The sequence below is a fragment of the Primulina eburnea genome, chromosome 3 (assembly GCF_022965805.1).
Source record: "Primulina eburnea isolate SZY01 chromosome 3, ASM2296580v1, whole genome shotgun sequence".
NCBI lineage: Eukaryota > Viridiplantae > Streptophyta > Magnoliopsida > Lamiales > Gesneriaceae > Primulina > Primulina eburnea.
The window spans coordinates 7970854-8114075 of NC_133103.1; the positions used below are offsets into that span (position 1 = coordinate 7970854).

The window sequence follows — 143222 nt, forward strand, 5'->3', positions numbered from 1 at the left end:
GAGAAAAGGAGAATTAGAGTTATCCCCCCAAAGAAAAAAGGCAAAATCGATGGTCCAACAAGACAAAAGATAAAAATATAGAGTGTTAGCTTATGTTTGAGAACAGTAAAATCCTAAATTTATACTTTATTTCCACAGCAAAAAAATAGGCCATATGCACAGCAGGGATTCAGTTCCCCCGTTTCAATGAATTAATTTATAAACTCTCAATAAAATATTAGATTGCAGAACCATTCATTTTGATAAAAAATACAAGTTCATCTGTATCAATGAAAAACACTGACTATTGGACTTCGTCGTAATTACCACCTTTTGGATGCTGGGATCGATGATATAATAAGAATTTATGGATAAGCGTGATAAAACGTAAGATATATGGATAATATGATTATTTTTATTTTTAATTATTGTTGAACTCGAGTCAAAATTATGATCATTCGCATATATCATGTCCGAAGAATTTGGTTAAAAATTAATTCAAGACTTCATTACGCGTTGTGTTCAGTTACTTTTGAATGGATTTCGAAGTCTGTGTATTTATTGATTTGACTCTAGTACTCTCTCCTTCTTCTCCATTCCATTTTAATTTGGCTCTATTCTGCCGACACAAATTACATGATTCCTCAGTCACTGCACGTACAACTATGTAACAAAGAAAAATCCATCAAGCATGCTTTTAAACATGACTAGTTTTTGTAAAAAATATCGCATTATCAGTTAAAGCAACGTTAGTTATGTATAAAAAATCGCAGTATCATTTTGTTGATGGGAAAATTACAAAAATAATTTCATATATATTAAATTTTCAAAATATAAACTCCTCGTTTTATTAACATATATCCTGTCATGCTTAAGAATGTGTATTTATATATATCTTCAAGTCTAAACTTTATCCTACTTTTAGAAATATTAACTATTATTAAAAAGATATTAATACCTACTTTTTTAAAAGAGAATTCAACCAACATCGACTGATTGCCCATACGCTCTGGGGGCCAGCCCAGCCAGAAATGAAAAGATGGAACAAACAGATTTGTTCACGGGTTCTTAAATAGGATCTGGCATATCCCTTTTCCACATTTAATTTTACTTTTAATTTTCCAAAATAAATTTCTGAATCATGCAAAATGCAACCATGTATCATATCATATGCATGGTTTTTATTTCTTTCTTTTAGCATCTGCTTTTATTTTTATTTTACGAAAAATTCAAAGAATCAAGTAGATTTAGATCTTTTGGATGAAGTGACATATATAAATTTTACATTGGAATTTAATTTAATGTCATGAATATCAGGAAAATCATGATATATATAAAAAAATCCATTCACCAACAACATCAAAATCTGAAAAAATGTACAAGAAAATCATTCTTTTTTTAAACCCGAGCAAGAATAAAAGAAATAATGAGTAATATGCCGACATGCATGCACTCTCCAAATGTCTCACCCCACCCTTAATAAAACCTTATAAATGCACCTTACCCACCCACTTTAAATTACCACAAACAGCTCACAATAATTTCGCAACTTTGGGTGTGTGAGAAATGGGGCGTTTTGCTAATGTTTTCTTGGTGTTCATGCTTGCCATGCTCATGGGTTAGTTTTCTTGCCTCCTAATTGAACTCATGTTCATGCGTTTTTGCTACTTGAAACACTATTTTCATATCAAGTTTACACTATTTTTAGAACTCGTGCACCATTATTCCAACTAATTGCTGAATGTTTTCATATTGGATGGCCTACTATTTAGGTTCACGACTCTCGAGCCATTTCCATTGACTGAGTTGAGAGTAATCTTTTCCTTACCGTATTGTAACATGTATGGGATGCCATTGTTTTGGTAAAGACTCAAAAAGATAAAATCAGTCTGGAAAATTGGCTTATATAAACTGGTAAAAAAATTGGGTTTAATTTATTCCAATTAAATGACCAAAAGCCTACACCGATGACTGCCATGATGTGATTCGCCACGAATTGATCAGAACTCCGGTGGAAATCAGGGAAAATTCGATGCTGCCCGTGCAGGCAGTGCCTGCACGGGCAGATCCAAGGGCCAGAAAATTTCTGGCCCATTTTATTTTTTTTTAAAAAAAAATTCCACCCCCATGATTGAATCTTGACCCTTGATTGTGCCCCACACCCAGGATCGACTTTACCGGAAATCAGACCAAACGAAATTTTGACCAATCTGACGGACTGAAAAGCTATATAGAATAACTTAAAAAGACCAAATTTGCCTTTTCTCCCCATGATTTTAAACTAGGTCCTAAATTTTTCAAAAAAGGAAAAAAAATAACTGCATGAGCTATTGACTATTGTAGAGGTAAATGTTAAGATTATTTGACAACGTATTTTGCTAACCAATTGATGTAACGTTGAAAATTAGGGATTGGGCCAATGGTGGGAGAGGCGAGGTTCTGCGAGTCCCAAAGCTTCCGTTTCAAGGGACCTTGCGTGAGCGATAGCAACTGCGCGTCAGTTTGCCACACAGAGGGCTTTCCCGGCGGAGACTGCCGAGGATTCCGCCGCCGTTGCTTCTGCACCAAGCCTTGCTAAACCTTAATATCCTCTAATAATTATATAATAAATTAAATGCTTGTCTTAATTTGGTGATGGGTTTTGTGTGCATGCAATCTATCTTTCAATTTGTCTTTCTGTTTGTGTTGTTGAGGATGCCGGCCAATTTGTTAATAGTCTCTTGCATCGAGACTAGTTATTTACAAGGTGTAAATTACTAATAATATTGGTCATCTTCTCATCCTTCGTTCGATATATATATATATATATATATATATATACATACTTTGTTCGATTTAGATTTTAATTCGATTTAGATTTTAATATTCCCATTCTATTATAGTTATAACGCATTTTCTGATACACAAAATAATATAGGTAAATAATATAATGCATATAGTTACACTGTTGCTTTTTTTAAGAGCCATTTACGGATCATCCTGTATAATGATATTTAATTTTTGTTATGATCTATATGATTTAATCTTCAGATTTGACGATTGTCTTTATTATACCAACACAAATCTTTTCGGCGTACTTTTGTCATCATTCACACACACATGAAAAACTTAACAAGGAGTTGTCAATCTCATCATTGTCTCAAGTTAAGCATATTTTAATTTGAAGTTAGTAAGTGATGTACTCCCGACAAAACATGCAACTTATTAATACGAATTGCATCCTCCATTGCACAGTCTTGGAGTCTTTTTTTCTCCATTGTGAAATCAGTTTATTCATATATTTTTTTTATTAGAAACGTGTCCCGTTTCTTGTAAGCGCAACCTCTTAGCATGATGATATCATTGTTTGGTGAATATGTTATCAGGAAATGATTAAAATATAAAATATTACTTTTTATGCTAAAAGTATTACTTTTTATTGTGAATATGGATAGGGTTGATCCGTCTTACAAATTATGATCCATGAGACGGTCTCATATGAGATTCACTAAAAATATTTTCATTAGATTGAGATTTTTAAGTAAAATCCAAAAACAAATTCATAAATATTTAAAACAGCTTTCAAACCAAGTTTGTTTAGTAGTAAAACGTGACGTAGAATACCAAATTTTAGTTATCCATCATGTCTACTCGCACTTGGAAATTTGAAAGTGTCAACAAGTTGGCTTCAGCCATGGGAACTTGAAAAGTTAATTAATTAACACCACACATCTAGCCATCCATAGGGACGTTTAATAGTGTGTCAGATGGTGGCTAGCTACAAGCTTAAAAATGGCAAAGTATAGTGTAAATAAATATTTATTCTTATTTTATCAATATATTAAATATATTTTAGTTGTTTATATGATTTAATTATTAATTGAAATTTTATGACTATAATATTGATAAAGAAAAATAATATTATTTTATTATACATTTATAAATATGCATAAAATAAAATTTTTGATTATATAATTTATATACTGAGATATATTTGTATTAATTAATAATTCTAATATTTCAATAAAAAAAGTGTGACTTATTTATCATAATATAATTTTTAAATAAACGGGCTATTTTTTGATAAAATTAATCAATAAAATATTTTTGAAATTAAAATATTAACTAAGTAATAATAATTGGACTTAATAGTAAAATTGATTCTTTAGTTAGATCGTGTATTAATAATTAAATCATTAACAACAATTTATGTAAATTTTTTGTACCAAAATATGCTTTACGCGTAAAATAAATAATGAGGAATATGCCCAAATAAATGAACTCTCAAATATCTCAACCCCACCCGAGCCTCCTCAGTACCTTATAAATGCGCCTTATCCAGCCACGCCTAGCAATCCACTTATTAATCACCACAAACAGCTCACAGCAATTCACCAGTACTTTAGGTGTGGAGAAATGGGGCGTTTTGCTCATGTTTTCTTGGTGTTCATGCTTGTCATGCTCATGGGTTAGTTTTCTTGCTTCCTAACAGAGATCGTAATCTTACATTTTTGCTACTTGCAACACTATTTTCGTCACAAGTTTAATCATTTTTATTATTACCTCGTGCTGTGCTTATTACTTCACGTTTTTTTAGCATATGCGGCGGTATATGATAATTTTCTATGCTACAAAACCAGATGATATCTACTGATTCTTTAAAATACGAGAGGCCGCCCCATGTTTTGTGTGGTGGTGAGTGACATGGCTCATATGGATATATTCACCGATGGGATGCGAAACGAACTTCTATTTTCGGGATATTTGACAATATATTTTGCTAACCGATTGATATAACGTTGAAATCAGGGATAGGGCCAATGGTGGGAGAGGCGAGGTTATGCGAGTCGAAGAGTCTGCGTTTCAAGGGACCTTGCCTGAGCAATACCAACTGCGCATCAGTTTGCCACAGCGAGGGTTTTCCCAGTGGAGACTGCCGAGGATTCCGTCGCCGTTGCTTCTGCTTAATTCGTTGTTAAACCTTAACCTCGTCTTATAATACTAAAAAATAACTAAATGTTTGTCTTGATTTGGTGATGGGTTTTAAGGTTGCTAGCCTTGCCATTAGTTAACAGTCTCGTGTGGAGACTAGTTAATTATCAAGTACGGAATAATTATCATCTTTGTGATGGTTAAACTCATAATAATATTGATGTTCTCATCCTTTACTTTGTTCAATTTAGAAGTGATGATTAGAAACAAAAAGGAGGAGAATTAGAGGAAAAAATATTAAAAAAACAATCACTTAATACTATATTAAATGCTTTGGATAATGTGGCAGCAACAGGGCGCTTCAATATCTTGACACATTTGCTTACACTCATTTGTCTTCTACCAAAGAAGATGAAAGGTGACTCGTATCATTCACAAAGAGTGGGGCTTTGAAAATGTTTAGTGCATGAAAGGTGTCGACGGTGTAGGACTTGGAAGAGTTGTCATTTTACGCCAAAGTCACTACAAATTAAATGCGAAAATATTAGTTTCTTTCACTATCGGATTAGGGAAGAATATTTTATTATTAACACCACCATGATTATTGTTCCCTTTAATTTCGAATTGAATTTGTGTAGAAGATGGGAAAGTAGAATCCCCAAAATTTTAATTTTATTTCATTTGTACACTTAAATATTTGCTATTTTGGTTTTCAATGTTGTCGAATTTCATTATATGTCTTGTGTCTTTCATTTTTTTAAATAATTTTAGTTATTACTTATCGGAATATTGATGTGACACTGCACACATTAACGCTTCTATGTTATCATCAACGCCACATTGCTACCACGTCGGAAAATAACTAAAATTGTACAAAAAAAAAAGAAGAAAAAATTGCTGACTAAAATTGAAATTTGACAACATAAAAACCTAAAATCTCGTAGCTCATAGTCTCCATGCATGGGGCAAGGTATTATTATATATTATTTCTTCAACTCTTCAATTTATTGTAGTTTCATACTCATGTTATGAATTGGAACTCGAGAAGTCTTCAAATAAATAACCCACATGTTTACCAATGTTCTGTGTTCATAGTTGTATTAGATGGTTGCAACATAGCAAATGGGATAATAATTTGGAAGATGTAAGTAGAGTCACTCGAGACATAATTTCTCAAACACCAACACTTCCGGAAACTGGGATTTATTTCCCTTTGTCGATGGATGTTTAATCACATGCATAGTGCTACTAAAAATAGCAAATTTGAGAGTTCTCATACTGGGCCCAAATTCATTTCGAAATAATGAGAAAAGTGCAAATTAGTTCAGTATTCGGCTTCAACTGCACGTATTGTTACGTCAACACTCTACGAATAATTAATAAAATTGTCCAAATTTTAAAATACAGGAATAAGACCAAAATTTGATAATATGATGACCAAAATATCATAGAATCATACATATATGACCAAAATAAATTTAGGTCAACTTACAGAACAAAAATTGCTATTTGCCTATACCGTGAAACATTTAATTCATATCTATTCTATTTTATTAAACTTGAGGATCGGACATGATAGTAAACACCTAAGTAGGGGTGGAAAAAATACCGAAATACCGAAAAACCGAACCGAAAAAAATACCGAACTTATCGAAAAAATCGGTTGATACCGTACCGAAATTTTCGGTATCGGTATCAGTACGAAATATTTTTTTCGGTATTTCGGTATATACCGAAAATATTTTTTTTTATTATTTTTAAAAATTTAAGTTCGGTATGTTTCGGTATACCGACAATTTTTTTCGGTATACCAACAAAATTTTCGGTGTCGGTACGGTACCGGTATGAACTTTTTCATACCGAAAATTCAGTATACCGAATGTGCGGTATCGGTATCGGTATGGAAAAATTCCATACAGATATTTTCGGTACGGTATACGGTACCGTAGTTCGGTACGATATACCGTACTGCACCCATCCCTACACCTAAGAATGATACCAACTTTTTCTTCCAACTTTACCCTTATATGATACTATTACACTTTTGTTTTTTATTTTTTATTTTTAATTTAAACACACAGTTTTATTTTTAATTAATTTTTTTTATTTCAACCATTCAAATATCAATTTAATCCCTCCATAATTTGTCAAATTTCACTTTAGTCCATGAATAATGATAAAAGAATACTGTATATACACGCATTGCGTGTGCATAGTAACTAGTTATATATAATAGTTGAGCATATTAGAGGGACACCAAAATTATTTTTTCAAAATTGCCCTTATATTGTATAGATATGAAAATTTGATTTTATGCTTATTAATAATTATAAGCATTTCTCATCAAAATTTTCCATAATTAACTATTACATAAACAACTTTTCAATTTATTTATATATTATTTTAGGTGTAAAAAAATTATAAATAAACCAAAGTTGAGAATATTATTTTTTGTATATAGAAATCATAACTAAACTAATTATTTGAAAAAAAAATATATTATTTATATTTAACATATAATACTAACTATACTATATCATACATTACACACGCTAGAGAAGTGCTATATATTCAATTCATACGAGAAGTGATGTTACGGGTAGACGTTGGTGTAATTCGACAATGTTTTTGGCTAACCGATTGATGAAATGTTGGAGGTTTAGAGCCAAAGGTGGGAAGGTAATTAGGGTGTGTTCGTCTCCAGCTATCGCTCAGAGGAGTACTGTGCGTGAGCAGCCAGTTGCGCGTGGGTTTGCTACTCCGAGGGCTTCTCGGGTGGAGTCGGAGACTGCCAAGGATTTTGCCGCCGTTGCTTCTGCACCAAGCGTTGTTGATCGATAGTGATCATTATATTTTGTGTGTGTTCGCAAGGGTATGATAATTCGATAATAGTCTCTCGATCATATTAAGAATAATTAATTATGTAATTTGAAGGGTTATTTTCCTGTGTACGGGTTTGAATTTTATACAAGCAGTAGCAAAAGTTAATTAATTTCAGCAACTTGCATCTCAATACATGAGTATTTTCAAAAGATTAAGCTTTTAGACAAGTGATTAAATTTATAGAATGCGAAGAAGTGAGGAAAAAAGTGTTTGAAAATAAAAGTGAAAAGTTAAGAAATTTTTTTAAGGTCAAATGTTTGGCATACTCCTACTTTTTTTAAAAAATACCAAAATACACTTATTAAAGTGTTTGCAAAAGAGTGAGTCTCATGTGAGACCGTCTCAGGAATCTTAATATGTGATATGGGTCAACTCTACCCATATTCACAATGAAAAGTAATACTGTTAGCATAAAAAATAATATTTTTTTTTACCATACATGAAAATATTAGGGTCTGCAAAATTTTATTAAAAAATGGGATAAAATACAAAATAAGATTCTTCCATTATTTTATATTATTTTACAAAATATATAACACTTCCTCCGGTATTTAATTGTATAATTTTTGTAACAAAAAAAAATTTACTTTTAACTATATCAAACACTAAATATTAAAATTAATCTATGTCTATTTTTAATTCTTAAGAATTTTTTTATGCAAATATATTAACTATAAATTCGATATATAATATGTTTCATAAAATAAAATTTTGTTACTATTCGTGTTTATTCTATATAAGATTTTCTGATTAATTAAAAAATTAAACCATTTAAAATTTCATAAAAAAGTAATAAGATATTGAATGAAGATTGAAATATTCACTTTCGAAAAATTGAATTTAAACGTAAATAAATTAAATGAAAATAAAAGAATCAATTAGTTTAGTGAATTATGTTTTAACATTTGTTTTGTGTAATTTTTAGTTTAATATTATCATTAAATTAACTCTATTATTTTGAGAAAAAAAAAGTTTTAGAGGACTTATTTTAGGAATTTAAACAATTAATGAATTTACCAAAAATAAGAAAAATCAACTAAATTGTAATGCCCGAGATTTACGGTGTTATTAATCTAAGATTATTGATCTTGAACTGATATGATCATAGACAGATCCTCCCGAGACCAAATTGGGCGAAAAATATGAAATGTATAATTTAGGGCCGAATGCTTCGTGCCCGGGCGGAAGTCTTTGACCGCCCGATCGCGTTTGTGCAAAATGCGAGGGCCGAGAGTTCCGTGCCCGGGCGGAACTTTATGTCCGCCCGAGCGCGAGACGTGTAAAATGTGAGATGAGCCACTCGTCCTTGTGCATGTACGTGTGTGTATATATATATATATATATATATATATATATATATGTGTGTGTGTATATATGTATATATATATACACACACATATATATATATATATATATATATATATATATATGTGTGTGTGTATATATATGTATATATATATACACACACACACACGTACATGCACAAGGACGAGTGGTATTGCCAGAATCTGACATGATTCATATATGATGTCCTTGTCATGTTAGACATCGTATAATTGAAACTGGATTGAGAAACAGATACCATATAGAATTGTTATGATTTTCGGAGTAGTGTGAAGTCGATTTGATATCAGAATTGAGTTGTTATTGATTATGAGATGTTGGAATTGATATCTGACTGATATGATATGGCTGGATATATTGAAATTATGACGTTATGTTGTTGAAACGGAATTTGATTTAATTCTGATTATATCCAGTAGTGTCGGGATTGCACAACTCGAGTGAGGTTTGACTCGAGTTTCCCTAAATCACATACTTAGTTTATTACATTGATATTTGTAACTGATTAGATTGATGTTTGTTGTCTATTGATTTATAGCCACTGCATGTATTGACTACTGAGTCGTTTAGTCATTGGCGATTCGCCTAGTCACCGGCTGATTCGTCTGGTTATTGGCTGATTCGTCTAGTTATTGACTGATTCGTCTAAACTTTGGCTGATTCGCTTAATTACTAGCTGATTCGTCTAGTTATTGGCTGATTCGTCAATTCTTGACTGATTCGTCAATTCTCAGGTTGTTTCGCCCAGACACTGGATATATGAATTATATCGATGCCGTGTAGGGATTGATTCATTCCTATCGACTGAGATTCAATATAATTATCAATATCCAGACATCGGGATCCCTAAGTTAGAGTTGAGTCGAGTCTGAGACGACGCGTTGTTTGAGTCGAGTCTGAGTGTGATTCATTGCTTGATATTGATTTATGTTTCTGATTTGATACATGTTATGAATATGTCTTATATGCTTTTGTATATGCTTCTATATGATTGCATGTTTACATTGTTTATACTGGGATGTAATTCTCATCGGAGTTATCCGGCTGTTGTCTTGTTTTGTATGTGTGCATGACAACAGGTGGGGCTGGTCAGGGTCAAGAAGAGGATGACAGAAGACAGTTAGCGTGGAGATCCGGACTTAGGAGTATATCTGTTATATCACCTGAGATGTAATGAAGAAACAGTAGTTATTATGATTTCTTATTGTACAGGACTTGTACTTAGATCTGATTAGTGATCTTGTAAATGAGATAAGACTTATTTCATATGCTGCGTACTCTCGTGTTTTAAAAAAAAATTTAGACCCTATTTATTCTAATTGATTAATTATTCCCAGAAAGTGATTGAGAATTGAATTAAGTTCGGGTCCCCACATAAATTGTCAATTTATAACACAAAAATAAAATTTGGCCATAATCAAAGAATATTTGAAGTGGGGATGAGTATGAAAATCTAATATCCGAGGGGTCGAGAAAGGGGATTCCTCGAATAGATAGAACCGGAGATGGGCCGGGGAAGGGATGATAAACTCCATTTCATTGTCATCCCTAAAAATAGATTTATTTGCAATGAAATAATCAATTGTTTTTACTGGACCTAAAAAAATCCACTAAAATCTCGAGTAATCATAAAACATATTTTCCTTATTTTAAAAAGACTCGATTGAGGAAATATCAACCATCAAACTTCCCAATTTTGGATGAACAATATTGACCGAACCGATTTTTTTTTTTTAAAAAAATATTAGGATCATATTTTAAAAAGAAATTTTTTTTGAATATTAATCGAAGAAAAAAACAGATATTATAATACCGCCCTCGATCAGAGGAATGGAACACAAGAATCAGGAACAGTTCACAAGTAATTATGTGATGCTTTTGACAAACTATACAGCTAGCAGGAACACACACACGCAGAGATTTCAACCTCTATATTTGGTATGTATGGTTGCAACATTTAGTTGTGGTAGGCAAGCAAGTCTAAGTACCCAAACTTGTTTCTTGTATCCGGATTTCATGTGAATATATCAACGAAAAGAGAACCTAAAAGAAAAAAGACACGTGAATGCTAAAATTCAAATATTTATTTTTAATTCCAATATTGTAAGGAAAATCTCATCATGTTACAAATTATATTTCGTTAATTATTTCATGTATGCACGTAGATGAATAATATTTGTCGGTAGAAAATAATTTTATTTATCGACACAAGGGGCCGGTAGAGGCACATGTGATACAAAAATGATAATTATATTTGTCCATAAAATGTGGGTTTTAAGTGCAATTTTCCAATTACACTTGTTCTATGTTTATTCATTATTTGAGGAGTTGACTGATTTTTATGTATAATTTTGGGTATATCAGTTATACAATTTTAAAGAGGTTTTCTCACATAAGAAATAGAAATAGGTACATGAAATGTGAGATGCAACACAAAAAGGTGAATTTGGACATTTCCAAATCTCTTCTCAAACCTTTCTTCCAATATAATGGTTTATTTGCCAAAATTGGAACCACGAAATATTTTCTGTACTACTGTCCTCTCTCCTGTATATAGGCCTCATGGCCTAACTTGAGATTGTGTCCCCAATTCAAATTACTAGACTTGCTTGCATATACATACTCTCCGTTTTTCACAATCCTAAATATACCTAACTGCAATGGGAATCGAAAATCTTAATGAGTGGACAGCCAAGGTTAATGCCTTGAAGAAATATTCGACCAATATTTTAGCACTTGAGAAAGTGAAAATATTTGCAGGTTCGACAATGCAAACGATATGTCAAGTCGGGCGAGAAGATCCACGCCGGGTTTTTCACTCACTTAAAGTGGGTTTTTCTTTAACATTAGTTACACTGTTGTATTTGATGGAACCGTTGTTTGAAGGAATTGGACAAAATGCCATTTGGGCTGTCATGACTGTTGTTGTCGTGCTTGAGTTCACTGCTGGTTAGTCTTTTACCATATTTTTTTTATTTTTTATGTGGGAAGATTTATTGCAAGTGAGTTAGATAGTATGTTATCAAAGTTTGATGATGCAGAATTAATAATGGTGTACGTAGGGGCAACATTGTGCAAAGGCTTGAATAGAGGGCTTGGCACATTTTTAGCTGGATCATTGGCTTTCTTGATCGAGTATATTGCCCAAAAAACGGGACATGTTTATCGAGCTATCTTCATCGGGACCGCGGTTTTTGTTATAGGTATGCATCGTGCAAGTTCATGCGGTTTGATTGCAATACCATGTGATCTAAATTAGGTTATAAAAGATATAACTAGTCATTGTACAAGTTTAATAAGTTCAGTTAGACAACTCTTCTATCTAAAGTACTAGTATTTTGGATTGGTGCTCTTGCTGAAAACCCTAAGTTCCCTTATGTTTGTTGTTGCAAATCTTGAGTGTAGGGATGTTAATATATCAAATTGGATCAATCCAGAACTGGTCTGATTCAATTTTCAAATCGGATCGATTATATTGGTTCCCGGTTGAACCAAATCCGACACTAATGTTGAATCGGATAATTGGCTTGTTGAAAGTGCATCCGAAGCCATTTTAATCCGGTCCGGTCCGGTGATGTTGCATGCCTACTTGAGTGTGTAACTTCACAAAACATTTGTGCATAAAAAATTGGAATTTATTTTAAACCAGCCGATAGTTAAAGTAGAAACTGATTGAAATTACTTTGTTGATAACAGGAGCAGCAGCTACGTACATGAGATTTTTCCCGTACATAAAGAAAAATTACGATTACGGAGTTGTGATATTTCTGTTGACCTTCAATCTGATTACTGTCTCCAGCTACCGAGTTCATAACGTGCTAAAGATAGCCCACGAAAGATTTTACACAATCGCCATTGGCTGTGGAATCTGTCTCTTGATGAGCCTTCTCATTTTCCCGAATTGGTCCGGGCAAGATCTCCACAATTCCACTGTTTCTAAGCTTCAGGGGTTGGCAAATTCGATTGAAGGTACGTGTTTGGCATAAAATCATGCTAACACCGTAGATTTTGGTACAGAAACAAAGATTCCGATCCATTACATCAGAGCTACTTCTCCACAATCACCACTTTTGTAAAGTGTTCAATATATGATATTTAGACTACTCTACATTATAGATTATTTGAGTTTAAGGGATGAAAAAGATTAAAATTTTCTTATCCATTTTCAGCATGTGTCAATGAATATTTCAGCAATGATACGATAGATGAAGACAAAGAAAAATCATTGGAAGATCCTATATACAAGGGTTATAAAGCTGTTCTGGATTCAAAATCCACTGACGAGACACTGGTTGGTACATGTACACATTAATCTAAAGCTATAGAGCGCCACAGAAAAAGGAAAAAAAAAAAAAAACGAATTAAGAAGCGACATATACTTAATTGTCTTGTTCATCTTTCTTGATTGTTTTCTTCATGAAAGTATAGGCATTACATGCTAGTTGGGAGCCACCACACTCAATACACTGTTACAGGTTACCATGGCAGCAGTATGTCAAATTGGGAGACGTTCTTCGTCATTTCGGTTATACAGTCGTAGCTTTACATGGATGCATTCAAACTCAGATTCAGGTCATTATTTTGATTAGAAGCATCCTTAGTAGCATTTTGTTGGACAATATCAAAATATTGGGTATTCCCATATTATGCCTACCAAAAATGATGTTTATTTGGCAACTCGTTATGCTACCTTGAGCTGTAACCGAGCCGAGATCGAGAGTAGCTCGGTAGGAGTCAAGCTTGATAAACTCGAGACGAGATCAAGCACTAATGTCCCAGCTAAAAAAGCAGCTGGAGTAACCATCGTTTTTAAATATTTCTTACATCGCAATTTTAAGATAAATTGTTTGTCCTGACAAATTTTTATAAAAGTTCAATAATACTTTCGCAATTCTCCAAACAAATATCAAGCTTTAGTTAAAAAAAATTAAACTTCTTGAGTTTTACTCAAATCAAATGCAAGCTCGGAAAGTACTGATATATCCATCAAGTTCAAGTTCAAACTCGAGCATCGAAATTTTTTTCTGATCGAACTCCTCTAGTTTTTATTCACATGTGCTACATTTTAATGTAATATATATTCTCTACCTATTATCCGCTAATTCATAACTTGCATAATTCTCAGACTCCCAAGTCTGTTCGAGCTCTTTTCAAAGATCCATGCATTCGAGTAGCTGCAGAAGTAACCAAAGCATTAATGGAACTAGCTGAAAGTATAAAAAACCACCGCCAATGCTCCCCTGAGATTCTATCCGACCACCTACACCAGGCCCTGCAAGACTTGGATACCGCCTTAAAATCCCAGCCGAGGCTCTTTCTCGGATCCAAAGCCTCCAACGCCAAAACCAATATGTATGCCTTAGCAGCGGCCACTGCCAGAGAAAAGTGTTCCCAAAACTACGGAGCCTCGCTATCGAGCGTAAAAACCGATACATCAGCATTGCTCAAGTGGAAGTCACAAAGGGTGAGGGAACAAGGGAAGGAGGCCGACAAAAAGATGTTGAGGCCAACCTTGAGCAAGATTTCCGTCACGAGCCTTGAGTTCTCGGAGGCACTTCCATTTGCTGCCTTTGCCTCCTTATTGGTGGAGGCAGTAGCGAGGCTCGATCTCGTGATTGAGGAGGTAGAAGAGTTGGGGAGGGTGGCTAACTTCAGGGAGTTTGATTCCAGTAATGATCGAGTGGTTGTGATTTGCCAAAAACCTGAGATGGGGAATGCCGCACCATCGAAGAATAATTTGCCTTCTCATGGACCAGAATGACGGCAAACACTGCTAGCATAATTATCCCATCCATATGGGATTTGTTCTGGAACTTATCAAAATTATTCATCAAACCCATATTTATTATACAGCTAAAGGTGTAACTGAAAGTTGAATCAAATAACTTGTTTGGCATTTGAGCACCGACATACATATTCCACCTGTCAAAAGTTCATGAACTCTTGCATTCGTATAACAGTGACTAAAAATTATATAACTTTTCAACGTATATACGAGGGCATGGATCCATAAGGAATTGAAAACTGCTTAAAATATTAATCATGCACGAAGATCTTATGACACAATTGCTTGTTCCCGAGTGTCTAAGGAGTCTGGCTTAGAATCTGTACGAAGTAGACGTGATTTAAGGTGGGAGACACTCATCTGCAAGCCTACAAGGACTTGATTTATGTATAGGACTATAAAACTTCAAAATATATCATGAAAATTTAGAAACCGTAGTTGTTGTAAATAAAATTTATAATTGATATATTTATTTTTTGTTTTAATACTTTGAACACTTACAATCTAACCATATTATTTTTACAATTTTAAAGTTTGCGATATAAAAGAAAAATATCATAGTGACAGTAAGATTATGGTTCTGATGAAGGATCACATTAATAAATATTTTTATATTTAGACAGAATATTGCAACACTATATATTTATATGTATATCAAACCTAAAACAATTCAATTATATTAGTATTCAAAAACTCAAGAAAAAAATAAAATCTGAACTTTATCGAGGTATCGTAGATTGAAAAAATAAAAATAGTGAGAGTAAGGTAATAATTTTTCTCCTCATATCATCTTTGTACATATCTTCTAGTATAATAAAGGTGGAAAGCGTCAATTTATTTTAGTAAATGAAACTGTGAAACATTTATAGTTCCAAGTTCACAATTAGAAAACTTGGATCTTTGCCAGACCTGAATGCATACCAGGCCAACTGATGAAGAATGAAGGTCCTTATGCTGCTCTTGAATCAAAGAAAAAGAAGAGAATCGGTGCATCATTTGGTTCGAAGCCAAGGTGATTCATAGAGCTTTAAAAACACTCAAGGGTTTAGCTGCAATTCTCTAGATAAGCTTGTGTGACCGAGGGAACTGAAATATCAATCTTTTCCATCTGCTGGTCAACAAATGTGGGTATAAATTAAGGATATGTTCTGGCATGAAGTCATGCCTAGTCAATATACCAACAACAGGAACTCTCTGCAAAACAAAATAAATGGCATTCTAATAAGCCTGGAGAAACGACGTTTAGCATGAAGGCAAATATGTTCATACTCATAAATGTTCAACTGATGTTTTTAAACTAGCTGGCAAAGGAAAATGGGTAACATAAAGATCAAAATTACTGAGAAATAATATTGTTTACAGTTACCAGAAAAGAGAAAAAGGATCCATAGTGTATCGGTTATAAAATAAAAATGTCTTACGTCAGAAGTCTTGGGAATAACCAACAGGTGCCTCAAACCAACTTGACGAAAAAGAATGAAAGCCTTCGCTAACATCATAGTCTCAACAACAGTGTAGGGTGATGTGTTAGTAAAGGGGTGCAAGTCTATGAACATTTCCATCTCTTCCTCGGACAAATCTACATCTTCAATTTTGTCACCATGGCCCAATCCCTTCGAAAAATCATCAGCTGAAAACCGTGTAGAAGCATCTGAGCCAACAAGTGCCGGGGTTCGCAAGAAAATCTTCATTTTTAATAAGGTGATGAGATGAGCACGAAGGATTAAACCAGATAGAACTGGAGAAACAGAGAGGGGGGGCTCATCTACCACTGGAAATCCATTGTGCCTCGTGGTTTTGAGGATATGGACTATAATACTTACTTTCTCGATTCCATGGAAGATGCGAAGAGGGCCAGTAACCACATCACCAACTGTCAATTGCCTCATATATGGCTCAGCATCAGATTCTAAGTAAGGAAAACCCTTTGATGTCACAATGAGGTCATATATATTTCCATTGAATGCATCGGCAACAGTCTTGGAGATGAGAAGAACAAGCATACTAAGTGGTAGCAGTAATAAATTATTTGTGAGTTCAAGAATAATTACACATAAAGAAACTGTTGTCCTCATAGTTCCCCCAAGAAGAGAAGCAGAACCAAGAACTGCGAAGAGGCCATGGTTGAGGTTTGAGTTAGAACCAACTAACATTCCAACAAATCGTCCATAAGCTGCACCTGTCACAATAACTGGCACAAAGAGGCCTGCAGGAGCCACAATACCATAACTGAAAATGCTGAGAAAATAGCACGTGACAAAGAAAATAAACATCGATGCAAGGTGAAACTCAGAGTCTGTGTTTTTGCTGAAGAGATTTTTTATAGCATCATCATTTGTATTGAAAAAGAGGCTGGCAAGATCATTGTAGTGACCAGGCTGGCATTGAAATTTCTTGTAATTTCCAGAACGGCCAATTGTTGGACAGGGCTCTGAAGTATCAGATGGGCATGGACGACAATATGCAAGCCATGGCAATCCAAACAGAAGACAAGAAGTGAAAATGGAGATAGAGCACGCTAAAATTATCTTGTAAGCGATTCCCTTCCTGGCACAGACAAAGAAGAAACTATCACAAATCCCCATGCGCATAGGTTAGTGGATTAAAAAGGACATTTAATCACCTCACTATCAAGAAAATCAATAACAAAAAGCAAAGACATACTCATTTATCATATTATATATTCGGAGAATTTTTTCGAGTAAAAGATTGTAGAAACTTCCAACAATGCCTCCAATAACTCCAAGAAGAAGAACGGGAGGTACATCCCTCAGTTGATAGGATATATTTGCTGAGGTGACATCAAACATTATGAGACCCCCTTTACCAAATAGTCCACATTCACCCCTCAAACAGACATCAATCAGAGCTCGAAGGACGATTGCAACAACAGCTGTGGTAAAGAAAGCTCTCCACAACAGAGCACTTCTCCACCTGCAGAGAAAGTCGAGTACAACTAATCTTAGAAGCACAGTATACAATACATTCTCAGAACCACACTGTTTGCTATTACATATACCACTTGCTTAATTGTTATGTCCACATATTCGGCATGGAATCATCATAGCTTAAGTAACCATTTTTTCTCACTTGCACATCAGATAAGGCTTAGTGTCACCAAATTGCTAAAAGGATACGTACCAAAATTTTGAATATTAACTAATTTATAATTAGAAGGTAATGGATGATTGCCAAATTACTCCAGGCCCCAAAGTTCTCAAAGTAAATGATTTAAAGTCTGACAAAAGAAGAAATTAAACGGAAGCAGTTAAGTCGACCAAAAGAATGATGATACCAAGTATAGACAACGTAACCAGTAATGACTAGTCAAACAAAAGAAAAAAGGTTAAAGAAATGTCAAACAAAAGAAAACAGGTAAAGACAGAAACAAGATAACCAATATGGATGATGTCGCTGGTAGGAATGGAAAGAGTTGGCACACTGGCGGAACCAACTTAATCAATGAAGATGGTGCTCAAGGCGGAAGCAACGAGCAAAGAGACACGATAACTACATAGAGGCTATATTCCGTAAAGTAAATGCTTAAGGTTGGAGGATGAATGGTCAACCATGATAAGCCATTTAGTGACTCCATGATGACAAGTAATGACAAGTGGCACACATGTAAACCAAAAAAAACATCGTTTCACAATAACTGTTTTCCAATAAGGATTTACTTATTACATAGTACTGACATGTTCAGATATAACGGAACTAAGACATGGGAGCCTAATGATAAGGCTACGTTTACTAAAATAGGAAGATTTTACACTATAAATATGGATCATAAGTTCACAATACAAACTCGTTTATGTGATCCTCATATACAGTTTATACTCAGGAAGTAAGGAACAAGGCACCTCAAAGTCTCAGTAAAACAGCAGTGAGCAACTTTAGGGGAAAATCTGATATTTGAAGTTTTGGTAAGATTAGAACTTCCAATAAGAATAAGATACCAAATAAAAGATAAAAATTGCTACATTACTTTCCATTACCTGCACAATTAATACCTGAATCATTATAAATGTTAAATTGACTGAGGAAATACAGATAGAATTTACCACACACATAGAAACATGGCATCAGATACATGCTAAAGAAGCATCATCAATCAATTAAAAAAGAATGTTAAGAAAATCACGACAACAAAACAAAATTCCACCTAGAGGAGCTTAAACAAGAAAAACAAACCATCCATTCTTATCAAACTTTTCTTATCCTCTCTTACCTAATGTTCTGAAAATCTTTAATTCAATAAGTAGCACTTGCGAGATAGATAACATGTGTGCCATATAATCAGAATGTGTTGCATGATTGCACCATTCAGAGATATAGAAGTATATAGACCAACTCAACCGTATGACATCAATTTTATAGCTAATAAGGCAAAACTATAAGGGAAACTTGGGAAACCCTAAAGGACATAAGTCAAGTAATACCAAGATGCCAATTCCTCAAGAGCGAACAACAAACCACCAACTGGAGCACGAAATGCAGCAGCTATTCCTGCAGCAGATCCGCATGTAACAAGATCTCGCCTGTCTTGATCATTATTGAAAACCCGTAACCACTTCCAGGTCAACCTAAACTTATCTGACCCACCCTGACCTATTATTGCAGCTACGATGGCACCTGTATGAACCATTGGCCCTGCCTTTCCAATGTTAAGAGACGATGACACAGCACATATGCTTCCGACAATCTGTACACATGTAAGACTTTTGAAAATTTTGAAGAACTTAATAATACTGGTTATGAATCTCAAGCAATTAGCAATCTACACAAAGAGTTTCTATTCACTTTTGAAGTACAATTTAATCATACAGATAAAAAAAATCTCAGTTTCCATTTTTTTGGCTTTTCAATAGAGATTATTTTCCACAAAATCCAACTGTTTGGTTTCATATCTCTGAAAATCAACTTGCTCTCACTCTCACCATATCATTCCTGAAAAATATACATCCCATATTTTAAATTTTATTAATATCTCACATTTAAATCTAAACCAAACACATTATCAAATAACAAACATCACATCAGCTCCAAAAAAATTTCCAAATAAAAATTACTTTTCAGAAAACTTTCATAAGCAACTTCTAGAATTGAGTTGGCGTTGTTGAACATAGCCCAGCTGTGGCCAATTAAGTTATGGAACATGGTCAAAGTGATTTGCAGGTCATTCCACACTAATTTGAATTAGCACCTTCTTCATTTTAAAGTATTTTGCAATCATATTGAAATTCGATCATGAGATCCAGTAGGGTCAAAATAAGAAGTAAACAGTATACTTAAAAAATGAAGAGGGTGTAAAATTAACTAAAATGGAGTAATCGAGAAAAAAAATTTAGGTGATTTGGAGACAACAGCATCTCTATTTTTCAAACTCATCACGATGAAGAGAGATAAGCTTGATTATAAACTCTGTAAGGTTATTGATGATGATAGAATGGCAACTTCAATAGCACGTATGGTCTCCTTCTCTTGAAAATAAGGATGGGTTGAATCTTTAGGGTCGCATAGAAAGATTAGAAAAGAAAGATGTCATGGAACTGGAGGATTGCGGCTCAATTGGTACAGAAGGGTGAGAAGTCATAGGGAAGCTTAATCAACTAATAAGCAGAAAAATGTCGTTCTGAATCTCAATGAATGAGCTAAGAAGCAGAAAGCATAATTGTTGAAAACACGTGCTTATAGAACTTTTTCGAAACAAAACTTTCCTAGTCATAGAGGGGGGAAACATAAGTCTAGCCTGAAACTTGAAAACATTATATCTATGCTTACACCCAGGAGCAGGCTGCATTTGGTACTCAATAACGCATTGGCACAAATTCAGAAGAGTGTCAATATAATTTCTATCTAAGTAATATTTCAAATTCAAAGTGAAACTGGATGAAAGAGCTTGGACAAAACGTTTAAGGCCATGTCACAACTTTTCTGCAAACTGACTGAAGAGTGTTACCAACAATGTTCGAGGATGACACATTTAACTGAAAAGAGTGTTTCATTGTAATAGGGCAACTTGTGAACAATGGGATACATAATTGTTTACTAAGTACATTCGGTGAAACTGTCCAATACTTGAAGGGTGCTGGAAAAGGATCCCGCCAAAACTGTGATCAAACAGCCAGGATAGCAAAACTTTCGGAAAAAACTTCAGTAACACATAAGCGTCACATCCCTATATTATTATGAGGAGGGCATGTTATTAGTGCCCAAATTTTTATTTGTTTTGGCAACCAATACAAGTTTATATTAACTTGTGTTGATCTGAAGGACTAAAGAGATGCCAATCTAGGAACTTCACCTAAGCAATTTGAATTGTAGCCGTCTTTCACTAAACAGAAAGTTCATTTTGACAACTTGACTATCGAATCCAGAATCGTCTAAGAGTTAGTTGAGAAATTTCCAATTACACAATCTCCTACTGAGAGACACAGAGAAATAGGAAGATAGAGAGAGAAAAAGAGGCAAGGTACCTTGATGATCAGAGTTCGCAACGAAAATATTGCTGGTGCATCTACACCATTCAAATAAGCCTTAACCTCTGGTATTCCTGAACCGGCAGCTTCAGGTGCTATAAAAGCAGTGATCAAGCTTGCAAACAATGTCAATCCAAAATTTGACGATGCAAATACAAGGAAAGCCACCGTGTACCTGATCCCAAAATCAGTATATAAACTTTAGTTAAGATGCAAAACCCTAATACAAAACATGACAGAGGTGGCATGGGAGAAGCCAACAAAAATAATAATACCCAGATACCATGGAAAATTATTAACTATGACATACCTATAGTTTAAAAGTTTAAAAAGCAAAACATGAAATAACCTCCATCATTTTAGATATCTAGAGGCTGACAAAGAAAGGCAGCAATGAAGCTAAAAAAATGATACATTCACAAGAAGAAAATTATCATTCTGGAATCAAATATTATTAGATAAGCCAAAGCTTAGTACGAAAAATCTTCATGCAAACGCAAGTACCAAGATTCTAACTTTCTGGCCAACATTATACATAAAGTACAAAGATTCTTACTTTCTGGCCAACATCATGTTCGAGGTAACGATGAACTTAATTCCAGCTATATTTTCTACAGCAAGGTTGTTGAAGAACCCAATCAGACCGACTATAACTCCAATAAGAAAACAAAATATCCATCTAATGAGTATATATTGAAATATCTGGGTCTTCCCTCTGCTTCTCCAATCTTGTTTGAAAAAATCGTTCTCTATGATCCTGTAAAAAAAATTACTTCAGTTAGACCTTAAAGGCTATAAAATCATCAAGAGCATAGGCAAACAACACGACAAGGTCAATGATTCTTAAATTACATTCCTTTTATGATAGGATGTATTAGTGTGAATAAAATAATTCAAAAACAAACAACAATGAGAAAGGAATCACATGAAACATGGGGAAGAAATTCAAAGATGTGCAACCACTACCATTTAGTGCAACATAAAATGATATCTATAAAGCTAAATTTTTGTGGACTCAATAAACTTTATTTAGGCTATCAAGCAACAATTTTATGCCCCTCTTTCAGGGACAAGACATGGCAATGCTGAGTCCGAAAATAAAATCAATGTACGAAGCCTCACAGATGGAATAATGATACAAAACTTACAACTTCAATAAATGTTGCAGAAGGGTCTTTACATCACAATGAAAAAAAAATATCCTCATTATAATGACAATTAAAGGAACCGTAGTCAGTCCTAAATACAAGAAATATAGATATTCGAACATGAACCCATAGTTGTTCGCAGAAATGATCATTCTCATTATTAATATTGACAGGAACCTCTTGCAAATAATAGGAAATGATGAGTGAAAAAATCACCCTGTATGTAGTTCCAGAGCTTCAACCGATACGGACAAGGTATGTAGTATACATTTTTAAAACAATCACCTTAAAATCATATTTTTGACTCGATAGGATTATCTTTACGTGATTAGTTGTTTAACACTATATAAATGTATGAATGTGTGCATATATATGTATAATATATATATGTATGTATGTATATACACACACACACACACATACATCTTTACATACAATAAACAATCTCGTAATGAACATAAAACATGAAACGTGGTAATTTGAGCATACAAACTTCTTACAGAATATATACAAACTTCATAATTCCTTTCAGCCTTAAAAATGTAAATTGAATAATCGAACAAAAACTGAAGTCGATCATGCATCGACACTAGCATATAGTTTCACCACGCGTCATTTTATAACTAGAAGAAGCTCGTATTTCCGTCAAATACCGATGCAGCTGAAAATTAAATCATTTCAAAATACAAAGAACATAGAATTTTGAGTCAGCGTCAAGTACATCAAGAAAATATCTGTCAAACACTTGTAAAAAAGTGCAAAGTTATTAATATTTATCCTCTCACACAAACTTCGAGTAAGCGTCCAAATTAATTGGAAAGTAGAGTATCGTATACATAATACACTTCTCTTCTAACCACGCAGCAGTATACACATACAAACACTAATGCTACACACGCACCCACGTGCACATATACACAGATTGTACATGAACAAGAAAAAATACTCGTAGTCAAGGCTTTCAATTGGACAGAGATTGGAGCCGACAATGGCGACTTGAGAGGACGTATTAGACTGCGATCGGCGAAGGCGCATCGACTCCTGCTGCTGCCGCTGCTGTTGATACTGCAGCAGCGGCTCCTCCAGCAACGCCGGCGACTCCTCGTCCTCCGCCGACGCCAAGCCGTTCGAAACCGCCATCTAGCCGTGTGATTCACAGAAAATAAATGGCATTAACTGATTATAAATGTGTTTGATGAATGATTACAAAAATCAACAAACAAAGTGTCCGAATAACGACAACAAGTGGGGCCCGTTTGGTCCCGTACGTTATAGTATTATCCAATTTATATTTGTATTTAAATTTATATATATGATATCTTCAAATTTTAATTTTAATTAATGAAAAAAAATGAATGCTCATATAACTTTTTTATATTAAATATTTTATGCTCATGTTATATTAATAAATTTAATAAATTAAAATTTCAATTTGAGTTAACGTTCGAGTTTGAATTTAATTTTTATTGAATAAATTAGAGTTTGAATTAATAATTGAAAAAAATGATTTTCTCTCGATTTTGAATTAATCTATACATCTAGCTAGAGATCTTCGATTTTTTTTCCTTTCATGTTAGCATACTATTGAATTGTTTTTTCAATTACCTATTTATAAATATACATGTACTTATATGTTATGAAATATTATAATTCAAATAGAATATTCGTCTCACAAATTGATCAATGAGATCGTCTCCCAAGAGTTTTGTTGACGTGTAAAGCGTTGACAAGTTTGTTCTAGTTTTTATCAAATGACATAAATATTTTGATTTTGGCAATTATCCTAATTTATAGGAGATCAATTTTATAATTGAAATTTTCTAAATACAAACATTAGCTTAACTATTTTTTCTGGGCGCAATTTAGTCGTTCACATAATTTTATATAATATTATGTGGATGAGTTTATATTATTAAATTAATTTTAAGGATGTCATTTTAATATAATATTTCAAAAATAAATTTTCCTTGTTACTGCATTGGAAAATAAAATTAAATAAATATATATATTATTATTATTATATGGTGGTGGAGTTCGATATTGGATAAGCGTACTCGGATATCTCTTATTGCGTCACTCTGCCGCAAGTGAGACAACGATGTTGGGATAAAAGTTCAGTCAGATATCTCTTATTGATTCATTCCGCACACGCAAGTGAGACTAACGACAAAAAAATATATTCAACTAAGGAGTCCGTTGCAAAACTGTCCGTGCAATTTTTTATAAAAAAGACCTCGTATTAAAAAAAGATGATCCTACATGTGGGATGATGTACTTTTCCTATATAAAAAATCAAGTAAGGTTCATTTTTTATATTTTATAAACATTACACAGATCTATGTGAACCATGTAACCTAAGATGTTGGGATGACGTGGTTCTTGGACTAAAAGCAAATCAAATACTTCATAATTATCGAGCCGGGCTACTCCCCTGAACTTGATAACTAGAATAATAAAATATTGATTAAGTACATGCACTAAATTAACTAAACGTACTGTTTTGACAAAACAGAAGGACACGTTACTATATCTTTATAAACCTCGACTATTCAGTATATTTGTAAGTACAATATATATATATATATTTATTGTCGTTGAGGACCAACACTCATAAATAAGAAATGTATTAAAATTGAAAAAGCTCTCGAAAAAACTATTATTGCTTTATTAATCTTCAGCAACCATTCAAATAGCACAGAAAAAGATTCATCTTTTAACTGTTCTTGCACACACTCAGTTTTCAATCAGATCGTTAAAGGATTAATATTATGTGCTTTGTATTCTCACTTATCTTTTACACACGAGTATTGTTGTATTGTGAAAATCAAATGTAACTGTCAGAAGCTTGTTTCTGAACAGATCAAGTTGAAGAAAAGATTGCTATGAGTTTCAGCTTATTAGTGTTATTGAACTGAGCTGAAGTGAGTTTGTACAAGTTGTTTTACTGATCAAATATTCTAATGAAATCTTTTTGGAAATCGAAGAAGGAGAAACGTAGAAGCTTAGCGTTCGAACTGTTATAAACAACTTCTTCTCTCTTTTATATATTACCATTTACTTGTGTTGTTAATATTATCATCTGTGCTGATAAGTGGGCTGAATAAATTTGAGATGTTGCTTTTTTTTTTTATATATCATACTCGCTAAGTAATTTTGAGCAATTTTTACACTTAAAACACATTTCTAGTAGCTCTAATTATTCAATCTGATTGAAATATTTATTTGAGTTGTTAACACAGTTTAAACTTAACATTATTTGATATAGTTTACATAAAAGTTAATTTGTCCCTCTAAACTGTTATTTTCGATACTATATGTACCTAATCCATTAATTTTGATAAGTCAGCTTAGCCAATGATCACAATTCATATTATTTTATGGAAGTAATTCAAGAAAATTGTTTATTCTAATTGATTTTCAATTTATATATTTATGCAAATGAGATTAATATCAATTAACAACAATGAGGGATAAACATTAAATTTTTGAAAATTCGATTTAATATTACGCCACCTCCACCAACAATAATGATAGGAATAATAATGACAAACTATGGCAACTTCTTTTTGCACATTTCGTGCTGATCCCTTTCTGAATTTATAATTAAGTATGTATATTTCCAGTAATTACGAAAGCAATCATGTCAACAAACACTACCTTGGACGAACTGGACTGATTGTGAAACAACAACAAATGATAAAAACAAACTATGGAGCAGGTGTAAATACTAAGTTCGGTTAGCCTTATATGGATTCATAATGTATCATCGGTTTTTCAATGTTATATGTGATAATATGCCAAATCAAGAATTACTCAAAATATGGAGTGAGTCCCTCAGAAAATATAAATATGGGATATTTAGAAAAATAGACTGGGTCGTGTGAGAACCCGAATTTCCAGCAAAAGCATTTCAGTAAGCAATGCAAAATTCCAGCAGAAGCTAGCAATTCCAGCATCAAGCTAATATTTCAGAAGTTGATATTTTCCAACAGAGCAGACATGTAATTTCCAGCAAACAGAATCCAGCAGCAGAAGAGCGAGAAAGCAGCAACAGCAGACAGTTACTGATTCAGCTTGAACTTGTAACTGAAGCATTTAACACGAAATAAAGATTGTTAATGTCAGATTATGGCCTTTAATGAGGATGCTAACAGTCAGAATTTCATCTATAAATATCACTCTCAAACACCTGAATTGGTTTACCAATACCTTGAGTTATCACCTGAAATTAGAGCTAAGAGAATACATTTTCGAAGCTGTAAAATCCAGTAGCGAGGCAAGCAGATTTCAGTAGACTTCAACCGAAACTCTAGCAATTTACAGTAAGTGGGCTTATATGTAAATATCTTGAAATCGTTTGATAATTCTGTTTTAAAGTTCAGTTTCTGTATGTTTGATTTCTGATTTTGAAGCACTGAAACTCCCTAGTGAACTAATGGTAGGAATATATATTCTGAACATTTCTGAATTCTGATTCTGATTCTGGCCTCACCCCTTAGAGGAGAGAACATATAGGGAACTGATATCAGTTTAGCCATAAAATTCACTAACGTGCTCAGTGCTTACTAATTCTGAATTCTGAATAGTAATTTCTGAATTCTGATTACTGTTATGAAAACAAGAGTTCTCTGTATATTATCGTATTACTTTCTGTTGAAAACGATTTCGAAACTGGGAGTTATTCCCGCCCCCACTTACCGAGTGACAATCATATCACTCACCCACCAAACTCATCTCAGATAAAAACGAGGAAGAGTTGATAGAAGAAGAGGAGCAACGTCAGTTTTGGGGCTGGTGATGAAGACCGTTATCAGTTCTTATTTATGTTTATTGCGTTGCATTTGTCAAGACGATGTTGTAATTGGTTTTACATTTCCATTGTAAAACATTATTATTGAGTTGTATCAGACAATGAATATTCAGTATTATGAATAAAAGACTGGTTTTTCTGAAATTCTGTACTTCTGAGGCTTGTTGTTTTCGAATGTAAATTTGAGAGCAACGCCGGTGTCAACCAACCCCCGTCCCGGGGCGTGACAGGTCAGTCAACCATTTTTTGTTTGAAAAAAATTGACATCCTCAAGTGTTTTTGAAATACGGATATCGTTTTTTAAAAGCAATTGTTGACTAAGGTTAAATAACAAAATATCCCAATATAATATCCACATAATCCAATGGTTTTGAAACGAAGTCGTGTGTTATAATCACGGATAAATTAGTTTGATTTAATTAAGTAATAGAGAAATATTGGAAAGTCCATCATATAAGTAACATATATCCCGAAATTGCAAGAGACGTGAAAATTCATACGCACGCCATTGAGAGGTTTTCAATTTTGGTGAGAGGTATTGATTTTGGATAGGTCTTCAAGTTAAGAAACTTCCCGGATTACGAGGCTTCTAAATTTGAACATCTAATATTATTGACTTAATATTAGGTAGGGGATGATGGACTACCATGCAAGCAATTCATGTGAATTTTTCTAAGACTAATACTTGCACGACACCGTCATGAAATCGACATGTACAAACTGACACCGAGATTGGGGAATCCATTTATTTTCGAAGGTAACTAAAATTGCTACTAGAAGAATGTGATGCACCAGAAGATGCTTCACTTTATTTACTTAATCGACACACGTGAATTGTTAATAGGAGAGAATACAACGAAGAATATAGTGGAGCTATCTCCATAAAAGCTAGCATAATTTTCCATCGACCTCAAATACAAGAATCATACAAATATGAGATAAAAGGCTTGAAAATAGCATCAATCACTCGTTCATGTAGGCCTTTAGTATCTCTTCGGGAAAGGTGACGTCGTGTCCATAAGAAAGCAAATCACTATCACTGGCTGTATGCCATTTTGGATATGACTGAATGGAGATGGTTCTTCTTCAGCTTTCTTCTTCGATGATTGTTTCCCCTGCATAACCCAAGTCATTTGGTTGAACACATTTTTTATAAATGAAAGAAATGAGAGGTGGGCTTTCTTAACCCTGATCCGAGCTAAGAACGTAATCAGGTACTATATCCTAATGGTACCTAACTTGCACAATATTCAGGGAACAAGCGATTTTAGCTTGGCACGAAGTTACTGAAATATGATGACTTAAATGACTTGGGGGTGGTTAAATTTAAGCCAAAGCATATTCAAGCTGACAGATCTATATAATGACACTAACTGGTTTGAAACAAAAATTGGGTTACGACGGTCTACATGTTGGCGAAGAAAACAATATCGGTCGACCTCAGATAGTCAGATATTATGCAGTTTACTGAAATTACCAGTACTGATTGTGTAGCACAAATGAATCTGTTGGCACTCTTTTGCCATCATCATTCCGATTCCAATGGTAAAGTGCGTGTGTTTTGTTTCTTATCTCTAAGGTGGAGTGTCCGTAACTGGCTTCCCGAAAAGCAGAATAATCTGGCTGGGGATCTCTAAATCTGCAGAGGCATCAAATTCAATGAAGCATATAAAAAAAAGTAATACCGGTATTAAGTGAAGATTCTGAGGAGATCAAACCGCATAGGACGAACTACGAAAATCAATGTAACATGCTATGCTATACCTTAAAGCCAGGCCTTCCTGATTTCCTCCATCTCCAACAGTAATGTAAACAGGAGCCGATTTATCTGGAACAGGGTAGGAAGCTCCAGTCGATACATTGTATTGTATGTTTGAGATTCGGTACTGAAAGTAGACAAGCTCATCAGGTAACTCAACATAAACACAAGGTGAAATGATAATAACGCAGGGGAATGGGAACTTTTTACAAGGAGACAAAACGGTAATAAGAAATGGGCAAATGAAGAGCCTCAAAAATGAATCACACAAGGGTGAACGACCTTTCAGGTTTTACTAGGATAAGCAACAATGAGACTTAGTGTTAGACAGTTTGACAAAAATTATCTGCCCAAGTAAAATCCGATGTCAAAAACTTGTATGGATGGTCAGCTTTGCGTAGACACACTGAGTAAATGTTAAAAAGACAAAAAAGGTATAGTGTTATGAAGACAAACCGATCTTTCGTAGGCATGTACATGACCTGCAAAAACAACATCGACTTTATAGTGACAAAACCAGCTCTCAAAAACAACTCTCATGCTTTCTCCCTCCAAGAAATGAGCATCATTGCTATTGTAGATTGGAGCATGCATCAGGACAATAAGCCAAGGAGTCTTCTCCCTATCTACATGTTTCAACTCTTGAGCAAGCCACCTCCACTGAGGAGTATATTTAACTGAAATTAAGAAGAGACATAAAGTGAACAAATCATGTATAAAAATTAATAGCGGAAAAAAATCAATGCAGGAGAAGATTATCAGATGAAAATGACTAATAAACCAATAATACACTACCGCAAATGGATTTTTTCCCCAGTTTATTTAAGAATAACAGAAAGAAGAAGAAAGTTAGACTATTATCACAGTTTTCACGACAGTCAACTGTTGGAGTTCAATGTACTAAAGTTACATGAAAACCACCATCCCTTGCCATATGAGATAAATTCCATTCATTTAACTGTAATAAAGATAAATTGGAAGGATGAATATGAAAAAGGATAGGCTATAGTACATTGTAACATACAGTCCGTACTAATCCACAAGGCCGAAACATGAGGCAGGCTGGTAAATTCTTGTATGATAAATGAAACATGATATGTAACCTAACAGAGTGCATATTTGAAAGTTTTGACTGTATCAAGGCTTTCCTAACCAGAGAATTGTTACTCAACATAGGAGGGTTCACAAGTGCTTGCACTCAAGTATATAAGAAAAATAATATACGCTTATCAAGCTGAAACAAGAATCCAAACTTCCTTTAAACAGTATAGATAATTCTCTCTTACTAATAGAAATTAATACTATTTCATCTAAATGAAAGTAAGAAGACAACCACAACCGTGGAAATCAAAACTTACCAAATGGAGAGTAGCTAGACAGGACAATAATGTGAGCAGACGCCCGTCTCACAGCATACCAAAGTGGGCTACTGCTCTCACTAGCAACATAAGGTGTAGGGTATCTATGAACATAATTTCTAAATGGAGTTACTTCCCGCTGAAAAAAAAAAGGCATTAAGAGAAGATTTACGAATAGCATATGGAAGTTGTTATCATGTTGCCTATATTTGAGACTGTTGTGTCTGCAATATAAAATGAAAATAAATTATGAGAAGCTACAGACATAAAGGGGGTATGAGATAAATACGGGGAGATATAGAGACAGTTGGAGGAAACTAAATTATGTTTTCTCATAGTTCTCATAAGAGAATCAGAAAAATCATCTCAGTATTTCACAACTGAAGCAAAAAATCTGATTTAGAAAACAACCGATGACCATCAGTACAAGATGCCTACATCTTTGGTCAATAGGTAAAATCCAAACGAAGATAATTTTTTGACAACAAACTGTCTCTTCGGTAGTTTATACTAGTGGTAAGTAGTGTCAGACAACAGAATGTAGCACTAGAAAATTCTTATCTTCAGGCAATTAAAAATGAACATGCAAGCATTTTGCAATAGGAATATACGTTCAATAGAATCACAGCGGGAATGGAATAAAAAGGTTTAAATTAAGAAAATTAATAATAAGAAAACTAAAGTAAAAACATTCCCCACTCCCTCCCCCCGCAACTAAAAATCTTGGAAAAAACATTGCTATCTTTAATCTCTGCATTCTGCATATTATTACCAAATGTGGAAAGTACTCTATCTCGTGATTTCCAGCCGACCAGATCCATGGACGATAAGCTGCACTACGCTCAACAAAACGACCCCATGAATCCCAGCGGATACCAACATCATTATAATCGTATCTATCAGCATATGAAAGATCACCAACAAATAAGACAGCATGTGCATCAGTCTGCCAACAATGCTCAATTGTTGAAAGGGAATTATATGTTTGACCAAGATCACCTACAATAAATAAATAATTTGATTCATAAATAGGCATTTCATAAGGCAAGTAAACAGAAATCATTTCATTAAACAATTTATTCTGCTCACTCCATATTAAAAGTAAAATATAAGATAATGTGTGTGTGTGTGTGGGGCATAAAGATCAAGGTCAAATGCAAGAATATGCCGCCAACAACTACAGTTTTGAGAACGATAAATTGTAGCCTCCAAATTATTCCATGAAATTTGCAAATTTGCTTGCATGATTCTTGCCTCTAAGTCGGTCCTGCTTAACTAGGTCTCAACAGTTTGATTTGGTCAACATATGGGAATGTCACAAATGGATTTTTCATCATACAAAACAAGATGATCAAGCAGGCAAATGAATTTCCTAATAAACCATCACTCACCCAAATGCCATCCCAAACCACTCCATTCGTATTTCACGCCAAGGAATCCCTCATTTTCATCTGGGCTTGGTTTAGGAGGAAATAAAAATTTAAGAGGACCCATCACAGTTAAGATCAAATCTTTATCAACCTGTCCATTTAACCACTCCAACCCAATGCATCATTCTCAATAACAGAATGCTTTGAAATGAACAAAGTTCCTGACACATTAACTGGAGGAGATTTCATGAACTGAATATCAATCAAGTAACAATAATAATTTTGCAAGAACACCTTAAATTTGAGAATTGATTGGCAGCATAAAAGTCATCTGAAATATAATGAACACAAAAACTGAAGATGAATGTGTATTTTGAATGCATGAACCCACATTACGTTTTTTATAGCTTATGGAAAAGTTTTAAAAAGGGCACATTTCAAGGACATGCAATATATTCTCAGAGATGATAGAAGAGTGAGAATATCAGTATTTGGCCATTCACCCAACACACGCACCCCCCCCCCTCCCCCTCCTTTTTTCATTTCTCAGCAAGTAAAAAAATATAAGTTTCGTCAAGTCTTACATCTCAAAAACTGGGATCACATAAGTACTTTATTAACCATTAATTTTTATATATTTTGGATCCCATACGCTCATTTCAAACTCATTAAAATTCCTTATAAGTCTAGAAGACCTTAATGTCTAAATCATATTCCTTTGAAACTAATATATTTCATTCAAAATATCAAGAGCGTCAGATTTCATTCCGGGAAGTTTCTCAGGAGAGATGATATATGGTAATATGGAGGAAGTTAGAGTATTTTTGTCCAATCAAGTCTACGCCTGTCACTGTCACAGAAATGATAGAAAGCCATAATACAACAGATAGATGCGATAACTCACTGTTTACTTTCTTACGTTCAAGATAAAGCACAATTTGTTCACCATTGAACATGAAACTAACTTTAAGTAAACTGGAAGTTGATTTTAATTCGTGCAGAGCACATTGTAATAGACTGTTATAAACACGAAGCAGAACTTCAACATAAACCTTTACACATCTGCAGTTTAATCTATTCTCACTTGTACACTTAATAGAGATTTTTCACAAACTCTAGGCCATTCTCAAAGTGTACAGTGTATCCTGGACAGTTCAGGTTTTATTTGCTTCCCATAGCTGTTTAGAATAAATAGGTTGGGGAACATATTGACCTTGTCTGTGAAAGACAGTTTCATCAAATAGTGAACAGGTTTTTCAAGGTACATAATCCTATTTCTGACCCCAAAGGTTGGACGCAGCACGTGACTCAGAAAATCTTATCAAAGATCTTGGAAAAAGAATAATTTATTTCCTTAGCCGGTATATTGCCTATCCCTTATCTCCCAAGAATGGCGTTTGCTAATATGGATATTCAACATAAAAAAAAACTGACCAATAATTCCAAATTTGTAAGAAGCATCTGGATCAATTTCTGGAGGTGTTTGGAACCAAAACCTTCTGGAAGAATCACCACTCCCAATCTCATAGTGATACTTTGTAGAGTACTGGAAAAATTAGCGATCATATCAAATGAGAAAAGAGAACCTGTTGTGCAATAGATTAATATATGAGTACTTTGGGGCATCTGATATCTGCTGAAATCACCAAATTTAGGAAGGAGATGTATCTTCTGATTCAAACATATACATGCCTACCGTGTCTTACAGAAGAGAAGAAAGAGCTTCTTATTTTATTTTACAGAATCTAGGTGTCAACATGTCGCTGTAGCTGTACATAACAAAATTGAGTTCAATGGTACCTGAAGACCATCAACTAGACACTGATGAATATAACCAGATTTGTAATTATAAAAGGTATAGTTTTGAACTGTTCCATCTGCTGTGAAATCATATTTTCCCTCTGATAATCCATATTGAACTGTGTTGGATCCTGGTTCATCAGCTGTCACCCATGAGATTATGACAGCCTTTCCATCATAATCACCTTGTGTAATGTGCACCTGAAAATAAAAATCAAAACATGTTAAATACCACTAAAACATTAGGAAACCACTTAAGTAATTCAAAAAAGAAGAATGAAACTGAAGAATTATGTCTAGTCCAATATCGCCAAGCACATATGTACAGCAATCTTCACCAAATGACTAGAAGAAAACCATAAATTGCATGGAAACACACTTAAATCTTAAGCATCATATAAGGACACTCTAATACTTTAGAGAAAGTATTTTACATTCAATTGATCAATATTTCATCACTATCCTGTTGTAGCCCTGAAGTACAGGTTAATTCTGAGTAACCAAAAAAAAGAAACCATAATGTCCTTAAATCTTTTAATAAATATTGTTTCTCTCAGCAGTCAACACAAATATGCCCTTTGTCAAATGGGACCATGTGAATCATCTAGAACACGCAGGCTTACTTGCTGTGGAGCATTGTAACCTCTAGGCACAGCAAAAACTTCATTGTCCAAAGGAATATCAACTGATGGCCACTCATTACGAACAAAGGCACTAGTCACACCAGCACTTGCATGATTTATGCAGCTGTACATAAAAAAAGTCGAAAGCAGAAGAGGCACCACCATCGAGCCCATTCCTTACTTTTGTACTTAGTCGTGATTATACATCTACCACATCCACAAGAAAATACTAGAATCATTACCAGGAAAAACCAACTTGAGATTGAAAAAAAAATTAATCATATGAGAATAATGAAAAAGAAATCCGAAAATTCATAATTTATTCTGTAATCAGGGGTCACGGGCCCAACAGAAATCCTCGAATAGATGATACTAAAACCATGCTGCCAGAATATTTACGAGTAAGCCATAATCTTGTGATAAACACCTAAACCCCGCTCTTATTCCTGCTTTAAAGCCTTTTTCCTCAACATTTGCACACAGAAAGACATTTAGCCCCCAAAAAGACAGCTACCATCAATTTATCAAAGAACAAAAGGAATTTCCAAATATACATGGAATCAATAGTCTATAGTGACAAACTAAAGAACAATCCTCCATTTCTCAGGTAAGTCACCGATCAGTTTCATAAAAATGAATTTCTTTTAACATAAGCATTTCTTTCACCCGAGAAAAAGTTTACTGGATTGCATGCTCGAGCTTCGTACATTAAATTCACAAATGCGATTGATATTACCCTCACAGATGCAATTCTGATTAATTTTTACATCGAGCCAACACAATAAAATTTATGGATTACCTAAAACATTCGAAGCAAAGGCTGATGATCTAGCTTCCAATCAAAGTCAGAAGTGATGATGATTATTTATCCGCGTGTACGCAGGTTAGCTGGGAGACATCCCTTGCTCATTAATTCTGACACGTGTTCGATTCTCATTACTTGAAAATACGGCCAACGGATGATGTTGACAAAAATTAAGCCAAATATAATAAATTATTTGCCCATATCTATGCTTGAGCAATCATGACGTTAATAATTCAGAAATTAGTTTTAATTTTTAATATTTTTGAAAAATAATATTAATTTTTATATATGCCATGTTTTTAATATTTAGTCTTATTGGACTATGAGCTTTTAATTTAACTAAGAAATTAGTTCTCATTCTTGCTCATTTGCGAAAAATTCTTTAAAAAAAAAAAAATATTTTGAATAATCTTTCGATTACTGGCAGAATGCCAGATTCAACCAATTTTAAATCGGTTTTTGTCATGTTAGGTTTTCAGAAACAAATCGGTCCGGTCAGTTTTAAAAAAATTCGAGTTTGGTTGATTCGGTTTAAAACATTCGGTTTGGTTCGGTTCGGTCAGTGACTCTCACACCTACTTGTAGGTCATCTTAAATCAATGTTTCAAATTTATGATGAATGACCAAATTCGAGACTCAATTAGAACAAAATCGTCTCAAAAAAAGAAATGATAAATGATTGGGTCAAAGCACTTGGGCTATTGGACTTTATATTTATGGCCCAAATTCACTATCATCCATTTGGGTCCATGGTTTTGGGCCATAAACCCCCTAGTTCCAAATCTTGTCTTCCACCTCCTCCAAGCCGACGCAGCTTCTGGCCTCGTCCCTTTCTTCGTTCTTTCCAAATCGTTTCAGCCCTAATCGGAAGTACTAATGAATCCTTGATTGAAAATGAAGACGAAGGAAAGGTGAAATTTTTACATGTGAAAGTGAGTTATTTAGTGTTGCTTGCATACAATTATTTCCGTTCCAGATTTTTTATTTGGTTGAATTTTTTTATTACGTGAATTGACTGAGTTTTTGTTTGAGCTGAATTGACTACAATTGTCTGATGTGTCAGAATTTTTCTCATAAATTAATGTTTCAACACATTTAAAACATGAAGAATAACATGCAGAAGTCAATCGAATGTTAGTTTCGGCCGTTGAAAATTTACAAGTTCTTTGTTTTTTCTTCGATTGAAATCTTTTAAGCACTTAACACTCTCTGGTGTATTTTATTCGTATGAGGTGTGTGTTTAGGGCCTCAAGCATCGCTATTTATAGACGTATCTCGGAGCCCTGTTGTCAAAAAAAGTGGCGCGAGCACCGTCTCAATTTTCTAAAGTTGAGGGAGATTACGCATATTTTGTCATTTTCTTACATAACGTACTTTATCATACTGAAATTCTGCATTATAGTGAGAGTGTCGGTCGATGTAGTCTTTCGTAGTTTTTTCTTGACATGATTTCACGTCGTGAAGACAAAATAATCCTCGTGGGATATCGCTTGCTGTAAGAATTCCTTGAGTAAATGGATGGTATAATGAATACATGTTATTCAATGTGAGCAGCAGAGTGATTCTGGAGCATTAATAAGTGTAATTGAGAAATTGGTGGAAATCAAACCCGTGTATCTCTTGTATGTTTATGAGGGACTGCAAAAGGGGGAGTAAACAAATGAATATAATTGCCTTAAGTTACAGTAAAAAAGACCAATGAGATCTTCCGGTGTGTTATACTGAACTCGAAATTGAGAAACGGGTATCAAGAAACAGGGTAAGCTTTGCTGTTTAATTGTATCTTGTGGCATTCTTAATCTTATGACACTGTTTTATTTTATTTGCAGTTAAATTTGTTCTGAGCTAAATACAGAATATTTGCTGTTTCAAATGTCTAAAGGTTTGCACATGTTAGCTACTTTTGTGGCTGTGGTTCTTGGTGGATCGTTTGCTGTTGGTTTTGTGACCTCTTCCGTTTCTGAACAGAAACCACCTTGCATAGAAAGGTTGAAACTGCTGGATTGGAGAGATACTACAACTACCTTTAGAACTGCCTTTAGAAGGACTTTCGTTCTATATTCTAATGGGCATCAAAATCGCTGAGGTTTTTGATATGCCACTCTTCCCATCATATCAAATTCTGAGTTTTTTGTTATGTTTTTTTGCTGCTGCTTCACAATTGTGATATATTTTAGCTTCAACAAAAATAATTTCTTTCCAAGCTGTATTGTCGTGCAGGTTTGCTTTTGCAGAGGGAATATGGAAGGCTTTGTGGGAGTTGTAAAGGAGTGGGATTATACACTTGCAAGCTTTGCAAAAGCAATGTTACAATAAAATGGTCTCCTCTCTATGATCCTTTGGTTATAAATCCATGTGTTTGCCCAACTTGTGATGGATTCAAGTGAGTGGTTTCCGATTCAAGAGTATTCATCTTGATCAAATATGCGAGACGATGAGAGTGCAGTAACTGTTTTTCTCCGTTTCTTGTTATCGTAGGGTTCATGAGCGTTGTCTCGGCTGCAAGGGAGGTGGCATGCAAGGCTAGGTAGGACATCGATATTGTTTTTCAAACCTTTCTGTTTATAGGATGCAAGGGATCTGAAATCTGCTCGTATACATTACTACTAAATCATCATGTTCCAAACATTAATTTGTTTTTGAACTACATTATATTGTTATGTAAAATAATATCTGTGTAGTTTTTTTTTAGAGAAATATCACAGTAGTTTTCAGAAATGAAAAAAGTTAAAATATTTATTTTCTTAGATGACTCGAAAGATAGTTATTATTTTTACTAGTATTTAACCCGTGCGATGCACGTGATAATATTATTAAAAATTAGTGAAAAATGAATAGATATTTAAATTTTAAAAAATAATACAATTATAAAAAATAAAAATAAAAACTATTTTTTCACTAATTTTAAAAAGTTTCTTATATACAACGCATGTCGATTATTTTTTTTGGATAATAATCACTATCATATATCAAAATTTTAGACCGTGTTAGCTTAAGGCAATAACATGATGTTCATCGTGTTTAGTGTATTGATGTCGGTCATCAACTTTAATACATATTTAATTATTTACTTTTTGAGAAGTTATATATTATTATTTTTTAACATGTGATAAGAAAATATTTTTAAATCACATTCAATAAAATTAATAAAAATTATTTCTGAAAAATTTAGTAATTTCGTCTAAATCCACATTCACAAACAATTTGTGACATGACGCGTGTTTGACACATTTGAATGATAACAATAATTTTTTCATCAATATCTTTATCCAAATGGGTAGTGATTTAATTTACAAAATCTCTTCGTAATATACACAACAGCCTATTACTCCGAAAGAAAAATGAAACATTTGATCATAAGTAGATTATGTATAAATCAGAAAAGTTATTTTATTAACATTTACTATGTGTATTCCAAAATAATGTCAACAAATTTTAAAAGGTGTCTTCTAATAAGATGTTTGTTTTCTTTAGAATTGATTTAATCATTTCCATTACGGGACATTATACTATCATGTGTCCGTGAACTTTGTAATATAAAAGAAAAGAGAGTCTCATGTGAGACCGTCTCACGGGTCATAATCCGTGAGACGGGTCAACCCTACCCATTTTCACAATACAAAATAGTACTTTTAGCATAAAAAGTAATATTTTAATGGGTGATCCAAATAAGAGATCCGTCTCACAAATATTACCCGTGAGACCGTCTCACACAAGTTTTTGCCAAAAGAAAATTATCAAATCAGTAATAAATAATAATTAAAATTTTGTATAAATAGAAGAATAATATTTTTTATTTCTTGATCATGAAAGATAGATTTCAAACTTAATGTCTCGTTGTTTCCATATATATGTATTTCATAACAACGAACAAATCTAAATTTAAACGAACATTACATCTTGAAAGGATTCAACTTATATATGGTGCTGAAAAGAAGAGCCATTTCAGAATTCAATTTTGGAATAGATAAATTTAATAAGATAAATTTTAATAAAATTGGTTTTTAATATAATATGCAATATTGCATTATTTATAATTTAAAATTCAAATAAGACATTTCAAGGGACAAAAACTATACATTGGACGCTTTTGACAGAATTACAACATACATTAACTCTTTCAAATTATGGAAATCCCGAATTGCATGCATTGAGTGTCAAATATTTCTGATTATTGAGGGTAATATACATGTGTATCGAAAGTAATTTAATGTCTATTCGAAATTCTTTTGAATCTATCTCTTTTAATTTTCTTGTGCTATCTTATTTGAATTTTTAAGAAGACAAATCAAGATATACAATATACATATGATTTTGGAAGAAAACTACAATGCAATAATTCTTTAAAATTAAGGTAATTTCGAAATAATATGTATTTGGGATAAAAAATTTATGATTATTAGATAGTACATTAATGTCCATTGGAATATTTTGTTGTAATGATAATTTTTAACACTCAACCAATTTTATTTTTAGAAAATTTAAATAAACTAATTAAATATAGTATTTCTTTTTTAGTAAGTATTTTGAGAAATAAATTACTTAAAATAGTAAATTTATTTTTGGATGATTTACTTATACTGAACATTACAATCATTTTTATTTTAAACTTATTTATATAGTTTTTACTTAAACCGATTGATATAATTAATGTAAAAAATTTTAATATAGTCTAGTTTTAATTTGAATAAAAAAATAAAAAAATATTTAATACATAAATTACATTTGAATTAATATAAAAATTAATTAAATTCAAAATTGAATTAAATGAATTGATATAATCAATGCAAATAATAATTGAAGTGATCATTTATTGCAGTGCACATATTTCAATATTGATGATAAATCTTTCCTTTTATAGAAATGAGATTTTGGCGGGAAATTACTATTTTTAGCAAAAACTCTGCTTTTATATATATAGATAGATTTTACAATCGCGGTACCGGGTACAGTATCAAAATCGACATGCACGGCAGGAGTAAGTTCGTAAATTTAAACATATAATTTTAAAAAAATGGGTGCTCGTTCAAATCAATACGTATACATGCAAATGCATTTTCTTACACATGCATTTATTCAATTAAAGACCGGCACACAAAAAAACCTGCGATTCCCATTTTCTCTACCCCTCCCAACGAACCATGCCTTCTTACCAATTTTTTCAACTCCGGCATCCTCCACCGTCGTTACTCTCTCTTGAAGCTCCGGATAATGGCCACAACCCACCAATCCCGGCAACCGGTGTCCTCTATATACAACCGACTCCGGTTGGAATTGATTCAAAAAGACATCAAGAATCGAAATGGAATACCAGTCTCTTCGGATGTCATGGTGACCTGAAAATTTGTAAGCCACTATCAAGAATTTATGGATGATTATTCATCTCATTTAGGCTTTTCCAATCCTTCCTTTTTTTTTGGTTCCCTTAAATTTCTTTTTGTACGTACGAGGTTGCAAAACGTTGTTCTGTCCATGCATCACGGCTTCTGAGATCGTGGAGATCATAACCGAGGGAACTACGTGTAAGAAACAAACAGATGATATATAGAAATTTATATACATGCATATATATATATATATATATATATATATATATATATATATATATATATATATATATATTTTATAAAAGACACAATTTTGAATTTTTTTAGGCATGACACTTCCATTTTGTTTTCTAATAATTGCCAGTGTATATGTTGCAATATTCAAAATGCAGCTACAAGGGAAGCATTGGTAATTCTTGGATTGTTCTCGGTGACATATTGCATGTGGGCATACACATGCTTCAATCGTACCATAATCAGAACAAGATTCAACATTAAGGGAAGCCCTTGGATCGATTGTCTTGCTCATGGATTCTGCTTGCCTTGCGCTCTATGTCAAGAGTATCGAGAGCTGGATCATCGGGGATTCGATCCTAGTCTTGGTAAACTCTCGATCCAGTTGTATTTTTATTCATAGTATAGTCGAATGACGAGAGCGAAATAAATAATATACACATATATATATTATATTGCATGAGCATACAAAATTAATTTTATATGAAATTATAGTAATGAATTTGTTCTCGACACAGCTAGAAGATGTAACTTTATGGGTTATTAAATATTTCTAATTAGTTTGTTTGTGAAATGGAGCAAGGATGGTTTGAAAATGTTGAGAGACAAAAGAATGCAGTCGCCATTTACCAAATCACACCACCACAGCCTGCATCAATGACAAGATCATAGAAGTTCAAGGAGTTAAAAGGTGTGCTAGGAGGATTCTTAATGATTTTCGATTTTTAATTTTTTGACGACGTTGTTTTAGAACGCAAATAATCAATCCAACTCAAACATAAATTCATAATAATAAATAAATAAATAAACTATAAAATTGGAACTAGTCACAAGATTATTTGAAATAAATTCACGACTAACATGTCTGATTGTGTGGCTAGATAAACGGGATGGAAGGCACGCAGAAAGGCCTCCACAGCTTGCGTTGCAGTTGGAGATAAATGGGGAAGGATTAGCAACACGATGATCAAGAAACAGCAAGAAAAAATTTTGAGGAATCGCATAACTTAATTATATATTTCTTTTTGTACGTATATAGAGAGAAACAAGCTAAGTTTTGGGCAGATATACAAATACATAATTTATATGTAACATAATATATATATAATAAATTTATAAGAATGAGCACAACATTATTTAATGTCATTGTCAATAATCCAATGTCCAATGGGATTGATCGATTCATTATAGTTTTAAAAAAACATGCATCACTCGACAAGAATACTAAATATGATATTCATAGTAATAGTTTGTAGTAATGTTGATTGGACTTATTATTGACCAAGTGTTACTCATTGATATTTAATAGTCTTGATAGGAATTTGGGTTTCTTTTGTGCCATTTAATTAAGAGTATGTTTCTTGTGAGACAGTCTCACAAATCTTTATCTGTGAGACGGGTCGGGCTTACCGATATTCACAATCAAAAGTAATACTCTTAGCATAAAAAATAATACTTGTTGATTGATGACTCAAATAAGAGATTTGTCTCACAAAATACATCTCGTAAGACCGTCTCATACAAGTTTTTACCCTTAATTAATATCGATCATTTTTGGGATTATTTAATGAGTTATATATGTTTTATTTTTGTTAATAATTCAATTCTACGGAATCCTCTCACTAAATAGAGTGTCTTTGCTTTAGGGGTTTCCTCCTTGGTTAAATCGAAAAATCCTATCAGCCTGTATATGAGCTAGAATGGTGTATTGTCTGGGTTTGTTGATCAGCTCATTTCGGTTGCTTTTTAATCTGTTTTATGTCTTAATTTTAATGTCAGTAAGGTCATCTCCAACTCACTGCACTACACTGATACGTGTTATGTAAATATTATCAACATTTCTACACTACAATAGAATATTCTGATAATATTGTTCTTTATTCAACATTAATATTTTTAATTTCTAATAATTATTTATAGTTTGATAACATGATAATAATTAAATCTTATAATTTATTTATTAAAATTTGAATTCGTTATTTTATAATTTTTTATTTTTAATAAAAATATTGGAAGGGAAAAAATATTTGCATTTGATATTAAATAAAAAATACAACACAAACACAAAATTTGATCCAATATGCTTGAGTATACTAAAATTCAACAAAAAAAAATTTTGCAAAAAAGACTTGAAATTGAACGTCGAGATGAGAACAACTTTGAATCTATTTTTTAGAAATTGGAGTATCGGGATCTGGTTTACCTTACTACTAAATATCTATTTATTTTCATAATTTTGTTGTTTATTAGTTGTTGTTTTGTTATATTTTTTTATTTGTCATTAGTAATTTGTACATATTTTAATTCACGAGTAATTTAATTTGTTTATTTGTTAAATTTATAATTTTTATAGTTAATTGATTTCAATTCAAAGTATTAAAATGGTTATAATTTACTAATAAATTAATTTAATATTTATTTATAATAATAAAAAACATTATAACATTTATTATTTAATTAAAATATAAAATAATAAAATATAACAAAACTATTTAAAATAAAAATGAATGATGCGCCACGTGTGGAGCCATTTCTATAGTTGCTCCAATAGCGGATTTTTTGCTTTTTTGATCTTTTTTTTTGTTGGAATTTCGTTTAACACAAAATTTTATTTCGGTTCGATTTATTAGAATTTTTCATTAAAAAATTGGTTTACACTTGAAAAAATCGTTTTGTTTTCGGTTTTTAATGTTTCAGCTCGGCCGGTTTATTTTTAACCAATGCTCATGCTTAAATATAAATAGTAAAGATATATAATACAGAAGTATCGTTATTATTATATAGCATATTTCCGTGGGTGAGGTCGTGTACCCACGCGCGTACCATTTTTGAAATGTATACGAGTAACTCCTCACATTAATTTCATAATGTTTTTTAAGCACATTTTATTTTTGTTATGTAAAAGAATGTCACGTAGAAATTTTTACTATTATTTCATAGAAAAAACATCACATATCGTTTTTTTAAGTGCATTTTATTTTTGTTATGTAAAGTAATGTATATTCCAATGTCAGATCGTCTGTTTTTATATGAAGGTAGATCGTAACAAACGAATCAGATGTAATTTCATCGCTCTGATTGAAGAATGTATTTCACATAACCATTTGTGTATTTGGATTGAAGTTTTCATCATTTATGTTAATGTTCATGTATACATGAACAAAAGAAATTAACTGATTGCAGACCAATCAAATTTTGATTGGTAAAATTGGTAGATTGTTATAAATATAATTTATTGGAATTTTGACATATATATATATATATGGTAAATCCGAAGAATGGTAAACCTAACCAAATTTGAACCGATGCAAATTTTGAGCCAAGAATTGCTACATTATTATTATACGTAGCATTTATTACTGTCGATTTCTTTTTTAGCATAAATTTGAAGACATTAAATTTCTGATTTTTGTACACGAAGCAAATTTAGAATCAATTATATTATGCCGTTATTATTATTATTATTATATTATCATTTATTGAAATTTTGATATATATGAATGGTATAGGAATGATAAACCAAACATAATATGAGGCAAGAATTACTCTATTATTATTATTATTATTATTATTATTATTATTATTATTATTATCTATAGCATTAATTAATATATATTTGTTTTTAGCATAAATTTTTTTGGCGGTACATTATTAGTTTCATTACTATCTATTTCCTTTTTAGCATAAAATTTTGAAGCAAATTTAGAGACATTATCTTGGTACATTATTATATATACATAATTAAATATAATTTATTTTCTTTCTAGCATAGATTGTTATATTATTATTATATAAGTTGATATTTACACCCTATTTTTTGTTATTTGTACTTCATTTGTGAATAAATTTGACACGTATTTTACACATTAAATAAAGTATAGATAACACAAAATAAATCGTAAATATCAATTTCCTACTATTATATATACAATTAATTGGAATTTTGATATATCTATACTATTTATACTACTGAGTGAGTATCATGTGAGACCGTCTCATGGATCATAATATGTGAGACGGGTCAACCCTACTTATATTCACAATAAAAAGTAATACTCTTAACATAAAAAGTAATATTTTTTCATGGGTGACCCAAATAAGAGATCTGTATCACAAATATGACCTGTGAGACCGTCTTACACAAATTTTTGCATATACTATATTATTTGAGACATTTAAAATAACTAATTTTTGATATATATATATATATATATATATATATATATATATATATATATATATATATATATATATATATATATATATATATTCAACCCGGAAAATGACAAACATCAGCTTTTCGATTTTTTTTATTCTCATTGATATTATCAATGACACGAAACATGAAAAACAAAAATTAATTATTCAAAATCTTTCTCCCCACGTGACAGAAATTTCTCGTGACGAAAACCATATTCGTATGCACGACTGTCTCGCCGTCGCCATGCCTTTGTACGGACTACGGCCGACCCACCCCCTCACTAGCTGCAGTTGGGTAGATTTGGAGACTGGGCATGGTTTTAGAGCGGAAAGTCGTGATCTTGAAGAACCGAAACCCGCCTCAAAATCTCTTGAACGTGGAAATTATTTGGGAGAGGAGCAATTATTGAGGTGGGGTACGGGGATGGGGAGTAGATTGGGCGAGATGGTGGAAGAAGGTTGAGTTGGGCTTAAATTGGGGGGGCGAAAATGATAGTTTGTTGATAGAAATGGTGGCGCCTGAGTTTGGTGAGCAGGAGATTTGGAAAGAAGATTGGCCGCAGCCGGTGGAGAATGAGAACGAAAATAGCAGTGCAGAGGTGAAAGGTGGGCACAAGGTATGGGTTTTGGGGGGTGGAGAATGTAAGAAATGCCACAACAGATATGAAAATAGTGGGTTGGTGGCGGCGGAATTGAGACGACAGTCAGCGTATTCGGAATGCAATCTTAATAAAAATCTTATTAAATGAGGTAAATACACGCTAAAAGGTGTGTTGGGTATCATATATATACACACACATTCTCTACCATTGAATCTATGATTTTCATTTCGTTAATTGATCCATAGATTCATTCATTGACTGAGATCCTGGAAACATCCAATCATTCCAGTGGAAATGATTTCGATTTCCTCACTCAACCCTACAGCAGCAGCCGCCGCCGCCAATTCCGCCGCCCTGCCCTCCCTTCAACCTCTTAGCCGCCAACAGCTACTGTTCTTGTCGCCTCCGCAGCACCACCATTGTCGCCGCTGCCTTACAGTCCGAGCAATCGATGCTGCCCAGCCGTACGATTACGAAGCCCAACTCAACCCCCGCTTCACCCAGTCCACGAATCTCAAAATCGCCATAGTTGGGTTCGGCAACTTCGGCCAATTCCTGGCGAAGACGTTCATTCTGCAGGGGCACACGGTCTACGCCTATTCTCGATCCAGTTACTTCTCGATCGCGCAATCAATGGGCGTAGTTTACTTCTCCGATGTGCACGACCTCTGCGAGAATCACCCTGATGTGATTCTCATGTGCACTTCCATACTTTCGACGGAGCAAGTGCTCAAATCGTTGCCCTTGCAGCGGCTTCGAAGGAATACTCTGTTTGTAGATGTTTTGTCTGTGAAAGAATTTCCAAAGAACATTTTCCTCCAGGTTCTTCCCACCCACTTCGATATACTCTGCACACACCCCATGTTTGGCCCCGAAAGTGGGAAATACAGCTGGAAGGATCTGCCGTTTGTGTTTGATAAAGTGAGAATTGGTGATGAAGATTCTAGATCAAGGAGGGTTGACAGTTTCTTGGATATTTTCAAGAAAGAAGGGTGTAGAATGGAGGAGATGTCGTGCTCGGAGCACGATAAGTATGCCGCGGGATCGCAATTTATTACTCATACAGTGGGGAGAATTCTTGGAAAGCTGGACCTGGAAGATACTCCAATTAACACTAGAGGCTATGAAACCTTGTTGGATTTGGTGGGAAATACTTCTAGTGATAGTTTTGATCTGTACTATGGGCTGTTTATGTATAACGAGAATGCAATGGAACAGATAGAGAGACTGGATTTGGCGTTTGAGGCATTGAAGAAGGAGTTGTTCGGGCACATACATGAAGTCCTGAGGAAGCAGTTGTTTGGGAAATCCGAGGAGGGAGGTGCTCAGAAACCGATGATGGCGAAACTGCTCAAGAATTATGGGACTTCGTCGTTGCCATCTGCATCAGAGAGTGTAAGCAGCGACGGCGGCGGCAACAGCCGTTAGGATGGCGATTCTGTGCCGGTGCTACGTTTGCCTGCTATTTTCAACGTAGTTTCTGGAGTGAAAGCGATTCCTAAGTTGATGTGATGGAGTTTTTGAATGGTTTTTTAATATATTATGACTAATGCATAATTCTCCTATTTTGATGTCAATAATGATACTTGGAATCTCTTGTTTATGTTACTGTCTTATAAACGAATGAGGCTCTCATTGGGGATTGGATTTGAATGAATAAATATTTTATAGAAAAATTTATGCCAACTAGTTGCTTCAAAGTTTCTTACCATTCCTGTGCTCTCTTTAGTTTTATCGATAAGGTCTAAATGGCATCGTGGTAAAATATAATAATGTTCCCAAGCCTCATGGCCTTAGTCATGGTTATTAAGGCATACTTGTTACTTGTTGATCTATGTAAACGTGGCTTTAATAATAATTTTTTATTATTACAATGGAATCCACATTTGTTTTTTTTTTTTTTTTTTTTTATATGTAATGAGTAAACTTTCGAAATAACGCAATAATCTATAAACTATGTTAGTTATATAAATCGCACTAAACAAATGTTGTGCAAAAGGCTCGTCTGAGAAAGTGTTACAAGGAAAATCGATAACTCTTAATCAATATCATGAAACTTTATTTACGCTTTTTGCTTCATCACAATGTTATCTTGTAATAATAATAATAATATTAACAAATTTGCAATTTTGATCATCTATGATCAATTCTTTGTTATGTTGGCCCCTACTTTATCCATCAATCATATTTTGTTAACTTTGTTTGCTTGTTTTTTAATCTTAATATTTTTTTGCACAATATTAATGTGTGGTGCTGCGTAGCAGTTAGAGAGAAAATGACTAAAATTTCAAAACAAAAAAAAAAACAAAACAAAACTACTAAAAATTAAAGTTACATGATTAAGACTCAATTTTGAAAATATAACATTTCAAAACTAAGGTACATGATTAAGACTCATTTTTGATCATATCTACAACTTTTATGTTGACAAATTTTCTCACTTCTCAACCGATTTATGTCATATTTAAATATTATGTTATGATGAACTAAGATATTCCGACAGCCCGAAATTATTAATTTCGATAATATTTTGGGGGAAAGGCCGGTACATATATTATCTATGCGACAAAAGGTATAGCTAAGTCAACTATAATTCGGTGTATAGATATATGAAAAACGAGCATATATTAACTTACATGGAACGAGATTTCGTTGTAATTTTTCGGGATATCTTGGTTTGATTTTATTGAAAAAGTAGAAGGAATGATAGATCATTGAAAACTTGGATAATAAGATGATTAAGGAAGATATATCTTGATTTAAGAGATGACATGTGCAAAATCGTTTAGTTTCGAAAACTAATATTCGTGTATCCGATCTCACAACTAGTGGGATGTACTGTGGTGATGACGACTCTTATAGTTATTATATGTACTAAATTTATGGTCATACCGGTGCAATCTCTCTTTATTTTCTCGATGTGATATAATATTTTGTCGATTATTGATCATATTACTTTCATCTTTAACAATTCACAAGAAATTTCAATAACATTTAATTATTGCTATTGATTTGGATAATTAAATGATTGAATAACATATCGATACAAAAATTGATTGAACAGTGCCATAGACAGTGGAATTCGGTTTAAAAATTAAGTCAACTGGACAGTAAGTCGTCAAGCCAAAATGTGAGTAATGAACATTGTGCTAAATATTTAGTTTAGCTAAATGGTTCATTATGACTTCTCGTTGGATCAAATGATTGGTCGATTGCATAAGTCCCACTTAACGTGGGAGAAAAACTTTATTACACCATAAATGGAAGGAAAATCGAACCTAAATTTAATGATCGATAAATCCAACATTATAAGTAGGTCTCTTGTGAGATGGTTTCACGAATTTTTACTTATGAGACGAGTCAACTTTACCGATATTCACAATAAAAAGTAATACTCTTAGTATAGAAAGTAATACTTTTTCGTAGATGACTCAAATAAAAGATCTGTATCACAAAATACGACATGTGAGATCGTCTCACACAAGTTTTTAACAGATTTATAATCTCAAGGGAAGGGTCGAATTTATGTCAGCGAAGCTATTTTTTATTTTTAGTCTAGAAGATATTTGTTATAATGGAATTTTGCGAAATTTGATATATTTCTTGAAATTATATTAATGAGAAAATTTGGTTCCAAATACGAACCCATGATGATAAATGGGTACTCGGGTTTCGAGATCCACCGAACAGGCGAGATGCTTAGAAGGAAGCCGACAAAATTAGAGGTCAAAGTTGAAGAGAAAGAGGAACTCGAAGAAGCCCGCAAGCGAGCCGCCGCCTCGTCCTCCTCTGCAGCCACTATCGCGTCCTCCTCCCTACTTCACCACTTCGACCGATCCTCCCTCGATCCCTCCTCCAAATCCCATCGCATCGGCCTCTCGTGACACCACAAATCATATACCACCATAATTTTGTCGTCGTTTCATTTCAAAAATTGGTTCTTTTTCGGTCAATAAGTCGTCTTTGTTGAGAAACATAATGGAGATTGAAGTTAAGCTCCGATTACCGAACAAAGCCTCCTATCAGAAGCTTCTCTCGTTACTTTCTCCGTTTCATGTCATCACCCATAATCAACACAACACATTCTTTGACGGCTCGGCTTCTGAGTTGAGCTCACGCCGAGCCACACTCCGTCTTCGCTTCCACGAGAAAACTAACATCCCCAAATGCTTCATTTGCCTCAAGGCCAAAGCAATTATCAGCAACGGCGTGAGCCGTGTGGAGGAAGACGAGGAGGAGGTGGACCCTGCCATAGGGAGAGCTTGCTTTGAGGACCCTGGGAAGCTAACGGAAGTGGATTCAAGGGTTCTGAGAAGAGTAAAAGAAGAATTTGGCGTATCTGGTTTTGTGGGGTTGGGAGGGTTTAGAAATGTGAGAAATGTGTATGAGTGGAATGAGGTAAAATTGGAGGTGGATGAGGTTAGCTACGAATTCGGGGATTTGTACGAGGTGGAGTGCGAGAGCCTGGAGCCTGAGAGAGTTAAGGTAATGATCGAGGAGTTCTTTAAAGAAAATGGAATTGAGTACTCTGATTCGGCTATGTCAAAGTTTGCAATTTTCCGGGCTGGAAAGTTGCCAACCTAGTAAGCATCTCTTATCGGCTGTTGGCTAGTATGTTAAATTGCTTTTCATGTTCGTTTTGCGGTTAGTTGTCTTCGTAGTAGATTTTAGTGTCATCATCTGAAGTGATACATGGTTCATTATTAAGTACGTATGTGATATGTATTATCTCTATGCTTGCTAAAACGGATTTCTTGTTACTGAGTTGTCAATTATTCTTTTCTACTTATAATACAGCCAACTTCTTTAATAATAGATCATCTGTCTTGCTAATGCATCTGTTTTGTGTCTGATTGGAGCCTTTGGTCAAAAGAAATTTTCAAGTTAAAACAATAGGTTCGTTTTATTTTTAAAATTTGTAATTGTCTTTATTGGTTAAATATGATGAGTTTCTTTGATACTTGAATGGATGTTGGTGTGTAAATGGCTTTGTTCTTACTAGGGATCTGGAAAGCAACCTTAGACAAAATTTAGCATTTAAATTATGCGCAACTTTGAAATTTTATATATTCGACATCACAATGGTTCTAATTATTTTTCATGCTGCAGAGTTCGACTATGTAATCTGGTGAATAATCCATTATTAATATTTTCTCAACTTAGTGTATCAACCGTAGTTCAGTTGTATTTGATGTTTGTTTCGCCATTCTTCGAGTATGCTGTTTTGACTTTCACGATGCATTAATATGGTCAGCATTGACTTGCGAGAAAGAGAATGTGCTTATGATGTCGGCTGAGCTCTATCAATTAACTGAATATCCAAGGGTTTTACATCACGTTGCAATTGATGGGGCCACTCATGCATTAGTTGCTGGTATAGCTAAGCATTCATAGGTAAATAGGCTTGTGTTACCTCTGTCTTTTCTTAATGAAGGTGCCGAGTTGAGACTCGAATCACAAATTCGTATTTTGGAGTTGAAACTCAAAATTGTCATTCTAGTAAAAACATACAACGGTCTGTCCCTAAGGGGACATGACGATCATCACTTAGTAACTCTACCAGAAACAAGTATTCAAGTTATGAAACACCCAATGCAAGGTCTACTAACAAACCTTATCATATATCATAGTCTTTTAAGACTCATAGCATTGAATCGTTTTAAGTTTAGAAATTTTTTTAGTCCTTAACCCAAAACACTTCGAGAACAGTATAAGCTCCAACTTTTTTTCAAAAAGACTGCTCTTCTACGAGCTAAAGGTTTCCAATGTTTTCCTTTGATTATTTTTCGTTGGAGTTCTTAGTTACTTGCATGAAAGGAACAATAAATGTACAAAATCTGAAAGCTTCCTAACAAGTAATTTGCTGGTCAGAGTAGGCCATAGACCCCTTTGTGTTTAAATTTTTGTTCAGAAAATGCTAGTGGCAAAGTTTAGTATTACAATTCTTCAAATTTAACCGATTGCATTAGTTTAAGAGTCACATTTACTTAGGGGTAGGCATCGGGTTGGTTTGGGTTTTGTCGGGTCGGTATTCATTCTGACTACCCGAACCTGACCCTAAAATTTCGGGTACCCGAAACATTTGTGTGATTTTGAGTAATATACATATAGGTAGTCGAAATTTTTATTTAATTGATTTTGGCTAGAAGATCATTGCAACATTTATGCTTAGAAGATCCATCTTGAACCATAAAAACTTGTGGTACAAATTCAATGGAAGCATTGAAAAGCTTCAAGCATCGTAGATTTGAAGAAGCAATAAATAGAAATTAAGTTTAGTGGGTCCATAGCAGCTTGCCCTAATTAGTCGTTCCGGAAATGTGTATCATTGGTAAAAATGAAAATGGATTGCTGAGTTTGCGGCAGCAGAGTAGCTGAGAGGAGACGCTTGCAGCGGCATGTGGGTGAGTTAGTTTGAAATGGGTAGTGATTTGGGAGGTTTCGAATGAGTTTTATGACATATTTGACCGAATCAAAATTTCAGGGAAAAAGATGATGGTTTCTGTGGAATTGAAGGAAAGTACGATGCTATATTTTTAAAATTTTGACTAAGTGCCAGTAGTTTTAGTTTATAAATTTAAGTTTATAGTTCAACCGTTTAGATAAACTCGAACACTAAGATGTAAATGCGCTCTTTGTTTGCAGCCTAACTTATGTTGTGTGTACCAAAAGTTGCTAACAATCAGTTATTTTTCTAGTCAACCAGACAAGGCTTGCTTTCTAAAAATGGCAAGAGTCAGGGTCTAACCATAAGATGATGTTTCGTCCAAATTTAAATTTGAACATTCAAGAAAATTTATTTGATAATTTATCGTAGAAAATATTCATATGCTACCAAGATCAATGTGTATTATACTTGTTCTTTAATGATGTTCCCGTGTTTCCTATTTTTAATTTATAACTTGCTATTTTTGATAGACAAAAGTGGAATAAGAAGGGATCTGTACAAATTTAGCTCTAGTTCCCTTGTCTCCCAAGGCCTAAACCATCACGTCACTGTCACTTGGAGCATTAGTTTTTTTATGTGTATATTAGTTTGTGCTGCATGGTTTGTGATACTCGTCTCTTATTGATTGAAAATAAAAGTTTAAAATTTTTTATGAGGGTTTACAATAATCTTGTATAGCAACTTGAGTTAACCATTTTTATAAAACAATGACGGATACAAAGTAGTTTCTATAGGGGCCTATTCTGTAGTTGCGCAAGCGCCGACCTGGGGGCCGGGGCGTGACATGGTTAATGTGGTCTATTGAAGTTTTAGTTAATAACTTGTACATCCATTATTATTGGGGTTAGGTTGGGGGATTCAGATTTGGAGCAATGGGGCCTGTTCTTGTGTAGTTCATGAATCGTGAATTCGTGATTGATGTGGTAGTCCACGAGAAAGCAAGCAAGACTTTACTAATTGTGTAATAAAGTAAGGGTTCTTTGTTAAACAATAATTGATAGGAAAAATATGAAAATCTCTCGTGTCGAGACGAATAAGGGTAGAATGGTTGTTTACTGGTTTAAAATAGTAAGTTGAGAATCATCCTCTTGTCCCTTAGAAAGCATGTTAATTTCCTTGTGTATTTTCTTAATCTTAAGTAAAGAGGCATTTTGATTTCATGATTCAGGATATTCGAGCGGATGACGTCGAGCCATGGTTGAAGCAAAGGTGGGATGAAAAAGAAATTTCCTTTCGCGCAACTGGTCCTGCAACAATACTTCTACTTTACATTTTCATGGTTGATATCTATACTCTAATATATTCGGTATTGACTAAGAGCACTTGCCACCTTCTATTGATGTATTTTCTCTATTTTACATCATGCCTTGATAACTGCTTCAAATTCCTGTTTATTTCTTCTTTTCAACAATAAATAAATGAAGTCTGCTGCACATTTTCTGGAAAAAATTGAAATCCTCTCAATTTCATGTTGACATCTACTTGATAGCATGTTGCATTGTCTTAACAGTTGGTCTAGTATAAAACCTTAACTTTAGATTTACACATACCTATCCCAGTGTCATGTAATATTTCTTTTTCAAAAAATGGCTTTTGGTATCATATTATTTTCACAATCAATCATAAAGTAAAATTATATGCTGCGATCTTATATCTAAGTTCACAAGTAATTGTGGTATAACCGACAAATTTAAGTAGCCTTCACGTCAATTACAATAGGTAATGTTTCGGCTTTGCTATTTCATATCGTAAGCATCTAATCATAATCACGGTGGATCAAATTTTTGCAAAAGATTGCCCAGTGTGGTTGTATCTGTTTAATTAAATTTTATTTACCCATTTTTTAAAAAAATATTGTAATGGATGAGGTGCAAATAAATGATAGAACTTATATTTTATTATCCAGTTTTGAAATCTCATTCGAGCGTAAACAAAACAAATACCTTTGCCTCCATCTGCTGGCTACAATCCATGGAAATGAACGAAGTGACCTAGCAAACAAACAGGCAACTTGCTTTTCTAAACACAAATATGACATTAAAAATCATACAACTGACATAAGATCCAGAATTCTCATCTCTCCACAAAAGGGAGCACATGAAATTCTATAAAATAACAAAACAAAGTTTAACCCAAACTAGAAAGATCAATTTCCTACTGAATTATAACAGACGAGAGCTAAATTATCCTCATTCTCTTGCACACAGCCAACCAACAAAAAAGGAACTAAAGAAACATCATCTGCAGCTACTTCACTTCCTCTTCTTAGCCGGTGGTTGATCCTCCTCCTCCTCCTCATCTTCCTCATCCTCGTCGCCATCCTCGTCCTCATCTCCATTATCATCATCATCCTCATCATCATCACCGCTACCTTCATTACCGTTGGCTTCTGGTTCGTCTTCTGGATCTCCTTCCTCGTCATCTCCACCTTCTTCGCCGGCGGAGAAATCTTCGTCACCGGCATCATCATCATCATCCTGCTCATCAGCATCCTCATCTTCATCATCATCCTCTGTGTCGGATGCATCTTTGTTTTCGGGTCCGGGCTTTTCCAATCTATGAAGATCGTCAATTGGGAACCTGCCAATGCTCGACATTTATTCACTTTGTACATTATCTTTTTTTAGTAAGAAATATTGTAGTGAAGAAAATAAATGTTACCTTTTCTCAGTCAAGTCAGGTAGCCCATCAATGTTGTTCAACAGAGCTACCATCTATATAAATCATTTAGTTAATTAAGAAATTATATTGTCTTACTAAAAATGTAAAAGATTGCATAAAACTCACTCATTTCACAATAAAAAAAAAAAACTCTCACTCATTTCACAACATCAGCTCCATGCCTAAAAACATAAAACTGGAAACAGTGTGATTTACAGACATCCAAACTGTAACTAGAGGCTACACAGACACAATACTCGATGAGAATATCAGGAAACTGTTAACCAGCATATATTTCAAAATGACCATATATTTACTTGAAAGAATTACCGAATTCCAAAGCAAGCATGAGAAAGAATTACTGAATTCCAGAGCAAGCATCAGAAAGTAAGGTTTTGAAGTAAACTGTGAATTACGAATGAGTACCAAATCCACGGAAAACCCCAAAAAAACAAAATTTTCCTTCCAGATGCGCAGACAATGGGGCGAATTATACATTGGCCAGCCTTTCCTATTGACATCTCCTGAATCTGTTTTCTAGGGGACTAAAAACTCAATCCGATAAGCCATAACGCTGAAACTGAGGTGTGATGTTTACGAGTTTGTGGTAAACCTCCAGAAAAGTGTTCAAACTCCATATATTTTAGTCACTGGAATGTGATAGCAAAATAATCTACTTTACTTGAAATAATAACCAAACTGAGACTGAAAAAATCCCGAGAAAACGCATTACACGTGGTACCGAATATCTTTCTAGAATAAACCGGCGCAAGGAAAGACATCCTGCAACATAAACACAAAAAATTTGGAGACGAATTCGATCAAAACAAAAACAAATCTTGAGTTGCAGTTTTCCTGTTATTTACAGATGTGGGTCAAGAAAGCCCACTTTCAAATTTAACTCAGACGAAAAACAACAAAAGAAGGGGTTAGCCACATAGCAAACCAAAACTAAATAGTCAAGTCAAACTCCAACTAAAAAGGATTCCACAAGAAAAAAAGATTCAGACTCCATATAGCGAAAATACAAAAAATCCTGAAAAAGGGAAAGTGGGGAAGGGAAAACCCAGACTCTGAGGCATTTAGCTAAAAGGAATCATACAAAAACATCACCACAGAAGCTAAAATTCAAAATTAACGCAAAATCTCACAAACCCAAATCGCGAAATTCGAAATTCAAAATATAAAAAAATGAAAATCAAACTTTTTAATAAAAAAAAGGTTTGAGTACCAGTAAAAGAAGGCAAGCAAGGGACTTTTGAGCAGCCAAGATAGTTTGAAGCGCTGCAGCCTCAGCAAATCTGCATACTATGTCAGAGCTCACCACCTCCATGTAACCAAATAAAAGAAACTTCCCCTAAAAAGGCACTGAAAAAACTTGAAGAACAATGGAGAGAAGTGAAGTTTCAAGAAAAAAAAAGAGAAGGAAAACAAACGGCTGACGAACAAGGGAGGAGTCGCAGTTGCTTCTCTGGCTAGGGTTGAATTTGGGTGTCCGAAAGTAAGTCGATAATAATAATAAAACTATAAAAGTACAGGAATTTAAGGAAAGTCGCAAATAATACGTTTGACTAAGGTTTTGTGGGATGACTCTAGGGTTTTGTCAATTGGGGTGTATGATATTTCATCGCTTTAAGGGGGCGAGATGTAATTATTGAAATTTCTCGCATTAAATGAAGTGTGCGTTGGGTTGGTGGCATTTGGTGCAACATTATCAATTTGTAGATGCAATAATTGGCAATTATTTTCTCCCAATGGAAGGGTTTGAGCCATCATTGATGAATAAAGATAATTGCAATTTGGTCCTTCATCTTTATAATTTAGACAAATGTGACATCTATTTATAATGTGTTTTCAGATATCTTTTAAAAATAACATGTGAAAAATCGCGTTACTACGTGATGATAATGCTTACAAAATATAAACAAATAATCCAAGATCTGGATGTCGAAAGCGCCTTGGGGAGATCCCGTAATTTATACGGGGTGGAGATTATGGGTTTTGATATTTTTTTTACACGCTCAATTATAAATTTAAACGATCTTTTTGAATAATTCGTCTAACAAAATATATAACATATATGAAAGAATGTTTATCCTTATAAGAATGATTTTTCTTACAACGTCCTAGATTCGACGATTGTCCTCTCTGTATCAACTGTACAATCTCATATCTGAACAGTTTTGGACTTCCTCTAATTCCGGTGTTAAATCGATTCATTCATGTTCTTTTCGCCTAGAAGTTTGTCATTAGTCGCTAATTGTCAGTGCAACCTCATGGCACCAACGATCATCCCCCGCCCTCTTCAGCCCTAGGTGTCAGATGCCCAACAACTTCAGCTTGGTTCGTTCTCAAACCACACCGTACTAGAAAATGTCAGCTCTAATACCAATTATAACGTCCTGGCTAGAATCGACAACTGTCCACACTGTATCAAGATGAGACTTTCCAGCGTGCTTATGTCCTCACACATACGCACCCTAAGAAACTTCTCATTAGGTCATCCATCTCATAATTACCCCAAAATCAAACAAGCTTAACTTCGAAGAATGTGACGAACTTCTGAAAAGAATATGCAAATTTTTTATATGGGTAGTACATATCAAATCTTTTAAACTCTCCTCAACTGCGTCGTCTCATACCTGAACAGTTTTAGAATCTCTCTCACTTCGGTGTGAAATTGATTCATTCATGTTCCATTTGTTTAGAAGTTTGATGGGAATCGCTCATTGTCAGTCCAATCTCATGGAACCAGAGATTTCACCCCACCCTCTTCGGTCCCAATTTTCACATTTCTGAGGTGTAGTGGAAAAAAAATTCGTAACTGGGTAGAATCGTGAGCACTTGAAAAATAGATGAGAACTTTTGTTTTTCCAATTGTTCCCTTAGCAGATATGGAATTTGCAATATTCGATTTTACCTATGCGTGTTCAAATAATTAAAATAGTAAATATGGTTGAAATGATTATTTTCTCAATTAATGTAGTTTAGTTTTTTTCAAATATATAAAATTTGATGTACTTTAAGCATTGAATTTCATGGTGAAAATGGTTTAGTCCGTCAAGCCAGATATCATTCTAATGATGGGTTGCAGGCCGACCTACCCCACCGCAACCCACCAAATTACACACAAAAAATGCAGGCCAACTCACCCCATCACTAAAATTGATGAGTTGGGTTGATAATTTTCTAACCCGTCAAAAAAACATGTCGCCTTTGCCTAGCATGACCTAATAATGGGTTGCGACGGATTTTTGAGTGGACTGTCCCGTTAGACCGTTTTGACATCTCTATTGTCATGACTTTATAGCAATTTACTTTTTCTCATTCGAGATGATCTTTCCCCATATTAAAAGACATGAACAAATAGCACTAGTGCCATGAAAATCCAAGAAAAGACATGAACAAATAGCACTAGTGCCATGAAAATCCAAGAAAACGCATATCCCCTTCATATAAAATTAAATTAATGATGAATGATATATTAAAATCAAAATCAAGCGTAAAACCTGCTGCAAATGAGGTAAATACCTGTGATTTTTAAAAATAGTGTATCCGAAAAATTTTTAATTTTAAATTTAAAGAGTTTTACATTTTTTCAACATTCGAAAGGAGAATGATAATGTCTTTTTCAAAGAACTATAGTCTTCATCATATATTGAATTAGTCTCCAATGTTGAAATATTTCCAGTTTGTCTTTTAAAAATTGAAACTTGATTTATTTCTCGATTCCATTAAAACCAACCGCTCCGACCTTTTTTTTTTTAATTATGTGAGATTTTTTAAAGTAATATTTTTAATTTCTCACATAATAATTTTTTTTAGAAAAAAGCTCCCTGCCATGACGAGTCAGTGCCCATATGGTTGGTTATCTTGGACAAAACCCGGACTAGCCTTCCAAGAAAAACCTTATAATTTGTAGAGAGAATCTTATGATAATTGGTCAACAAACGACGTTTTAACACGCATTGTTGATCAATTCGTTAAATTGAATCCAACCGATTTCCGATTTCGCCATCCGATTTGCATATGGCATCGGAGATCGAGGTAGTGGAGGAGGTGGGATCCGGAGATAGTCCCTCGAACGGTGGAAAGACGGCGGCTGTGCTTGTGGAAGATGAGAGCTTGAGGAACGACGTGTACACGGCGGCCGCTTATGGTGACATGGAGAAGCTTCAACGTCTGGTCGAGAGCGAGGGTGGCTCGGTCTCCGAGCCCGATGGCCTAGGTTATTATGCACTTCAATGGGCGGCACTCAATAATCGGACTGCCGCCGCGCGATATATCATAGAGGTATAGGAGGTTTTGTGCCTATTGTCTTTTTTTTTTGGGTTTGATTTGCAATTATTTCGACCTTGTTAGAGTTCAATTGGTAATGTGGTACTGGTTTTGCATCATTAGCTTGTTGGATTTGGTTATTTACAATGGATATAAGGAAATGGATTTGATGAAGTAATCGGTTGACTTTGGCAGGTATACTGAGTTGGTAAACTGTTTTCTAGGATGTGAAAATCTGCAAGTTATTTGATTGTGACAAATGATATACCTTTGGAGGAAAACCCGTGATCAAGGCATGTTTAAAATCATGATTCGTCCTTTCTGACTGCTTGCATTGATTGAACGTGAGTCTATAATGCATGCTCACAATTGATGGATCTTTAGAAACATTTTGAAGTATTGGAGTTAAATTTTTTATTGTATCCATTAGAGTTTTCTAGACTGACTAACTTGGATGTACTTGCAAGAATTGTAGAGCCCTTATCAGAGCAACTACTATTCAGATTAATAAGCATGCAAAATTAAACTTGATAACACGAATTAAACAACATAAATTAAATAACTTAATCATCTATAATCCAAACGAAAACATAACAATAATCTCAATGTTAGTCGTTAATACGACTATATCGAATTCATAATCCTGCACGAGAATACGAGAAACCAAATAAAACTTTAACTGGATCAACACCGAAAACCCAACTGCTCTAGCCACTGCTTGGTCGTCCGAACCGTCCATTATAGGACCTTTCTCATGGAATGAGTTGTCCAAGATGACAGTAGTCCAATACGAGAATGTACGAATATACAAACTTATATGATGCATTTGAAATGCAATATGCTTGGATATCAAGGATCAAGTCAAGAATCTCATGCTCAGTCTAGAGGCGCTTGAGTGTGTAGTGTCTGATATGTTCTAGGCATGTTCTAGATGTGTTCTCATGCTTAGTCTAGAGGCACACTCATCATCAAAACTGTGGACCTACAATGTCCAGGGTCATCAGAGCCCGCGAGTCTTGTCGGACACTGTAGCTCTTGATACCCAACCGTTCACAATACAGAGTAGGGCTGAGCGGTCCAAACAAATTAGGTATATCTCAAAAGACATCAGACCCAACGTGATATGTCATGCATAATATGTCAAAACAGTAAAACAAGTATCAAACAATAGATAAAAATGCATCATAAAAGTGTGCATTATACGTTTGGATGGATATCTCTGTCAGTACATCATGTGCCTCACTAAAACAATCTAACAGAAAGTCTACTCGTGTAAACCTGCGTCCGTTATCAGCCTGCTTATGACGTCTCGATCTGCGTGTCCTGGTTCACCGACCCCTCCTCGAGTCGACACTAGCCCCGAAGCTTCCCGACACTAAACTGCAGAGAAACTGGCTAAAAACCTAAGGTATATGGCTAAAACTCGAGAGAGAGAAACTGAGGAAAACGGTGTAGGAAACAAATAAAATCGACTTCTATTTATAAGTTACATTCGGACTAGTTCAAAAGATCCAAACCATAGTTATTTAAGGCTCAAGACGCACTAAATCACTAGGATATCATGGTGCCTGAGGCGCAATGCGCAAGGTGAAGTACACTTTATCATAGTAAATTGCATTTGACATAAACTTTAAAATTCAGTATACTAGTATTTAACCCGTGCGATGCACGGGATGATATTATTACAAACCAGTGAAAAATTAATAGACATTTAAATTAAAAAAAATAATATAATTATAAAAATAATTTTCGCTAATTTTAAAAAACATTCTTAAATACAACGCACATCTATTAATTTTTTTGACTAACAATAAGTGTCATATATCAACATTTTAGATTGTATTAGTCTATGATAATGACATGGTGCTTATCGTGTTTAGTGTATTGATGTCGACCATCAACATTAATACATATTTTTGAGAAGTTATATATTATTATTTTTTAACATGTGATATAAAAAAAATTAAATCTATCAATGAGAAATACTTTTTTTAAAATTCAATAATTTCATCTAAATCCACATTCACAAACAATTTTGTAACATGACACGTGTTTGACACATTTGAATGATAACAATAATTGTTTCATCAATATCTTTATCCAAATGAGTTGTGATTTTATGTACAAAATCTCTTAATAATATACACAATAACATATTATTTCTAAAGAAAAATGAAATATGCGATTCTAAATATATTATGTATAAATCAGATATTTATTTTATTAACATTTACTATTTTTATTCCAAAACAATGTCAATAAATTTTATAATGTGTCTCCTAATAAGATATGTACTTTATTTAGAATTGGTTTAATTATTTCCGTTATGAGATATTTTACACTATCATGTATCCGTGAACTTTGTAATATAGAAGAAAATTATCAATTAATAAATACGTAATAATTAAATTTTGTACAAATTGAAGAATAATATTTTTTTACTTCTCGATCGTGAAAGTCAAATTTCAAACTTAATGTCTCATTATTTCCATATGTAGGTAATTCATAACAATAAACAAATCTAAATTTAAACGAACATTACATCTTGGAAGGATTCAACTCAGATATGTTGCTAAAAAGATGGGTCATTTCAAAATTCAATTTTGGAGCAGATAAATTTAGTAAGATAAATAAAATAAAATTAGTTTTTAATATAATATGCAGTATTGCATTATTTATAATTTAAAATTTCAAATAAGACATCCCAAAAGAAAAAATTATACATTGGATACTTTTGGTAGAATTATATTATACATTAACTCTTTGAAATTATGGAAATCTCAAATTGCATGCATTGAGTGTCAAAATTTCTGATTTTTGAGGAAATTTAATGTTCATTAGAAACTCATTTGAATCTATATCTTTTAATATTTTTGGGCTCTCTTATTTGAATGTTTAAGAAGACAATTCAAGATATACAATATATATATGGTTTTAGAAAAAAACTACAATACATTAATTCTTTCAAATTAAGGTAATCACAAAATAATATGCATTTGAGATAAAAAAAAACATTTATGATTATTAAATGGTAATTTAATGTTCATTGAAAAACCTTGTTGTAGTGATAACTTTTAATACTCAACCAATTTTATTTTTAGAAAAATTAAATTAACTAATTAAATATTGTATTTTTTTTAGTAAGTAATTTGGACAGAAAATTACTTAAAACAATCATTTGTATTTTAAATTTATTTATACAGTTTTAATTAAATTGATTGATATAATCAATGCAAAAAATTTAATATAGTTTATGTTTTCCATAGAGATTAGTTTCAGTTTGAATAAAAAAATAAAAAAAACATATAAACATAAATTATATTCGAATTAATATAAAAATTAATTAAATTAAAAAATGATTTAAATGAATTGTTATAATCAATGCAAACAATAATTAAAGTTATCATTTATTGCAGTACACATATTTCAATATTCATGATATATCTTTCTTTTTTAGAAATGACATTTTGGCAGGAAATTACTATTTTTGACAAAAACTCTGCTTTTATATATATATATATATATATAAAGTGAGTTATATTATAAATCTATATTATTACAAAATTAAATATTTTTCTAAAAGATAGCAAACATTATAAATAAAAATTCATTAATAAATAATGTACCATAAATCATAACCAGAAAAAAATTTAATTATCTAAACTTCATTAGCAAATTCATTTTTAATTCGTTGGATCCCCAATCAATTCCTTTATAATACTTAATTAACAACTTTTTAATCATGTTTAATTAGTATTTCATTCAAATAAAGTATCGGGTCATTACAAGTATCATGAAACTTTCTGGAATCGCAAGAGTAAATTCAAGATTTTTGAGGAACATAGTCTTCACATTTTATTATTTTTCTTCTTTGTGGGAGCTACACACCTTAAATTTCAACTGCCCCAAAAATAGAAGGGGGAAATGTGGGGGGCAGTGGTTGATGACAAAAGTTAATATTTCAAAAGGACTTGGATTACAATTTAAATGGAAGAGTAGGACCGAGGATGTGGGTGGTGCACATTCATCATTTTTTGTTTTGCGTTGTTGTTTTGCCTTCTTGTAAATTGTTAAAAACTTGAGGTGTTCTGATTATTTTTTGTGGCGTGATTGACAGCATGGAGCTGATATTAATGCCCGTGATAATACAGGCCAAACTGCTCTGCACTGGAGTGCTGTTAGGGGTGCAATCCAGGTTGCTGAACTTTTGTTGCAGGAGGGTGCTCGTGTCAATTCAGTTGATTTTAATGGCTATCAGGTATACATTTAATCTTCTTGTTTTTATTGCAAGTATTTATTGGTTAATTTGTCTGAATAGATTAAAGGTTGCTCGGGCATCAAAATATTTGTTATAAGAAGTCTTCGCATCATGGAAACATTTTGAATTACTTTCAAATACCATTGTGTTTTTCTTTTATTTTTAGAAAGTGGTCTTCAGAAGAATTCATAATAGTTGAAACTATTATGATGAGAGGCTGCAAATTATTCGACAGGATTGAAACACTAGAACATGTTTTCCAAATAAAGATGTGTTTTTTCCTGAATATTTACTACTGGGAATTTGCCTGATTTATGCGCTAGTGGGTTGAATATGCTATTGGATTTGGTCTTGTTAGTTTGAACCTTTTGTCTTATTTATGCTATTTTTTTGTTAGTTACCAAATAAATTTGTTGTTTTCTAGCCTCCCAACCTTTTCCTGTGTATTACTGTGCACTTTCTTTATTTGCAGACAACACATGTTGCTGCACAATATGGTCAGACGGCTTTTCTTTATCACATAGTCACAAAGTGGAATGCTGATCCTGATATTCCTGATAATGATGGAAGAAGCCCTTTACACTGGTACTTGACAAATGTAATTGTCATTCTTTTGTTTCAGTAAATATTTGATTTGACTGTTTTTTCTCCTTTTATTTTATCTCAATCATCCAAGAATTTGGTTCTTAAAACGAGATGTCCGAGAACACAACAATTAATTTATGGGGGAAAAGATGTTACTTGCTTCAATTTTGTTGATCCTGGATGTGATTTCTGTGGTTCATTATGACTTTTGAGCATGTTATATTGAATTTGTGTTGGTAAGAAGGGACTTTAATTGCTGAATAACCATCCATATATTCTCTTGTTAATTGAATGTGGATAATAAAGTTGAGGAAAGCTCGAGAACGTAGCTTGATATGAATGATATGCACACTTCGAGTCTGTGCCAAACTCAAAAGAAAATTCAACTCAATATTTCTCAGTGATCCTCAAAATGGTTCTTTACAACTATATATCATTCTACTCTCAACTTTCTTCGCAAGAAATAAAATAACAAAAAAATGAAAAACATGATTATTTGAGACGATTAGCTTGTTACGCCTCTCCATGTGATATCGCTCCTATCACGAAATCTTTTGTCTATGCTGGTGTCCTCCTTCTCGAACCATCTCTCCCAGTTAATTGAACTGAGGCTTGAAAATAATTTGATAGGCTTCTTCAAGTTGGGCTGGTGCCTTTTTTAGTATTCCCTTTAATGGCCCAATCATTGATTTGTTGGTCTATTAAGGCTGGATCTGCATCTATTGTTATTATGCTATCATAGCTCAACTGCTCAAGTATACATGTTTGCTTGTTGAAAGTTTAACTTATATTTTCCTCCCTTTTTTAATCTTTTGGTGCCACAGTTAATTTTTAGTTCTAGCGTGTAATTGCTTTCTACGCGACTGCTTTTCCTCCTGAGCTAGACTGTTTAAGAACATAACTAGATGGAACTTTGAGCCATGTTTGGTAACAAAGGTACTTAATGACTCGCATTCAGATTATTAACTTGATTATGGTTTACTATCAATCTTAGCTATTGCTTTTTTTCCCCCGTTGTTTTCTGCTATTGTTATTATATGGTTTAATTGTAATCAGTGACTGTTGGATTAATTTAAGGATTGTGTGGAGTGATAGTCCTAAAGCTCGTTTGTAATGTCATAATCATGTCTTGAAGTTTCCCTCTCTAACTCTTGTGGCGATAAGATTTATTTTAAAGGTTGGCATGCTAAAATAGCTACATATAATTATTCTCTATTTCCCCATCTACTTTTATTCAAGCTAATGTCAGTGTGTTTTGAATGTGATTGATCTGAATTTTGAGGAATAATCAATTTTGGATTTCTTAATTTTTTGGCACTACTATAGGGCAGCTTACAAGGGCTTCGCAGATTGCATACGTCTTTTGCTATTTCTAAATGCATACAGGGGACGGCAGGACAAAGAAGGTTAGTTGAAATGCTTCACATGGTGTCATTTTATGCTTTTTCCATTTTTCTTTTAGTGCTACAAGCACATTATCCTGATTAAAAAGATTGTGATGCTTGTAGGTTGCACCCCCCTTCACTGGGTTGCCATTAGGGGTAATTTAGAAGCATGCACTGTTTTGGTACAGGCTGGGAAGAAGAACGATTTAATGATTACAGATAATACTGGTTTTACACCTGCTCAACTAGCTGCTGATAAGAATCACAGACAAGTCGCATTTTTCCTTGTAGGTATTTCGCAAACTATTTAATCATGTTTCGTTTTGTCAATGCTAGTTGTTGAGTTATTGACAAAAGTAAATATTCCTTGTCAAAAAAGAAGTTAACTATTCAAAAGTAAGAGAATTATGAGAATTTTAATCCTTTGGGCATTAGTTCATGATCTGTACATTCAAACAATTGATTTTTCTTTGTCTTTCTTACTACCTATTTTCCATTTAAGCTTTGAAACTCGAGATCTTTGTTTATATGCATGCTCCGGCATATTCTTATCAATTGGTTGAATTTGATTTGAAGGGAAACGCTAGAAAGTTGTTTGAGAAAAAGTGGGATAGCAACAGCTTGCTTGGCAAACTTTTGAAATTAGGACTTGCTCCTTTACTTTGGTGCATGATCTTTTTGCTGCTACTGACATATATCCATTCGGTTGTTACAGGTATTTCTCCTGATTTGTATTACCACCTGAATTGATCATTGCCCTTTCGGATGTAATTAGTACTAAAAAAAAATTGTTTGTGTCAGCTTCTAATTTGCCAAGATTAACTGCTGGTTTTGGTCTCATTGCTTGGATGGGTGTATTCTTGGCAACCTCTGGACTGATTCTTTTTTATAGATGTAGCAGGTAACTCTTCAGTTTGAATGTATAAATTTTTCGAGAGTGTTTATTAAATATTACTTTATTGCAAATAATCGGAGAAGTAGTTGACATGGGTAATGAAATTGTTTGTTCAGTTTGTTAATTAGGGCATGGTGGAAACTGGTCCATTTCGCTCACCAGCTGCAATATTTGATGCAAACAATCATTAGTTTCATTATAATATAAACCCTAACAGATGAAATTATACATCTGGCATTGAACCTTTGTTTAGTTGTATTGTTTACAATATTTGGTGAGAGAGGAATGCGATATTGTTTAGAAAGCTTCCATATGTTGATTAGTTTTTGGGCAGTAATTGTTGTGTAAGTTTATTGACCTTGTGATCATAGATATACTTTATGTTGGTGCTAAAATAATTATATAGTTAATTTGTTGTTGAAGTGCACTGAACAGCTGTTGATTTTGCGGGACAATATTTCTTGTTTATCTGTGTCAAATTCGAGTCACTATCCTTTTAGAATTCATTCTTCCCGATTGAACTTTATCCACTAACTTAACTCTGGACTTTCTAATTGTAGCAAGGATCCCGGGTTTATCAAAATGAATAGATATGATCAAGAAAACATGAAAGATGACGTAAGTCGCCCCACGTTCAGTTTAATCTCTTTCAAACATCTTCTTGTTCTCTAAAATTAACAAATATTTGAATAAAACTTTTTGATTTTGTTAGGAACCTTTGCTGAAGTTTGAGGTAAATAATCCTGCTTTGCTTGCTGGGAATTGGTCACAACTTTGCTCAACTTGCAAGGTACTATTTATTTCTTTCTGACTGCAATGTTACATACCCCTCCATTGAGTAGTCCCTGTTTAAATTATTTCTATACTCTATCACACCTTTTCTTTCCTTAATTAGATTGTTCGTCCTCTTCGTGCAAAGCATTGTTCCACCTGTGATCGCTGCGTTGAACAATTTGATCATCATTGCCCATGGATGTCTAATTGCATTGGAAAGGTGTTTTAACACTTTCTTAACTCTGTTTTATGCTGCTGCTGTGAATACATCTATGAATTTCTTGTTTGTGGGGTCAAATCATATCACAAATTATGTTGGCACTCTTTAATGGAATGATGAATTCAGGTCATTATCTTTATCATTGCAGCTTCTATTCTCATAAACACTTAAACATAAATGCATTAATTTACATTTCCCAAGTAGTTATTTGTTACATGTAATAAGAGAGTTGGAAACAAGGTGAGAATTTACTTGTGGTGGCCATACCCATTTTTGATTTTTTGAACAGAAAAACAAGTGGGACTTCTTCTTGTTTCTTGTTCTGGAAGTTGTTGCAATGCTGATTACCGGAGCAGTTGCACTTATAAGTGAGATTTGAATTTAAGCTTCTTTCCCAGTTAGCCTTATGATAAACCTTATTATTTCGCTGTATCTTTTATGCCGTTTTATCCACTTCTAGCATTTTCTTATCATTGCAGGAGTGTTGACTGACCCAACGGCTCCATCTACCTTTGGCGCATGGTTTAGCCATGCTGGTAAACAGCATGTTGGTGCTTTATCATTTTTTGTTGCAGACTTTTTCCTCCTTTCTGGTGTTGCAGTCTTGACTGTTGTACAGGCCTCTCAGGTACACTTCCAGAATCTGCTTCTATTTGCGGTTTTGCTTGTCAGTCGTTTTTCTTATGTAGTCTTCTTTCTCCGTTCATATCTGCATGGTCAGCATCTTTTCCGTGCACTTTGCGGACTTCGGGATTAACAGACATGCATTGGCTAGTTCATATATTATATGCTGGCATTTTTTTTTTCAATTGCATGGGGAGTGTCTTGATTGCCATTTTGATGTTAATCATTTGTTTCTCTGTTCAGGCCTTTCATATGCATTTTATTTGATTCCCGCTTTCTTGTATATAAGCATTCACGTTCACTCGATGGATAGAAGTTTGTATCTCCGCAAATTTGTATGTTCCACTTTTTTTTGGGTATCGTAAACTGTTATATCACAACCTCAATCTCTCTTGTACCGTTTAAATGATTGTTTAAGTATAGTTTACATTCCCAAAAAAGAACAATATTACGTTTGGCATTTTTATAACCGGACAAAAGGTAGTTAACTTTTGATACAGTCTATAGTTGACTCCTAAATGATTTCACTTTTCTGATATAGATTTCTCGCAATATTACAACAAATGAAATGGCAAACATGATGCGGTACAGCTACCTAAGAGGACCAGGTGGTAGATTCCGTAACCTGTACGATCATGGCTGTAAGAAGAACTGCACAGATTTCTTGATAAATGGCTATAATGAAGATATCGAGCGCACTGAAGAATCGGTGATTGAATCTGAAGGAATTGGGATGATGCACATGACACGAAATTCCATCCATTCAAATGGATCCATCGATCATGCTAGTCGAACAAATGGAAATGGCCAAGTAGTAATTGATGTAAATAATACCTCAAATTCGCTTCATGGTCATGTTCATTCTTCTCATTGTAGCCATGGCCGTAATCACAATAGAAAAACTGATTCGATTCCTTAAGGCTTGGGCGTTGGTTTAGCCCGAAATACTGCCCATTCTGCTGAGGTCTCATGACGGAACTTCATTGTATCAGTTTCAAAAGATGTCTGGGGGAAAAAGGATCAATTTTCACTGCTACGTCACATAAGAAAAATATGTGCTGCCCAGTCTACAAATGGCGATTTTGGTTTCTTTGAAGTTCTTGTATTTCTTATTTCCTTTATTGTATGAGAATGTTGTACAAGGTGCAATTTATGCGTACTTCTGATAGTTTACTATATCTACATAGGTACTATGTTGTACTGTGATGTTTGGGGTATAAGAAAATATGTTTCTATATTTTCCTTTTTCGGATGGTTTGCTAGCCTTTTCACCTTTAATTTAATTGAATTTTAAAACATTAAAATATGGAATTCTCTTAAATCAATTGACTTAGGTTAATATTTTACATTGCGCGATGATAACTAATAGTATTATCCACAAAACATAATTATTTTTTTTGAGTTCGATGAGGACTGGAACTTGAAACTTCATCTTAAATTTGAAACCTGGTGCTATATGAGTTATCGACTACTAGACATACTTTTCGAAAAGGTAACATGCATAAATTCTTTTTGTTTTAGCACTAAGCTAGTTATTCAACAGAACTATAATGCACAGTCACATTAAATATTTATATAAAAAAGAGAATTTCCTCCCCTAAACTTCTCAGTAAAATCTGTCAAATTTTCAGGGTTCCACACCATGCTTGAGTTGGACAAAAACATGAAACATTAACCACGTTCAAGTAAATTCAATCATGTTACCATGGAAGTATTCTGTCTACTAAAAAATTACTTGATGCTCATTTGAAAATTAAAAACTAGAAGGAAAAAAAATTAAAGTAAACCAAAGTCCATGATAACTAGACGCCTCTATCCATTGACAACTATTAAACTAACGTAAAAACCAAATTTCAATTACATTAATCTCACAGGCCAAACAATATCAATATAAGTTCTTCAAAAAAAAAACTGAGACATACAACCAAAACTATAGAAATTAATTTATATAAAAAAAAACAGTATATTTTCATGTTCTAAAAAATTACTGTGATGGGGAGAGGCCAAGATGATGCAGATATGGCTCCCTCGAAACTCATCTTACCAAATGTGAAAAGTAATCAGTTGATTGATTTTCCACTGTAATTCATCACAAAATGCCCCACCAGAAGAAGTAAACCTGCATGGAGATATTATCATCTAAACTTTACCAGCACCGACTAAACAAGAATACAGGAGATTTCCACATTAAACAAAGTTTGTTGTGTTTTATATATATCTAGCTGCATCAGATTCCTCATTCAAGAACGCATGTTTACGAGCTTTTGTAAGAATATATGATTTAACAAGCACATTGAATAAGCTGAACGCAGAAACTCACTTCTAATCCAATTCTCTCAAGCATATAGTTTTAATTGCCCTTTCAATGGTACTCCGAAAGCAGATAATTAATAAGTCATCCAGGATAGAATGGAGCCCATAAATCCAAAAATCCACATTTCGAGTATGAGTTAGACTGTAGGCATTTGAACCACGAGATGGTTCAATCATCATATAAAGTTTTCCTCTATCATTACATTCATAAACTTCAAATTGCCTCGTAACTAACTTTAGCACAACTTATTTTGTACTTTAGATTCGCCATCTAAGCTATATTACAAATAACTGGTAGGAATTAGCGATCATTCTATAGACCGTTTCAACAAATTTCTGGTTCTGTAACCAAAAGCTGTGGTAAATCCTTGAGGTCATATCTAGGGGTGTTCATCGGTCGGTTCGGTTTTCGGTTTTTTATTTCGGTTTTCGGTTTTACAAATATATAATCCGATATCCGAACCATTTTTCTTCGGTTCGGTTCGGTTTGTTTCGGTTTTCTACCGAAATGGTTCGGTTATTTCGGTTTTGATACAATTATTTAAATTAACAATATAAATATATTATAAAATATAATATGTTATCTTTTTAAATGATTTCTTTGTAAAATATTTAAATATAAAGTACAAATGAATTACATAAACAATAATCAACTAAGTATTATTCAAAATAATTCTTCATTCACTAATATCATCTCAATAAATAATATAAAATAAAATAACATTATTAATTTAATTAAATTTCGGTTTTTTCGGTCGGTTCGGTTTTGGAATTTATAATCCGTAACCGAACCAAATTAATTTCGCTTTTAACATTTATATCCGAATTATAAAATTCGGTTTTCGGTTCGGTTTAGTGTTCGGTTTTTTCGGTTTGGATTTTCGGTTTTTTCGGTTTTATCCGAAGTTTGAACTAACTAGTCATATCTCATGTAAATCTTTAACTAATGGAGAATTCAGGTCATTTCCACTTTTCTTATAGCTGGGATCCAACAGAAAAATCATATTATTGTAACATAATGGCTAATATCTTTATCTTACTTACCAGAATGCAATAAGCACAAATTCATGCCAAGGGATTCTCCCTAGTTTCGATTTCCTCTATGATACATCAATTTGAGCAGCTACGCATGTTCAAGGGCATAATAAAGTTTTGAAGCTCTTCTTCGAAGTAGTGGCTCTAATCGGAAACAAGGAATGCTGCTCTGCCACGTTTTAGCTTCATACATCTCATTCCATGCCTGAACAATCTCGTCAATATTAAATCCCAAGCCTGAAACCACATATAGATGTTAGAAAACTTTCAAGTAATTATTTAAATCAAAATATCCAACATCCTGAGATGCTAAGTCTATGCATCACCTTTCGATGTAGTGTCTATGGAGCAGTGATTCTTTATCATAACAGCAATATCAGTCGGAGAAGCTCCGGCAAGTTCAAATTTTTCAACAGCAACCTCCAAACATTCTTGCCACACAGGAAGTCCTAATTTGAATTCCATAATGGATCTTTCGTAAAGCATGGTACCCCAAATCACAAATATCTGCGATCTAACATTTGAAGCCTGCTCTGAGGCCTCATTTGCAGAAATATGTTTGAACAAGTTATCCAGTTTCATTTTCTGCAACAGGGTTTCAACTTTCTTTGGCTTGGACAGTTCATTGAGACGGCGTTCTTCCACATCTTCCCACATGAGCATACCCTTTTCCATGTTTTCCTCGGCATTGTTGTAAAGCTGAAGAACTTCTGTTGAAGGCCATGATTCTAGATCAATATTAGTACCTACTGCATAATACCAAGAAAGTTTGGCCTGCTCAAACTGTTGCTGCCCACAAGCTAGAATAGCCTCATAGAAATTTGGTTTAATTTTCAGCACCTCTTCATATTTCTTCCCGGCTTCTACGTACTCCTTCTGTGCCCAATCATACGCGCACTTGATCTGCATAAGAACAGATTCTCTAGAAGAATCCTCGGTAAAATAAACCTTCTTTCTTGCCCTGGACATGTGAACATTACCCCAATTAAACAAAGCCAAAGCTGCCAGCTCTTGGAATGTATCTGCCGCAGTGCTGAAAAGGTCCTGAGCCTCTTCACTAGTGATTGCCTCCTCCATAGCTTCAGAATAGAGTTTCATTCCAACCTCATGGAGATCTAGGTAAGAATCAATGTCAAACCCAGCATAGTTCTTGAAGAATTGAGCAAACTCAATGATCCAATCACTAATACAAGATGACTCACTCCGTAGCTCCTTTCTTCTTCCCACATGTCCATTTTCAGTAACACGTTTCATGTCAAGCTGGGCTTCTGTTTCAACCCTTTTAACCTTTTGACACGAGGGATCTTGGTCTGGATTAACTTCAAAAATATATAGTTTAACAGAACCATGTCCTGAAGCCACTTCAGCCCACCTCAGTTCTTCTGCGGTGGCAATTGTGACCAGGTCACCTTCTTCATCTTTATACTTGACGTGAACAGCTTTAGAGCTGGGAAACCGATCGGAAATAATTTCTCTAAGCTTCGACATGTTGCAGTTGACCGGAATCTGAGCCCATCTTATGTCTTCTCCAAATACCAATTTCACAGTTCTTTTAGGCTCTTCACCCACACCATTACTAACTTTCTCTTCCTCCACGACTAATTTGTCCTCAGCCTTCTTTTCATCAATACGTTCATCAGACTTCCTTGTCATAATAACATTATCAGTGTTTCTTTCTTCAATTTCTCCTTTCATTTCCTTCTCGTCACTTTCTTTCCCATCCTTATTTTCTTTCATCTTGTCATCAACTATCTTTTCCACTACATTGTTGCTTTTCTTTTTCTTAGTCTTCTCTTTGGATACCTTAATTGGAGGCGGAGGAGGAGGCTCAAGATATTCAGGTAACGGAATCAGGTCTATCGGAATTTCATTTGCTCTTGAGCCTTGTCTCTCTAGTGTGTTTTTCACCCTTTCTGCAATTTCACTTGCCATGATATTATTTTGTTCCATCTTCAATACCGTCCCAACATCTCTTAGTGCCAAATCTAGCTTATTCAATGCTTCATAACACCGAGCTCTCTTCAAGAGAGCCTTACTGTATTTTGGTGTGACCTCAAGGGCTAAATTGCATTCGTGGATCGCCCTTGGATACTCACTAATGCCTAACTGCATATAGCAAGCAGCCATATTACTCCGTAGATAGGATACATCAATATGGTTTCTTGGAAGCAATTTTATGGCTTTCTCATACTTTAACATTGCGCCTTCATAGTCCCTCCTCTGAAACAATCTATTGCCATCGTTCTTTAATTCTTGCGACATAGAAATAAATATGGCAGTGTCCTTATCATAAGCTCTTGGACTATTTTCACTAGCTTTACTTTGCCCCGAGTTGGATTCCCCTGATTTATCTCCCAAAGTTTTCTTGTTTGTTCCACCATGTTTCCCCATATTAAAATTCAAGATTTCAAACAAACAAAAACTAATTCAATATCTAACACCTATCTTACCCCTAAAGTTATACGGCCTTAGTCCCAATCGATTTTCTAAGAATAATAATTTGCTTGAAGTTTCCTATTAAAGAAGGATATTAAAACGAAATCAATCTGAAAAAATCTGAAGACTAATTTACCAATCAAATCCAAGCTTTATACTTTAGACCAAAAACCAAATGCAATAACACCTACACACCAATTTATATCCCAAAAAAAAACGAGAAACAAATCCAAATCTTCACCTGGAAAGCTCAGAAAATTGCCCCACAATCCCACAAACTACTAACACAGATACCAAGAAATGAACGATCCCACCAAAAAGTATTTTTCCCCCTCAAATGCCAATCTAGAAACGGTACAGATATAGAATAAACCTTAATTCAGCTGCAAGCAAAGATTGAAGATTGTAGCCCCCCTTCTTTTTAAAGGAGACAAAAAGATTGAAATGATTTGATTGGATGACGCAACTTCTGAAGGGGTCGATTCTCGTTCAAAATATTCTGGGATTTTCCAAGGGAAAAAAAATCAAAGGATTGCAGATGAACGAAAGGAAACCAATGATATTCACCAAGAACAAGAGCTCTGTAGCTGGCGTAAACACCACAAAAGGAAAAAGGAATGATATTATATACCATGTCAATACGCTGGAAAGGAACGAAAAAGGAGGTCTGCGGCATTTGTTTTTCATAAATTACTACAAAATCGAAAGTGGGATTCTTGATTTTAAATTTTCGGGAAATTTTCACGAAAAATATTTTTGTAACGAGAGACGACAAATAGGACCGACGGGGTTTCCGTGTATTCCAAGATTACGGGTAAGTTTCGTTGGCAACTGTCAGGTTTGGTTTGGTTTTGACTCTCCGTCCTTGGCCAAATGCCTCACCAACAATTTCAGCTGTCTCTCATCACTTGCTTGCCACCTGTTTTTTTCCCACAGGAAATATAATAATAATTTTTATTGTTGTAAATATTAAAAGATATCTGAAATAATTACATTGAAAATGAGAGGGCGTGACTCCATCGACCAGACATATAATTTGTTTTCTTAACGAACAAGTCTGATTCACTGTTAGAAATAGAAAAATAAAACGACAAAATAATATTTTTCTAGTAATTAAAGAGAAGCATATTTCAAGGAACTCCAGATGGTTGCAAAATGAAATGCTCTGGTTAAAGGACAGACAAACAAAAATGACTCAAACTCTCAATACTTCGAAAATTCAACTTATCTCTCAAAAAAAAAAAAAATTAAAAAACCAGTCTGTCCTACACCGTGATCAACCAATTGCTCATCTCGTCAAGACGACCACCAACCCAGATATTATTAGCACGTTGTTGTAGTGCTTGAATTGTGGGAGTCAATCCACATACATGGCTACAAACGGGAACAAAAAATTTGAGAACGTGTTGTTTGGGCTGAAAGATTATATTAAGATTACTTCATCGATAATCTCGTCTACAACGAAAAAGATTTTCGAAAGCGATTCCGAACAAAGAGACCTTTGTTTTTGCAAATTGTGAAAACTTTATGAACTAATGTGACTTACTTTGTCCGATGTATGGACGCGACATGTAAGCTCGGATTGTTATCATTTCAAAAGGTTTAGACTATGATCCGACTGATTTCGTAGATGTTGCACGCGATGTTGTTGACGAATACTTGAGAATTGGTACATCGATAACACATACCGTGAGATATTCATCTAGCATGTGAAGTCCAACTGATTTGGTTTATATAATGAATGATTGTGGATGACAAAAGTGATTAATTGTTAGAAGATCTTGATTTCCCCGCTTGAGATGATGAATATATGTCTCATATGTTTATTTTCAAGATATCATACCATATGATTCAACGTTTTTTTGGAGCGAATTGTCGACATTCAGAACCAATTGCACCACAAACTTAAAAAGAACTTGATCAAAAATAGTGGAATTCATCCACTTTTTAATTGTATATTTTAGTTTATTATTATTATGTGTAATTTTTAATTATGTTTTAAAATTTTACTATGTATAATTATATTTTTTAGTTATGTTTTAGTTATTATTTTTAAATATCAAATTCTTAAATTGAATAAAAAAAAAATCATAATTCAACGTAATCTCACAACTGTAGAAACATGAGATGGTATTATAACACTCACATCATCAATTTCATCTCTTCATTGAACATGCTCTTAATCAACATGTCAAGACGCATTTGCTGTATTTAATTTTTCAAAACAAGCAAGGTTTGCTCAGACCTATATTAAAATTATATTAAAAAAGCATATATTAAAATATCTTTTTCATAAAATAAAAATAAAAAACAAATCTACAAGAAGCAGAATTAGTTAGCAAAAGAACAAATAGACAGGTTGTAATGGTGATTATATTAGAAAGGTGCTACGAACATGGCTTGTGCCATACAAACGATTCGTGTGATCCCACGTTGTTCAACTTTACAAAAGGATGGCCGATTCTCTAGAGGAATGTTAGGAGACTGTGTCGGATAATATTTTCTAAAAAAAAATAATAATAATGTGGAGTTTTAATAAAATGAGTTCGAAATATAAATAAATCATTTCATTAAAACTCTTAGATCCAGCTCTAACATTTTGTAAATTTCATTTATTTACATTTTCATGCATATTTTGTTGAAAATAAATTGATAAATGTGTGAGAATTGAGTTGGAGACTCGAAGGTATTCTAACGAGGTAGTATAATCCATGCTTGAGTTTACCAATCCCCGTGATCTTCCCAGTCAAGAATTCCTGAAACACGCAAAATGTAGGATAGAAAGTGACGCAACAGTTATTGTCTTTGGTAAATTGGGATATGGATAAAAGATTAAAATTAAAATCAGGAACATGAAGAACATTTGACAAAGTGCAAGAGGTGGATAAGTGCATTGAGCCACGAGATAAAATGGGCGCAGATATACCATTTGGTAAACGAACAGATCCAGTAGGTAGAGGACATGTTTGTGAATTTTGCAAACCATTAGAAGTTCCTGTAATATGAGCATTCGCACCAGTGTCGAGAATCCAATCATTGGCTTCAGAAATAGACATCAAGCTAGTGATATTACCTGCCAAATTTGCTGTAACATCATTTGATACAGGTGAATCCTCAAGCAGACGTAAGATCTGGTCATACTGAGAAGGTGAAAACATGACACCAGGAGACTTCACTGATCCAGATTCAGTAGAAGGTGCCTGTGAAAATGATGAGTTACTAACAGGAGCCTTAGGCGTGTGATGAGTTGATTTAAAGCTCTTGACTGGAGGAAACTTCTTATGCAGTTTGTGGCCAGGTGGATAACCAATTAAGCGAAAACAATGGCTGATAGTATGGCCTGGTATATTGCAATTATCACATTTGACATTATCAAAACGTTTAGAATTTGAATAAAACGCTGTGGTCGGAGCATCAGCAATTGAATGTGAAGAAATAGCATTGCGATGAGTTTCCTCTTGACAAACAAGTGAATAGGCTTGATTTACCGAAGGCAGGGGATGGCACCATAACTCTCATTCAAACCCATAAGAAATTGAATTAAGCGTTGATGTTGATCATGCTTAACATATTCCATTGATGTTGGACACGCACAGGATGGCAAGACCACTAAAGAGGCGTATTCATCCCATAGTTGCCTGAGTTTACAGAAATAGACAGGGATTGTGGAAGAGCCTTGAGAAAATTGAACAATTTCTCGGTGAAGAGCATAGATCCTTGAACCACAAATTTTATCAAACCGCTCTTTGAGATCTGACCAAACGCTTGAAGCATCTGTCGAGTAAACCATCCCATAATGAATTTGTTTGGAAACGGAAGATAGAATCCAAGAGAGAACTACCGCATTACATCTTTCCCATTGATATAGAGTCGGCGAATCCGCAGCAGGTCGCTTACAGTCACCAGTAACAAATCCGATTTTGTTCTTCGCATGTAAAGCTAGTCGCATCGCACGATGCCAAACTCCATAATTCTCAGTGCCAATTAATGGATCAAGCACAAGAGAGATCCCTGGCGCATCGGAAGGATGCAAGTATAGAGGATCGTTGAAGCTGAAATTTGAAGGATTTGCCATTATTGCAGCAACAGAGATCGAAATTCACCGAAAAAATTGAAGAAGAACTCGATCACCGAACTGAAGATGAATCAATTTGCGGAAGAAATAAGCTCTGATACCATGTTACAGTGCATACAAGTACTCGAGATGAAAGGCTCCCAACAATATGTGAGAGGCAGAGAAAATATTATTTCATTAATGAATGAGTTGAAAAGTTTCTGTACAAGTATTTATAACCCTAACATTGACTTTGCTAACAGACTAACTAAAAGACAAGTAAGTAAAGGATATTAATAACAGAACTCAACCATCAAAGTCCACATGGAATAAAAAAATCTTCCTATGTCTTTTATCATATAATCTTATGAATCTTTTTCGTGAGACGTCTCAATATGATCCATATTTTATTACTTTTAACATAAAATGTGATATGTTTTTTATGAATCAGATATGGTGATTATATATTCTTATCACAAAATTGACCCGTGAGACGTCTCACAAAATTTTTTGTGCATTCTAATTTATGTGGATTTTTTTTTTATTATACAGATATATACGAATTATGATGAACCCTTATCTTCATTGTTTCGTAAGTAAATTATATATAATTGGACTTCTACGCCATATATATTTGTGAGTAGAAAATGTTATACAAATTAGTGGAGATTTTCATTCTGGAAGAGATAGATTTCATGCCGTGAAAGAAAATGGAGAAAAATTAATAAGGTCTAAATAAAAATTAATAATTGTCAACACCCAAAATAATATTTTTTATATATATTAAAATAAAATAATTTAAAACAATTCGTTCCCGATGAGCCTTGATGATGATGGATTTATTTGCACATAACTTCATACAAATTTAAATTTCAAAATATCAAGATATCTATATTTCATAAAATATTACCCATTTGTTTATAAAATCCTTTATTTATATATATATATATATATATATATATATATATATATATATATATATATATTGTCGGTGCAAGCCTGTGTTTTTTTTGCCTTTACTTTCACGTCATAAATTGTGGTTGGACCTCCTTTTTGTGATATCTTGCTTGCAAGCCAACTACTCTTTCTTTCTTTTTTAAGAAAGTATGCCAACTATTCTTATGTGCTTTTTTTATCTTTTCAATTTTATAAATTAATATTTTTGTTTTTAAAAGCAATTCTACATATATTTTTGTGTATTTTTTTCCAAGTACCCTAAATTTTATATTTAGCCAGTCAATGATTGTATGTTGCCTATTATCACACTAGCCCGTTGTAATTTTTTCAATAAATGAATTAATTAAACAATATTTTGATTTTTTTTCTCATCGAATTCACTAATAATATATACTGATTTAGCTCAGTTATGATCTGGTTAACCCCAATTAAAATTGGTATATATCAGGATTGGTTCAATTTTTTTCATTTTTATGTCCGGAAATAAAATAGAATAACATAGGATTTGTTAACAAATCAGTCGTTTTCTAAAACAGCAAACAAAGTATATATTAAAATAAAATAAAAATAGGAAATAAAGTTAATATAAAAAAGTTTTTATTTATTTATTTATTTAACAATCTATACAGATGGGAAATTTGTGCGAGAAAATCCTGTAGTAGACAAGACATAGCAAATGAGACCCCATCTTTTTGCTATTATTAAAACCAATTTCAGAACCATCCATGACTCATGAGTGCAGGCTATACATAGTTGTGTCAAAGTAGAACAAGTTATAAAAATTCTCAGGTCTATGTAAAAACTTTTACCACATTTTCAGCAGAATTTAACAATGCCAAGTACTCGTTTATCGCCTCACCTTCTATTGTAACATCAATATCATAGTCGGAATATGCATCTGTGTTGTGCAGTTCTTCTGTTAGTTCACCTTCCATCTCCATATCCCGAACCTTAAAATCGTCGTCGTTTGATGTACCTCCAGAGCTGCTGCCTATATCATTGGATCCTAAGTTTTCCGTCTCATGAGCATTCTTTGGTGGAACAGAAAGATTTATGCCTGATGCATCTGTGGTACTTCCGTTCAGTTGTCCGAGTAGATAGTTTAATGCCTGCTCTTCATTGCTAAACTTGTGAAGAGCTTCGTCCACTAATAAGAGTAAAAATGAAACATTAATAAAAATATATTCCATGCAACACATAATATATGGCATGATAAAGAAGCTAGATTGCACGGCACTGAATCTGCCTTCCCCCTGTTACTAATCCTTGTTTAGCCCATACCTACGCTAATGGGAAGGTAACTCGAGTAGAAAAAGGTTGAAAAATAAGTGTTCAACGCTTCTGCATCCTAGGGTCAACTTTGCAACCCTTAAGAATGAACTAGAATAAGATAGGGGACCAACAGTTTATATATTTCGCAACTTAAACATGAAAAACAATATACCAAAATTTATCATAGTTATTGGGGTCGAATGAATGATTCTTCTGCATTCCCTCCATTCTATCGAGGATCATTTATAAAAGCCAAATAAATAAACTTCGGACCTTGATATTGCCGTCTTCCTCAGTTGTCGTTCACATTAGTTCCATTATTTAAACTCATTTGTCTACACTGGGGCATATGCTAGTACTCATCTCTTCCCTCAGCATAAAATAAATTTATCTGCATGGAGGCGCTTCACAATTGCCTTAGCTTTGAATTTAACCACAAGAATGTCTTTACGGAAGCCCTGTGCTTTTTCTCAACTCTGAATAATGTTAATTTTGATTCAGGCTTTTTCATTAAAATGAATTTTTACTCTTTCTCAGCATGTATTTCTACACGACTAAAATTCTGTTCTATATAATCTCTTCTCTGAGTATGACTCAAGTTGTTTCGATAACACAACACTGATTTTCTTTTGTGATCCCATGAACCAAAGACAACAACTATGCAGGATCTCATATTGTGTACCTCTGGATAATTATACATCATTCAAAAAAGGCCAAGAACATAAACAAAGAATCCTTTGATGCAACATATGATTTGAAAACTATGTATATTCTCCTGTATTAGTTCTCATATTGGGATCTGTAACGAATTTTAGATACCTGATGCACTCGTGAAACCCATGGATAAAAGACTTCCTCTAGCAGCAGCTTCTGCTTGACGCGACCTTTTCCTTTTCCTTGATATAATTTCATTCTGCACATCCAAACAAAAACAATGGTTGGAATTCAGGAGAACAAAACTGAAACATTAAACAAGCGAACTGACTTGTAAAGCAGAATTTGTTTCAGGGTTTGTCAAGTCATCCAAAGCCTTCTGGGTATCATTTTCATTTCTGCGAAGGGCCTCTGCAGCAAGATCTTTCTCAAACCTGTACATCAGAAAATTTCAGAAATACATCAATGCTTATGGCAAAAACTTGATAATTCCATGAAAAGCGCAAGGAAAATGTAGATTCACAAGAAAGCGAAAATCACCGGTTAAAGGCCACATTTGTAATGGTTTGTCAGTCAACCGAATATGCAAATGAACCTCTAAATCTACAACTATTCTTACTTCTCACTTTGCCGACAAATCTTACCCTATGGAGACCAATTCATATACTTTCTGGAGATCCACTGCTTTCTTAAGAGGAGTCACTCCATATTGTTTTTGCTCCCTGGCATTGAATTCTAGTCAAATAAACATTGCACTGTGTAGGACATAAGATAAAGCGTGATGATTATATTAAACATGTTAAAACTCACAGGATTTCTTCCTGTCTTCTAAGATTCTCCTCACGTTTTTTAGCCCTTTTTGCCTTTTCCTCAACAAGAAAATCAACAGCACTTCCAACATCCAAGTTGTTCATGCGCAGGGCCCTCTTTGCTTCACGATCTTTATAACCCATGCTCATTAGAAAAGACAGGGTTTCATCAGGAACTTGAAGCTGAAACAACACACGTGTTAATGTACCGAAACAACAATTGGTTCTGGAATGAAGCACATAAGAACTCATAATGAAGAATGGAACATGGAATATCAATCCACCGTATACCCCTTGACTACAAAATTTTAAATTTACACGTCAACAGAAATTCGAACAAGAAAATGCTTTCCATAAATGAATTTAAATAAAATTGCATTTAGTTTGTTAAGAAAATAATGTGCAACTATATGACTAAATTGGAACTCATTAGAAAAAGTCAGAAGGGAACCTTTCCTTATCTCATTCTTAGGGGAACCTCAGGTAAAAATACAATCAATAGTAAATCAAATTTCTCTGAATAAATAAAGATGGATTGACACGAGTAAAAATTATTTATAAAATCACAGGCGGTGTACAAGAAGCAACAGACTATGGTCAATTAACCTGGAAAAATTTAGCCTGCGCAGATGTCAGGAAATCTTTTGATTTTTGCAACTGTCCACCGTGATATGCGACCACTCCTTCTAGCAACTCCATTCTCAAGTGTCTACAGATGAATGATAACAACATAAACCTTGTTTATTGCAACAACTACTTGCAATGCTAAAGGTGATCCATGACTCACAAGGCTAGCTCGGGAAAACGACCTCCTTGGAGAATCCTCAGGCGAGCAGATTCCTTTCCATGAGAACGCTCAATGCCTTCTCTGGCTTTTGCGAGGCGGATACCTGCTACGGAAAGCCAACTGATATCTCGGAGCATAAAATAGCACCACACCATGTCTATTTGAAGAATTGATACGTTGTCAACCATCTGGAGGTCCAAAAACAAACCACAAGCATAAAGTTGTTGTCTAAATGTGCTCCAAAAATAATTTGGCTGATAATTTCGTTTCAATTCTTTCCACAAACTAAGGTGCTACAATAGCTAAAGACAAAATGACCCAACTATTGTTTCAAATTTTCAGTTGATCCACATTGTGTTGGAGATTGAAAAATGAAAAAAATGGGATAAACTGAGACTTCTTTCGATATGATTGCAAACAATAGATCCACTAGACAAGCATCATAACTGATGATTTTTGAGAATGACAAGGACTGGAAGGATTTGATTCTCTGAAATTTAGTTTGAGAAAAAGAATGAGAAGTTTCTTTGTTACAATTACTAAAACGACGATGTCTCACCTCGACAAGCTTTGGGTCGCACAGAGAAAAAGCCTCCTACAAGAACGAAAAGGTTGTCGCATTATCAGGAGATATATGAAAAAATTTATAGACAAATAACCCTACAGGGATTGTGAAAATTCTAATGAAATCGACAACTTTGCCAGGCAATACAGAAATAAATAGACAAGCCAACAACATCAAGAAAAGGCATGCATAAAAACAAAAGCTAATTGTTGAAACATAAAAGCATCATTCCGGATAGCATGAGTTGAAAGTTACAGAAGCCTGGTTGCCGAAAGAGTATAAATATCTTAATCTAAATTTAAGAAAATCCATAACAAGGAAAATTAAGCTACATCAACCAACCTAGTCATTTTATATATGTTGTAAATCAAAGATGATATACTCCAATTGGATTTGATATTATTATATTTTTTTGTAATTTACATGGAGTGATTTCTCATGCAATGTTTATCTGTAAGATGTTATCTCAAACTACACGAAAGCGTGATCTTTTGTTGAATAATAACAGTGATAAGAATTTTAGCATTTTGAAATTTTTTCAGTGGACATTGGCAACATAACTGACCACTTTGATCCTGTGTTATGCCCTCTTGTCTCTTCACCGTGTTCATATTATTTCAAAATGAAACAACATAATAGAGCAGGAAAGATAAAAGTCAATGGAGGCCAAAACTGAAAAAAATATTTGACCGGGGTCAAATAATAAACAAACACCCCAGGTGTATGACCATACAATCCTTAATATTTCTAAATCCAGAAATTTTAAACCATTCTTGCAAATGGAGAATATACTTTACATATCATCCTTTTCACATATGATTATGGTTCATGTTACAGTTGTATCATGCAATTCCCAAAGGACGCATTTGGACCGAGTAATTTGAAATCAAAGATTTCAATCTATTTTAGTTGTTTGAATGCTAGATAGATTTCAAATCACCTCTTACATATTTAATATTAGATTTCAAATACATTCAACAAGATTGATCTCGTTTAAAAACTCAAGCTCCATATTCTTTCCCCAAATCAAATTCCTTCGCCAAAAACAAAATTTTCAATTTCAATGCATTCACAATGAATTTATTATCTTTCACATTAGGTTTTTAGACACTCACCTCACCAATGGTGAGGACTTCCAATGCATCTCTATATTGTTGCTTTCGTATCAGTGCTTTTCCATTAGTGTGAAGCATGAGTCCCATCACTATTGCCCTGCCACAAAGAAATTTCAAGTTTTAAGATTAAAGAAGCAACAGAGATTTAACTCATTTAGCAACAGTTTGATCTCATCATCCACATACATTCAAAAACCATATCAGATACAAACACTAATACACTAGCTTGGAGTACACTCGTACCGTTGGTCAGTTTCAGATCCCAACTGCACTTTTTCCCCACTCTGATTTTCCAGCTCTAGATTGAAGTCTCCATCAGGTAATGAACCATCTACATGTCTACTGGCCAAAGACGTAGCAGCAGCCCTGTGATGTCACAAAGAAAGCGAGAAAAATGAATGCAGAATAATGCCATGAATCACAAGACTGATCGTTCTGGATATCAAATTGTGGTTGAACTTAATATGATAATTGTTGAAAAAACTGGTAAGAAAAACACTACATCTTAAAACTATAACCATGACCAGAAAAAAAGAAAATTAGATTTTTCGCTCAATAATTATGCACCTGAAATTTCTTAAGACCCAATCAATGCAAATTTATATTCTATCCCAAAAGTATCAAAGGCCCTGTTTAACATACATCTATCACACTAAAATTTGGCTCATAGAAAACTAACAAAACCCCAGACAAGGGCAAGAATCAAAAGCAAATTTGGCCGCCCAATACATCCACAAAATCTGAAACCATAGTGAATTTTATGGTAAAATTTTGAGATAAGATAATTGACACTTATATATGCAATTTATCACGAGCTCGTGACCAAAATCGCAGAAAATAACAAGTGTTCACCACTATGAGCTAACTCTGGAGTCAACAGGCAATTCAGTATTAAGTCACAGCATGATACTGAAAAAGAGGGGGGAAATAGGCAAAACTCCTATTCACTTATTCAAAGACATAGACTGATACACCAATATCAGATGGAGAAATGCCCAAAAATAAACGATTCAAGCTCAGACTCAGAGACACTGGAGTAGCATTTGGTATACAAATTTCTCCCAGAATCACATCATATATCAAGAAACCATCAATCATACCAAGTTCAACATTTACAAAAACCAACAATAACCACAAGTTATGCATTTATCCTTTACACGGCCACAATCCATCCGCAATTCAGTGAATTGTGCGAGTTATACGGCAACTTGATTGTTTACAAACCACTTTGATCATTACAATACACAATTAGAAAATTCGAAGAAGCCCAAGAAGTACGACCAAACGGACACAAGCACAGCAACTAAGTCCAAAAATTCAGGAAAAAAATATAGGAAAGATTCTTCAAGAGACAATCTGCTATGATTATGCAATCAGAAAAACAAATAATCAAAATTCCAATACTCCAAATAACCCAAGATCCACACACATAGAAAAAAGGCACAACAATTACAAGTACACACTAACTTGAGCCTGGAAAGTTTGTTGGCGCGCTCTTCCTCGGCCAAGAACTCATCTTTTTGAGACTTCCCGACTTGATCAGAAGAAACCTTGGAAGCAAAAATCTTGGCGTTGTTTTTGACACCCAATTGGATCAATTTCTCCGAGCCATCACCATCTCTGAGCATTTTCCCCCCGCATATGAGGTTTATGGAGTGAGGCCCACCGCAGTTTGATCGGTTTGCCACTTCTTCTCTCAACATGGCCACTGTCCAGCCATCTAGTTCCACTTCCAGCACCCCACTCCACGCCCCACCAATTCTCAGTTTCCCGAGGCCCATATTTGCTTCTTTTCAACTGTGAAGTATTGTGATTTCGAACGATGACGGGGACTACGGGTGGATTATATATCTGATTGTGTAAATTTATGCGAGTCTTGGTCATTTTTCTTGGGGACTACGGCTCGGATAGTTTTGGTGGGGTCGTGGACATCAATAAATTAATATTTAAATGACAAAAATTTGTGTGAGACGATCTCACGGGTCGTATTTGTGAGACGGATCTCTTATTTGGGTCACCCATGAAAAAGTATTACTTTTTATGCTAAGAGTATTACTTTTTGTTGTGAATATGGATAGGATTGACCCGTCTCACGGATTATGACCCGTGAGAATGTCTCACATGAGACTCACTCTATTTAATAATGTTCATTAAAATAATTTTTTTTTGGCAAAAACTTGTATGAGACGGTCTCACGGGTCGTATTCTGTGAGACGGATCTTTATTTGGGTCATCCATGAAAAAGTATGACTTTTTATGCTAAAAGTATTACTTTTTATTTTGAATATGGGTCGGGTTGATCCGTCTCACAGATTAAGATCGGTGAAACGATCTCACATGAGACCTACTCTTTTTTTTTTGGGTTTCATCATTCTAAATTAATAATTTTGATATATTAATAAGATAAGTTTCAAAAAAATTCTTATAAATTTATGTAAATTATTCTCACGTTATAAAATTAATTTTATTTTATTATTTACGTATAAAGGATTTTTCTTTTTATATTAAATCAAGGAATATGATATGTACATTAAAAAAAACACAATGATTTTTATATATTTAAATTGTTATTTTTTGAATCGAAATAAAAATTCTATTTAAAATAATAAATTAATACCATTTTAAATTAGTAAAATTTTTCTGTCCCATTTTAAAAAATTAATACCATTTTAAATTATTAAATTTTTTCTGTCCCAACAATATTAATTTATAGAATATACTAATCATCAATATTAATTTAAATTTATTATATTACAACTTTAGTTGCCGAAAATTTCATGGAGCATGCGATCATCCATTATTTGGTCGTTATCAAAATAAGGTTGTTGACAATTATTAAAAAAAAAATTGTTGACCAATGACCATATCGGTTAAGGTATATGTATTGTCGGTTTTAATAAATATTTTATTAAATTAATTAAAACATATTAAATTAATTGATACACATTAAGGTTGTGTTAGGATTGTTCAATTTGATTTAGAATGATAAATTTGATTTGTGGAATACATTATTTTGATTTCTTGATAATATTTGAAATTCACGACAATTATTATTAAAATTGTATAAATTGATATGAGATGAATTTGAAATTCATTTAGAAATGCACTTGAGAAGATGGATTTGAAATCCACATATTTCAGTTATAGTTTTATTACAATGAAACAATAGATCAAATCTTAAATTAATATCTTACTTCTTTAAACACGCGTTACACAAAGTAAAATGAATTTTTAATGACAATATTATTGGGTGATTTTGAAATTCAACCTATTTAAAATGAAACACTTTATAAATATATAAATGGTGAATTTGAAGTACATGATTTGATTTAAATATGTAAATGGTGAATTTGAAGTATATGATCTGATTTATCTAAATAACAAAAACACATTTGAATATATTTGAAATTCATATACCTTATTATCAATCCAATTACAAAATTTAATTTTTGCTAATCCAAACAAGTCAAAATGACTTGATACCAATTAAATACATCCTCTCAAATTTATTAATCTAAACAAAACATAAGTATTTTTTAAAAATGTCCTTGCAATTATGCAATGTCTTGGATATGAGAAGACTGATTTAAGTTATTTGGTGATAAATTGGATATGAGAAGATTGATTCAAGTAATACTCATATATGAAAAGAATATAATATAAAAATAAAGAAATATATAAATGAAGTGAAACAATATGTCTACTAATTTTGTTTAAATGTTGAATTCCTATTTGAAAAGATTATTTGAAGCAATTAATTGCAATACATTTACATTCAAATATCGATCAAAATGAAGCAATGGGTTCCAAATGCTCAGTCCAACGAAAACTCTTCAAGCCATATAAGAATTTCATTCCTCTGCATATCACACCACACATGAAACAAAGACAAATGTAAGTATTGTTTATTTCATTCGACGTTTGACTCAGTACTGCACGACTATGTTATCTACGTCTCTCAATTTATCCTTGTATTATATATCATTTATCATCTCACGTGTCTCAAGCCGAACGATATTTAAAGAAACCAAGAAAATGAGATTTAGGCATGTGACAACTGCATTTTGTGAGCTTCAACAACTCTCACGTTCAACGAACTCGAGACCAGCTATGTGAGACACATGCCCCATGTTTGATCAACTTAACCGCGCAAATACGATTACTACAAGAAACTATTTTTTCTCTCACAATTGATGGATAAGGATGGGAAAATGTGCAGTGAATATTGGTAAATATGATTTTGTGCATAATGCAGAGAAGATTTAGATTGACTTACCATTATAAAACTCCAAGTTCGACCGGGATCGTTATATCGAGCTAGCATACAACCGACTTTGGGATTCAGACCGTCTCTTACGAGTGCAGATCGAAGTGCGTTTTCCTTCTTTCGAGCAATATCATCTGTTGGTTTTCCACTGAATCTTGAAACTGCAGCTATACCACCTTCAACTTTATTCAACTTAACACTATCTTGATTTGGAGCAGGTAAACTGCTCAAATCTTTGTCTGCCGGAAGAACTATTTGAATAGAAAGCTTGGAGATCTCCGGGTCAAATGCTTGAGTAAACACCGGAGTTGTCATTGGTATTTTCTCCGTTGTGGCATTTTTCCCAAATATGTACCTAGGAGATATGTTGAATTTCAAATAATAAAACATTAATTAGAAAGATGCAATATACACAGGATTCAAAAGATTCGGTCATGAAAAACTACAAGCACGAGATTATCCAATCCATGTAGGTAAGAGTTTGGGACGTGATTGATAGAACCTTACCCAGCAACTGAGTTAAAGCCGCTTGAACCAGATAGCTGGTTCGTGTCTGTTTCGACCACTATAAATGGCTCATACTTTCTTACCTGCATATCATATCACACATCTTATTATTAATGCTCGTTGAATTATTTTTTTAAAAAAATTAAACTAGACAACTGCGGCTGATTCTACTTATACGAACTCGGGACCTCATAATTGGCAGTTCGTTTCAGTATCTGATATTTAGGTGTTTCCAAGTCCGGAGTCTTGTAAAAACGCAGCTGCAAAGGTGGCACTCCAAGAATCAAAGAAAATCACTTGCAAAGTATTCTTTATAGTATGTAATATTATGTGCAATGTTTATTACTTGCTTCAGCACTTCAAGTAAACCTTCCACAGAAAAATATTCATTGTTCTCAATGGAATCCCAATAGTCCTGGAGATGAAATAGTTGTAGAGAAATGTAATTAGCTAAAGATTATTGTAAAATTATAATTATATATCTATTGCTCCCGTCGTCGAGTATGAATAGTAAAATCTTACCAGATGGCTGCAGAATTTATTAGTTTGTGGGTTGATGCCCATAACAGAAGTGCCTGTGAAGACTAATTCAGGCCTCCAAGGCAATAGTGCAAATTTCATCACCATAGTCCATCTTGTAGTTATCTCATAAGCTCCTGTCTACACCATTATACAACAAGTCATTTTAGGAAAAATGGCTTCTGTGTCTGATGCAAATGGCAAAATTCACAGGTCTTAGCAGCCTCCATTGGCGTTCCAATTTTTCACGACGACAAGTGAAAGACTTTAAATTATGAAGGAAATGTTGGGACATCATAAGAGACATTACTAGAAATATATTCAATCATTTGTGTTTCACAGCTACTTTTAACCATGTTACTCTAAAACATCAAATAGGCTGAAAATTAAGTTAATTCTAGAATGATTCATATGTACCAAGAGGCATGTTTATGTTAGAAATAAAAGCATTGGACTAGAGGTAGAACTATGTGCTTTGGTACAAGTTCAACACACATATTTGGAAAATAATTCGAGTGGGTTCTGCGAGTCGACTACCTAAGTAAATTGAACAAACATAATCTATATCACGAGTAGAGTACCGTACTGTGTTTATTTTCTAAATTTGGACATCCTGCGGGGAAAAAAAACCTGAAACGTTGTCTCTAGCTTGGAACCTTAGTGGTAGATGAGCTGCAGGTTGATATTTCCCACTTGTAATCCATTTAAACTGCTAAAAAAGAATACCTGTTTAACCCAGTGCAACTGGAAATCTGGGTTGAAGATCTTCTTCAACATGGCGATATTGAAGAGGTACCCCCCGATACTTCCGTGCTTCGTGATGGGGTCTCTGAAATTCACACGCTCGTCATAAGCCGTCCGATCAATCCCTTGATCATCAAACAGATGGGGAAGATCCTCGTACAAGAACTCCACCAAATGCTGCTGCGTGTCGGAGGTTGAGCTTGGCTTGGGCTGGCTTTCGGTTTCTTGGGTTATGCTCCTAAGCTTAAACACACGCCTGAAATCTGTATAGTATGTGAATTTGAGTGGAGGTGAAGATTTGGTTTTGGTGGCGTACTTGGGGAGAGAGTGGAAGAAGGTGGCAGTGGAGGAGTTGATGGTAACCGGAGTGCTCGGCCGCTGGAAATGTGCGGCGGGGAAATGTGCGGTTGCCATTTGTGTGGTTGTTCGCCGTTACATTGTACTTGTTTTGCCATATTTTTTTATTTTAGATTTTTTTTTTTTTGTGGTGGTTCTTGGTTTTTTTTAAAAAATATTATAAATTAATTAAAGCGTTGTAAAAATATGGCAAGTTTGGAGGATTTGTAAAAGTATTACAATCCGGGACTTACTGTCCCGGATTCAGAATTTTTTATTATTTTTTTTTTTGAAAAAAAATAAAATAAAAAGAAAGTGAGTGTGGCACGGATTCTAAGAAGCCGTGTCCAATCCGTGTCTCCGGATTTTTATTTTTTTAAAAAAAAAAAATAGATCGGCGACGGGTTTTTAAAAACCGTCGCTAGTGGCGACGGTTTAATCAAACGCCGTTGCTATTTGCGACGGTTTACCAAAAACCGTCGCTGACTTAGAATCCGTGGCAGACATTCCCGGATTCTAAATCCGTGACATTTTAATTCCCGTGACTACTTCCAGTATTTAAATGCGGTGCCCTCCTCCTCATTTCGCATCGAAGTCGAACAAGCCACAGGAGCAATTCTTTGTTTCGAATACGGATCTTCAAATTTGTTTTTCCGTGACATTTTAATTCCCGTGACTACTTCCAGTATTTAAATGCGGTGCCCTCCTCCTCATTTCGCATCGAAGTCGAACAAGCCACAGGAGCAATTCTTTGTTTCGAATACGGATCTTCAAATTTGTTTTTCAGTTTTTTTTATTTTAATTACAAGTGGTTGCTGCAACATATTTTTTCAACATTCGTATACAATTTTTGTATTATTGACTTTTTATATTTGTGGAATGTATTGATTGTGATTTAATATTCTTTTATGAATAAATTTATAGTAATGAAAGAACATAAGTGTAATTGCTAAATGAAATCAAATAAGTCAACAAACTACATATTAAAAAATTTTCATAACAATACAACACGGAATTGTCATAACAATTAAATATTAAATTGTAAAATATACGTCACAAACATAATTATTTGTCACCATAAGTCGATCTTCTCAACTCCACCTACCTGTAACGAACAAGAATTATTAATAAATAAAAATTTGTAATTACATTAATATCTTCACATGTTATGGTTTAAAAATAAGGTACAATACGTAATTGTATATATTTTACCTCCCACGTTGTCTCTCTCTCGTTGATGGCTGATCCATCTCGTTTCTTATGCGTGTCGTGCGATCTCTACCAGCCTGCCTCCTTTGTCGACGAACACCATTGTGTTGTAATTGGAATGTAGGTTCTTCCCAATATTGTTCATCATGAATAGGGTAGAATCTTCCATCGTATGTGTTCACGTATTCGCTCAATGTAAACCATGGTTGTACAAGTTGTGCGGGATTCAAACCAAACCATTTCGCTGCACATATAACATGTGAACAAGGAATTCCAAAAATTGTGAATTTACCACATGTGCATTCACGCGTAGAAATGTTCACAGCTTGTACGTGATGTTGACGACCCGGTCTTCCTCCTGTCGCGACGGATGCTGTTTTATCCCTTTGGTCAAATTTTGCTACTCGATGTTCAATTGACTTTTTTGACCAAATATCAAATTTAGAGTATGCATAGTCGGTCCATGGTTGATTTTTTTCCAACATCTTATCACTTCGCGCTCGCCGTTGAATGAAATAGTGTACGCAATGCTGTAAGATTGTAGTAGCCCGAATTCCAAATTGGGTAATTAACGGATTAATGGTGATTAAGAAGGTTTAATGTGTAATTTTGACCGTGGTCATGATCGGACGGACCGAAGATGGTTCGGTAGCACCGAAGAGTTCGGACGATCCGAAGTAAGTTCGGTGGATCCGATCATGAGGTGTCAAGAGTCGATCGACACGTCGGTTTACATGCAAGTTCGGATGATCCGAAGTGTAAGTTCGGTGGATCCGATCATGAGGTGTCAAGAGCCGATGGACACGTGGGAGTTCGGACGTTCCGAAGTGGGTTCGGTGGATCCGAACAAGCCTATAAATAGTGCTCGGATTTCCTCATTTTGCATTGCAAATTCTTGAGTTGTGTCTCATATTTGAGAGGTTTGGAAGGTTTCTAGGGTTAGTTGACGGTCGAGCGATAGCCAAGAGCTGCCAGGATTGGTAGCGTAGCGACGTCTGAGTTACGAGGCAATCGACATCAAAGGGCTGTCGACGGACGAAGGTAAACCCTAAACCTTTGGTAGTACTGGAGAGTACTGGTTTTGCTAGTCGAGCATGGTAGTATTGTTCATTGGGTATGCTTTTGATGCGTAGGCTTGTTCTAGACCTGATTAGCGGTGTTGCGTAAGGCTAGGATTGCTGTGATAGAGGTACGAAAGTACTATCCGAGATATCCTGGTCGAGTATACATTCTTATATGTGTTGCATGATTATGTGGTGCATTGATATATGTCATATGATGCATGCTATTATGTCACGCTTTATGATGCATGTTGCATTTCATGTTGAGCCGTATCTCCTTCGAGATAGCCTTTATTGTTGAGCTGTATCTCTTTCGAGATAAGCTATATCTTGTGGGGCCGCTCAGCCCTGTCTTGTCTTGTGGACGCATGGACACCGAGAGTACACAGTGGCCGACGGGTCGGGAGGGCTTCGGTGATCCGAGACATTTTTGGTCCACGTCTGTTCTTGTAGTGGATGCAGTGACCCAAAGGAGTACCGCGCGGCAGTATCCACTTGGCGCCTCTAGACTGAGCATTTTGAGATCCTTTGTTACTCCTGTTTCTTGACCTACCCTGGTATCATATCATAGCATGTGCATTTCATATAGGTTTGTATACTCATGCTTTTGTACTGGGCGTTCTTATCGCTCACGTCCTCGGTTTTGTTTATCTTGGACACCCCATTCCCGCGGGGCAGGCCTCAGGTTGGACAGCTCAAGAGGAGGAGGAGGAGGACGTTGAGTAGCTGGTTGGTTTAGTTCTTTGGTATCTTTTTGATTCGATATGGTTGTACCGTATATTTCAATTTTTAGTTGTCCTGGATTTTCGATTGGGTTGTTTAACTATCTTTTGATGACAGTTTTCCGCCTTTATTTCTGATTGTTCTTAATTAAGTTAATCGCATGCTTAGTTCTTGATTAGTAGGTGATTCTGGAACGGGTCACTACAAAGGTCATCTCCACTTTTGCAGTTATTGGAATACGTCGCACCCCTTTCAACACACCATTAGTACACTCAGACATGTTCGTCGTCATTATCCCTCGTCTCCATCCACCATCATGAGCCAATGACCATTTTTCTTTTTGAATGTTTGACAAATACGTGAAAGCTGCTGCATTCTTTGTCCTAATTGCCTCCATTGTCGCATTAAATTTTGCTACTTGGTGTTGTACCCCTGCTTCCCAACATAAGTCTTTTAAATGAATGTTTTTGAACTTGCTGTTGAAATTAGAGCGAACATGCCTCAAACAGAAACGATGAACACCACGAGGAGGCTTGAAGTCAGGGAGATTTTGAACTGCACTTGTTATACCCGCATGTCTATCAGATATAAGGCACACACCACTACACCCTCTGGTAACATGTCGTGCAACATTACCGAGGAACCAATGCCAAGACTCGTAATTTTCTTCATCAACAAGCGCAAAGGCTAACGGCAAAATCTGGTTATTGGCATCCAATGTTACTGCAATGAGTAGTTTGTGTTTATATTTGGTGTACATATGGGTACCGTCTACACTGATTACGTTGCGACAATGTCGAAAACCATTTATACATGGTCTGAATGCCCAAAACACAAAGTTCAAGACTTTATGTGGATGGTCATTAGGTCGAAGATGCTTCCATTCTACAACAGTTCCTGGATTGTACTTCGACAAAGCTCCCATATATTTAGGAAGCAAAGTTACAGAGCTTTCCCATGTGCCATAGACTACCTCCACCGCGCGTTTCAAACCCTGCCATGCCTTATCATACGATATATCATACCCATATTTTTCTTTAATACTTTCTTGCACATATTTGATTTCGTATGCAGGATCACAACGCACGATTCCCAAAAGTGTACTGGCTATCATGTTTACGTCAAGGTTGTGGTGATCTATACCGACTTGGGTAGACATGCATGTGTGATCATCACCATATTTCGTGATCATGAAGTAGCCTAAACTTTTTTTGAACGATGCTCGAAGTCCCCACCCACAATTGCCACCTTCGGACCAGTTCTTGCATTTGACCTTCCAAATTGTCGGAGAACTTTGGACAACGATATATTCACGTCTCAAAACCCGAACTGAAAAATCCTTCACTGAAGATATTAAATCGTTTTTGCTCTTAAATACCATTTTGACACCGAGCTCTGGCCTTTCAGGATTGTAAAAGTTTGTTCGAGATGCAGAAGGAATACCAAATGAATCTGGAATTTGTTCGTCGTAGACTTCATTGAAAAATTGAGGAATATCACGTAAATGTTGCTCAGGTGCAATAGGAATGTTCTCTGTCACTGTTGCTCCAGACATTAACACACGCGTCAATGTCCCTTCATTTGCATTTTCAACATGATGATCATCTTCTCCGTCACTTGATGTAGCATACAAATCATCATCGCTATTCCTGACATGATGCGAACTGTCCCCAAATAAATCATCTTGCTCAGGCATGTATTCTGTAATTGATGTTGGAATATTTGCATCCACAGTAGAATTATCAAAATGTCTAACATTTGTGGTATTATCCTCATCAGCCCATGAATTTAATTCCAATTGGCCTGTTCTAGTAGAACCCCATGCGACATCAACTCTTGATGGACCCGTGATATGATGATCCCAATCCCCTGAAGTAAAATCCCATTCTCGTCTTGTATTCATCCCCCATGCATAATCTTCTTCAGTGTGAGCCGTGATATGGTGATCCCAAGGACCAGTGTCGATCCCAGAGTATGTATGAGCTGACTGTTCATCGACGTGATACATAGAAGGTCCCGCTTCATTCAAACCTATTGTTCCCAAACCTTGCGTTATTACTGCCATGACTGCATCAAAATCGTAATCACTTACGTTCTGTAACACTGGCGATGAATCAACATACAAGTACATGCAATCCAATGTCGGCAACTCAAACATAAATTGTAGACTATCATCATCTGTGATATAGACATGCTCTTCAATGTAACGAGCCGACGAGCTATAACAATATTTCGTTGACATCCTGATGCAGAATTTTGATGGGTCGATCTCCAACTTGCGATGCACATAATTCACCAATTGAGAAAATGTAGTAGACCGAGAGATTTTAATGGGCCTTGTCGCGGGGATACTATATACAACCCTACCATCTTCAATAATGACATAGCCACCTACGTACAGTAAGGCTCTCACAGTATCCATGTCTGCACCAAAAACTATGACATAATGTATACAATCATAACAAAATTTAATTATGCGTTTCTCGTATATATATTAAAAAAGTATATTCTATATTAGATAAAATTTCAAGAATCATTTACAAGATTATTATTATTATTATTAAAATATATATTGTTAAATCAATATAATTAAAATTTATATTTAGTAATACCAATGTTTGGTTTTATAATAATAAAAAATTGTTATGACTTATATTAAAAATTTAGATTTTCAAACATGTGTAAGTAGAATTTTCAAATATATTAATTTCTTATATTCAAAATTTTAACAACTAAGAGTATAAAAAAATAAAAAGAGTAAAAAAAACATATACAGAAACAAATGACAAATTTACAAGATAAATTTATATTTTTCAAAATTGTTTTACTATATATAAAATTTTTGTTATATAATGATACAGACCACCACGAGATTTTTTTTAATAATAATTTCTTTCTGTAAATTGAAATGGACAAACCATAAAAACCCTAATTTCTCAAATATACCTTTTGATTATTATAAAATGACGTCCTATTCTTTTCGTGAAAGGAGGTGACTTTAAAATCTGCACATTTAAATATCATAAATTCCTTAACAATTAAATACTTAACCATTAAATATAATTAACAAATAAATAATTGACATTTAAATATTATTAGCAATTCACGTAAATAATTAGTCCACTAATGCTTAAAATTCACGTAAATAAAATAATTTCAAATATAATTAGTGTGATTATTGTAATATTATATCACGTAATATAAGAATTGCTATTAAATTTCACGTAAATTAAATTTAATTATTGTAATTAACGTGAATATTGTATATATAAGATTATATCACGTAAATATAATTAATGTCATAAAATTAAGTTTAATCGTCAATTATTATATTTAATTTATGTGATATATATTATATCACGTAAATATAATTATCGTAACTAAATTAAGTGTAGTTATTATTATTCCAAAATTTCTAAATCACAGTATTATAATTGCAATAATACAATTAATATTATACTTATTGATATTACTTAAAATTGATACAACGATCGAACAATAATAAATATTATTAACAACAAAAAATATCGTTATCTCTAATTATTCTGAAAAATGTCGAAACTTACGTTAATAAATGGAAAAGTTGAAGATTCGTATTCGAAACAAAGAATTGCTCCTGTGGCTTGTTCGACTTCGATGCGAAATGAGGAGGGCACCGCATTTAAATACTGGAAGTAGTCGCGGGAATTAAAAATTTACGGATTTAGAAACGTTAGCGACGGTTTTTGTTTAAACCGTCGCAAACAGCAACGGCGTTTGATTAAACCGTCGCCAATAGCGACGGTTTTTCAAAACCCGTCGCCGATCTAACTTTTTTTTTTAAAAAAAATGAAAATCCGGAGACACGGATTGGACACGGATTCTTAGAATCCGTGCCACACTCACTTTCTTTTTATTTTATTTTTTTTCAGAAAAAAAATAATAAAAAATTCTGAATCCGGGACTTACAGTCCCGGATTGTAATACTTTTACAAACCCTCCAAACTTGCCATATTTTTACAACACTTTAATTAATTTATAATATTTTTAAAAAAAACCCGTGGTTCTTCTTCTACTTTCTTTTTTAATGTCATTTTACTATAAAAAATAATATTTTTAATAAATAAAACAAATAAAATATTTTTTTAAATATGTAAAACTATTCAATAAGAGTGTTTATACTGTTTTTATGATCAAACTAAATATAATAAAAAAGCAGTTCATTCGAGAACGGGTTTCTAGCCCAATGGTCTCACTCGCCGGATTAGCTGGCCTCCCATCCCGAGTTTGATCCCCCTTCCCTGCGTGAGTTGTAATAAAAAAAAAACACTTCATTCTCTATTTTTTTTATTAAAATAAAATAAAGTATATATTCGATCCTTCGGTAATAGATATATTATTGTTAAACTCTCTTTATAAACTAATTTGAGCATAATGTTCAATTTTTTTTTATAATTCTCACAAATATAGTAGATGGCGAGTAAATGAAATTAATTTCAGAAATATAGTTGAAGGACTTCTTATTCCAATCCACTTTTTAAGGAATTTTCGGCTATTTCGATAAAATTGTTAACTTGTTAGACGTGGTATTTGACAAGTCAATAATTTTCGAGTCACGCCAATATTTTTTGATTTACATCAGCAATTGGATCAAAACAATAAAAAATTATAAGTTAATTTACCAAAACTAAAATTTGAAAGCTTAATATATCAAAACCAAAATTGAATAATTTAATGAAGCAAGAAACTATTTCCCTAATTTTTTTGCCACAGATTTCAGAAATTGGCGTTGCAGAACAAATATTGAGTCAAACCTCCATAATTGATGAAATTTTAGTCGGTCAATTAACAATTCACACCTAAAAATTAAGTCCACATTAAAGCCCATTATATATTCGTTATAACAAGAAATAAAGTCCATTTCAAAACGATAAATGGCCCATGATCCTCCCAACAACTTTTTGAATTCCATAAATCGAGAAGATTAAATAAATTTAAGTAGTCATCTATATCACCATAACCACCACATTCATGTATAAAGTTGCAAGCACTTTTTTTTTCCCCTAAAAAGCCTGAATTTTTTCTATCTTTTTTTGTGTAAAATTATGTTAATTTCAAGAACTCGTAATTTTCAGTGAAATTCGCATGTGTATGACTTCATAACATATGGTTCCGATTATTCCATTATAAATCTGATTGATATTAATCGGAATTTACTTTATTTTCATAGTTAAATGAGAAATAATCTTGCGATATATGAGGTCATTATACTATCAAACTAATAAATTTTAAGAGAGTTTTTGAGTTGACAAGTCTATTTTAACTCATTAAAACTCCAAGTCCGAATTTAAATAATCCTTTTAGCACAAGATATCATGTTATAATCAATCCTTTAATTCAGAAAGCAATAATCTCAAGCCAAAATCACTATGTCTCCACTCCTAAACCTTTTTTTCCCATTTGTTCTTGTATATATAAGCCTCAAACTTGTACACTAGTAGACAAAATTTAACTCAACAAAATAGAAAAAGAAAAAGAAAAAGAAAAAAGAATCCATAAAAAAGTGCGAGGTGGCAAAGTAACACATCCATGGATTGGCACTCCTGGTTATCAAAAACAAGCCTTGAACCCGCACTAGCATATGAATATGCTTTAAACTTCACCCGAAATGAGCTTGAAGAAGATGATCTAGCCTACTTCAACCACGAGTTCCTCCAAAGCATCGGCATCATTTTCCCGAAATACCGTCTCGAAATAATCAAGCTAGCTCTAAAGGAGTTGAAAGGAAAGCCAAATGGGATCTCAAAGATCATTTTGGCCATGAAAAATGCCAAGAATCTCTTCACAAGCAACATTGTGAAGTGGTGCTCTCACAAAATCCCGCCACAGTATCCGGTCTCCGGGTTCTCCCCTTACCGAACACCGTGTAATGGTTCAAACCGGAATATCTGCGGCGGAAAAGAGAAGGGAAGAATCCATATGAATATCATGAGATCAGGAACTTCGGAAAGGAGGGTGCAAGAGAAGTTCTTGGTGACAAGCAGAAGCTTGAGTGGATCTGGGCCTATAAATGGCAAGATTCAAGAGAGACGTTGGTACCCAAATCGGAGCCCACTTGTTACCTGGCCTATGGAGGGAAAAGGTAGAGAGAGAATGGGCTTCATCTGCAGAAGCCCGTCTGTTTCTGGGCCGATTGAAAGTTTGGGCTGAACCCAAAAGTGAGACCCTTTAATACCTATCTTAACGGAGAGAATAATGGTGTTGATCATGATTCATGGGGATCGATCACTATGGTACCTAATGTTTCAACATATAAAACCAACTCGAAGTGGAACAAAATCTATCAAGAATCCATCAAAGTACTAGTGATTTACGAGCTTCGGCGCTTGAATGAGCTTCGATCAACAACCCATTGTTGTTTTTTCATCTTAGTTTAGTTTGTTTTTTTTTTTGGTTATGTTTGTTTAAGGTGATTGCTTCTATGGATATGTTGTGTGTTTATGGTGGTGATATATAGGTTTTCCCTATATATCCTTATTTAATGGGCATATAGAGAAAGTTGGAGTTTATGCAGAATTGGGACTAAGTTTCTTTAACATTTGCTTCAATTTTGTATATTTATATTACACATTCTTCCATTCATGTTCATTCACTCCGGCTTTGGTCCTTGAGTCAGAACGCTCTGTTTAATAGATTTTTCTAGCAAATCGAGTGGGTTGTTTTGTAACATGAAGATGAATGAAATCAATTGTCAACATAACGAATCAGGCAGAATGTCGTCCGCCCCGTGCTTCACATCGCCTTGTGTCGTTTGGACCAAACTCCAAAGCAAGTATTAAACAGAAAACCTGGCAGGAATGCAGGGGGCAATGGGTTAACCACATGGTTAATATGCAAAAATGTAGGATTGAGCAAAAATATGTTGTCGGAGAAAAATTAATATTATAGTGAGTATACAACACATTAACATCTTAAATAGGAAATACCAATCCTCTCTGATGGAACAAAAGTTTCAGACATGATCTGGATGGGGACCCTCTTCCATAAAATTATTATTGTGTCTGTCCAAGAAGGCCAGTTTGCTAAGGATACTATGATCTTGATGGGGACCCTGCCACATCAAGTAGTCATTGCCACATCAAGTAGTCATTCTCTCCGTCCAAGAAGGCCCAAATTGGTGAGCCACTATACCGTTAGGCCCTAGATCCAAACGTCTAATCACGGTTTTTAGGCACAAGGTGCGCCTTCAAGTTCAAGGTTCCACCGTCAACTCGGACAACTCTTGGAGCCCACGTGTAGCCTCGACCATAAGCTCGTATATTCGACCAAAACACTCTCCTCCCCCAGCTCCTAGGCCTGCCAAGAAACCGAGGAGCTGCGGTTTTTGGTGCTGATTCTTGGTATATCAACATTGTCGTCCTCTTCACATATCAAAAGGTTAAATATAGAGATGATTAGAGAATTGACATAAAATTTCCCCAAAGCTTGCAACACGTCCTTGAGAATCTTGAACTACCCCGTTCCTCTGGTTGATGATAAAATCCAGAGTCTCACCTCTGTGACGCCATACTCGCAATATACTGGCTGATCCCTCACAAGATACGATATTTCCCACAATAATTTTTGACGAGGACTTTTGGTCTCTTTCGCAAACTCATCGACATGGAAGTTGAACCAAATAAGCTGATTTATTACAAACGTGGGGAAGATATATCAGGAGTTTCTGTGAGCAGTTTTTGAAAAACTTGCTGCTAATTTATGCACAACATCATTGTGCAAATCACAGCCTTTCAAGTATACTCGCAATCATACGAGCGCCGCGGTCCTCAATCACTGCTTACATAATTTAGTCAAATCAATAATTCGTTCAAGGGGTGTTGATTGTTAAAGTTTGATTTATGAACTAAACAAATTAGCTATGAAAAGGTAGAATACGTGAACATGGACTATTCATGAATATATACACACACACACACACACACACACACACACACACATATGCGAAGTATTACATTGTTCATCTTCATGCATGAGAATGGATCGATATGAAACCCCAGGTAGAGTTATCAAAATTGACCCGCCCCGTCCCCACCTTACCCTGCCCATCAAATGGCGGATCTGCCAAATAATTGACGGGTAGGGAAAACATCAACCAACGCAACCCGCCACGGGATGCAACTTGCAAGTTAGGCGGGCAATTTTCCATTCTTTCAAGTCGAAGACAGAAAAATGAAGTTAGAGAGGGCGAAAAAATATATTAAAAATTTTGCAAGGGCAAATCCAAATTTTAAGTAGATGAAGGTGAAGCATCTAATACCATACCCTATAAAATAAAAATCTTTTATCAAAAAAATTATATTTATTTTTAATTGAAAATTTAATGAGATAATTACGCAATTTAGTTAAATATATATATATGTTCGAGGCTGCCAAACGCGATTTTTATTAGCCCAATACCTTCCGCGAGAGAGATACATAAAGTGGTCCGTAAACAAAACTCCAGAAATCAATCAAATCAAACATCTATTATGGGATTTATTAAATTTATCAAAATTCCAAAAATTTAATTATGAAATAAATGAAATTAACTAATCATTAACTAATTACTTGCCTTTCTTTTGAAACCAAGAAAAAAAAAAGACAGATTAATTGATTTTCTCAAGAATAAATTGTTTGTTTATTTATTCTCATCGGATTGAACATCAATTTCAAAAGTCCCCATCACGAGTGGCAATTTAAATGTATATAAATATAGATATGGACAGTTAGATTAGTAGCACATGGCTTGTCCAGCTAAAAAGATAAATAATGATAAAAAGAAAAACACTGCATTCTCACCTCTTTGAAATTACCAGCTTTCATGTTTGGATTCATTTTAAAATTTGGGACATCATTTTCACTTGTTTGTCAACGAAGCCTAATAAGTCCATTCAATATTTTTGTCATTGATATTTTCGTATATTTCTCAACACTTCTATTAATTACATCGGTCTATAGTTGTTTCTTCCTATTCAATTAGGATATGCTAATCGAATAGTGCGCCAACTCTTTAGAACTAAAGATCTAAACGAATAGAATTGAGTTAAATGTCGATAAAAAAAAATTGTATCGAGTTTGAGTTTGACTCGAAATATTCAAAATTATAACATTAAGTTTTAATAATTAATGTTTTAAGGTTCGAAAAACGAAAAGACTCGAATTGTTTGTATGTATACATAATTATATTATATTTAAAAAAATATTATGGCTTATAAATTATCGAACAAAATAATTTTGGCTCCAGTTCGGTTCGGAAAAAACCTCGAACATATTCAAATTCGGCTCGCATTCAACAACTTCGAATACAAATAAAATATTTATGGAATCAACTATAAAAACTCACCAACCGGCTCGATTAGATTACAATCCTACTTGTAACAGAATTTGTCTAGATTATTTTATTGGTTAGTTGGAAAGTTTTTTTAAAAAAAAATTTCTAATGTGTATTTTTTTTATAAATAATTGTATTAAAAATTGTAAATATAATAAAATAATAGTATAATATTTATTTTAACAATTAGATATTTGGATTTATGTTAAGTTGTTTGGATTCATATTAAAAATTGTAGGAGGAATATAGTTGTTCAGATGTTTGAATTTGGACACATATTAAGTTCTAAAAATAAATTATCTGTATTAAAATTATGTCAATTTTAATAATGAAGCATTTGTATTAATTCGTATTATAAATATTATAGTTAATATATATAAGAATCAAATAAATAAATTTAACTATTAATAAAAATAAAATTATAATTATAATACTAATATTAACATTAATTATAATTATATTTTTAAATTTATAAATAAATAGTAAACAAAAAGAATATTTTAGGAGTATATTTTTTAGTGTAAGATTTGAAGTAAATGGGTAGGAGATGAATGTTATATTTGGTGCAAAAACTGCACTATTTTGGTGCAGAAACTGCACCAAAATAGATTTATGGGTTGGAGATAGCCTTAATGTGATAAAAAAACACAAGACATCTATCTATTCACACATAGTTTGAATTATCATGCTTGATTTATGGCATCACAAACTTTCAACCTTATTATCCTCGCGGAGTTGGGAGAACAACCATATTACAATACTCGTCAAGTCGAGCTACATACAATTATGTTTTGGATCGTGAGAATTGATTGTACACAAATTTAATTCACAATTTTTTTAGTAAATTGATAAGAACCTATGAAAGGATTTAGCTTGAGGATTACTACTCGATGTGCACATCTCCTTACACCTATTTAATAATAAGTACGTGTAAATAAATCTTTAATCGAAAAATAGTTAAAAAAATTCATTGTCATCGTGGTTCTAGGTATGTTATATACAAATACACGAAAAAAAAAAACAATGATATAGTACAATACACGAAAAAAAAATGTAGTACTACAATATAAATGACTCCAAAAAGTTAAAGACATGTTGTTTTTTAAATAAATGACTCCAAAAAAATGGATGGGGAGATTGTGTCATAATCTCATCAAACAAGGTCTGCCAAGTTGGTGGTTAGCTGTGAGTTGTGACAAATTGCTCAAAAAATTTATGTCGTTTTAAAAAAGTTTTCTAAAATAAAATTGATAAAATATTGTGAAATTATTTTAGATTTTTTGACCTTTTAAAAATACTTAAGATTTAAGATAAAGAAATCAAATTTTGTACATTGAAGAATGCCCATGGGGTCATGAGAGGCTGATATTAGTGTTAAGAATAAGTCTCTTGTGAGACGGTTTTACGTATCTTTATTTGTGATAAATGTCAATTCTGCTTATATTTACAATAAAAAATAATATTTTTGACATAAATTTTTTAGTTTTTCATGAGTGACCTAAATAGAATATATATCTCACAAAATTGATCTATGACACCGTCTCACGTGATTTTTTTATGTAGTATTAAAATAGTTATAAAATTAATTTATATAGAAAAAAAAAACAAATGAGTAAGGTTGGGTCTCTTTTCATCTTACTGCAACTTGTAATTAGGAGTTGGCTCACATGCAAGTGGGCATGGTAGACATCACGAGCAAGAATAATTGACTTCTATTTGATTTCGCTTTCATTTTTTCATCTTTCATTAATCCTCTTATTTATTTTCATCCTCTTATAAAAATATTTTAATTCTTTCCACCTGTCCAAAATTTAATATTGACTCACGAAAAATATCATAATATATTATATAATATTTTATATATATTGTTACGTGCCATCACCAAAAGGTAGATTATGTGATACGATTTGACATTAAAAAAATCTTCTTAAAACAATAACCAAATGTAAAATTTATTTTTCCAAAAGTCTTATGCTGAGAGAGAAAATCTTAATTTTTCAAATTGGATATATATATATATATATATATATATATATATGTATATATATAAGTATCAAAGTAACTTATATGTAGTTTAAGTAGAGTAGCTTGCATTAGTATTGAAGATTAGAGTAGACAATTTTTCCATATCGTGAGAGAATTAATGAGTAGATTAACAGCTAGAAAATTGGAGAAAACATACAATCCTATCTGCTTAGTCACACTATGGCCCCAACCTCTCATTTTCAACCTTATCAACAATATAAAGTTTACCGATTTCACCTATTTTTATCTGTAAGATGAATCAACTATGTTTATATTTAATAATAAATAATATTTTTGATATGAAACCTAATATTTTTTTTGATGACTCAAATAAGATATCTATCTCACAAAATTGACTAATTAGACTAACAAAAATTTTTGACTATAAAGTTTTATTGTTATTATTATTATTTATTCTTTAGTAACACCTAAACGATGGGGAAGATCAAAATAGAGTCAGAAGAAAACGAAAAGTGGCTCTTATTTTCATGAAAAGCCATTATTTTAGTGGGTGATTAAGCTATAATCACCATATTCTTTCTTCTTTGTTTTTTTTTTTATACATGCCATATTCAAATGTGTATGATAATAAATATGGAAAATGAATGAGTTTAAATTATGTGTGCTGGTCAAAGTGTGTGGAAGGTTAAATCTATCTTCGGTACAATTAATAAGGTAAGACTTGTTTGTAAAGATTTTAGTAGATGAAAGTGTTGAAGCACATCATAAAATTAATCACATTACTTAAATTACATATATCTATCTATTTTTATCAAACGTGTTACATATCAACGTAGATATATCATCACATATCATGTATCAAACAATACACAAAGTGCTAATAATACAAAGTATTGTGTTTGCTCAATCAGCCAACACATTATTTCAATGGGACGCCATACCAGTAGGGATGGAACATGACTCGAACATGACCTCTCTCAGGTGAGTTTGTATAAGGAGTAGGTCTTATGTGAGACCGTCTCACGGATCTTAATCCGTGAGACGGGTCAACCCTACCCATATTCACAATAAAAAGTAATACTCTTAGCATAAAAAGTAATACTTTTTCATGGATGACCTAAATAAAATATCTGTCTCACAAATATGACCCGTGAGACCGTCTCACACAAGTTTTTGCCTTGTATAAGTTAAATGGTATCAGGTCGAATAAAAGATAATTACTTTTTTTTATCTTCATTGGATTTAGATCAGATAACAAGTTTTATAAAACTCGATCCATACCAAACCAAAGCTGATAGCAATGGACGTGCGTCTATCGAATTTTTGGAAGAGTATTGATTCCGAAGTGTATATAATTGTCTACGAAAATAAATAATTTAAATTGTTACACTAACCAATTATAAACTAATTCAAAACAATATCATAATCCGAACACAATGTCCTCCTCGATGCATGAATTATTGATCCTTCATCAACATAAATATGGATTCAACTTCTATATATATTCAAGAACATGACTTTTGTGTATTTTATCATAAACGCAACATCTTGTCACTTGTACCACTTGTCTCTTGGTCCTTGGAGTTCCTACTATTGGTTGTCTCGCATAACATTTTGTGGGACATTTTTTTCAAATTTCTTTACAAAAAGTCATAGTTGAATAAGAAAGAACTTATATAAATATGTGAAAATTTGCAATTTTAGTATGTGGAGTTCATTAATAACTTTGATTATTTTTTGTTTTAGTTATTTTCTCCGAAAAACCATTAAATTAATTGAATATTATTTATTTGACATTAATATTTTCTTATGTGACGAAAATAAAGTCTACGGTGATGCGAGAATAAAGTCTATGTTACATACATTAAATCAATCTAAGAAAAATACAAATGAGAAAATAAAACAAAACGAAGCACAATATTTCAAAAGAAGAGAAATAAGCTTGTAGTTTATCTTTCATTTACTTATTTAGATTTTAATATGTATAATATATGAAAACAAAAAAAACTAAATGTTACCGGATGAAAACAAAATTTTGACAAATTACATGACTATATTACAAAACAATAAAGCTTACAGAACTAAAATCGAAAATTTCTTATTATACATGCAAAAAACAAAATTCATTTATTCCTTAAAAAATATGTAAAATATCTGAAAATATAATTTCTTTTTTCTTTCACCTGCATGTTCAAACTTTTTTTTAGTAGGTCTCTTGCCAATATTCAGAATAAAAAGTAATAATTTTTCATGAATGATCAAACAAAAGATTTGTCTCACAAAATATGACTCATGAAACTGTCTCACACAAGTTTTTTTTTTTTTTTTTTTTGAGTTGAGGATGAAAATATTATAATAAGATCTTGAACTTGATATCACATTCCAAATTTTCGAGATTTTTGTCACAGTTTTGCGACAGGCACAAACTTGTGTGAGACGGTTTCACGGGTGGTATTTGTGAGACGGATCTCTTATTTGGGTCACCCATGAAAAAATATTATTTTTTATGCTAATAGTATTACTTTTTATGGTGAATATTGGTAGGATTGATCGATCTCACAGATTATGATCTATGAGACGATCTCACAGATTATGATCTATGAGACGATCTCACATAAGACTCACTCTTTGCAAAATTACAAAATCAAGTTTTCCAAATATATATTTGTGTGTGATATAAATAAAGTGTAAATAAGAATTGTCTCAGATATTCTTCAAATTAAATAAAAATTTAGAACCAGACGAGAGAGATAATCAGATTGATTTGAAATATTAATAGACAAACGAATAATATCGCCTTGTAAATAGTGAAAATAAATAAATAAATAAACAATGGCGAAAAAAGCCATGAAGATAAAAGGGTCCCTATTTGATTTCTACTAAAACAAAAATATCTATTTAATTTAATTTACAAAATTTTACTTGATTAAAGTTGGAATAAAGTACATCCCTATAATTCGATTTTAAATTAAAAATTAAAGAAATATGACTTCCAATTTCCAAAAAAAAAATATGTTATTATTTACATTCACAGAGCATCCAAATCTAATATCTCGGATCGTTTATGTTTTTCAATTTTCAGTCAACAGGGAAGGGACGAGAAAATCGAAGAGTCGAAACCCCGCTGACGCCATCTCCGCCGAGCTGTGATGTTATCGGGACATGTGGGAGAGGCGGCTAGCGCACGGCTTGAACTGGCCACGGCGCCGCTGCTGATGCGACGACGGCCGGATCAAAGACGCGAGGGCTCTCCTCACCAAATCCCCTTCCACGGTTCCGATTCGGACCAGAGAGTTAGTCATGGCGGAGCGCCTCATGCTCAGCCTGGTCGAGCTCCCGTACGACGTCGATTTCGAGTTCCTCGAAGCACTGCTGTTGCTCAACCCGGATTTGTGCAGGCTGCAACGGAACGAACCGGGGTGGTTCGTCGGCGAGCACATACACGTCCTCTTCTGAACCGCAGGGGGAGACAAGGAGATGCGGTGGTTCGGGGAAACGGGTCGGTCCAGGAAGAAGCTAATGGCTTGGGATGTCGGGCGAAACGACGGCGTACGGGAGGAGAATTGCCGGTTTGTCGGTGGGGTCGACCGGAGAACCGGGCTGCTGGATTTCCGAGCAGAATAAGCTGCCATTTTTATAGTGATGTAGTATTTATGATTATTTATTAATTATTTGAAAATGGGGAATTTGAGTATTGAAATTGGCAAACATAACTCAACTCTTGCCGTATATTTATAGGAGGGGTTTCCTTTAATTGCAATTTGGCCCCTGAAGTTTAAGAATATTAATTAATCCATACTTGTCAGAACTTTCAAGATTAACTGTGACCGATTTAATGCTCCAATAGAAATTAAGGGGGGAAAGCCTTTTCATTTTTTTTTATAAAAAAACCTTTCAGATTTTTTAAATAAAAGTTGAAGTGATAGACCAGAGGGTATATTTTTTACTACTGATTTTATAAAGTAAACTTCTTTTTTTGGTTGGGAAAAAGGGAGTGAGTAATAATTAATTTTCCCTAAGAAATGTTTAAATTTGTTTAAAAGAATTTAATATTAAAATGTACACTTAATAATAATAGAAAATTAAATTTTATTTTGATTCAAAAAAAAAATTTTATTTTATTTTACCTATGTTTATATAATATATATCATAGCTAAAGCGACATCTTATCCTAAATGTAGTAAGAAACAAGCCAGAGTTTTTAATGGTGAGATACCCCAATCCCTTTTCATGTGGTAAAGAATAATTTTTTTTAAAAAAAATTGGATAATCGATTCCTTTATTTTTATATGTATTTTTATTGTATAATAATATTTCAAGTTTGATAGTCATCAGCGAAACGACAAAGAATTGAGCCGTTTCATTAACGGCCTTTTCGCAATCGGCAGTGGGCTGGCACATGTAAGATAGAATCTTTATAGATCCCACGTATCGTGTCTGCTTTATATTTATATTTATATTTATATTTATATTATTTAGCTAGAATATGAATTCGACACGCTGCCTAAGAAGCTGACACACATAACATATTATAATATTTTATTTACACTACTTAATTTTAGTAAAATATATAATTGCGATAAGTATATTAATTTTAATAATTCATCGTATCGCGTTTTTTAAGCAAAAAGACAACGATTTTCTAAAAATTATTGTCTTTTTGGGGTTAAAGGCAACAGTTGTCTTTGATTTTTTTTTAAGATCAAAGACAATGTTGTCTATTACTGTATTTTTTGAGATAATCGACAACCGTTTGTCAAAATTGAATATGACTTTTTTCATCAACAATTTTAATGTTATTTTTAGTGGTGGATTTGTCACCTACCCTTCCCGTGTAATTCTTAAATTCTCAAAGTTCCAAACATATTATCCTATGTTGTTTTTATATGGACTTGGATTATATAAAATAAATTAATTTAATTTAATTGAAACGAGAACATGACACGTGAATGAACATGTAATTTAAATTGCTAGAACTAGTAAAGAACCAGTTGGGGATTGAATGGAATGGTTCGAAGCGACAATTATGTTGCATATTTGAAGAGGCGACATTTTATTTGTCGAGTATCATTGTGAAATATGTAACATGTGAATCATAATTTAAGATTATTTTACGTAAAAAGGGAATTTTGTGAATATAATTATCAACATCAAACGAACATATCAATGAAAATTGTTTCAATTTCGTTATTAAAAATTTTGACTTTTCAAAAAATGAAGGATAGAAGCGGTGAAGTTTGATCTAAAAAACACACACAAAATATGAACAATAATTTATTCAATTATAAAATATTAATTAAATTACTATAACATTAGAGTAGGTCTCATGTGATACGATCTCACGAATCTTTATCTGTGAGACGGGTAAATCCTATCGATATTCACAATAAAAAGTAATATTCTTAACATAAAAAGTAATATTTTTGTATAGATGACCCAAATAAAATATATACCTCATAAAATACGACTCGTTAGTCCATCTCATATAAGTTTTTGCCCTTCCACGAGGTGTAACCGTGGCAAGTGGCATGGATGGGGGTATTGGGCAGTCCAACTTTAAAGAGAGTCAGCTCGCCTCCATAACTAACTAATTCCATGACGATAGGCTGCTACCAGCTACTCTTACTATAGTTGACCAAGTCTTTGATTGGTTGGGGTCGGTCAAAATTTTCCTCAAAAAATTAAGGCAAACTCCACAACTTGGACTGATTAATTTAAAGCAGACTTTGAATCAGTAGAAAATAATTAAAGTAAGAGCGTGTAACGAGTCATGCCATCTGATTTTGGCGACTCTTCTCGTTTTGAACATTTCAAATATACTTTACAAATATGAATCGAGTCTTATAAATTGAAATATTATTACTGTATTTTTTCCCCTTTTTTTAGAAGGTTTTTCTGGTATTTGATCATATTAAAATTGTGTCATCTGAATGTTAAAGTTGCAATGATCAAAATGTTTACAGGTATTTGCGAAGCGTATTTAAATACACGGAGAAACAACAAACACAATAATTTTACGGGTAATTGAAGTTCAAATTTGGGCTTCACGACTTTTTCGTTGCCGAAAGTTCAACTGCGTGTCAACCTCCGAGACCGAATAGGCTTATCTACCTGTCAGTCAAACAACATAAAATTTTCAGAACAACTTCAGTTCAACAATATTGAATAACCTTTACGATGTCAGTAGTTTTCGATCGGTAAACCACGTTTCTCTTTCTATGCAGCCTTGAACACTCGAAATTCTGATTGCACTTTTTTCCAAAAGGGTGCTGCTTCTATATTTGGTGAGCACACGATCAACAATAAAAAAAAAGTTGATTATGATGTAACAGTAGTTATGAGAATAGTACGTCGAAACATCGTATGTCATCCGTGCAAGTGTTGGGTACCGATTCTTATGACTCATCCAATATCCAAGGCATCCAAATCTTCATAATATGAAAATTCAAGCTTTTATTCTACCAAATAGAGATCCAATTGATCAGAATTTATAGCAGTTGTTGTAGTTTGACTATTATATTCCTTAATTTCCTACATTAATTGATATTGAAATATTTTGTCACGGAAAAAATTCATACTAATTAAATAATACAATTAAAGTGAAAAATGTATAAGAATGCTCACTTAAAAAATTCTTCTGTCCTTGTTTCTAAATCCTCCACCACTTTGCATAGATGGAAGTGTGATAGCAGAAGATTGAAATTGTGAAGAACTTGGCTTGTTAGCGTTAGAATATTGTTCAGAAGCTTGTAGAAACTTTGTTTTCACAAGCGACATCTTCTCTTGCCATTTAAGAGGACCACTCTCGAACCTTCGAATAAAAAAATTCCAACATAAAAAGCTTTATTCGTAGTTCAAAAATAACTCTAAATGCAATAATCATGTTATATTGAATACAATACTTGTCAAACTTCTTTTTCATCTTTTTACACATATAACTTATCACAACATTTTCATTCAACACATTTTCTTTTAACAAAACTTTAAACTTCCAAACTTGCATAAAATTTAAATTTGATTGGTAGTATCATAAAATTGCTCTGAGAACTCACATATTTTCTCTTGTCTTGTTCACTCTTCACTTGTTCACAAATCTGAAGCCAGACAAATCCTGTTTCGAATACTAGCCAAAACATGTTTGAGTTTTTCTCTCTCTCGAATAGAATCTTTGTAAAATTTATTAAATTTATAGATTATGGAAAAATGAGAAAAATAAGAAGGGCATAAATAGTGTTTGAAAATAAAAATAAATAAGCTAGATTTTAAGTAATAATGAGTGTGATAAATAAGTGATTCTCAAATTAGTTTTTATAGAAAAATAACAAAAATACATTTATTAGAAAACACATATATCTCTTAATTTATTTGAATGAATGTAAAATGCAATTCTGGATTAGAAAAAAATTGTGAGTAAGATTATCCAGAAAAAATTTCGTTTATTGACCAAAATAACATAATCACTTTTGAAGAATTAGAATAAATATAAGGCTAACATAAAGATTTTAATTAAATTTAGAAGTATATTTAGACAATAAATATCAAAAGCCAAAATGCTTGAAATGAGTGGATTCACAATTTATACCCAAAATTTTTGTTGGGTTGGAACAAAACTTGTGGGTTTAACTCAAAGCCCAGAGAAAAAAAATAAACAAAAGCCCGAAGATCAATATGTAGTCCAAGAGGTACAAGAAAAGTAGTACAATATTATGGAGATGGGAAATTACGAAATTATAGATCTTCCAATGCGAGATTACAAATAAAAAAAAAAAATAGAAATATAATAATTATGTTGTGTGAATTTTCAAATAGAGGGCTCCTTTTATAACTTGTGAACGTGATTTGTCCCCTTTTTTCTAAAGAAAAACGAGAAAAATTGAAAGAATAGAGAATCAAATCAAGTAATAGGAGGCTATCGGGATAAGTACTATTGAGGTTATTTTCATTATTTTGAACAAAATTCAAATGAAATTAAAATATAAGCTTGTCAAATTTTACTATTTCGGAAAAATATCATAAGAGAGTCATTCCTCGTTAATTTAAATTAGCCAATGACACACGTGCAATTCCAATAGTTATTGTATATATGAATCATGATTATGATCATTAATACATCGAGCTGATTCATAACTTTTTTATAGTTATAAATTATTATTTGGATAAATATAATTACATTATATTAAATATGTAATTTTTAGGTATAATATGTAAATTTTTGATTTTTTAAAATGAAGTAGATATTGTTGTTACGAGTAAAATAAATAAAAAACATTAATTATCTAAATAAATATATTATTTTCCTAAAAACTAATTGATTTTACAAAATCGGTCCAAAAGAGCTTTAGCCTTTGTATATAGTATAGATTATTATAAGATCATTTTTAAAATATTTTTACAAACACTTTCAGACATCCTCAGTTAAATTTATAGTCTCACGTGAGTTTTGTGATCGGGAAGTATAGCATAACGTGTGACTTAAGCTTCCACTAAAAGGAAATATAAACATGTTAGATGAAAAACTTCCAAGCATATATATCAGAATATATTTGGGATAATTTGGGATTTGAATCTTCTGATGTGATTGACCACACAACACCACATGTTGCTGTTCACTTTTAAATGATGATGGACCATAATGTAAGATAAATTTGAAAATTGTGAGACGTAAGGTGCCGTGTTTTTTGTTACATCAGAATGATCCAAATCCGACATCTTCATTGCATCGAATAAATATCCACAAAACTATTTTAAGTAACCTCCCTCCTGTATTCACGCACAGCACTTCTCGCGCCACCCTTTCTTCACGTCCACACGCACTACTCCAGCTTTGGTCATATCCAAAACGCATTCAAACCATACAAAACTCAGAGGAAATATTTTTCTCCGAACAAAATTACTCAGCGTATCGTTCATCGTTGTTCTCCCAAGGAAGACTATAACACCAGTCTTTTCTTGGGCCCAAATTAAACACCAATGGCGCTGTTGAACGAGAACCCGTTCGGCCGCAACACAGCAGCCGCGAAGCCTGCCCCGGAGCCACGTCGACTCGGGGGGCCGTCCCCAAAGCTTTCCAAGAGATTAAGCGCGAAGTTCGAGCAGACGAAGGAGGCTGCGTCGGCCGGGATGGAGAAAAGCGTGGAGAAAACAAAGGTGGCTGCCAAGAAAGTGAAGGAGGGCGCCACCACCGGAGTTCATTGGATCAAACTCAAGTACAGTAAAGGCAGTCTTTTCCAGAAGAAATGAAAATTCTAAATTATCTACAATGTACGCGGTTCTTGAATGAAGAAAGGCAGGCCTATATTATTTTTGTTTTTCGTTCCTTTCGTATTGTTGCTGGTCGATCTATATTTTCATCGGCTTCCTTTTGTATGTATTTTTTGTTTAAGTGAGACAATGTAATTAATTTACTTATACATGTACGTATGATTGATTGAGGCCGAATTAATGTTGTCTCTTGGATGTATCCTTAGGGCAATGCCTTCATAAACAAAGACAGTTGCTTCGAAATAGACTCATGAGTTTAGCTACCTATAACATATTATTAATTAGCATACGATAAATCGAGGGAACGAGGAAATTAAGATCCAACGTATATCTCATGAATACATTTTCCACGGCTCGATCTCTAGTTTATATGGTGACTTACATTCTTAAACATTCATCTATCATAAATATTACAGACCGAAATGCATGAGTTATTTGAAAGTCACTGAATCGACGCAGCCCGAAGTATCGTGACGGGCATGAAAGTGAAGATTCTATGCACAAAATGTAGCAACACAACGGCTAGCTTATATATCTAGGTATTTATATTGATACATACATATCTTTGAATTTTCATTTTTTCAATTTATATTTTTATACCTAATAAGAGACTAAGATTGCATTTGGATGAGATCTTTTGAAATCCATGATTTTGAATTTATTTTCATTTTTAAATATTTAAACAAAAAAAACTTGAATTCATATCTTACTTATATATTTACACTAAAATTAGATTAATCACAATGATTTCAATGAATTTAACTGTGATTAATATAATTATAATATAAAGAGTATAGAGGTGACATCACATTTCTTTTGTTTAAGTTATGTAAACAATGAAAATGTATTTCAAATCACTGATCCAAATGAATCATAACAGAAAATTTGAGTATTAGTGTTTTAGGAAACATTTTCAATCTCCCAAAACTCATTTCCTCAGAATATTTCTCTGAAAACTTAAAAATATTGACAAACATGGGATAAATGTTCCTATTAAACAATAATTCATGGCGCTAAAGAACAAAGACAACATGGGAGAAGCGATGTTTGGTTTCCAAAAAAAAAAAATTATCTCCATGCGTACATGCACAATACAGTATGAATTTACCCAAAAAAATTAACACTAGCTACTTAATTAATTAGAACAATATAAAAGATTATGCGGCGAACCAACATATTTAAATAGTAATATAAATAACAGAAACATATTTTATAACACTGCTAGTAATCATTTTGACATACGAGAGACTTTTAAATCTCCTGAGAAGGGAAGCGCAAGACCTCTTACATCTCCCTCCAAGTTGTCCCTAGTTGGAACTTTGTATTTTTATTCATGAGATCTTAAAACGACATATTATTCAAACGTAGGCTCTAATAAAATTACATCGCTGCGGGCGCGAAACATTTAAGCTGCAGGTGCCACCCTCGAGCCGTCGTCGTCGTCGTCATCACTGTCGCCCTCGGTACCTTTCTGATCTTCCTCGTCAAATGATTTTTCATATCCTCGTTTCTTGCCACCTGTGTACACCATCTTGACTGAGCACGAAAAAAAGTTGTGAACTCTAATTTTAAAAAAAAAATTGGAAGAATGTCAAAGGACAACTATTTTAGGTGTGGCTTCAAGTCTGCTAGGGTTTGAGGCCGGAGTTCTCCCAAGTTATATAGTACTCAATAAGCAATTTTTTTTCCAGCTAGCCCTTTTGCCAAGCACGTAATTATTTGGTGTTATAACTTTCTACTTTTAAATTTTGGAATTTTCTCCCTCCAAGGACGTTGTATGTAGGCCATGGTAGTAATGTCAACTAAGAGGGTATCAGGTGCTAGCGTAAATTTAGTTCGTAGATAAATGATCGGTTAATCATTAATTGCTTACAAATTATATATATTTTAAAAAAGATACAAATAAATTTTATTTTTCTTTTAATCTAGAAGGCTGATCTACATGGTAACATGGCACAAAGAATGGCCTTGAGTGAGTTCAATTCTCACTGACTGCGTGAGATCTTCGGTTTGTTAAGTGAAGTTTAGATAAATCGTTCGCTCCCATTGTTATAAGGAAAAAAAGATGGCACAAAGAACTAAGCAGTGTGCACGAGGGAAGATCATGGAGGAATGGAGGTGTTCGCATCCCGCGCGTGGTCAGCAACAGTTCAACAGCATTTTCTTGCTCGAATTCGTGTGTATAATTCTTCCAGCTCATGGGAAGTTTGTGGGTAGTCAAACCATTTTCAACCCTTTTGGTCAATGAGAAGTCACATTGAAGAAGCGAACTACTCGAGGGTTTCATTTAGTTTCTGCGTAATGTCGCCTTTTCGGTCTTGACAACTTCTACATGATTTTTTTTAAATTAATTAATAATCTATACTTAATCTTATATAGGGTAGGCCAATAAATCTTGTCTCTATATACAATATAGATTTTAATATTTTATCTGTACTAATAGGAAGATAAATTAATATTAGTGTAGAAATATATGTGATGTATGGAATAGTTAGGCTCAGTTTGGTTAGCCTTATTAAAGTGTGATTGTTTAGTTATCATTTGTTTGCTTTCATTTATAAATCTTATATTGACTATTAGTTAGACAAAATGTACTGTTCTCGTTGGACACCAAATCCATGCATTCATTGTGGATAGTATTTATCCTGCTGCTCTCATATAGTTTATTGACCAAAATACCCCTGTTTCTAAAATAAAAAATTGCAAGTGGCCTACGGACACGTCATTCTTCTTCTTTCTTCTGAAGAACCGATGGATGCGCAGTACTTTAGAAATCGCAATTGTTGAACCAAAAATCCTCATTTCTAAGTCCGATCTGTTCAACTTTCAAGTTTATTCGAAGGTAAAGCTCGATTAATTACAAATTTGAAGCTGTGTGTGATTATTGGTTTTGTATGTCATGCATAACATATTTCAGAGTAGATAAACCTGAGGAAAACTAGCGACTGATGAACATTTCATGTTTCACGTGATCGTTGTTTAGTACGAATGTGTTGTACATATCCTAGTAGTGTTCTGTTGTAGTTTTTTTTCCAGTTCTTGTACTTTAATTTTTAACTTTTTTTTTGCATAAATCCTGTACAAAAATTTATCATGTGACATTGTATGAGACATTCCTTGTGAATATGTGTTGGGCTGTTGTACAACAAAAATCCATGATTTGTAAATTTGGGTTTTTTTTCCTAAAGCTTCATAAACTGATGTACACGGATTTGACCTCGACTTAAGAAAAGAACATGTTCATGCTTACCGATGGATCTTCAGTTCATATATTTCACGGATCTGACCTCGACTTACGATCTTGAAGGAAGAACAATGTGGAGAGGGTTTTCATTTCCCGTCAGATTTTTTGGGATACAGACGGTAGGTTAGGGGAGAAGTGAACAATAATGGCAAAGAATTTAAAAATATAACAAGGGTATTTTGGTCATTAATAACTTTGACATGATTTTATCACTCTTCTTAAATTTGCACCACACATGATATTATATTTAACCCAAATTACATATCTTATCCTATCAAACATTTATCAATCAAATTATTAATCATTCAACTATCCCGTCCTACCAACCAAGCGACCCCTTAGTGTATTTTTTTTATCTACTAAATTAACAATCAACTGGATTTATACATATAGTTCTATTATTCAAAATTATCTAATGACGCTCAGCTCTACTCTGAGTTTTTTTACCTTGTTCAGTATTTTAATTAACGAAGATTGTATAATTAAGTTTCTAATAAATATTATTTCTATTTTTTTCCTATTTAGTTGGATTAATAAATAATATACTTATTATCTATATATATATATATATATATATATAATACTTGAGTCCATAGTAGAGAGACAACCCTAAAGTAACCACTTTCTTTTTTTTAGCCCCTGCCCCATTTTTTTTGTTTCCATGAAAAATTCAATTTATGTTAGAAAAATCTAAAAAGCTTATTATAAATCAGAAATTTTCAAATTTTATTTTAAAATTTTCAAATTTTAATTTCAGTTTTTTGTTATCAAGATTATTTATATGAAAAAAACAGTTGAACATTTAAGTGACGCATGATCAATTTTAAAATAAAAAAATTTATCCCACTTAAATTCTATGGATTGTCTAAAATTTCTTGTAAAATAATATCTCAAAATATTTTTTTTAAAAAAATTATTCACAGAGGTCGAACGAAGTAGAGAGATTTAAGTTAAAACCAAAATAGAAGCACTGGGATAAGAGTGAAAGGGTCGTCCACCCCAAATTAAAAATGGCTTGCATAAGACCTCTTTATCCACATTCTTGTCCACTCAAACAGCCCATTCCCTCTTCCTCAACTCCGCCATTTTTTCAGTTCAAATCAACCTTCAGTACCCAACCTCAAAGGCTCGTTTCACTTTCGGTCTCATTCAATCCTTCTGGGAGCTATGATCTCCCCTTGTTCGACGATGAAAATGGTTGGTATATGAACAACTTTATATAAGTTTATTTTCTTTAATTTTTCATGTAAAAATCATATGGCGTGTGTAGATACATCAAGAGCACCTCCTCCAATGCCCCCGACGGAGGGGCGGTATGAGGTAGTAATCGACAATGATATCATCGCTCGGCTCGACTTATCCCCGTTTCATGATGCCACCGGGATAACGTCCCCCGAAACGGGTGAGACTTGATTGCCCAATATTCATACATTAAATGGTTATATAAATATCTGTTTTTTGAGTGGTGATGCAGGAAAATATACGTTAATCATAATGTTGTAAAGGTTCCTTTTGCAATTTTATCCTATTGTAATAATTCAGAAAAAAATATCGCCTAGTTCTTATCCAATAGAAGGATAAATTTTATGTTGCATAGGAGAGATTTCACCACCATTGGATTGTGGTAGGCCTCACATGTTTTGGACGAGTCCACCTCAATCCAATGGCTTTACTACATAGGGAGAAGTTCTCCCTTTTATTATGTAGGAAGCCCAATAAAAGAACCTCCCAATTTTCCCACAACGTGACATATGATGAAATACTTACACGTTAGTAGCAAAAACTCAATTCAGTATGACCGAGTTACAATGTACAATATGTCGAGGAAAAGATACATTAAAAAAGTTGATGCTGTAATTCCTAATATTTAAAATTAATGAACATAGTACGAGCTTGGTGTGTGCTTAATTACCAGTATGTATATTAATTAATATTATGCAACTAGTATGTATATTATGCAGCAAATCCAAAGGATTATCTAGAACGTAGCATCGGATTTACGATTAATTTCGTTAGAGAAGATGGAAGTGATCCACGAGAACTGTCTGAATTCCCTGAAATAAGGCTATGGTTTGTAAGATTGGATGCTATGTACCCATGGCTCCCTGTTGTCTTGGACTGGAGAGCAGGAGAGCTTGCACGCTATGCTGCCATGCTTGTACCTCACCAGGTATCAAAATCTTCATCTTATTCAAAATCTAGAGTGCTTTCCCAATGCACTTGCACCTGAATAATTGAAGGTCTAGGAATACATGCAATAGATCCGAGTCAACTCGATTTTGGAATCGATCATGAGGATGAGTCCAATGTGAATCTAGAAATCGAGTGGTTATGATGCAACTCTTATATATATTTTTTTCATGCATGTATATTTGATACATAAATTTGTAACTCGGGATGTGGTTTTATTGACAGATGAGTATGAGAACAGGGATAGTATTCAACCCAGAGGCGCTCGAATTATTCGTGGTGAATAAAGTGTTTGTCGCCTACTTGTGGTTGAAGGAGCACGGCATTCCTAAGCCGAGATTGAAGGCTAAAGACATGTCGAGGATGCTTGGTTTTGGGATTGGAGATGATCTCTTTGATTTGGTTGATGGCCAAACCACCAACCAAATAAGCCCCTCGAAATAAATTCATTTTTCATAATTTTCAGGTTCTCAATAACTTATATGCACAAAATTGTTTGGGAATTTCGGTTGAATATAATGTCAAGACAATTTGTAATACTCGTGATCGCATTGAACGAGGCATATAAGTTTCAGCAATTTATAAATTTATATATACATATATATATACATATATACATATATATACATATATATACATCAAAAAGTTCGTTGCAGCAACCTTCAACCTTTTAACGCTTGAGAATTGCCTTGTTACGTTCTATCTTGGTCAATTATATTATCAAAATCGAGTTTTAAATCTAGACTTTTTTTTATGTTTTTGGCTATTTTGTTAATGCGATGAAGTCATATCAAATCTAGGAGAAAAATAGAAAAAAGAAGATGATGAATTAAGATTAAAATTTGACAATATGAAATATTAAAATGGCTACAAACATGAATGACTCTAACATATATGATATATGGATACGGGTATCCTACAATTTTCATATCCATTGACTCTTGGGATAAATAAGGAAAAAAAATGGTAAAACTGGCCTGTGTAAATTAATTATAAGTCAAATGTACAGCTTAATTATTAATTCATAATGAAAAACTCACCAAAAAAAAGCAGTGATATCAGAAAATATAGTCGAAAACTTAATGAAACCCTATATAATTATTGAACAAAAAGGGTCGTTGAAATTAGTTTGACTGTCCACTTTACTCTCCATGAGCTGGAAAAAATATACACACGAATCCGAACAAGAAATTGATGTTGAACTGTTGCTCACCACGCGTAGGGTGTGCACACCACCATTTTTGCATGAGCTCCCCTCGTGCACACAATTTCTTTCTGCCATTTAGGAAACTATAAGATCAACCCACGCCAATAATTGATTCAATTAATTTCCTTCAAATTGGAAATTTAGAACTTTTTATTTGTACTTTTTTTAAAAAAATATTGTTATTTTTTAAGTATTTATAAATATATACACTGTACATAAATTCAACTAAATTTTTGAGTACACGCAACCTTGGATTCACAATGCCATCATGGCCTCGTTGTAGGGACGGGTCCAAAAGCTAGAAAGTAAAAAGGACATTACAATAGGAAAGAATTACGTCCTTGGTGAAAGGGCCGAAAAAAGTTTGGTTATTGATGCTATAAATAGGTTGGGAGAACTCCTCAAACCTTAGTAGACTCGAAGCCACCTTATAAGATCATTATTTTTTTAATTCTTCGATTTTTTTTGTAGAAAAAAAATCAGAGTTCACTACTTGTTCTTGTGTTGAGTCAAGATGGTGTACACAAGTGGCAAGAAACAACGGTGTGATGCGAAATTATTTGTCGAGGAAGATGAGTACGAGGTTTATTTTAAAATATATCGAGATATCGAGGGCGACGATGATGATGACGACGACGGCTCAAGCGTGGCACCTGCGGCTTAAACTTTTGATAATATTTTATCAAAGTCTCTATCTTTAAACTATGTAATTTCTTAAGATCTAAGTATTAAAATATAAGGTATCTATCAAGGAGTTGAAGATGGGTAGTATTTAATCTATTTTGAGAGCGGACATATGAGACAAAGAGGTAAGATGTCTTGTATTTTACCTTCGCAATAGACATATGTAATTCTCATATGTCCAAATGTATTAATTTATCGTATGCTGTCTCTATTTTTCAGAAATGATCATATTACAGAAACTTCACGATAGAATGCATCAGCTCATTTTATTGATGAACAATGAATCTGAAGATTAAGAAATACAATGAGTGTTTTGGTATTTATACATCGGTGTGTGTAACTGCCTCCAACTATTTAACCAGCTGGCAACAATTAACTAATTAACCAGCTAATCTGATAGCCCCCCTCAAGATGTACTATAAATGTTTTTTATAGACATCTTGGACATTAAAAGAGAAAGAGTGGAGAATGGAAGTGGTTTAGTGAACATATCGGCAAGTTGGAGATGAGAACTGATTGGTAATAGATTGATGAAGCCTTCCTTGATCTTATCGCGTATGAAGTGACAATCGATCTCGATATGTTTGGTTCGTTCATGGAAGATAGGATTGTTAGCGAGATGAATGGCAGATTGGTTGTCGCAAAAAAATGACAGCCGGTGTGGTAACTTGAAACTGCAAGTCCTTGAGCAATTGGGTGAGCCATAAAATCTCGGTCGTTGTGGTGGCCAAGGCGCGATATTCTGCTTCGGTTGATGAGCGAGAGACTGTCAATTGTTTTTTAGATTTCCATGATATTAGAGCATCACCAAGAAAGACACAAAAACCAGTGATCGATTTTCTTGTTTCATGACAAGCTGCCCAATCAGCGTCTGAAAATGCCCGTAGCTGGATTGACGAGGAGGCTGAGAAAAAAATCCCTTGACCAGGGGAGGATTTAATGTATCTCAGAATTTGATGAACAGCATGCAAATGCGAGGTACGTGGTTGGGAAACATATTGGCTCAATTTATGCACGGCAAACATGATGTCAGGTCGTGTTAAAGTGAGGTATAAAAGTCGGCCAATGAGACGTCGATATGCTGTAATATCAGGAAGAAGATCACCATCAGTAGAGGTAAAATGTGAACGTGGATCCATTGGCACGGTTGAAGGCTTGCACGCGAGGAAACCAGTATCTTCAAGAAGATGAAGAGCATAATTGCGTTGAGATAAATAAATACCAGATGAAGATTTAGCTATTTCAAGGCCTACAAAATACTTGAGATCACCCAAATCTTTGAGTTTGAATCTGTTTTGAAGATCAGATTTCAGCTGTTGAATGGCATGCATTGATGGTCCTGCAATGATGATGTCGTCGACATAAACTAACAGAGTGATAAAGCGATGACCCGAGCCCTTGGTGAACAAGGTATTATCAGACTTGGATTGTACAAATCCTGAATCGAGCAATGCGTTGGAAAATTTGGTGTACCATTGTCGTGAAGCTTGACGGAGACCATAGATGGACTTACGCAAATGACAGACAGATTTTGAATCATTTGTAAAAGGGAAAACATGTGATTTGTATCCCAGTGGAAGATCCATATAGACTTCTTCGGAGAGATCACCATTTAAGAATGCGTTATTAACGTCTAATTGGGCGAGATTCCAATGTTGATTGGCGGCTAAGGCGAGAACAGTTTTGATGGTGGCCAATTTTGCCACTGGAGAAAAAGTGTCAAAGAAGTCCACGCCTTCGCGTTGAATATAGCCCTTGGCTACTAACCGAGCTTTATATCTAGAAACTGAGCCATCGGAGTTATGCTTGATCTTGTATACCCAACGACAACCAATAGTTTGTTTACCCGGAGGAAGTGGAACCACCGACCAGGTATTATTGGCATCCATGGCATCAAGTTCCTCTTCCATAGCTGTTCGCCAGTGAGCAAATGGCACAGCTTGGTGATAAAATTGAGGTTCAACTTGAGATGAGATGTTGAGCACCAAATTCCTATAGGATGGCGAGAGTGCCTCATAAGAGATGTAGTTGTTAAGGGGATAAGTAGTTGTTGATGACGGAGCAGAATGGTATTTAATCATGTGACAATGATATTCCTGTAAATAAGAAGGTGGCCGTGCAATTCTCGTGGAGGTACGAGTTGGGGCTGGAGTTGGTAATTCAGATGCAACAGAAGATGAACCAGTGGGTGCAACTTCTGCTGATTGTATTGATGAAGGGAAATCATTGTCCAGATGAGCAGAACCATCCACCGGTGCTGGATTGGGAATAACAATTTCAGGGAATGGATCAACAACACTTCCGTCATGAGATAGGTAGTGAAAAGGAAAGATGGATTCCTGAAATCTCACATCTCGTGAAATGAATATTTCCTTGCTCTTAATATCCATCAGTTTGTAACCTTTGATTCCGGGAGGATAACCAATGAATACGCATACACGAGCTCTTGGCATAAATTTATCTCGATGTGCTGCTAAAGTGGATGCAAAAGCAAGACATCCAAATGTTCGAAGACTTGTGTAATCCACTTGGTGCTGATAGAGTAACTCATACGGTGATTTGTTGGCTGTCCATGGTGAAGGAATGCGATTCACCAAATATGTGGCTGTTAGGACACATTCACTCCACAACCAGATGGGTATTTTAGAGTGGAAAAACAATGAACGAGCGACATTAAGCAAATGTTGATGTTTCCGTTCGACAACGGAATTTTGTTGAGGAGTTTGCACACATGAAAACTGATGAAGGATCCCTCGTTGCTGAAACAATTCAGTAAATGCAAGTTCTTTGGCATTATCAGTGCGAAAGACTTTAATTTTGGCACCAAATTGTGTCTCAATCATGATACAAAATCTTGAGACCATCGTTGGTGCTTCAGACTTATGTTGTAAGAGAAAAATCCAGGTAAATCTTGTATAATCATCAACCAAGGTCAGAAAGTATCTTTGATTATTGTATGTAGGAACATGATAAGGTCCCCAAATGTCACAATGTATGAGTTCAAAAGCACAAGCAGACACATGGTGATGTGAAACAAACGGTAAACGTTTTTGTTTAGCTACTGGACAAATGGAACAGATTTTGTCATGATCAGAATGAGTTATATCAACCTTTATATGAGATTTCAGAAGTTGCAGAACCTGCATTGAGGGATGTCCAAGTCTCTGGTGCCAAGTTTGAGTCCCAACTAGATTAATGTGAATGTCGGAATGCATCTGATTGGAGTCTAGAACATAGAGCCCTGCCAGTCTCTTACCCTTGCCAATCGTCCTCTGTGTTATGGTGTCCTGAATGATGAATGAATCAGAATGAAATTTCATCATATTTTGGGTACGATCAAGAAGGCAGCTGACAGAGATCAAGTTAAACTTGAATTCTGGAACATATGGTACATCCGAAAGGATCAAGGATGTTCCCAATCTCACATCACCACAGAAGTGTACATCCACATATTCACTGTTAGGTAAAGTTACTCTTGAATCTTGGACTTTCTTAAGGAACATGAAGACATCCCTGTTTGAGCAAATATGTCTAGATGCACCAGAGTCGACTATCCAACATGTAGAGATATTCAATGCACTTGGAATTGAGATGGAAAAACAAGTACCTGATGTGGATGGATTATTCGCATTATCTGGCGTATCAACCTTCTTGTCGGATGAAGAAAGCTGTTGAATGAACATAGCCATTAATTGTTCAATGTGTCCTTTGCTGAAATTTTGAAAAATGTTTGAGTTGTCTTTGCTTTCAGACATGCTGTCACTGCCAGCCACTTGATTAACAGGAGCAGTAGAAATTTTATTGCTTTGTTTGTATCGAGTCTTGAATCCAGGTGGGTAACCATGTATTTTATAACAAGTCTCAATCGTGTGGCCCATAATATTACAAGTTGTGCAGTAGGGCCTTCCTCTTTGAAATTTCTGTGGTTTTCGATCGCCCATTTGTGTCTGAGTATGATCGCTTTTGAGTGTAAAAGCCATACCCTGATTTGGAAGACTAGTACCTTGACATGCTCCAACCTGTCTTTGACGTTCTTCTTGAACAACTAGTGCAAAAACTCGACTAATTGGTGGCAGAGGGTCAATGAGTAGCACTTGACTCCTAACATGTGTGAATGAGTCATTAAGCCCCATGAGAAATGTCAATGTATAATCCATTTGGACATACGCCTCGATGTTCTTTACGCCGCTGCAGATGCACTTCCCACAGTTGCACATAGGGCGAAAATGATTTAACTCTTCCCAAAGAGCTTTAAGTTTGGTAAAATAAACACTAACCGAGTCTTGATCTTGTCGAAGCTGAAGCAGATCTCGACGAAGCTGAAAAATTCGAGGACCATTACTTTGTTGAAATCTCTCTTTGAGATCATTCCAAATCTCCACGGCTGATTCCGCAAACAACACACTGGCCGATATTTCTTTAGAAACAGAGTTTAACAACCATGAAATAACTATGTTGTTATTACGATTCCATGCATTCACCAAATTTGGCTCGGATGCTGATGGTTTGATAATTGATCCATCAATAAATCCTAACTTGTTCTTGACAGATAGGGCAATTTTCATTGCACGACTCCACGATGCGAAATTGTCACCTGTGAGATGTTGGGAGACTAGAGTGAGTCCTGGATTATCGGAATGGTGGAGGAAATATGGACTCGATGGATCATCGATTGCAGGTCGGTTTGGCAAATTCCATGCTGATGGACCAGTGTTTGCCATGAATTTCGGAATAACCGAGTCGAATGAATGCTGAGAATTAGAGGATTACACCAGATTGATGGAGTTCAGAATCGTCAATCGGAAGTGCAGATAATGATTTGATTCTTCCGCTGCAACACTCTGAATTGATTTTCTCCAGCAATCAGATTTGAATCGGAAGCTGCTCTGATACCATATTACAATAACTTCACGATAGAATGCATCAGCTCATTTTATTGATGAACAATGAATCTGAAGATTAAGAAATACAATGAGTGTTTTGGTATTTATACATCGGTGTGTGTAACTGCCTCTAACTATTTAACCAGCTGGCAACAATTAACTAATTAACCAGCTAATCTGATAGATCATTAGTAGCATATATAGACTATGTTTCTGTTATTTAGATCATTATTTTATACAATATATTGATTCGCCACATAATCTAATCATTTTTAATTAATTAAGCAGCACTTCATACTTGCAGATATCATTTTTAATAATGACAAGATATATATTAATTAATCGATTAATCTACCTCCTTCATCCTCCATGGCCATTTTTATCACAGGATGAGTCCTTGTATGATTTTCCACTTAATTATATCCCTTGCATTTTGAACTCTCTTTTTTCCATACAAAGTATGTTCGCTGTACGTTTTCTTGACTTGGGGGGAGATGTTTATTACAAATTGAGCCTCCGGTCGCGAGACTTCATCTCAAACCTATGACATTGATGTCAGATGAGCAACAAGTCATCGACAAAAGATTGCCCTTTCACGAATACAAACAGTGTATATTGGAGGTGCATGACAATATGTAGCTAATCTCTTGATTGAATGATTGTTGCGCCATTCACATAGTTTCTCTATTGATTTTGTACGATATGATTCGAGATTATAATGTGCGATCAAACAGCAATATCCATATTCGTTAGACGATCTTATATTCGGAAAAAATAGTAGTGAATATTCCACAAATAAACAAACTATATAATAATTAATACATAATTTCCCTCCAACAATTGACTTGTTTTCTTCGTTCGAACTCACTCATTTAATTTACAGACTTGAATTCCAACGATTAATAATCAGTCATCAAGCAGTACGTACTAAGCATGCAAATTATGATGAACTAAAACCATTATTATATATATTATGTGCATTCGAAAACTCAACTTGTTGAAAATATTAGTTGTGGATATGAGGTTTTCTTCTTGCGAGAGTATAATCCATTTCAACTATGTCTAGCTTCTCCTGGCCATCGGTACTTGTGGAAGAATGTCGTTGCTCTGATATTGATGACGATTTCACGAAGAGATGCCCGTCTTCTTCGCTCCCTTTCGATTTGCTTGGTGAATCGGTATCCGAATTGGGATCAAGGGATTTATTTGCTTGGTTCTTGGAATTCTGTATATTAATTACAGCTATATATTGAGGAGAACATATAATTCAGGGTAGTAAAATACCTGCACTTACTTATCTAAGAATAGTAGGCAATTTTTGCTTAAAATTTTTCCAGAATATTACTGAAATACACAAATCTACAATATTAGTACAGCTCTTCAATATGAGTGGTTAATAAATGCATGTAAATATGATGATATTAGGCTACGTTGCCCTTTTATGTGGATCGTTATTATGAGTATCACTTATAATCATCACAGTTAGAAAAAATAAAAATGTTTTGGTACGAGTAATCGTTTTTTAAAATCAATATATTGTAATTGTAATGTTCAAATAGCCATATTTAAGAATTCATTGATCCAACTTACTTTGACATATCATTAAATCTATAACAAAAGATGTCTAATTCCTTAACAAAACATATCCAAATATGTATTATATGTTCCACGTTCCCAATCAATTTTCTCCAGATTAATTTTTAGGAAATATCAGGAAGAAGCATAATATTGCGCGCTGTTTCCGGGTTGGGGTGGAAGTTTTGATGTTTTCAAATCCCCAGGTTCAGACAACATAAATATAGAACAATAGTTTAAAGTAATAAGTTTCCTTTCCACGGCAAATTCATCATAGACAAAAAAAATTCTTTAACTGAAAGCTTGGAGGTATACTCAAACGTAAGCCCAAGGACTAAATTTACATGGGCGAGTAAAAATTCATTTATAGTAAGGTGAAAAGAGGAAAAAAAATGAATGGGTAAGACACAAAGTCTCTAAAAAACATGAGATAGGATAAAACTTTCTCCGACTATTATTATATACAGGTCTATATGTGTTTTCACACATATTAAAAAAACTATTAAAAAGAAAATTAAATTTCACAGAATAATTTTCAATTCTATCTCATTATTTAATAAGTGTTTTTATGATAAAAAAATTTTTTGGGAGTAATGTGTTTAATGAATAGATGTAAATCGATAAAAGAATAGAACAAATAATAGTAAACATAGATATTAAACTATATATTTGAGATTTGGATCATCTGTTATGATTGAAAATAATACACCTAATGATGTACACTTTTTACATGATATCAGTTGATCATCTGATAGACCTCATACAGTGACAGATAAATTTGAAAAAATGTCAGACGAAACGAGATGATCAGCTGATGATCTCGTATAAAAAGTGCACAACACCATATGCTGTGTTTTCAGCCACAACAGATGATCTAAATCCATATATTTGAGACGACTGGAAAAAAATATAGTCTCTGCATTTGAGACTTGGTAATATTTTTATTTGAAAGAATGATTTATCTTTCTTACTTTTCAATGGTCATTAAATGTTGGAGCCATATTTATTGTGAGGAACAAACCTTAGCAGTTGTGGTCGTGCTAACATTATGGGTCATCATGAGTTTTCTAGTTTCCTTTCCTGCAAAAACAAGAGTTGAACAACGGAATTATGAAAATCTGACAAGGACAATGATCTTTTCCCTTTTAAAATTGCAGAAAATGAGGTGTTAGATGTCAAAATGACACACGATTGGAGATGTTTCGAAAGTTCTATGTATATTTTGGCAATTTCTCCATTTTTCACCCTTATGAGTTACGTTGTGATTGGGAATGATTATATCATTTCCAGTTATTCCACCGTTTTGGCTTCCAAAACGTTACACTACCCACATAAAAAAGGAAAATAACATTTTTTTTGCAACATAATTGACACGTTTTCGGTTTTTTTTTTTTACCTTGTTATCTTTTAATTCACTGTTTTAGTCCATGATCTTGATTTTTTTCTAATTTAATTTTTTTTTTCTACCGGAATGCTGACGTGACAGCATTAAAATGAAAATGGTTAAAATAGAAAAAAGTGGAAATTAGTGAAATAAGATGTAAATAGGAAGATAACATAAAGAAAAAATGAAAAAGGTATAAATTACTTAAACCAAAACTATAATTTTTTCTACATTAAAACATCTCGCCACCACACGAACAAAGGATATATAAATAGTTATTTCAAACTCGTTGTTTTATTTTTTTTCCCCTAAAAAAAACCCATCTTCCCATTTCTTCTTTTTTCTCTAATAGAACTTAAAAAATGCCCCCCACCAGAACTCAAAAAACGACAAGAATTCTGATGAAAGGAGAAACCGAAAAATTCACAGCCATATGCATAACTCAGAGGGGTATGGATTTATAGTACTCATTGTCGAGTATTAAACAAATTTATTAAAGCAAAAATGAAATGAAAAACATCTGAAAATCTCTGAAAGTTTACTTCCACATACAGAAAGGATATATCGAGAAAAGAGAAAATAATGTTTTCAAATGATAAAAAGGTGCTTAAATTCTTAGTTTCTCCATGGATTCTTAGTTTCCTTTTCTCTTTCCCAGAACCATGCTTGCATTTAATTATAACAGCATTAAATAACAAATAATGGGACATTTATTATCAACTTAAAGACAAATTTTTATTATTACATAAACATAAAAAAATGTATTGAATATCTATAAATTATTGTTTCGACGTACCTGGTGCTTCAGAGATTAAACATGTCGAAAATAGCAAAAATGTCAGCAGCAACCACCTCATAGTAAGAATTGTAGTATAATCTATATGTTTTCAGACAGAAGAACAACAGTAATTTGATAGACAAAAATAATGAACAGATTGGGAATTCAAATGAAGATTTTTGCACTGGTTTTCTGCTGGCTTTAAAGGAATTTAAATGTCCTGTGTCTGTTCATCAAAGTTGGTGAATGCCATTTAATACAATGAGGCCCCATCTCTGTTCTTGAAATTGATGTTGTAAATTATGTCGTTTTGTTTTTATTATAATTCACACTGTAAAAATTTACAAAACATAATATCATACGTAGGATGCGGACATGGTCATTCAAGATTTACACCAGAAAACATTGACATGATCGGGACACGATGATCGGGACACGACTCTGAAGATCAGTATCGGACGTATATGCTATCTTTTATTCAATTATAATATGTTTATAAGAATCATGGTTTTTACTTTTCACTGGAAGTTGAGAAAATTTTCATGTTTTCGGTTTTTTAATAGAGTTGAAATGATTTTTTCCGCTTATTAAGTGGGGTGTATTCAATTCAGAGTTTTGATGACTTTTAATGATTTTTTTAAATGATAGACTTTTATGGATTTGATAAATTTTTATTGACTTTTATAGAATCTCACAGATTTATAAAAAGATTTATGTGGATTTATGTAGACTTTTTTGCAAGATTTTTATAGACTTTTGTGGATTTTTTTTTATTATAAAATTTTATAAATTTTGTACTTAACTATAACATGTGATTTTTTTTATTGATTTCTTTGAACCAATAATTAATTGACATATATAATATATTCAGTTTGAAATTATTTTCAATATTCATATTAATAAATAAATTTACTTATTTAAAAGTTAAATCGTTTAATCCTTACAAGTGTATATATGTGGGTTTATATGCATGTTTGTAAATTTTTTAAAATACATCAATTGATTAACATGTAACCTTCTTTTTAAATTGATAATATACATGTGAAAATAATATTATTTATTATTGTGTGAATATAATTTTGTATAAAAATATTATAGCTTACATATTAATTGAAAATACTAAAATGAATTTAAAAAATCATGGTTGTTACCAGACTATTTAATTATTAAGAATTAAGCAACATTTTTTTGATCATATTTTATTATTATTGAATATTACATTAATTTGTATAAATCATAAATTAAAAATCACAAAATCAATTCTATAATTCAAAATTTCTCGTGATATTAAATAAAAAATTATTAAATGAATAATCAGCCAAAAAATGAAAAATTTGAAAAGGAAAGATGAAAATATATATAGCTAGAGATACACTTCGAAAATTTGAGAGAATGATAGAAATAGGTGAGAGGAGAGAAGATAGGAAGAGATGTGATGTGAAGCGACAGAGAGAAAAATATATAGCTTGTGTATGAGTTAGAAGTTTTAAAAATCCATTCAAATCTTTGGGGTGAACCAAATACAATTTTTTATAATTTGTAGTTGTACCTTAGGCTTTAATGTTTGTATGTCAATGAATTTCATGGAGTTATTAAAAGTCCATGGACAATTTGAATACCTATAGACTTTTATAGAGTTTATAAAAGTCAATGTTGAATACCACTTGACTTTTTAAAACTCCGTGAAAGTCTATTTTGAATACCACAAGACTTCTATGGAGTATGCAAAAGTCTTGATTGAATACATCTAGATTTTTAAAATCTACAAAAATCATTAAAAATCAATAAATTTCTCAAGTTGAATACACCCCCCTAACTTCTTGTCAAATTTACGGTTTAGTTCCGCTGAGTCTTAAAATTTTGGTATATTACTTTTTTATTTTGACTATTTTGGTCAAATTGATGGCTTGACAACAAATCAGTTATTATTTTCTAATGCACGTCACTACTCCGAAAAAATATGGTGGAAAGTCAAAAAAATTGAAATTTTACATAACAAAGTAAAATTTGAAAACTTATAAAATCAAAATCAAAATCAAAATAGACCAAAATAATGTAGCAAAAAAGTAATCTTTCCTTTAGTATGTTTAATTATTGAACTGTGTTCTCGGGTTTAGAGTACAATTTAGTATAATAAAATATATTAATTTATGACATATTTTATATGATTAATTAATCAAAAGTTATAGTGGACAATAATTATGTAACTCTAATGTTTTAAACTGTATATATATAAAATCAAAGAGCATACTTCGATCGATCGATCTCCCATCAGTGCACACCAATAAATTAGTTTGTTAAAATATATTTAGCAAGATTTTATTGTCACCCAATATAATAGCCTAGACCTAAATAAACTATGAAACGCAATGGCTACTAATTAGTTGCAAAAATGGCAAGGGAAATTGAGATGAAACCAGTAGCGAAAACTTTCTTATATTTGTATCGATTTACATGATGATGTTTAAGTTGTTGTTCGATTCGTGATGGAGAACATATATATATATGTATCGTCCATTTCACCATTCAGGTTCAAAACTTATTCATGTTTAATATGTGAGTTTGCCAATGGTCCCTATCTAGATCAATCTTAAAAATTAAACCATGACAAAAGAAATTGGATCTAGTAATGGATGTGTCCTGTCACAACAAAACAAATTGTCCTCGAAAGAGGGTTTCAATTGATTTCTGGAAACTGGAATAATCAGACAGTGAAATCCAACTCATTGAAGCTGGATAATTTAGCAGTGTCAAATAATTGGTTTCTGTTGAAAATATAATATTAAAATATGTATGTTGAATGTTGAATGTTGAAAATTAGTGTGTGATGATGTATGTAATGAGGTAATTTATTTTGGAATATTTGTATATGAAACTCTATAAATAGAGCACTCATTTGTGAATGAAATAACAATTGAGTTGAGAGAAAAATATTATAAAGTGTGTAGTTTGATAATTTTGAGAGTTTGAGATTTTTACTTTTTACCGTAAATTTTTACTTTTTCACAACACGTTATCAGCACGAAGCTCTAAAAGTCCTACATACTTTTCCAAGCTCCAAACAGAAGAAAAAGGTAACAAAAGTAATTATATTTATTTTACTGTTATTTATTTATTGTGTATTTATTTAATATACAATATAATGTTATTATTAGAAATAATAAAATAAATTTTTCATAAACTTGTTATAAATCCTGGGAGGATGTTAAGACGACATCCCACACTCCCGGCAAGGGATACGACAAGTATAAAAGCCTATAAGGTTTTTAAACAAAATAAATTATGACAGTCGTTATAATATTATGATATGATATATATAATTATTTAAACATGTCTAATATTATATATACCATATTATTACCATAAAATTATACAAATACATACATTTATTCTTTTATTCACCAACGGTCATAAACGGTAACAAAACGGCTAGTTTTTGCCCTATAAATATGATCTCTCAAACTCATTCAATCACCCCAACTTTCTCTTCTTCTCTAAAAATTATTATTCATCAAATTTTCGGAGAAAAAAGAAGATGGCTTTCGCAAGATTATTTTTAATTATTTTAGTTATCATACTCACGAGTCTTGTATTTATCGGAGAATATCCTCCTCGTGTGTTTTCTTTATTTTTACGAATACTTGTACTTGTTGTTTATCCATTACTTTGTATTGCAATATTCATTAACTAATAAAATGCATCGTGATTTTTAGTACCACCATGGCAAACTTGACAAAGCTCGAATTCATCGCTCTTGACATTACTGGGAAAAATTATATGCCATGGACTCTAGATGTAGAAATGCATCTCGAGTCATTGGGTCTAAGCGAGACCATTAAAGAAAATGGCATATGCACGTCACAAGAAAAAGCAAGAGCCATAATATTTTTACGTCGACATCTCGACGATGGATTGAAATGTGAATATCTGACTGAAAAAAATCCCATGGCTTTGTGGAAGGGATTAAAAGAAAGATTTGAACATATAAGAGAAGTTATACTTCCGACCGCCCGGGATGAATGGAATACATTAAGATTCCAAGACTTTAAAAAAGTCAGTGATTACAATTCGGCGATGTATAGAATAATCTCGCAATTGAAATTTTGTGGCCATGAGATTACTGAATCTGAGATGCTTGAAAAAACATTTTCCACATTTCATGCATCAAATATTACTCTACAGCAACAATATAGAGTACGTGGATTTGCCAGATATTCTGAACTCATCGCCTGTCTTCTTGTGGCGGAAAAGAACAACGAGCTTCTAGTGAGAAATCATCAGTCCCGACCCACTGGATCAACAACATTTCCCGAAGTAAATGCTGTAAATAAAAATGAATTTAAACCTCGGAACCAAAATCAAATTCAAAGACAAGATTTTGGTCGAGGTCGAGGTCGTGGACGTGGACGTGGACGTGGATTTGGCCGTGGTCGTGGTCGAGGCCGTGGTTTTGAAAATAATAGAGATAGTTATTTTTATAACTCATCTCAAAAGAGCGTCCCAAACCATCCACAGAAAAGGCATCATGAGAATACAAGTGTTAATGAGAATCACTCAAAAAGATATGAAAGTTCTTGTTACAGATGTGGTACTCCAGGACATTGGTCCAAAGTTTGTCGAGCCCCTGAGCACCTTTGTAAACTTTATAAAGAATCATTAAAGGGGAAAGAAAAGGAGACCAACTTCACTGAACGCAGTGACCGTTTGAGTGATTCAACTCATCTTGATGCTGGTGATTTTATGAATGATTTCTCTGGAAATGATCAACATGTTGGTGGGATAGAAATGAACAATTTTGATGCTGCAGATTTTCTCAATGATTTTTCTGAAAATGAACAATATAGTGGTAGAATATAAATGTACAATAATTTGTTTTTCATGTATTCATAAAATAATGTTTTATTGTATAATTATGATATGTGTTATATTTAAATATATATTGCCAGTAATTTATTTCATTGCATATTTTTTTGAAGTTCAAATATGGAAAATGCTATGAGCAAAGCTGAAGTTTGCATACCCGATAGTGGTACAACGCACACTATCCTCCGAGATAAAAGATATTTCTTGGAACTAAAACCAACAAAAACAACGGTGAATACAATATCAGGTCCTGTAGACTTGATTAAAGGATGTGGTAAAGCACAATTTTTGTTACCTAATGGTACAAAATTTTTGATCAATGATGCTTTATATTCACCACAATCGAAAAGAAATTTGTTGAGTTTTAATGATATATATTCCCATGGGTATGATACTCAAACAATGAATGAAGGGAATGAGAAATATATGTGTCTTATCACATATAAATCAGGAAAGAAATATGTGATTGAAAAATTACCAATGCTCCCTACTGGATTGCATTATACACATATAAGTCCCATTGAATCAAACATGGTAGTTGATAATTCTTCGATATTAACCAATTGGCATGATCGATTGGGACATCCTGGTTCAACAATGATGCGAAGAATTATAGAAAATACACATGGTCATCCGTTGAAAGACCAGAAGATCTTTCAGAATAATAAGTTTCAATGTAAAGCTTGTTCTCTCGGAAAACTTATTATAAGACCATCACCAGGCAAAATCCAAACTGAATCACCAATGTTTCTTGAACGTATTCAGGGTGATATTTGTGGACCAATCCATCCACCATGTGGTCCATTCAGATACTTTATGGTATTGATTGATGCCTCCAGCAGATGGTCACATGTATGTTTATTGTCAACTCGAAATGTTGCATTTGCAAGATTACTTGCTCAAATAATAAAATTGAGGAATCAATTTCCCGATTATACAATCAAGAAAATTAGACTTGATAATGCTGGTGAATTTACTTCCCAGACTTTCAATGATTATTGTATGTCTATGGGAATCATTGTTGAGCATCCTGTTGCTCATGTACATACACAGAATGGATTGGCTGAATCATTGATTAAACGTCTGCAAATGATTGCTAGACCAATGATTATGAAAACAAAACTCCCTATTTCTATATGGGGACATGCAATTTTACATGCCGCTGCATTAATTCGCATCAGACCAAGTGCATATCATAAATACTCCCCATTACAGCTTGCATTTGGTCAAGAACCAGACATTTCTCATCTGAGAATTTTTGGATGTATGGTGTATGTGCCTATTGCACCACCGCAACGAAAGAAAATGGGACCTCAAAGAAAGGTTGGAATTTATATCGGTTATGATAGTCCATCAATCATTCGATATCTTGAACCTCAGACAGGAGACGTGTTCACAGCACGTTTTGCTGATTGTCATTTTAATGAGGAAATCTTCCCAATGTTAGGGGGAGAACAGAAACATACCGAAAAGGAAATTTCGTGGTATGTATCATCATTGTTACATATGGATCCAAGAACAAAACAATGTGAAAAAGATGTACAGCAAATTGTGCACTTGCAAAGAATAGCAAATCAAATACCAGATGCATTTGCAGACACAAAAGGGGTAACTAAATCATATATACATGCTGCAAATGCCCCTGCTCGAATTGAAATTCCAAAGAAACAAATGGAAGATACTCATGATGTCATTAAACGCCTGAAGCGTGGAAGGCCAGTCGGTTCCAAGGATAAAAATCCTCGAAAAAGAAAATTCATAGAGAAACACGATGATCACAAAATAAAGAATGATGTTTCTGAAGAAACACATGATGATCACAAAATAGAGAATGGTGTTCCTGAAGAAACACATGATGATGAAAATGTTCTGTCAGAACCACAAACTGACGAGAATCATGAAATCTCTATCAATTACATTAATACTGGAAAAATATGGAACCGAAAAGATATAGATGAAATTGATGATATATTTTCTTATAATGTGGCAATCGACATCATAAATGATAACGAAGATCATGAACCAAAATCTTTTGGTGAATGTAAAAATCGGCAGGATTGGATAAAATGGAAAGATGCCATCCAGGTTGAATTAGATTCGCTAAATAAACGTAATGTTTTTGGACCTATAGTCCTTACACCTGAAGGTGTAAAACCTGTTGGATACAAATGGGTTTTTATTCGAAAGCGAAATGAGAAAAATGAAATAGTAAGATTTAAAGCTCGACTTGTTGCACAAGGTTTTTCTCAAAGGCCTGGAATTGATTATGAAGAAACGTATTCTCCTGTGATGGATGCAATTACGTTTCGGTATTTGATTAGCTTGGCGGTATCTGAAAATTTAGAAATGCGTCTTATGGATGTTGTTACAGCTTACTTATATGGATCACTTGATAGTAATATATATATGAAAATCCCTGAAGGATTTAAGATGCCTGAAGCACAAAGTTCAAAACCCAGAGAATGTTATTCTGTGAAATTACAAAGATCGTTATATGGGTTAAAGCAATCCGGTCGAATGTGGTATAATCGACTAAGTGATCATTTGATGAAAAAGGGATATGTAAACAATTCAATATGCCCTTGTGTTTTCATTAAGAAAACAACATCCGGATGCGTAATTATTGCTGTATATGTTGACGATTTAAACATCATTGGAACGAGTAAGGAAATTCAAGAAGTTGTGTCATACTTGAAGGAAGAATTTGAAATGAAGGATCTTGGAAAAACCAAGTATTGTCTGGGTTTGCAAATCGAACAAAAAGAATGTGGAATATTTGTTCACCAGACAAATTATACAGAAAAGATTCTTAAACGTTTTAATATGGATAAAGCAAATCCTTTAAGTACTCCAATGGTTGTTAGATCATTAAACATAGAAAAAGATCCATTCCGTCCATGTGAAGATGATGAATATATTCTTGGTCCAGAAGTACCATATCTAAGTGCCATCGGTGCCCTTATGTACCTTACAAATTGTACAAGGCCTGATATATCTTTTGCCGTGAATCTGTTGGCAAGATTTAGCACATATCCAACAAAGAGACACTGGAACGGAATTAAACATATATTCCGTTATCTACGAGGAACGACAGACTTGGGACTTTTGTATTCAAAAGATGCTAATCCAAGTATAATTGGTTATGCTGATGCTGGATACTTATCTGATCCACACAAGGCACGTTCCCAAACTGGATATGTATTTACTCGTGGAGGCACTGCAATTTCTTGGCGTTCACAGAAACAAACACTAGTAACAACTTCATCAAATCATGCCGAGATTATTGCACTACATGAAGCAATCCGTGAATGTGTGTGGTTAAAATCAATGACCCAACATATCCAAATCTCATGCGGATTATCATTCGACGAGAAACCTGTAATACTATATGAAGATAATGCTGCATGTGTTGCTCAAATGAAAGAAGGATACATAAAAAGCGACAGAACTAAACATATTCCTCCTAAGTTCTTCGCATTCACCAAGGAGCTTGAGAAGAATAAATGTATTGATGTTCGTCACATTCGATCAAGTGAAAACTCATCAGATCTCTTCACAAAGGCACTTCCTACGTCAATATTCAGAAAGCACATATATAATATTGGGATGCGCAATCTACGAAATTTGTGAAGAACTGTTCATGTCAACATCAGGGGGAGTTTACGTGACTGCACTCTTTTTCCCTTACTATGGTTTTTATCCCAATGGGTTTTTCCAAGTAAGGTTTTTAACGAGGCAGTATAAAAACACGTAATGAAGACAATCATTATGATCATCATCACAAGGGGGAGTGTTGAAAATATAATATTAAAATATGTATGTTGAATGTTGAATGTTGAAAATTAGTGTGTGATGATGTATGTAATGAGGTAATTTATTTTGGAATATTTGTATATGAAACTCTATAAATAGAGCACTCATTTGTGAATGAAATAACAATTGAGTTGAGAGAAAAATATTATAAAGTGTGTAGTTTGATAATTTTGAGAGTTTGAGATTTTTATTTTTTACCGTAAATTTTTACTTTTTCACAACAGTTTCTCTTTTGTTGCCTTTTCATACAAATTGTATTTGCTACCACACAAATAAATCATATCTAGTTTCTTGCATAATTCGATCCCAGACCCGATTGTTTGGCCGGGGGCATCTGGTCCACATGTTCAGACATATATTTTCTGACATGAGAAAATAAGTTTTAAGCGATCATTTTCGACTTTATTTATGGATTAATTAAATGATGCATTTAATTTGAGTTATTTCATGAAATATTTGGTTTCAATCCATTTGATCTTTTTGTATTAATTTAATTTAAAATAGATAGATTTTAACTTCGCTTTCTATGAGTTTGGATTCTGTTTTGTTTCAATGATTTGATTCGGGGCAAGAAATTTGGAAGAGTAGATTTCAGATGACTCCGTGAGTTATGAAATTCATTGTTGAGTAAGTCTCTTGTGAGATGGTCTCACGAATCTTTTATCTGTGAGACGGACCAACCCTACCGATATTCACAATAAAAAGTAATACTCTTAGCATAAAAAGTAATATTTTTTCATGGATGACCCAAATAAGATACATGTCTCACAAAATACGACTCGTGAGACCGTCTCAGTCTCACACAAGTTTTTGTCTTCATTGTTATATGTAAACGGAAAAACAACTAAAACTAAGAGCGGCATCATTTGAATTTATGAAGTTAGGCATATTTATAAGTAATTATGATAAATTTTAAATACATATAAGATAAATATTATTTAAAATCAAATTATTTATAAAATTAGAAAGGGTGATATGAAGCAGTAGTTGGGAGATTGAATGTGAAGGATGTGCTCCAGCCCACCAATCTGAACCTCGGCCCACCCCGACGGCCCTACACTTCGAATTGTCGGTTCTATCCAACTTCATGCATCGGATTATTAGTTATATTTGAAACTTTTAAAAATAAAATAAAATTAAAAAATACAAATTTGATACCTTTCACGGTAGGAGTGTAAATGGATCGACTCAAATTCCATTTAGTTTTCATTCGAAATTAGTGAACTCTAGACGAGCTCGAACATGTTGGTATATATTTTCAAGTCGAGTTCTAGCTCAAATTATTTTATTAGATGATGTCATTGTCACTTAAAACTTATAGACATATTTCAAAATTAAATGACCTAACAAGCGAAGGTTTTATCTTAACATAATTAAGTATGCACAAACGGAATAAGTATGAATTCAAACTTTTAAGTACAGTTGAACTCGAACTCAAATAATTTTTTTTATCGCTTCGAATTTTCAAGTTGGACTCTTACAAAAGATTAATTTTTGGACGAGACTAATTTTTGGAGCCCTACTAACACGGTCAAGGTTATTAAGAAATAATAAAATTAATTATTTCGAATTTCAAATTTTTGCCTATATATTTGTGTAGTTTATATATATCTATATTGTAACACCCCAAATTTGATGATTGTTTTTGTTGTACCAAGACGAGTCTTTTCAACATGCTTATGTCCTAACTCTTACGTACCCTAAAAAACTTCATAGAGGACCAGTCATCTCATAATTGTCCAAGTCAAACACGTTTAACTTTTAGAATTCTTCAGTGATAAGCTCTTGAAAAAAAAATGCACCTTCTTGATATGAGTGATATCTATCAAACTTTTTAAAATTTCCGCAACTGCACAATTTCATGCCTAAATAGTTTTGGAATTCCTCTCGTTTCGGCAGAGAAGAGGAAGTGAAATAGCAGTAGATGATATTTAATAAAAATATTTTTCTTCTTCGATCACCGGTCTCCGTTCCTCGATCATATCTCGAACAACCTTTAAAAATACAGTTTACATGCATTCGTGTGGAAAATACATTTTATACATGCAACCATGCACGTCATATTCAATTAAGCAATTAAAATAATTTAATTTTCTATGTGCATTTAATTTGCTATTTTTCATTTTCTTTGAATTTGAATGTAGTTGGACGTTACACTAAGGCACTGCTTGGTACACGGAATAAGGGTGGGATTGATAAATAATCCGTCTTATCCCACGTTTGATACTTTTTTAAAAAATCCATGATAATATCATGGGCCCTTGATAAATACATTTTTAGAAGGATAAAACATCCTTAGTAAGAGGTGTGATAGTTTTAATTTAATGATAAAATATACTACAAATTACTTAATTACCCCCATTTATTTAAATACATTTAAGTTAATGTTAAATGTTTATTAAATACATACATATATACAAATATATAGATACATATATATACACAAACAAATAGTTACTAGGCCTCTTCGATATGAAAAAAATATAAAAAAAAAAAGGCAAAAATCAAATTTGACCGATGATCACCTTTGAAAAAGGAAAATAAATTGTTTAAATACTTTCCAAAATAAGACAAAAGAAACGAAAACTATTCTTTAGGACCATATATATATATATATATATATATATATATATATATATATATATATATATATATATATATATATATATATATATATATATATATAGCGTAATTTAATAATTGAGATATGCAATTACAAGATCTTGATAACAATGAAATATAAGTTTTTGTGATATGGTTAATTTTGTCATTACATGTCAATATATAAATTTAATCACTCTTGTTAAAATCATACCAAACATTCAACATATTATCTTATCATTATATTTATCATTGATTTATCCTTATACTGTATATCCCTTATTTATCATACTTGATAACAATGAAATATAAGTTTTTGTGATATGGTTAATTTTGTCATTACATGTCAATATATAAATTTAATCACTCTTGTTAAAATCATACCAAACATTCAACATATTATCTTATCATTATATTTATCATTGATTTATCCTTATACTGTATATCCCTTATTTATCATATCCTATGTACCAAAAATGTACCTAAGAGTTCAATACATGGAGTAACAATTAGTAATACGAAGTAAAACGCTATTGAAGTGAATTTTGCGTTTAACTGTCCCTAAAGATTTTTAGAGAAGGATGTAGTGGCCTAAAAATAGTACTCCCATGGAAATAATTTGGTATAACATTTTTCTCGCGTGTGATTGAATTTATTTTATAAAAAAGTTTGGTTGATTCATGTGTTATTTTAAAAAACGAGAGTACAAAAATCCAATTCAACCGAATAGTTTTGAAATTTCTCTCATTCCGGTGTGAGATTGTTTCATTCATGTTGTTTTAGCCTAAGATTCTACTAGAAATCGCCTATTGTCCGTACAAACCTCATGTCACACTCTGTCCTCTTCGACTTCGGGCCTCATATAAACACACGATTACTTTTAATTAATTATGGCTGAAATTTTAATATTTATATGTGCATATTTTCTTATTTTATTTTGATTTTGAATATTAAAAGAAACTCTTCTCTTCTTTTAATTTTGATTTTATATATTAATTTTTTTTTTATTCACAATGTTTTCGGGCCAGATCTTGTACTAGCTTATATTTAACTAGGCTACACGGGCCTGGTGAAAAGGCAGACAGTTTTTTGTTGGTGTTTGGGTCCATTATCACCCATAGAAGCCAGAAGAAATATAGTGTAATATCACATGTTCTATGTAAAGCCATTAAATAACAAGCCTTTTATGTATCGAGATTTTCTCTCCACTTACAAACAGCCATTAAACTCGTTTGGTGCAAATGATAACATTATATATATATTTTTTCATTTATTGTTTGATTCGATTTTATAACAATTGAAGTTAAAAATAATTATATTATTAATATTTTTTAATTTTTTATCCTTGTGCTATAATTGATCGCTTGGGGCAAAATTTTGTTTGAGATGGTCTCACGGGTCGTATTTTGTGAGATTATTCTCTTAATTGAGTCATTCATTGAAAAATATTATTTTTTATGTTAAGAATATCATTTTCTATTATGAATATCGGTAGGGTTGATCCGTCTCAAGGATAAAAATTCGTGAGATCGTCTCACAAGAGACCTACTCATCGCTTGGTATCTATAACCCGAGCCTTATTGACTATTGTTAAGAATCCAAAATGAACAATATTCCAGCAGAATAGAGTTTATTTGATACAATTAAAATAATTTAGAATCTGCATTTATCAAAAGAAACAGAAGATCCAGCAACAAGAGCTAGCTAGCTACCAAGAGAAGTGCAATGTAATTGCAAAAGGGAGAAACTATTAATAATATTATGAAGTTTCAAACATTAGTAAGTTTCTAATATATACTAATTTTCTTTTTCTTCTTCTTTTTGAAATCAAAATAGAAATCCATTAAAAATAACTCAGAAATCAAGGAAGATGAATGTATAATCATATGTTTTCTATCCGTTACAGAACCAACCAATTTAGCCAAAATATCAGTCGTATGATTCGCTGATATATGAACAAAAATAAAAATACAAGATCATATTTCCAACACTAAGACTCTAGTATGTTCGAAAATCAAATCAATCTAGATTCAACCATAATTAATATGTATTAATTTTTAAAATTAATTGGTCTTAAATGCTTTTTCTTTCTTTGCCTTTGAAGTTTTTTTATAACATACTTATATCTAGAAAAGTAGAGTTCTGATATATGTAGCAGTAACATCAAACAATCTCGTTGGTCCAGCAAATCGTTTCTCGTTGAATTTCGTTGTCATTACTAATTTATTTTCAAATAAAAAAACATCAAAAAATTTAAATGATGGATGAATCACCTATATTTTTGTATATATTAATTAATATATATTTTTTAAAGTGGAGCAGTAGACCTAACATTCGACACGTAAGGACAAGGACGAGTTCTAGTTAGGACATGCACTTTTTCAAATTCAACGACATTTGTAACTAATTCTCTTTAAAGTCAGTAAATATTATATAATAATACGTCAGCCAATGTTAACAAATCAAGATCATATTTTTAAATTCGAATCGGTCAGT

The 143222-nt window shown here is 33.5% G+C and overlaps 16 protein-coding genes and 3 long non-coding RNA genes across 23 annotated transcripts; 9 read left to right on the forward strand and 10 right to left on the reverse strand.

The window, feature by feature from the left end:
• The first annotated feature begins 1462 nt into the window (after positions 1-1462).
• Positions 1463-2757, forward strand: LOC140825953 (defensin Ec-AMP-D1-like). The gene is made up of 2 exons (XM_073188015.1): positions 1463-1597; positions 2388-2757. Exons 1-2 carry the CDS (start codon positions 1546-1548, stop codon positions 2555-2557), a joined length of 222 nt encoding a protein of 73 aa, XP_073044116.1. The 5' UTR covers positions 1463-1545; the 3' UTR covers positions 2558-2757.
• Positions 2758-11535: 8778 nt separating this feature from the next.
• On the forward strand, positions 11536-15010 carry LOC140825955 (aluminum-activated malate transporter 12-like). Its single transcript, XM_073188018.1, has 6 exons — positions 11536-12066; positions 12180-12320; positions 12814-13086; positions 13287-13408; positions 13546-13689; positions 14243-15010. The coding sequence occupies exons 1-6, from the start codon at positions 11778-11780 to the stop codon at positions 14876-14878; spliced, it is 1605 nt and encodes a 534-aa protein (XP_073044119.1). The 5' UTR covers positions 11536-11777; the 3' UTR covers positions 14879-15010.
• Positions 15011-15639: 629 nt separating this feature from the next.
• Positions 15640-23709, reverse strand: LOC140825954 (putative chloride channel-like protein CLC-g). Its single transcript, XM_073188016.1, is given in 8 exon segments — positions 15640-15991; positions 15994-16096; positions 16324-17449; positions 17567-17836; positions 19342-19604; positions 21379-21556; positions 21938-22138; positions 23476-23709. Coding segments are annotated over 8 exon segments (2379 nt in total). The 5' UTR covers positions 23670-23709; the 3' UTR covers positions 15640-15947.
• Positions 23710-28267: 4558 nt separating this feature from the next.
• LOC140825956 (bifunctional purple acid phosphatase 26-like) lies at positions 28268-35199 on the reverse strand. The gene is made up of 10 exons (XM_073188019.1): positions 35049-35199; positions 34250-34456; positions 33627-33827; positions 33261-33372; positions 31229-31455; positions 30457-30595; positions 29555-29775; positions 29104-29225; positions 28817-28978; positions 28268-28454 (listed from the first exon to the last, which is right to left on the reverse strand). Exons 2-10 carry the CDS (start codon positions 34421-34423, stop codon positions 28376-28378), a joined length of 1437 nt encoding a protein of 478 aa, XP_073044120.1. The 5' UTR covers positions 34424-34456; positions 35049-35199; the 3' UTR covers positions 28268-28375.
• Positions 35200-35807: 608 nt separating this feature from the next.
• On the forward strand, positions 35808-37765 carry LOC140825957 (uncharacterized). Of its 2 annotated transcripts, none has more exons than XR_012116758.1 (3): positions 35808-35986; positions 36884-37140; positions 37275-37765. It is a non-coding gene; the product is annotated as an uncharacterized lncRNA (long non-coding RNA). The 2 variants fall into 2 exon arrangements; XR_012116757.1 differs by having other exon boundaries at positions 36884-37437; positions 37533-37761.
• Positions 37766-40114: 2349 nt separating this feature from the next.
• On the forward strand, positions 40115-41696 carry LOC140828156 (protein PLANT CADMIUM RESISTANCE 2-like). The gene is made up of 5 exons (XM_073191142.1): positions 40115-40400; positions 40505-40576; positions 40774-40983; positions 41199-41308; positions 41513-41696. Exons 1-4 carry the CDS (start codon positions 40196-40198, stop codon positions 41285-41287), a joined length of 576 nt encoding a protein of 191 aa, XP_073047243.1. The 5' UTR covers positions 40115-40195; the 3' UTR covers positions 41288-41308; positions 41513-41696.
• Positions 41697-44984: 3288 nt separating this feature from the next.
• On the forward strand, positions 44985-47087 carry LOC140825958 (arogenate dehydrogenase 2, chloroplastic-like). Its single transcript, XM_073188020.1, has 2 exons — positions 44985-45565; positions 45663-47087. The coding sequence occupies exon 2, from the start codon at positions 45712-45714 to the stop codon at positions 46843-46845; it is 1134 nt and encodes a 377-aa protein (XP_073044121.1). The 5' UTR covers positions 44985-45565; positions 45663-45711; the 3' UTR covers positions 46846-47087.
• A 1981-nt stretch (positions 47088-49068) lies between these two features.
• On the forward strand, positions 49069-53233 carry LOC140825959 (triphosphate tunnel metalloenzyme 3-like). 2 transcript variants are annotated; one of them, XM_073188022.1, is made up of 2 exons: positions 49069-50028; positions 53034-53233. In XM_073188022.1, exon 1 carries the CDS (start codon positions 49396-49398, stop codon positions 49999-50001), a length of 606 nt encoding a protein of 201 aa, XP_073044123.1. In that variant the 5' UTR covers positions 49069-49395; the 3' UTR covers positions 50002-50028; positions 53034-53233. The 2 variants fall into 2 exon arrangements, with proteins under 2 accessions (XP_073044123.1, XP_073044122.1); XM_073188021.1 differs by having other exon boundaries at positions 49073-50000.
• LOC140825960 (uncharacterized) lies at positions 50035-52923 on the forward strand. The gene is made up of 2 exons (XR_012116759.1): positions 50035-50881; positions 50969-52923. It is a non-coding gene; the product is annotated as an uncharacterized lncRNA (long non-coding RNA).
• Positions 53234-53861: 628 nt separating the features above from the next.
• On the reverse strand, positions 53862-56130 carry LOC140825961 (uncharacterized). 2 transcript variants are annotated; one of them, XM_073188024.1, is made up of 4 exons: positions 55974-56130; positions 55758-55883; positions 54527-54579; positions 53862-54445 (listed from the first exon to the last, which is right to left on the reverse strand). In XM_073188024.1, exons 2-4 carry the CDS (start codon positions 55857-55859, stop codon positions 54118-54120), a joined length of 483 nt encoding a protein of 160 aa, XP_073044125.1. In that variant the 5' UTR covers positions 55860-55883; positions 55974-56130; the 3' UTR covers positions 53862-54117. The 2 variants fall into 2 exon arrangements, with proteins under 2 accessions (XP_073044125.1, XP_073044124.1); XM_073188023.1 differs by having other exon boundaries at positions 55758-56043.
• Positions 56131-58372: 2242 nt separating this feature from the next.
• Positions 58373-68782, forward strand: LOC140825963 (protein S-acyltransferase 24-like). Its single transcript, XM_073188025.1, has 13 exons — positions 58373-58819; positions 62922-63062; positions 63535-63647; positions 64974-65053; positions 65156-65319; positions 65609-65747; positions 65834-65933; positions 66488-66545; positions 66640-66717; positions 66823-66921; positions 67211-67289; positions 67401-67549; positions 68087-68782. Exons 1-13 carry the CDS (start codon positions 58556-58558, stop codon positions 68462-68464), a joined length of 1842 nt encoding a protein of 613 aa, XP_073044126.1. The 5' UTR covers positions 58373-58555; the 3' UTR covers positions 68465-68782.
• A 539-nt stretch (positions 68783-69321) lies between these two features.
• LOC140825964 (protein PHOX1-like) lies at positions 69322-74162 on the reverse strand. 2 transcript variants are annotated; one of them, XM_073188026.1, is made up of 3 exons: positions 71220-74161; positions 70903-71130; positions 69322-69664 (listed from the first exon to the last, which is right to left on the reverse strand). In XM_073188026.1, the coding sequence occupies exons 1-2, from the start codon at positions 73282-73284 to the stop codon at positions 70982-70984; spliced, it is 2214 nt and encodes a 737-aa protein (XP_073044127.1). In that variant the 5' UTR covers positions 73285-74161; the 3' UTR covers positions 69322-69664; positions 70903-70981. The 2 variants fall into 2 exon arrangements, with proteins under 2 accessions (XP_073044127.1, XP_073044128.1); XM_073188027.1 differs by having other exon boundaries at positions 69596-70225; positions 70772-71130; positions 71220-74162.
• Positions 74163-79010: 4848 nt separating this feature from the next.
• On the reverse strand, positions 79011-85406 carry LOC140825965 (uncharacterized). The gene is made up of 11 exons (XM_073188029.1): positions 85010-85406; positions 83786-83908; positions 83543-83639; positions 82422-82457; positions 81863-82050; positions 81682-81784; positions 81077-81258; positions 80911-80988; positions 80598-80700; positions 80432-80525; positions 79011-79487 (listed from the first exon to the last, which is right to left on the reverse strand). The coding sequence occupies exons 1-11, from the start codon at positions 85321-85323 to the stop codon at positions 79132-79134; spliced, it is 1674 nt and encodes a 557-aa protein (XP_073044130.1). The 5' UTR covers positions 85324-85406; the 3' UTR covers positions 79011-79131.
• A 1791-nt stretch (positions 85407-87197) lies between these two features.
• On the reverse strand, positions 87198-90042 carry LOC140825966 (uncharacterized). The gene is made up of 7 exons (XM_073188030.1): positions 89562-90042; positions 88839-88976; positions 88663-88731; positions 88505-88576; positions 88317-88399; positions 87819-88164; positions 87198-87401 (listed from the first exon to the last, which is right to left on the reverse strand). Exons 1-7 carry the CDS (start codon positions 89991-89993, stop codon positions 87357-87359), a joined length of 1185 nt encoding a protein of 394 aa, XP_073044131.1. The 5' UTR covers positions 89994-90042; the 3' UTR covers positions 87198-87356.
• A 2563-nt stretch (positions 90043-92605) lies between these two features.
• On the reverse strand, positions 92606-95317 carry LOC140828157 (uncharacterized). Its single transcript, XM_073191143.1, has one exon. It carries the CDS (start codon positions 95148-95150, stop codon positions 93084-93086), a length of 2067 nt encoding a protein of 688 aa, XP_073047244.1. The 5' UTR covers positions 95151-95317; the 3' UTR covers positions 92606-93083.
• A 3631-nt stretch (positions 95318-98948) lies between these two features.
• LOC140828158 (uncharacterized) lies at positions 98949-100924 on the reverse strand. Its single transcript, XR_012117137.1, has 2 exons — positions 100079-100924; positions 98949-99735 (listed from the first exon to the last, which is right to left on the reverse strand). It is a non-coding gene; the product is annotated as an uncharacterized lncRNA (long non-coding RNA).
• Positions 100925-107395: 6471 nt separating this feature from the next.
• Positions 107396-107875, reverse strand: LOC140828707 (uncharacterized). The gene has a single exon (XM_073191626.1). The coding sequence runs from the start codon at positions 107873-107875 to the stop codon at positions 107396-107398; it is 480 nt and encodes a 159-aa protein (XP_073047727.1).
• Positions 107876-117737: 9862 nt separating this feature from the next.
• LOC140828159 (protein CHLORORESPIRATORY REDUCTION 6, chloroplastic-like) lies at positions 117738-119459 on the forward strand. Its single transcript, XM_073191144.1, has 4 exons — positions 117738-117945; positions 118019-118150; positions 118710-118918; positions 119164-119459. The coding sequence occupies exons 1-4, from the start codon at positions 117759-117761 to the stop codon at positions 119380-119382; spliced, it is 747 nt and encodes a 248-aa protein (XP_073047245.1). The 5' UTR covers positions 117738-117758; the 3' UTR covers positions 119383-119459.
• A 7058-nt stretch (positions 119460-126517) lies between these two features.
• On the reverse strand, positions 126518-129706 carry LOC140825967 (uncharacterized). The gene is made up of 3 exons (XM_073188031.1): positions 129468-129706; positions 128309-128367; positions 126518-126937 (listed from the first exon to the last, which is right to left on the reverse strand). Exons 1-3 carry the CDS (start codon positions 129526-129528, stop codon positions 126719-126721), a joined length of 339 nt encoding a protein of 112 aa, XP_073044132.1. The 5' UTR covers positions 129529-129706; the 3' UTR covers positions 126518-126718.
• Between the last annotated feature and the right edge of the window lie 13516 nt (positions 129707-143222).

What these genes read in the sequence shown, in the direction of transcription:
- LOC140825953 (XM_073188015.1), top strand. Translation starts at nt 1,546, where the DNA reads ATGGGGCGTTTTGCTAATGTTTTCTTGGTGTTCATGCTTGCCATGCTC. An exon ending in CATGCTTGCCATGCTCATGG is followed by an intron (nt 1,598 to 2,387) that starts GTTAGTTTTCTT and finishes GTTGAAAATTAG; the next exon opens with GGATTGGGCCAATGGTGGGA.
- LOC140825955 (XM_073188018.1), top strand. Translation starts at nt 11,778, where the DNA reads ATGGGAATCGAAAATCTTAATGAGTGGACAGCCAAGGTTAATGCCTTG. An exon ending in GTTGGCAAATTCGATTGAAG is followed by an intron (nt 13,087 to 13,286) that starts GTACGTGTTTGG and finishes ATCCATTTTCAG; the next exon opens with CATGTGTCAATGAATATTTC. An exon ending in AATCCACTGACGAGACACTG is followed by an intron (nt 13,409 to 13,545) that starts GTTGGTACATGT and finishes ATGAAAGTATAG; the next exon opens with GCATTACATGCTAGTTGGGA.
- LOC140825956 (XM_073188019.1), bottom strand. Translation starts at nt 34,423, where the DNA reads ATGGGCTCGATGGTGGTGCCTCTTCTGCTTTCGACTTTTTTTATGTAC. An exon ending in GTCTAGCTACTCTCCATTTG is followed by an intron (nt 29,776 to 30,456) that starts GTAAGTTTTGAT and finishes TCTTAATTTCAG; the next exon opens with TTAAATATACTCCTCAGTGG. An exon ending in TACATGCCTACGAAAGATCG is followed by an intron (nt 29,226 to 29,554) that starts GTTTGTCTTCAT and finishes GTCTACTTTCAG; the next exon opens with TACCGAATCTCAAACATACA.
- LOC140828156 (XM_073191142.1), top strand. Translation starts at nt 40,196, where the DNA reads ATGCCTTCTTACCAATTTTTTCAACTCCGGCATCCTCCACCGTCGTTA. An exon ending in CATAACCGAGGGAACTACGT is followed by an intron (nt 40,577 to 40,773) that starts GTAAGAAACAAA and finishes TTCAAAATGCAG; the next exon opens with CTACAAGGGAAGCATTGGTA. An exon ending in GGGATTCGATCCTAGTCTTG is followed by an intron (nt 40,984 to 41,198) that starts GTAAACTCTCGA and finishes AAATGGAGCAAG; the next exon opens with GATGGTTTGAAAATGTTGAG.
- LOC140825958 (XM_073188020.1), top strand. Translation starts at nt 45,712, where the DNA reads ATGATTTCGATTTCCTCACTCAACCCTACAGCAGCAGCCGCCGCCGCC.
- LOC140825959 (XM_073188022.1), top strand. Translation starts at nt 49,396, where the DNA reads ATGGAGATTGAAGTTAAGCTCCGATTACCGAACAAAGCCTCCTATCAG.
- LOC140825961 (XM_073188024.1), bottom strand. Translation starts at nt 55,859, where the DNA reads ATGGAGGTGGTGAGCTCTGACATAGTATGCAGATTTGCTGAGGCTGCA. An exon ending in TTGCTTGCCTTCTTTTACTG is followed by an intron (nt 54,580 to 55,757) that starts GTACTCAAACCT and finishes TGATTTATATAG; the next exon opens with ATGGTAGCTCTGTTGAACAA. An exon ending in CCTGACTTGACTGAGAAAAG is followed by an intron (nt 54,446 to 54,526) that starts GTAACATTTATT and finishes GAGCATTGGCAG; the next exon opens with GTTCCCAATTGACGATCTTC.
- LOC140825963 (XM_073188025.1), top strand. Translation starts at nt 58,556, where the DNA reads ATGGCATCGGAGATCGAGGTAGTGGAGGAGGTGGGATCCGGAGATAGT. An exon ending in CCGCGCGATATATCATAGAG is followed by an intron (nt 58,820 to 62,921) that starts GTATAGGAGGTT and finishes CGTGATTGACAG; the next exon opens with CATGGAGCTGATATTAATGC. An exon ending in TATCCATTCGGTTGTTACAG is followed by an intron (nt 65,748 to 65,833) that starts GTATTTCTCCTG and finishes TGTTTGTGTCAG; the next exon opens with CTTCTAATTTGCCAAGATTA.
- LOC140825964 (XM_073188026.1), bottom strand. Translation starts at nt 73,284, where the DNA reads ATGGGGAAACATGGTGGAACAAACAAGAAAACTTTGGGAGATAAATCA. An exon ending in CATAGACACTACATCGAAAG is followed by an intron (nt 71,131 to 71,219) that starts GTGATGCATAGA and finishes ATGTGGTTTCAG; the next exon opens with GCTTGGGATTTAATATTGAC.
- LOC140825965 (XM_073188029.1), bottom strand. Translation starts at nt 85,323, where the DNA reads ATGGGCCTCGGGAAACTGAGAATTGGTGGGGCGTGGAGTGGGGTGCTG. An exon ending in CGTTTTCCCGAGCTAGCCTT is followed by an intron (nt 81,785 to 81,862) that starts GTGAGTCATGGA and finishes ATTCATCTGTAG; the next exon opens with ACACTTGAGAATGGAGTTGC. An exon ending in AGAAGACAGGAAGAAATCCT is followed by an intron (nt 80,989 to 81,076) that starts GTGAGTTTTAAC and finishes ATTCAATGCCAG; the next exon opens with GGAGCAAAAACAATATGGAG.
- LOC140825966 (XM_073188030.1), bottom strand. Translation starts at nt 89,993, where the DNA reads ATGGCAACCGCACATTTCCCCGCCGCACATTTCCAGCGGCCGAGCACT. An exon ending in TACTTGAAGTGCTGAAGCAA is followed by an intron (nt 88,577 to 88,662) that starts GTAATAAACATT and finishes CCACCTTTGCAG; the next exon opens with CTGCGTTTTTACAAGACTCC. An exon ending in GAACTTGGAGTTTTATAATG is followed by an intron (nt 87,402 to 87,818) that starts GTAAGTCAATCT and finishes TGTGATATGCAG; the next exon opens with AGGAATGAAATTCTTATATG.
- LOC140828157 (XM_073191143.1), bottom strand. Translation starts at nt 95,150, where the DNA reads ATGTCAACGAAATATTGTTATAGCTCGTCGGCTCGTTACATTGAAGAG.
- LOC140828707 (XM_073191626.1), bottom strand. Translation starts at nt 107,875, where the DNA reads ATGGCAGCTTATTCTGCTCGGAAATCCAGCAGCCCGGTTCTCCGGTCG.
- LOC140828159 (XM_073191144.1), top strand. Translation starts at nt 117,759, where the DNA reads ATGGCTTGCATAAGACCTCTTTATCCACATTCTTGTCCACTCAAACAG. An exon ending in CTTGTTCGACGATGAAAATG is followed by an intron (nt 117,946 to 118,018) that starts GTTGGTATATGA and finishes TGGCGTGTGTAG; the next exon opens with ATACATCAAGAGCACCTCCT. An exon ending in CCATGCTTGTACCTCACCAG is followed by an intron (nt 118,919 to 119,163) that starts GTATCAAAATCT and finishes TTTTATTGACAG; the next exon opens with ATGAGTATGAGAACAGGGAT.
- LOC140825967 (XM_073188031.1), bottom strand. Translation starts at nt 129,528, where the DNA reads ATGAGGTGGTTGCTGCTGACATTTTTGCTATTTTCGACATGTTTAATC. An exon ending in TTTAATCTCTGAAGCACCAG is followed by an intron (nt 128,368 to 129,467) that starts GTACGTCGAAAC and finishes TTGTTTTTGCAG; the next exon opens with GAAAGGAAACTAGAAAACTC. An exon ending in GCACGACCACAACTGCTAAG is followed by an intron (nt 126,938 to 128,308) that starts GTTTGTTCCTCA and finishes ATTAATATACAG; the next exon opens with AATTCCAAGAACCAAGCAAA.